This window comes from Falco peregrinus, chromosome 1 (genome assembly GCF_023634155.1).
Source record: "Falco peregrinus isolate bFalPer1 chromosome 1, bFalPer1.pri, whole genome shotgun sequence".
Lineage (NCBI taxonomy): Eukaryota > Metazoa > Chordata > Aves > Falconiformes > Falconidae > Falco > Falco peregrinus.
In genome coordinates, this window is record NC_073721.1 from 108233998 (window position 1) to 108343406 (window position 109409).

The 109409-nt window shown below is 44.2% G+C and overlaps 4 protein-coding genes across 37 annotated transcripts; 1 reads left to right on the plus strand and 3 right to left on the minus strand.

The window, feature by feature from the left end:
• Positions 1–464: 464 nt before the first annotated feature.
• Positions 465–31777, minus strand: RAB8B (RAB8B, member RAS oncogene family). 5 transcript variants are annotated; one of them, XM_055806574.1, is made up of 10 exons: positions 31604–31777; positions 14719–14779; positions 13486–13546; positions 12023–12100; positions 10839–10928; positions 10009–10074; positions 7794–7844; positions 7263–7287; positions 4758–4830; positions 465–650 (listed from the first exon to the last, which is right to left on the minus strand). In XM_055806574.1, the coding sequence occupies exons 1-9, from the start codon at positions 31725–31727 to the stop codon at positions 4781–4783; spliced, it is 606 nt and encodes a 201-aa protein (XP_055662549.1). In that variant the 5' UTR covers positions 31728–31777; the 3' UTR covers positions 465–650; positions 4758–4780. The 5 variants fall into 5 exon arrangements, 4 of the variants coding, with proteins under 4 accessions (XP_055662549.1, XP_055662555.1, XP_055662546.1 ...); XM_055806580.1 differs by lacking the exon at positions 465–650 and adding an exon at positions 3056–4283; XR_008747538.1 differs by lacking the exon at positions 465–650 and adding an exon at positions 3056–4283 and having other exon boundaries at positions 4758–7287; positions 31604–31774.
• An 8179-nt stretch (positions 31778–39956) lies between these two features.
• Positions 39957–44300, plus strand: RPS27L (ribosomal protein S27 like). The gene is made up of 4 exons (XM_055806618.1): positions 39957–40035; positions 40222–40330; positions 42602–42712; positions 43781–44300. Exons 1-4 carry the CDS (start codon positions 40030–40032, stop codon positions 43807–43809), a joined length of 255 nt encoding a protein of 84 aa, XP_055662593.1. The 5' UTR covers positions 39957–40029; the 3' UTR covers positions 43810–44300.
• Positions 44301–45368: 1068 nt separating this feature from the next.
• On the minus strand, positions 45369–56611 carry LACTB (lactamase beta). Of its 3 annotated transcripts, none has more exons than XM_055806589.1 (6): positions 56237–56611; positions 55568–55634; positions 53162–53352; positions 52470–52806; positions 50589–50754; positions 45369–48276 (listed from the first exon to the last, which is right to left on the minus strand). In XM_055806589.1, exons 1-6 carry the CDS (start codon positions 56468–56470, stop codon positions 47733–47735), a joined length of 1539 nt encoding a protein of 512 aa, XP_055662564.1. In that variant the 5' UTR covers positions 56471–56611; the 3' UTR covers positions 45369–47732. The 3 variants fall into 3 exon arrangements, with proteins under 3 accessions (XP_055662564.1, XP_055662573.1, XP_055662581.1); XM_055806598.1 differs by lacking the exon at positions 56237–56611 and adding an exon at positions 56055–56074; XM_055806606.1 differs by lacking the exon at positions 56237–56611 and adding an exon at positions 55996–56019.
• Positions 56612–70351: 13740 nt separating this feature from the next.
• TPM1 (tropomyosin 1) lies at positions 70352–90545 on the minus strand. Of its 28 annotated transcripts, none has more exons than XM_055806904.1 (10): positions 90238–90545; positions 89519–89644; positions 89219–89344; positions 82975–83108; positions 81595–81712; positions 81061–81131; positions 80168–80243; positions 79565–79627; positions 79238–79307; positions 70352–71297 (listed from the first exon to the last, which is right to left on the minus strand). In XM_055806904.1, exons 1-10 carry the CDS (start codon positions 90349–90351, stop codon positions 71215–71217), a joined length of 981 nt encoding a protein of 326 aa, XP_055662879.1. In that variant the 5' UTR covers positions 90352–90545; the 3' UTR covers positions 70352–71214. The 28 variants fall into 28 exon arrangements, with proteins under 28 accessions (XP_055662879.1, XP_055662744.1, XP_055662754.1 ...); XM_055806797.1 differs by lacking the exons at positions 70352–71297; positions 89519–89644 and adding exons at positions 76113–76404; positions 77861–77939; XM_055806917.1 differs by lacking the exon at positions 70352–71297 and adding an exon at positions 77257–77939.
• Positions 90546–109409: the final 18864 nt, after the last annotated feature.

Consider the following 109409-nt stretch of genomic DNA (forward strand, 5'->3'; position numbering starts at 1 on the left):
CTTGCTGCCGCGGGGCTGCGAGGCGGAGGATGCGGGCGGCGCGGGGCTGCGGTGGCGCTGCGGGCGCGGGCGGTGTGGAACTGCGAGTCGAGAGCGGGAGGCGGGAGCGGGGCCGTAAGGAGGCGGGAGCGGGGGCCGTGAGGAGGCGGACGCCGCTGGCCTCAGGCGGGAGCGGGGCCCCGGCGCGGGGAAGAGAAGCGGCTCCAACTCCGCTTTGTGCCTCACGGGGCCTTTTCCTCCCCTCCCTTGAAACGGGTAAGATACCGTCACAGTAATGTAGCGGCGTGTGCTAAATAGGACATCGCACCCGAAGAACAGTTAATTAATTAATTAACACTGGTTTTAAAGGGTCGCCCCGCCCCGCACTTGGCTGAAGGAGTTGCTTCACCGTTTCCTAATTTCAAGTACACTTACCAGTGCTATTCTGGAAAATTACTTATAAACAGTATTTAAGACACACGTGGTTGCCTTTTCCCTGTATTTTATTGTTCAAAGCATAAATGTGAGTTTTACAGTCATGGCGTTTTGGGTGAGGAAGCTCAGAAGCAGCATTAGACATTAACCTCATGGACAGAACTTGCTCAGGCTTCTTGAAAAAATTGCATCCTTCATCTAGAATACATACCAGAGCCAGTTAGTTGCTATGTTGCCTGGAAAAAAAAAAAAGAAAAAGTAAAGTAACACTAAAAATTTGCCAACAGCCTTGAAAATAAATGAAACATTCAACTTTTCTTTAAAAAAAAACCCCAAACATTGACATAACAATTTGCACTTCACTTGTAATTAATTGGGTAACTAAAAAGACTGCACTTTTCTTTAGAGACAAGCACCCTGACAGTGGCCCAACAAAAGTAGACGCATGCGGATGCAGTAGCGCTGCAAGTGCCACAAGCTGTGACGGACACAGCTGGGCAAGGTGCCAGCTCGGCAGCTCTGGAGCCTGCCCCTCTCTGTCCCGAGGTAAGCGTGGTCACAGCCGTGTCATCACTTCAGGCTGTGCCGCAAAGGCAGCAGACCAAGTCAGGAAGGTTAGTGAGCACAACGGTAACGTTTCCCTGAGAAATCAAAACCCATTTTGAAACAAGTCCATCAGCCTGAGAGCCCACTGCCTAACACAGCGCCTCGGGACACCAGCTGTAGCCGAGTATCTGGACATAAACCGGTGGCATAAGCAGAAAAAGTCCTACCTCACAGCAGCAAGGTAAAGTACTTCAAATCATCTACTCAAGAAAGGTATTTAGGACTAAATAGGGTGAAATTCTCAGTACTTGGTGAATGTTTACAGAAGTCCTGAAGTCAGTACAACATAATCAGTAGTAGAGCCCAAGTTACACACACTTTCCACAACATTAAAGACATTAATTCCTCAGATGAGGAAAATGCTCGTATCCTGCTCAAAACTTACAACTTTGTTTTGGGAACTGAATGAACAGTATGTACCAAATATGTGCTCAGAAGGATTTATGTAACATTTGCTCACACCAGAAGCTTAGTGCTGATGTGCTCTGCCAAAGACAGTAAAAAATTTTTGAAGCAACTACAAAATACCCTACAGCACTAAAAATTCTCTTGACTGTATGCTTTGCATTCCATTCTATGCCCTTACTTTAAACCTCCAGATGGCAAGAGTAACTGCAACATAAAAGCTTCATCTACGTATCTCTTGTAGATTAGAATATTTCTAAAGAAAAAATATTTTGAAATATTACATTATATTGATGACTTTGGTATACTTCAAGAATTCTACAAAGCCACTAGTCAACCAAGTTGGAAAAAGAGTCATTTAGAAAAAAGGCAATTGACCAGATTGTAAGAGCTGGATACATTCAACACTTGTACCAACAACTTGCCTCTGGTCTACAACTGCGCACTGTTTGTACAGTAATTGCTAGTCTGCAGCCAAAACCAGATGCAGGAACTGTAATAAATCACCCGGTTTTAAGCAGTTTAAATATGCCTGCTATTTCCTTTTAACAAATGGAGAATGCAAATTTATTTAAAATGTTGTTGGGATGCAGATGCATGCCACTAACTTCTGTGAGATCTGAAGGACTTGCAGAAGTGATTTTAGGACTGCTGAGCATCTAGAACCAGTTCAGATCAAGGGGATCTGCAAGGTAACGTTTAAACAGCTGGTCCTAAAGCAGCAAACTTACTGCCAGCAGCAGTCTGAAAAAAACCCGCAACCAAACAAAGCCAACAAATAATAAGGTGTAGCAAGAATGGTAATTAGCTGGCTGTTGCTTAAGGTAAAGAGACAATACATCCTTTCAGCTACACACAGTTTATTAGATGAATGTGTAAAAAGCATGAACTTCAGAAGCTACTTGTCATCCATGCGTTTCCCATTTACTCCTTAGGATGCCCGTTTGGGTGTCTCAACTATTGATTAGCTTTTGTCTTGGGTAGACAAAACTATTCTTTCCTTAGAATCACTAATTTTCATACCAGTTGCAAGTTACTGCCAAACCACAATAATTTGAAAGTCAAGAACTATCGCTAATATAATACCCAACAAATATTTGCCAAATCCCTCAATATTCAGTGTTGAGGGAAGCTAGAAAAACAATATTTGCTATATTTCATAATACTCATGCCTCTGGTTACTTGAGTCATACCTTTCATGTAACACTGATTTAAAACAACAACAGTGAAAATGATAACAGCTGCAGTGAGCAGGTAATTCTTAACCAAACTAGAGACTCTCTCCCACGTTATCTTTACTGGCATCACTCAGAAGTTACTTTGGAAGGGCATTTCATGAGACTTGAATGTCTGGAAAAGTGGTTCCTTATGAAGCTGAAGGTCACCGAGGTAACAGATTTAAGTAATCACTACAGGAATAGAGCCTATTTCAGAAGAAATCTACAGAACAGTCAAGTTTAGGAACAAGCAAAGCCATACAAAAACCCTTGTGGTTTGCCACTGAAGTTAAGCAAAGCTTTGCAGATGCAACTCGGCTTGACACCCTTCTACAACAGGTGTACCGAAAACAGAGTGGAAATGCCAACTGTATAAAAAAATATGTGGAATATTTCATAAAAAATGCTCCAAATACTTTTAATTATGTAACTTTTATTTGAGAGAAACATTGTTGTAAAAAAGTTCACATGGAATAGTAAAACCATGGGAGTGTGAAGTTTTTGTTGGGGTTGGGGTGGGGTTTTTTGGATGGTTTGTTTTTTTTTAGGGGCTGGGTCTGGGTTTTTTGTCTATACACATCAATACACAGTTAATGATTAGGTTTACAAGTTAGCCACATGACAAGTTCACTTTTACCTGCAGGAGCTTTTGACATTACACCTTTATACCAGAGTGCTTAAACACACACAGCAGAACACTTCTATTTCAAAATTAAGCATTTTCCCAAGGACTATACTTTTTATTCTGAATTTAGTAGCTATATAGCATTAAAATAACTGTAATTGAAGTTTTATTTGCAAAAATGTTCATAAGGCCATAGGAATGCACTCAAATTCACCAGAAACAAGAAAAATCAATGGAAGTCCTGCTTTTGTGGAAGAAAGAAATACAAGTTTTATTTATAAGAATGAGAATGGCATAAGCAGTTCAGTGAATGGAGGAGAAAACAGACCTATTACCACCTACAGACCAAACCTTAAGAAGTTTAACATTGCAAAATTTCAATTACATTAATAGATAACCAAATAACAGATGCATTTTCACAACTAACACATTTATGCATTTTACATAATATTCATGTACTTTCAAATCATTACCCATTCACAATATTTTAATGTGATATGTATATTCAAGACTCCTTTATTCACTTGTGAAAATGATCCACTTAATTCACTTGACTTCAGCAGACTAGTGTGGGAAGGGTACTTACAATGGGAAATACTTTCTGTAAAAAGAACTACAGGTCTGAAAAGTCAATTAGCATTTCTGAGACTATCCCCCAAATAGCAAAGTGAGCTGCATTACCTTTTCATGAGTGGTTTAAGCTTTAGCAGTAATAGAACTTCCAGACAGTAAGTAAATCAAATATTCTGTATACACCCAACAAAAACTTCTTGTGCATGTTTTGCTGAGCACAGACTGAAAGCTAAAATTGCAAAGCACTGAGACCAGTCCGGGTATTGTTTGGCTATTTTTTTTCTTTTTTTAAAAAAACATTAGAAAACTATTGGTCAAGATACAGTGCACAGACATGGGTCCGAGGAAAAGATTTTCTAGAACCTTAGCATAAGCAGCATTTTTGTTTTATCCACCAAATCCACAAAAAATGTCTGCCTCTCCTGAAAGGTTAGTGGCAATTTCTGGAACAAAACAGAAATACATTTGCTGCTTAATGAATAATAATTACAGGACTTTTGTTCTAATGGACGTTAGAATACTAACTAGATGACTGAGGTATAGTTAAGAGTCCTTCAAAATTTAGATCATATAGTCTGGAGCAAAGTAGCAACACAGACTGCATAGAACAATCATAGTGATATTAGAAAAGCCTGTAGGACCCAGCATCCAACGCGTAGGCAGAACATACCATTTATCATCACCCGCTTGTCTAAAGGAAAATAGCTAAAAAAATTCCTGGTAGAACATACAGCTGATTCGCACGCTAAGATACAGCACATTTTTCAATGTCTGACAAGGCAAACTGTACACAGAAAGAGGTCTGTACTGACCACGTTAGCACACCAATAAAGTGCAGCCACTCAGCCATTTAATACTGCTGGAGAAGAGGGGTGGGGGCAAAACAACAAAGAAAGAGAGAGAAATCTGCATTTTACCTTATCCATAAGACCACATGAAATTAGAATTCTTCAGTTTCAGCAGGGGACAACAAAATTGCATTAATTTCTTCTACAAATAGAAAAAGATGAGCTTTACATGAACATTAAGCAAAGTGAAGTATTTACTGCATTATTTTATCATGCATAAAGTGAATTTCCTATGGTCTTACATCACATTTATGTACAGTTTAGCACAGCTAAATGTAAGAAAATAGCAAGTTTTATTTTTCCTCCCCCCCATACAGAGCAGATACCCCAATTCGCTGCTGCTTCAAGAAGCACTTCATAGACTCTACTACTTAAAGGCTCTTTCAAAGGGAAGTTCATGGAGACTAATGTTGGATGAACGTTTAACCACACAGCAAAGACAGGAAAAAACAATACAAAGCATTCCGTAAACGGTGCCAAACACAGAACATGTCAGTTTTGGTTTGCAGACAACCCCTGAGATAAAAACCAAAGTATTACGACACCAAATAAGTCAGAGGTAAATTACTGAAAATAAACAACATTCATAATTGGTGTCACAACACTTTCTGTATAGAAGCACTTTTTTGAACCATACAGAAAACGTAACTGCTTTAGCCTGTCCGAGAAAAACATCAAGGGTAGACAACAGAGCAGTTAGGGTTGCTTTGTTTTTTCACTAAACCTTGTTGCCATGAAGATGTTTCTGTTTTAGTGCAGCAACAGCAGTTTATGAGATTCAGCATCTAGTTACAGTAACTACTTCTATTAAACTACATGTGGGGACAGGCTGATAACCACCTAAAACTTCATGGAACCAGCTACTTAATGTTAAACCTTTTAAAATCAAGTCTTTAAATCTAACGCTATTGGCCCATCCACTTTCAAAATATTTACAACAGACCTGGAGATGACAAATCCAGTACCTGACACCACAAAATGAAGCGGTTATCTGTGGCAACAACCAACACACGGTTCACAACTCCAGACGATGTCGGGAAGCAAAAGCAAGCACGTCAGACAGTAATGATGACAATGACAGAACACACCTATCCCCTAATAACAAACATGCTGGACACAAACTTGTAGTTAAAGCTTACAATGGTCCAAGTTTGGCACATCAACAGAACTAAAGCACCTGTTTTAATTGCTTGTTGAGGATTTTTTTTTTCTGAAGACAATAAAAAAGTAGTAGAACAAAGACTAGGTTATACAACGCTCAATTGAGTAAAAAAGGCAACTACGTTTCAACTCTGCTTCTAACAGTCTAGGTCACTGTACCAGTTTCTGATGAAAAAAATAACTGCTTGAGCAGACCAAAGAGGGCTTCACACATTCAGTATTAACTGCACAACTAATAATATGTTACATCCCTAACGTGACCGTTTCCTTAGTGCTGGAACTTGATAAACTTTAGCAACAGCACAGGAAGCTAGTTTTTGGACACCTCAGTTGTCAAGGGTCGATGCTTACAGATGTTAACAAACTATCCTTACAATTACAGTAGAAATAGATGTCACCTTTAGAAGCAGTCATTTCTGAACAAGTGAATCCACAGAGAGGTTACTCAAAACTCATGCATTCAGCTTCCACAAGCCACTTAAGTGATAGCGATGAGGCCAATTTGTGACAATGAATTCAACTCCAGAGTGTACTTCCTCATCAGAAACAAAAAAAGGTGCAGACAGTTTGAGCTAACAAAGGGAAGTTAAGTGAGGAGAGACACTGTGTTTATTAAACAACTGGAAGGTGCATCTGTGAATCAGACAGTGACTGGCAATTCAGAACACAACTTTGCTAAGTCTGGTAAAGAAAGAAAAGCAACATACTACATTCAGAACAGAAGCCATAGCTTCTGCATGAACAGATTTGTGCATCCAAGAGACAAACGCCATACAAATTGTTAAATGCCAATTGTTACAGTAATTCTCATTACTAGAGTATCAACATCCATACTGCAGTCGTGGCCACAAGTATACAGCATAGAAAATAATGGACGTGAGACTTAATTTTTCCCCTGGCTCTTCTGCTTGAAAATAAATTTGTTTAAAAACAGAAAGGAAAACCTGCACAAATCTGTTAAGAATCTTTCTTACAAGTCAAACTGTGCAAATACAAGTGTAAGATTGTGCTGTAACAGGCAGTAAGAGGCCAATATGGATGTGCAAAGTTAAAAGAAACATAGCAGCTTTTGCAACAGGCAATAAAACAGAAAGTAAAAAAGGAAAACAAGTTAACTCTTGCATTTGTGTCTCCACTTCATAGCTTCCATATCTGAGAAAGAAGAGCCTGACAGGTCAATAGGCTTAGTGAGCAAAATCCACTTGGTATTTTGTGTATCGCAGTCTACGTTCAATGGAGCTCTCAGCAGCAGCTTGGTGGTATTATTTCTGAGGCTTTGTGACCCTGTGCTTTCAAAGAAGCAGAAAAGGTTCTAAGTGTGCTGCAGTCTATCATTAGAAGTTCATCAAAGTAGCGTGCATCGAAAGAAGCTGCTCTTCTTAGATCGGTTTTCTGTTATTTTTACTGGCCCACCTGCCCCTGATGAACTGTTGTCATTCTGAAAGAGACAAAGAGTATCAACATCATAAAAATGCAGGAAAAAAAGTAAGTCGAGCTTTCCCAGGTTCCCTCCCCACCTCCTCTGCCTTGCAAAGCTATAAGCAGAGCAGCAGTTTGTTGCAACTTGAGCTCCTCAATTATCCAGACTCTGTTAATCATTCAATAAAAATGCCTATTTTAAAAATGAAGATTTATCCAGCAATCCAGATCTCAAGTATTAGCTGAAGTAGTTTGAGACATAATTCGACATTTAATAAAGCAAAGAGCACACTGTTACATTTCAAAAGAACACATCAATTTCAGGCTGCTCAATGTTACTGTTCATGCAAAATAAAGAACAATTACATGCTGACGTGTAATAAAGCCTGATAAAGCACCCTTTGCTCAAATTTATCTAGCACACCCTGTAATCCCCAGCAGTTTTTTGGTAGGGCTACTTCTCAGACAATTATTATAGCAGTCATTTCAATGTATCTAGTTTGTATGCCAACTGGAAATACAAACCATTTTTCTGTTGAGCTTTGTCATAATGTCCCGTGCAAGTGTGAAAAATGCCTGGTAAGGAGTGGAAATAAAAAAAAAGAGAAAGTTAGTCACGAGATACATTAAAGATAAGATCGATACGGAGTAGCCAGACACATTAACAGTACAGTATTCTGTAGGGCACTGCCAGCACTTCGCATTGCAAGGCGCTCTACGTATAATAGCTGTTTACCTAAAACTGCACTAAGTATGCTTTACAATAAAAAACTCTGGTTTTAGTCTCCATCCCCAGTCTTTGAAGCAAGTAAACTGACTTTCCCATCATGTACCTCTTCGCCAAAAAGAAAAAAGTCTGCTGAAGAGAGCGCTGCATGCACTAATACTTACCCACCCACCCCCAACTGCACTGCGCACTGTAACTAGAAAACCACAGAAAGGTTTGGGGATGGCATGCCTGGGAATTCACATTCAGGCTAGCTTGCTTTCTGTTCTCCAAAAGTTTTGCTCCTGGGCTATCTATAATGTTTATTTATGCTTCCAACATCCCTATTAAAAAAGAAAAAAAAAATCATCAGCAAATCTCAGCATCTCAGACTTCAATGTATAAAGGAGCAAAAAAACCTCTGCAGCAGAAGAAAATCTGCAACTCTCCAGAAGAAGGGAAAGCAAGATTTTAGGCTACCTGGAGACATCAACAACCCGAGGACAGCTCCAGAATGTAAAAAACTGTAAACGTTTCCCCTCTCATTGTGTTTGGAATATATCCAGAGAGACACTCATTTAATGCAAATAAATCACAACAAATAAATGAAATCACTTCTGATCACAGGAATACAGAATAACATGATTGTGTCATTTCCCACAAGTTCAACATTTGGTAGAAAGACGACTAAATCATTACTTGTTGAATGCCCGTACCAGCTGCAATTTTTAATACTTTCTTCACTAATCATGTGACAATTTTTTTAAAAAAAATCACATAGCAAAGTCGTTTGGAGTGAGCACACACTACTGTACATGTCATGACCCACAGGAGTTAAATCGCAGGACATGCCATGAAAGAGCAAGTCAACTATCTGGAGAAATTACTGAAGATAGGTGCTTTCTATACAGAGAATACTGCTGTCCACCACTGGTATTAGCTGCTCATGTTCACACTTCCACTATCTGCTGCAAGAATCATAACGACACTGTGCAAATCAGGTCCAGCACTACCCCAGATGCACCACAATGCAACTAAGTCCGCTCTAGCTATACTGTACAACCATCATCCTGCAATCAGAAGAAAAACGCTTGTCTGGCATGGCATCAGTCATGTTATTTTAAAGTAACGATCTCTTCAGTTTCTAGTTAATTTGTTGGCTGCATGATCTGAATTAAGTATGCGTTTGGAGGACTTTTAAAAGGTATCCCACCAATACATGCGGAAGGGCTTTTAGATGATTAGGTACAGGAACAACATATAAGAACAAGTCTGCCTTATCTGAATAAATGAATCTTAATGTAACTGCCTTTTGCTATCATCTTATCGTCTTGTCCACACTCCTTGTCATAGCGTTAAGATCCTCCCCCCACCTCTCTGAGATGACAAGAGTGATTCATGGTAAGACAGACTGGAGCTGAGCCACGCTTCCTTCCGATTCTCCTTCCTTATGCTCTCATAAATAGGGATCTCATGTTTTTAGCATAAAATTCATTTACAGGAAAACAGATTGCAAGTCTATAGATAGCATTACAAGCCTTCTTCCTCCTCTAACATCAGCTTATGGCAGTCAGTCTGTGCTGGTGTTCCAGGTTAACAAACAAATCTTCAGTCTCATCCGCACAGCACCCTTTAAGTAGTAACCTGAAGGCTCCTTGACACAGTAGCTTGTTATTCTGAAAGTAAAGAATCTGGAATCCAATTTCCTGCACAAAGCATTGCTCTAAAATTACTTCTATTCCTGTCCAAAAGCACTGCAATTTAAGTAGCGAGGCACAGAAGTCTAAAGCAACTGTTTGCTACAGTAACAGCAAACTGCTCTTAACACCGGTTTAGAACACAATTCCAGACACTACCAGAATACAAGAAATGCTGGATTTTACAGCAGCTCTCTGAATACAACAAGAGTGGTGACTCAGGAGCACAGTTAGGACTTCAGGTCCCAGATCAGGTCAGAAAGCCCAGCAGATCATGAAACACGCCTCCATAGTAGCAGCTCAAGAAACACACCTAAGCATAATGCCCATCACTTACCTCTTCCACATTTATGCTGGATTTTGCACTTGTCTCCAAAAATTTGATTCCATAATCAATTGCTAACTAGAAGAGAGGTTAAAGTTTTTCAGTGTTTTTGAAGTTCCTTTGTAAAAGAAACATTTTACATCGGTTCATAACAGAATTAATGCTGTATACTGTAGCAATTTTCAAAAACAAACCCATCGAGTTACTGGACAATTGGGCAAACCATTAGAACAGGTCGTACCCTCATGTGAACCTCAAAAACAACAGAGATTAATTTCTTACAAAAAGACTTAATTAGGACCTAAAAGAACAGTAAGTTAGAATCTTCATTGATACAGATTTACAGACACAGATAACTACCATCATCTCGTAAATGGTGTTACAAGCAACTACACTACTTAGCTGTGTACATAACAGATTATATAGTATTCTTACTTGCTTGTTTCTTCTGCAGAACAACTAGTTACTTCAGCTTTAATAACAGTACTTATGAAAAGAGCAAGTAACCACCATGGTGAAACAAGTACAATAAGGTCAAACTATATACAAAGCTTTATACTGAGATGTAGAATATCTCACGCTCGCTATAGCAAAGGTCAGTGTTCTTTACAGGATCTTCCCTTCAAGACAATAGTGCCATTAGGTTTACTGAAACCTGAAGACAGTCAAGTGTTATTTAAAAATCAAAAAACCCAAGCCTGGCATCCTATAATATATAGAAGTATCTAAAACAAGAGGTTTGAGGCCCATTACCTCTCATGTGCTTAAAACACACCAAACCCCCAGCAGCGAAAATCCTAAGAAAAGCAGGCTCTTAATTAAGTTGATTCACCAAAGCTTACCTTCTCCCCTTTTTCTTTTGAAACTTGTCTTTTTTCATTCATATCACATTTGTTACCCAGGATCATTCTTTCCACATCTGAAGAGGCATGCTGAAAGAAGAAAAAGTAATCTCTCGCAAACAAAGTGTATCATTATTTAAAAGAGGTTACGTGTCAAACTCATCTACAAATGAGTATTTTCTTTTTTAAAACTTGTCTACTGTTAATGCATTGCTGGCAAGGAGACTGACTTTCGAAACAAGCAATTTAATATTTAAACCAGGTTGGAATAAATACTCCTAGATTAAATTTGCCGGAGTATTATTACAGATCAAAACAGTACTATGAGCTCTGTACCAGGCTGCTCACACACACAGGCATTCAGTTGTTCTGGAAATGTAACAGTACACACTTCCAAGTGGTGCATGGACACCTAGGGTATTGGGCTGGAGTATCATTATGTGATACATTTGCATTTTTAAAACAGGTTATTAACAAAATACTTTTAAATAATCAATACTTTAATAATCAATTCAGCAAGAGAACTTTCTAGCCCAGTCACTATTGAATCAAATTGGTCACTAATACGGAATTTTGTTTAAGAGCCAAAGAACAATACTAAAGAAATACTAAAGAAAAGCCCACGGATTCTATGTTTAAGGGAAAACAACGAGTAAGATTCTGTTATCTAACTACAGCTTCACTAAAATTAAGGTTTCTTCTCTAACTTCACAATGACCTATCCCTACTTGACAGCACATCCCACTAAATAGCTTACAGTAAGTCAGCAGGGAGGAAGCTTACCCAAGACCAAATGAAAAGGTCAGAAACCTCTAGTCGGACACACACACAACACAGTTAACAACTGAAATGAGACAGATTTGTCATCATCTCAGTGAAAGGTAGACCCTGAGATCTTGCTCCTTCCCATTCCTTAGACACACCCAAAAGCAAAAAAGAATACAAGCCATATAGTAAGAGCAGTTTTGACATACTTTATGCTTACTTTCTACCTTCTACCCCTAGATGAACAAGAATGAATATTCTCATCATCAATAATCACTGTTGCATTCACTGCACGGTCTAACTTGGCTACTATGGCTACTATATGTTGGCTACTAAAATGAAAGCAAACAATTACTTATTATTTGTCCCAGGGAAATCATAAGATGGAACAAGTAAGAAGTACTTTCCAAAGTGCCTACCTCCTCTATGTTTCTTATCCAGTTTTTTATGTTGTCAAAAGACTTCTCATTTGTGATGTCATACACCAGCATAATTCCCTAAATAAAAGTAAGAAAATCTCATTAGATGAGCTAGCACTACTGGTTGAGTTTCAACATACGTTGTTGGTTTGAGTATACTTGCAAGAAATTCAACATACAACTTACACACCTAGAATCCCTTCTCAAAGCATTATGCCATTGCTGAGAATTTACCCAAAATTTTACTATTTAACAACTTTTGGCACTGTTAAGAGGTCAAACACACCTCCTATATGAAGTTTTAAATTATTAGGCTACAGTCAGGAAAAGTTTAGAAATTCTACTACAACAGCAACCAAGACACTACTGTTAAAGCAAAATTTAGAAGCAGCAGCTTTAAGCAGTCAAAGATGACAAACCTGTGAGATCCAGTCTGCTGGGGCCAGTAGATACTTACAAAAAAGCTGGCACTAGGTGCTCTCCCAGAAGCTTTAGCTCTTTCAGACAGTTAGGTACGTATACTAGTGTGAGCTCTCAACAATTAGCAAAGCATGGGAAACCACACAACAGCTGCATTAAGGACAGATTGCCAGGTTCACCTCCATTCCTTATTGCCTTTCCAGTCATTCCTCGGAGGACAAAGAAAAGTCCTTGGCCGTGGACTGGGAGGTGGGGAGAAGACCATGTCACTGCCATAACCTGTTTAAATACTAGAAAGCTCTAACACAGAGCCACAACCATTACTATTTCTCCCCATCTGTATTCCGTCATAGTAAAATTACTTGGACCCACAGCCAGCCTATGAATGTTACCAATCTGTTCATACAAAGCAGTTAGAACACGCAGCAGCAGCAATAGCTAGTCATCAGCAAGAAATTAAGTGTCCCAACATAAAGTACCTCCAATCACAGCATTAAGAATGCATTACAAACAGTTGTAACACAAAGAGTACAGGCTCCAAGTCAGTTAATTGACCCCAAGTCATTCTTAATGGAGGAAAAGGTAACAGTAGCTTTAATAAGTGACTGTGCTTCTAGCCCAGATTCTGCATTCTCTACTGTCTGGAAAAGCAATTCAGTCAAATCACTTTTAATATTAAAATAATTCATTACCTATTTTCAGACATTTCAAATGTTTAAAGAGGTTGATTGCATTAAAAAAAACCCTGCCTGATTACAGCTGGGCAGCTTAACTTACTATAATCTGCCAAAATTTTAATTAAAGAAGACAATAGGACTTGAAGTTTCATCACAAAGACAGGACTAGACAAAGTACCAGCAGGTTTAAAAAAAGAAAAACAGAGAAAACACCACAAAACAAAAAAAACCCAAAACCAACAGTTGTGGCATCTCACGCCACAATTACCTACTCCTCCAGCTGAAGACTTAACATGATATAACCTCAGGAGCAGCAAACCAGTTACACTAGTTGTGCCTAGCTTTTTGTGAAGTGAGAGCACTCACCATGGCTCCTCTGTAGTAAGCCGTTGTGATCGTGCGGAATCTCTCCTGGCCTGCTGTATCCCTAAAATTCAGTGAAAACAAGTATTTGTTGGAGGTGATCTTTACAACCTTCTGTACTTAGACGTGTCTTGTTAAACAGAATAACAACATATTGATACTCCCTCATTAAGAAAAAATACTTTTTCTGTATTTGCACAAGTTTCTCCAGCCCTCAACACCTTCCTCACCCCCAAGCGATCCTACTTACATCAGTGGTTATAGCAGCACCATAAATACGGCACAAAAGCATTTAAATTTTCATGCAAGCAATAACACTCATTACTACACAGCCTTCCCTAGAATAACTAAGAGAGGCAGCTCTGATGCATCCCAGTCCTGCTCGAAACAAAACCCAAAACATGCCGCAGTAGAGTATTTCAGGATAGTGCATTTTCACGTACAGTTAGCATTAAAATCCACCACTACACGTTCGGGTGCTGGTATTTTATCCTAGATGACTTCAAAGCAGTATCTGTGAGTGAACAGGAGGACCAAAGTGTTTGGCTACTAGTCACACCTAGGGTTGCTGAACCTCAAAGGCCTGACAAAACCTAGCTTTCTGCCTTAAATTCCACAGAAAATTTGTACCCACCACTCCTGGCACTTTGCTTCCTCAGTCACAAGAACTGTGTCTCACATGCAAGTATCACAACTATCTTTGCTAGAACTTGAGAAATCAGCAGGAATCCTACATTCACCAGGAGCATTTTAAGAGTTTGGCATGTGTAATAAATAACGCTACTCCAAAACTACTCATCTGCTGCTATCAGGAGGCTCGGTCTCTGCTAACCCACCAGGCAAGCAGTGGGAGTACTATCACTAACCTGTGCCTCTGAGTAAAATTAGACATCAAAGTACCAGAGAACATCACATTTTATTAGATTGCACATTTTAGTTTACAGCTATGGAGTTAATGCTTCTCTTCCCCATGGAATAGCTAAACGCACATTTAAGAGGACAGCTTTTGATAAAATGGGAAGTTGCTCTCATGTTGCATTTGAACGGGCCGTTTCCTGTGCTACTAAAGCAGAACCACCCCAAGAGCAAGCCAGAAGCACGCATAAACTTCATGGGCAGCCAATGAATAAAAGGTATGAAACTTCTGGCACACCCAGGCTCAAAAGCTATAAAGTATTCCTGCTCAAAGATAATTCAATACTCACTGAAAACTTCAAATTACTTTGGAATACTTACCATATTTGTAGCTTGATTTTCTTTCCATCTAATTCTATTGTTCTGATCTTAAAGTCGATTCCTGCCAGAGAAAGAGATACTCTTAAGTTTTGCAATAAATGAAAAGGAAGTGTTCAGTTTCCTTTTGACAATTCGGTAAGAGCAAACTTAGGTAAAAGAATTACTCCAAAGCTGTCATTTCTTCCAAACACTAGGGAGCACTGAGGATGCACAAAGGTTTTCAGCTGCATCCAACATGTGACGGATAAATTATTCTGCACAATGAAAACTGACCCAATCTGGACTCACTGCCAGAGTTAGTCAAAATTACGAGGAAGATTTCATCTCAAAATTCTTCCATTTTACACCAATAAAGTCATTGGTTTGAATGTATATTTTTCTCAGCTTTTGAGTAGCCCCTGCAGTTCAAGTCAACTCCCTAGAAACTGCTGGCTCCAAGGAAAAATATACATACTATGACCCCTTTAGTTCCTTCCCAAAGCTGGCATCTGATTTTGATAATCGGACATCACAGTAAATGGTAAAGCATCACAGGAGATAAAAGCTATACAGATAATTACTGAAAGTGGCTGAAGTAGATAATGCATGGGACTTTTTCAACAGTGTTTAGGAGTAGTAAGATTTGCTAGAAAGCTCCAAAATGTATCAAGAAAACACTTCTTTCCTCCCCTTACACTCCCACAGGGTACCCCACCAGTTTCTGAGATTGATTCTGAACACAGATGTTAAACCGGGGCAGGGGGGCGGGGGGGGGGGGGCAGGAGAAAAAAAATTAATTCAGAAGGGCTTAATAATGTCTTTTAAGGTTTAAAGGGATCAAATGGACCTATGAATCAAAGCCAAGATTTCCAGACTAGCCTTTTCCCTGGACTACATGAACTTCCACGTCTCTGAAGCTATACTATAATATAACTCAAATTGAGAGTGCTCGAGTCCCACATTTTTTAATCCCAGGACAGCCACCCCCGTGTACTCCCGCAACTAATCTGCTTTGAAACCAATGGCCTATTTTTTCTTCACTGAATCTTAAACAGTTACTTAATATTTAGTCAGTTTGTAAAAGATTGGGGGTGGATGGGTAGGTTCTTTTATTTTTTTAATCTCTTCTGATTAATTTAAGTGACAATTATCAAGAGCATCTGAACTGGATGGACGAACGCTGATTCTAGCTTTAAGAATTCATCTATCACTTAAACAGGAAGCTACGGGATGTTTTTAATATACTACAGTAGCATTTGAATATGAAATATGGACATTCATTAACTATTTGATTTCATTCTTCTCACATGCAAAATTAATATTTTAATATACCAAAAATACCAAGTTTCAGCTACTTAATCTCGATGTGCTATGGATACATAGTTTAGCCCATTAGAATACAAATTAAGAGCAGAAATATCACACCAGCACTTCTAACAGCATATGAAATTAATTGCATGAATTTAAAATACTATGACTACTGCTACAATTAAAATTTCCCAAGATTCACTACTGGATTTACAGGCAAAAAGACACTTCCATTAATTCGTATTCTTCTAAAAATGACACAAGAATGATGTGTACTTTTAAAAAATCCTTATTATCTGTAACAGAAGTTTGGCAAGTGTTTCCATTTTACATTCGATATGATTTTGTGTCTCCCTTGTTGGAAAGATTTTTCTCCTAACTACGTGCAACCTGCTGCAATCACAGGTAATTGTATTCAGGTCTGAAAACAAATAACCTTTGATCTGCATAGATTTTCTCTTGGCCTCAAAGGTCATGAAGCATGAACACAATCCCCTTTCCGGAAAAATTCGTATCATGGACAACCAGTTTTAAAAGCTCCTTTGTGTCTAGGCCTGAAGTCTTAGAATTAAGTTCAACAACTACGGGGAAAACTAGGTTGGGAGCCTACTGTGGCTCCAAGAGAATTCTGTATGTGTTGTCACCGGCTGAAGCCGAGACCCACCAGCAGGAACAGGGACAGACACCCACGGGACGGTTTTCTGAGGCAGCAAGCTCACGCTGCGGCCAGCTATGTGTGCACACCAACTCACGCCTTGCACCGACGGGTTTCTCGTGGTTAGTCATTCCTCTCACAGCGCCAAAATGACTGATGCAACCATTCCTTTGATCACTTGTAAAACTCGGGATCTACACAAAAAATAGCTTTGCAGAACTTCAGGTTTCTAGTAGGAACCTCACCAAAATTTTTGAATAAAGATGAACTTCAAAGCTGAAAGAGGAATATGAAAGGGAAGGCCCCAAGCGCCTCTGTTATGATACTAAGAAGTTTAACACATGCAGCTGCGACTTTTCTGAGACTAAAATGGACTAGAAACTGGCGCTGCTTTTGTTCTTTCGCTTCGGCGCCAGGAAGCGGTGAGCTGCAAACGTTGGTAGCACAAGCAGGGTGACACGGCTACCGCTTCCTGCCAGGCACGGGCACCGCCACGTACCGACTGTCTAGGGTGCAGTTAAATTGAAATTACGCCATGTAAAACATTAATGACTATAGCATTTCAAAAGTAATTATTGACAGAAAGCTCCCCTTGTCAATGAATTCTTATTTTGACAGTCACACACTGAGATACAGGAGTTTGAAAAGGTACTTGGCTCCAACAAAAAAGGGTCATTTGCAAATCAGAAAGCTTGAGTGCAAAGTATCACATGGCTTTCACGGTTTTAAAACGCCACATGTGACACTGTTCTTTCCAGTAGGGAAAAAAAAGCCCAGAAACATTTGATGTCCATCCAAAGATAAGTTTTGGAAGCTTTTAGGAAATACAGACCCAGATTAATTCTTAGAATAGAACGGCTAACAGGAAAATTGCTTTTAACTGCTACAGCAGAGCTGCCACACAAACGTCTGAGACACAGCTGTCCACCTAGCAACTCGGTACGTATTAGATAGTGATATAAAAACATCTGTTGCAGGAATCACACACTTGCAGCCTGCAAGGATGAGGCTGAGACCCAGACTGTGCATTGGTTAGGACTGTAATTGCTTTCATCTCCCTTGCAGCACCGGGGAAAAAGCAGCTGAGAGTTTCTTGTCCTTCAAACCCCTTTTCAGATCCTTGCTAACTACAGGCCAGGGATGCACCTTCCCTCCTCACTTTACCGAGTGTTTTCTCCCATAGGTCCCAACCAAACTCTGCCAAAGAATACACTGAGCGGAGAAATCTGCACACCAAGAAAAAAGGCAGTGCCACTAGCGCACACAGACTTGCACAAGACCCCATGAGAGCTGCATGCTGCCCTATTTACCTGGGAGCGCTACGCAAAGCCAAGAAAGCCCACCAGCTCGGGCACACCCCTGCCCAACAGCACAAAGCCAAGCAGCAGAGGCCAGGGAGGCTGGCCCCACCTGGGCCTCTTCCGATTTAAGCCAAGAAGTCATGTTCATCTCATACACCAAAAGCTCTTCTGCTACTACTACTTCTTCTGCTACTGCTCCGCTCCCTAGCTACACATTCCTGCTTGTTCCTGCCAGCTGAGGCAGATTTTACCCATAATTATGCTGTAATGCAATCATTTTCAAGAGACATTTAGGAAATGTTCCAGAGAGCTGCATTACAATACTAAATATACAGGCCTGCCCAGCTGTGCATGCTAAGTAGTTCCTTTTCCAGCTTTAGTACCAATGGTTTTCCACTACAAACCGTAACAAAACCAGCCTGACAATTCTTACAGGAACGGAAGAACAAACTGAACAGAGGTGCTGAAACACTTTATTTTGCTACTTCAGTTTTTTGAACAGCAGCTTACTCTCAAGGCATCGCTGTTACTCTTTTGTTCTCCCCTCACCCATGATTTTACTCCCGTAGCCACCGGCACCAGCGTCTCAGGTTCTTCAGTGCGACAGAATCAGTTTCAGTGAGGCCTCCGCTACAACTCTTCCCTACACAGTACCCGGGTTTGGACTTACAGATTGCCTTGTTTCTTCTTTGAAACCAGCTTTCTGCTACAGAAAATGCTGCGGCACAAAGACACCAAACCGAAGTGTTCCAGCTGGAGCACAACTGTACCAGCAACCGCTTCCTGAAGGCAAAGGTTTCGCTGGCCTTCAGTCTGCTCAGCAAGAGGGTACTGCGAGGGCCACGTTCTCAAATAATACAAGTAGTGAAAGACAGAAAAGACAGACCTGCATGTTAATGTTAAAAAAATGACAACCGTTGAGTACCCACTGTCAAGCAAATATTACAGTTCCTAATATTTAGCTGTAGTGCACAGTTAACCAGTATTGTAAGTTAATTTTTCATGTGGTTCAATGTTAGCTTGCAGCAGCTGGACCTTACATATAAGAATGCTGTATGAACAGATGACAATTCCTGTTGATTTTAACTCGTTGATTTAACAGGTTTCTCATTTCACTAAGTTCATGGAGTCGGTACATTTGATAACATTCTTCTGGTGCAGCTGTGGCAAAAAATCAGCCAGGAAATTACCCCTTTCAGGATGCAAATAAGTGCCAATCTCTGACACCATACACTAGCCTGTATAACTTCCACAGTAGAGTATTTTTCCATCTCTGTCAAAGTAATACTTTATTTAAAAAAAGAAAAAAAAAAGTACTAAATGTACTACCATTTTAAATGGTCTAGTTGTTTTTTTGGTTGCTTTCTTTTTTTTTTTCAATATATAAGCCAAGGTAATTTTAAAAGGTGATTAAACACCAAAAACTGGCAAAGAAGCTGCGAGAAAGTAATACCTGATTTGCTTGCTAGAAAGGGTCTCATTTCAGACCCATTTAACAAAGAATGTAAAAGATGCACCACAGTATCAGATCTTGCTTATCAAACTAAAAATTAAGAGATTGTTTGGTATGACCTCCAGGTAATAAAACCTCCACCCTCAAAGAAGTTATCTTCCTACTTATCTAAATCTTACCTTAGCCTTTTGAAGTAAGAATGGAAGAAGTAAAATCAAATGGAAACAAAAGATTTTTCCAATGGTATTTCCTGATAAACAGAAACTTTGCAACACTTATCACCATTGCACACAGATCACAATAAAAAGGAATTAATTACAAGATGGGGAAAGGAGTCAAGGTACAGAGTCTCAGTACCCTTTGGAGCAACACAGCACCAGAACAACTGGAATTTACACATCAGTTCAATCCTGACGTGTTTATATGTGGGGTTGTAGGGGGGTTGATTTTTTTCAGTGGACAGAGCTGGAGAGGGAGAAAAATTTCTACCTTCTTTACTGCAAGACATAACATGCAAGAGACTTCAAGATACACAGAAGGAAAGGAAAACATTTTCCTGCAGTCACTCGAGAGTTTGAGCTGACTTAAAAGCAACCTAGAAATGAGCAAGCAGATTTGTAACCTACCTTCAAAAAAAGGAAGTGAGGAGAGACACACGACTGAAAAAAATCAATGTGCTTCACCTTCAGTTTGCAGAATTCTGGGAGAGAATTACTTGGAAAATACTTCTCCCTGCAGGCCTCGCTTCTTGTGCACAGCAAGTGACTAAGCTGCACAGAGGAACATCACTAGCAAGCAGTGACTTACAGTAACTTGCATAGTATAGCTGCAACTGCCGGCATCACCCTGCTGAGGCTCCAAAGGCTGGGTTTGAATTTGAGAGAGCCGCCCCAAGCCTGTAATCTCCAAGATATTGCAGCAGTACATGTTTCAGACCCAGCTTCTGCTAGTGCATTTGCTTTTCACTGTATTTTGAAGAGCTGTAAGCAACAGGTACTGAAGGACACACCTCGCTCACCAAAAGATGGACACACAGATATCCGCACCGATGACACACATGAGCTTTGTGTGGACACACATGAACAGAGCTGATAAGTTTCAGCACCTTCCACGCAGATTCCAAGCACAGAAAGACCAACAGGACAACACTCTCCCAGAAACCTGTTCTTGTCCATATGCATCCAACAGCTGAGGGATGTCAATTTGTTCCCACTGATTTTCTCCACAAGCTTAGTCAGCGGTTACTAGTTTTTTATTCTCAGCAGCAGATATTGCAGGATTTGGATTAAATATACAATTATTTTTTGAATGTGTTTTTAAGGGAATATTGTCTTGCACTACATCAGTACACTGTCTCCATCCATAAAGGCAGATAAATGAAGCCTCAGAAATTTGCTTTTGTATTAGATCTTCCTTGAAGGTTTTCAGTAAACATTAAGAAATGACCAAGTAGGAAAAAAGATCAGTGTAAAAGGCAGGGTGGGGAACACTTGCAACACACCAGTGTGTCATACAGCCTCATGCAAAAGAACAAAGTCTAATCATTTTGAACTTGAACGTTTGGCTTTAGTCCCTAGTAACATCTGCAAGGCATTTTCAGATGATCTCAGCAATGTCTTGTATCACTATGTAAATTAAAGACACAGTAGTCTTTTATTGCGACCATTCAAAAATACAGCAGATTAACATGAAGCCACACAGCAGGGTGAAGTCAACACTTTTAAATAAGTTGTAAGATTTTACAATTACACACAAGCACAACCTGTTTTATTCATCCTTTCACAACTTAATGAGACAAAGCTGTATTCTATTCCTTTTGGACAGCCCATAACTACTAAATTCAGAGTGGGCTGAAGAGGCTCCTTCAGGTTAACTGGCCTTTCTTCATCTTACTATTCATCCATACAAGTAATCTAATACCCGCATCTACACAGCGATACACAAGCAGCATCTTGCACCTTGAAAAGATACAGTAAAGGTTCTTAAAGTTTAAACACACTACACTGGTGAAATAAATACCTGCAAATGGCTGAAGTTGGTAAGCCAACGAAGAACACAAGTGCCATGTGTGTATGTAACATCAGGCAGTTTCCTGTGCACAAGACCTTGAAACCTGCTACCAAGATCAGACCAATACTGACAATGCTAAGCAAGCTGCCACCTCCTGCAGCACACGGCTCCTCGGCTACAGTACAGCTACCACGCTGAGCTTCCCTTCTTAAAATAAACTACTTACTATTTAAAAGACAACAAGCAGTTCAGAATACAACTTATAATCATCGGAATTATAGTGAACTCTGCTCTGCCCTGGTGAGGCCACAGCTGGAGCACCATGTCCAGTGCTGGGCTTCCCAGTTCGAGAGACTGGGAATTGCTGGAGAGGGGCCAGTGGAGGGCCATGAAGATGAGGGAATGGAGCATCTCCCTGATGAGGAAGGGCTGAGGCAGCCGGGCCTGCCCAGCCTGGAGAAGGCCGAGAGGGATCTTGCCGACGTCTACAAGTATCTTCAGGGCAAGAGTCAGGCGGCTGGGGCCAGGCTCTGTTCAGTGGTGCCCAGCGGCAGGGCAGGGGGCAGCGGGCACAAACTGGGACACAGGCAGCTCCATCTGAACGTGAGGAAGAACTTCTCTACTCCGAGGGTGACAGAGCCCTGGCACAGGCTGCCTGGAGAGGTCGTGGTGTCTCCTTCTCTGGAGACATTCAAACCCACCTGGACGTGACCCTGTGCAGCCGGCTCTGGGTGACCCTGCTGTAGCAGGGCGTTGGGCTAGATGGTCTCCAGAGCCCCCTTCCAACCCCAACCAGCCTGTGAATTAGACCAACCTACACCTTGAAACATTCAGGTTTTTGACAGCTTGATAACCTATAGTGTAATCTGACTGTCCTACTAAGAGTTGAACCCAGTGCTCTTCAGCCACTTGTTCGTAACTGTGCTCCTACGAGTTCTGCCGTCACCACCGTGCATTACAGTGCTTCAGTCACAACAGCAGAACCTGCAAAGTGAAATTTTCTTTTCAGCATTCTGAAATCAGAATTTACAGATTGCTTTGAGCAGCCTTTGAATCGCACGATTTTAAACACAAAAAATACTCAATCCAGATGTAAAGACGATAAAATAACACTTAATACTGCTTGACATGAGTGAAGTTACCAACTGTCACAACAGCCCAACTTCAAAAGTGCTGGGTCCCTGCTGAATGTCTTTTTAGCATTTACAACCCAGGTACTACAGCTCTACAAAAGTGCACAGAAATTAAGCTATGTTTACCTCTCACTCTATTTTGAATGTAAAATAAGCTACATTTGGTGGTCACTCAGTTTAATCTAAAAAAATTTTGAAATAGATTAAACTTGCACTACTGATACAGACAGCAAAGTTTGTTTATTTTAAGGATTATTTATAGACTGACTGTCTCTAAGAGGAATGCACTAACTTAGCTGTTTCAAGAACATATTCCTTCTAGGCCAACGTGCAACCGGAGAGCAGCAAATGTTAAAATCAGCCAACAGACTGGAGCTGAGGCTACAGTTTCACAGCTAGCTGAACTAACCAGGGTAGGTGCTGCCGCTAAAGAGTCATGACAAAATCCTTTTCTCTCTTGACTAGGTTAGCTTTCCTCTGTGTGAGTTCCACAATTCCGCTTACCACCAGCTGTAACGACAACTGACGGCGTAACTTCAAGAACAGGTACACGTGGTCACAGCTCTCCTCCTCTGAGGAGCAGAGCACAGGCTCTGTTGAACTGACCATTAAATGACAGCCCCAGATAACACAGACCAGAAGGTGGCCCACAGGCAGCGTGCAGGCAGCTCCAGTGTGGATCCCCCACACCAGGACGTCATTGGAGCAGCCGCAGCTCAACGCCAGTACCCAGCTGCTCTGTACTTCCCACCAGCTACGGCTAGATACAGAACAGCAATGGCTGCAGCGCTCTGCCAATGACCCAGCCCCATACTCACTCAACCTGTCATGAATGGGAGACTTGTGCACGTCATCTACTTTGAAGCTCTTCTTTCCCTCAGGTCTAGGATATGCAGCGTATGGCTTTCTACTGCACATGGAAAACACAAAAATAAGCTTTGCCACATGTTTTAATGGGTAAGAACACCAGATTTTCTCATTTAGAAAGTGGCTTAGGAATACAAATAATTACTCTTTCAGAAGCCCAGTGCTTAATATGAGATGACACGTGATTAGTCCTTATCAAACACATCATTTAGTGGGTAAGACCAAAAAAAGATAAATATTGAAAATGGAATCCCCCAGAACAGGAAAAGATGATCCTGAATCTCCTGCCTGTAAGTCAGATGTGTTTGTAGATGTAGAAAACATAGAAGATGCTGTCTTTAACCATGATAACTCTAACTGAATACTGATTGCTGTCAGAAAGAAACCCCAAAACCAAAAAAACCCAAAACACATCATCCAACAGTTAGCATCTTAAGCATCCAAAAGGTCGATAAAATGCCTTATTAAAAATTCCTATGTAACCAATGCTACCTTGCCACCACGATTTAAAGTTCATTGTTCACTTTTCACATACTACACTTCAGCTGCGATGATGAGAACAGGCCAAAAGGTTAGGTTTGGTTCTGCTCAGTATTTTTTGGTCCAGGTGAACCTAAATGACTGTCTGGTGAGAAATGAAGATGTCACTTCTTTTTTAAAAGTCTATTGAAACTTTCAGGGCTACCACTTGATCTGGATGTCTATACTGAACTGGTTACTCAGAGTGAAGAAACAAAGGCCTTGGGGGCCATACCACTGGCTGTTCACAACGGGAGAGCTGCCACGTGAAAAGCAAACATACAGAGGGTCCCGAGATTCACAAAGCAAAGAAAGAGTTGGTAAGTTGTTGATTGCTCAGAGGTAAAAACCCCTTGCACAGTAGCAACAACACACTCTGTGTATTTTGTTCCAGCAGTACCCACGGTAGGTACTGCACACGTACTCCACCAGCTGCAGATTTAAGACAGGTATGGAAGACTCGATGGGAGCAGTTAGTATGTACAGTTAAACACTGTGCTATAGCCCAACAAGTGGGACTGCCAAGCACCTCCTTGAGAAATTCAGGGATACCACGATAGAGGCAGAGAAAAAAAAAAGTTGAATTGGATAATGTTAGACAGAGCAGGCATCAATTACACATGACCACTATAAAGACAGAAGTGATTAAGAGATGAGCAATGATGAAATTTTTTAATCTTTTACAGGAATGCAGGAATACCCCACTCATTAAACAGATGAGACTTCAGAGGGCATGGGCCTGCTAAAATTGGAAAGAAACGTACATCGAATATGTATACCAGCAACATAAAACAAGCATAAAAATGAAAAAAAAAAAAAAAAAAAAAAAAGCACATATCAGCAATGGCAGTAAGAGACAGCTTTGTAACTGGTGACTCTGGCCAAAAGGATCTTGATTATCTACGAAGTTCAGAGTATCTCATCCAGGAAGAATTATGTTTGTTAGGGTAAATCATCTAATCTAGGAATTTCAGTTAAGAATCTGAAATACAGTCACGTTTTAGAAACAGGAGTGTAAGGTACCTAGTGAGACAGCAAAATCATGCCAGAAGTCAAAGCAGAAGGTTTATACTTATTGAAGTTATTTTTAAAGATAGCGCTCTCAACAGACTTTGGGAACATCATTTTTATCGGAGGCTTTTTTAAGCCCATGTTTTTACATGGATGTAAATATGTGAGTTTGGGTTTTTGGTTTTTTTGTTTTGTTTGGGAAGCAAAGGACGTTAAGGGAAGAAGGGCTGCTTTATTTGACTTCTTATGTGAATGATGAAATAGGCCTTTTTTGAAAGGCTTTTTACTACCTAAATTAACAGGCAAAACTTATTCATGAAGGCCATACTCAGCATGTAACAGTTTTCCTACATTATGCAAGGTTCTTTTCATGGCCACTCCACCTCTTTTTTGTGCACTGTATATTCTAAGTACTCCTCCCTAGCCACTTCTGCTAAGCCAGGGACATTCTCCCAGCCAGCAGTTACTCTCACTTACTGTATCTTCCTCCTGCCTTCCACGCCTGGGTTGACACAGATACCTTATTTCAGCTTTAATCCCATCAGAAGTCACAACATACAGACAAGGTATTTTGTCTCAGCAAAGGAAATCTATTTATCTCTGGGAAATGAAAGAAAGGGGGGTGGGGTGGGCGTGAGCAGGGTATGTGTTCCCTGGCTAGCAGCCACTTCAGCTTTGCCCAATTTCTTAAACTCACCCTGTTCCTCCTGAGCTCCAGATTCAGTGCCAGACTCCTGTTAGTGACCAGTCTGCTTTATGCATTCTTAGATGCTGCCACACACCTACAAAAACGCCACTAACTTCAGCATCAGGGTGGTTGTTTTTTTCCTCTCTGGTGCCCAAAGCAGTAGTCTGCACAGCAGCAGCAAACCAAATACAAATCATCTTAAACTTGGTCAACTGTTCACTCTCCCCAGCAGAAGAGAAGTCTTATGAAACATGCAGCACTTTAGCTGCCTTTAAAACTATGTATGATCTGATCAAAAGTGTCATAGCTTGCATTTAAGAGGAAAGCTGACTGCAAACCACAAGACTAAACTGATAATACACGCAATTACTGGTCAAAACCCCTTTAAGACACACTGAATTACATGGCACTGCAACTCATGTGGGGACAGGAAGCTGCTGACTTTAGTTTTGAGTTGCAAGTCCAGCAACTAAAAGCCTCTGGATCAACTCTGCTTGTACAACAGTCTTAAACAGTGCAACTCCATTGCAGTTACTATTATTCATAGTTTATTCACATTAGAAAAGGATCAGATCTATTTACTGTATCCATGGTCAGCTTGATGGACTGGGCACTTAAGCTACCATAACATCCAATTAAAAATAAAAAGCAATATAATATCATTCGAATTACAAACACACACCTACTTTCTACCACAAAACCTGAAATAAAGCATCCCTACAAATACTGCATGTATTCTTTGTATTCTTCATCACCTGTTATGCATTTCAATTAAATTCTGAATTAAGTCAGTTCAAAACGTTGCAGAATGGCTAGGAAATGCTCCCAAAAAAGTAAATTAAAAATTCTCAAACAAAAGCTATGTGTCTTTAATACCTCTCCCAAAGCCTGTATTAATCAATCAATACATTTGTTCCCACATTCATTCAACGTTTGCCTGTGTTAGCTCCGCACTCGAACCAAGGCAAAAAGCAGCTCTAAGCTGCCCTCCTGTCACTCAAACCACCAGATAACACATAACCAAGATAGACCTCCATCTGCCAGTTGGGAACAGGCACAGACCAGTTAGACATCTGCCACACTCCTGAAGAATAACACGCAGCAAGAAAGCTGCAACAGCATTTTTAATAAAAGCCAAGCAATTTCACTTTACATTGCTGGCCTGTTGCAGAATACAGTAGGGTAATGCAGTCTCACTGGCAGACAAAAATCAAAGCCTACGACGTCTTCAGTTACCAGCGAGGCGTTAATATCGAATTTAAGGTCACAAGAGACAAAAACTCTAATGCTCTTAATCTATGATGTTTCCAACTACGACAATTTCTGACCACCACCAGGAGAACATCTTGCTGACCACCCACCAGATACTTGAAAACGTAATCACTCTTCCAGTTTGACGTTTACCCCCATTACCCCCATCTTCACTATTCCCATATGGACCCTCTGACCTCCTTCTCGCACTGTCCTGAAGAGTCCCACGTCCCAGACCCCACAAACCTTGAACGTGCACTTCCATTCTGCAGATATGAGTAACGGCACCACCTGAGACACACTAGTCTCAGTCACTTCAAAGTCTTACTTACAATTCATTTATTATAACAGCCATTAATAAAGTACTACTGACAACGCCTTCCTGACTCTTCCCTCCCTTTGCTCATCCATCACTGATGTGTGTTTTCTTCTACAGCTCCTACCATCTGGTGAAGCCCAAAAGCAATTGACTGAATGAGGATCGGGAATGCTGAAGCATAATGGGAGGGTGGGAAAAAACCCAACAAACACACAACCGATCTCTTGTCTACGTACAAGGAACCATGGGGACAAAGAGTAGAAATACTCTGTGAGGAAATAATTTTGACTTGAGTAGGCTAAAACAATTTCCATTACACATTACAGACATGGAAATTTCACTGCAAAAGGGAAGTTGATAATTTTGCTTGTCAAAGGTTTTTCATCAAAGTGTTCAAAGGTCAGTGTACACGTGCTTGATTGCCGGAGGAGTGTCCCATTTTGCAAGATGCAGGCTAAGGAAAAGTTACTTCTGTAAAATCAACAAATTGTTTCAACCCTCAGATACAGTACTATCTGGTGTGGGCAACTTCCTGCCAAACGCTGAGAGCGTCTTGAATTAAAAAAAAAAGAAATGCAACAGATTCTATGTCAGTCAGCAAGTCTTTGTATTAAGTCAAAAATGCTATCAGCTAAAAGATATAACTTTATTCCCACAGAAACCAGTTTAAACAAAAAGTTGAAAGGAATGCAAAGAATAAGCCTTATTATTTGGAATGATACATGCAATCCAGTTTTACCGGGCAGCACAACTTGAACAGCAAGTTAAGACACTTAGAGACTGCTAAATTAATGCTTCCTATTCTCGTACACCGCTCTGAAACTACAAGCAAAATACACACGAGATACTCCAAGATAAGTTTTGCTTTAGGAGCTGTTGAAGTGTGAAGAAGAGCTGACTCAACTGCATTCTGCTTTCCATATAGAACTGTGCAAAAGCAGAAGTTCCAACTCAGGAAGCAAACTAAACAACATAACTTTACATAATCCACTCCCATTGTAAAAAAAAGTTTTATCCCGTGCTAACAGTGAAAAGCTGATCCTCATCGGGGCCCACAGCAGCATTACGACTTGTGAGCCCTTCCAGTGATTTTCCAAACGGAGCTAAAGAGCCCCCCATGAAACACCAGACGGTGCAGAAGGCCAAGGCCTGCCTTGCCTAAAGCTGGGAAGGCAGTCTGTGACGGCACGGACCGGGAACGCATCGCTTGGAGCGGCCAAGAGGACCACCCGGCAGAAAGGCTGCTGGCTCACCTCTCGCAATGGACAGCAGGCTCTGCTGGAGGTATGACTACGTCAGGCAGCCAAGACACAGACACAGAGACTCTAGCACGAAGAACCGCCCAAAAAAGAACTTTAAAAGTCTGGTAAGTTATACATATACGTGCACTGCACTTTTATCCTGCTTTCTATGCAACCCCTGGCCACAGGACACCTGACTGGAAGAACTTACTGTTTGAATCGGTACAGCCGTCACCGCAGCGTGACCAAAGCCTCCAGGAGAAACAGGAAGGGACCGTTCACAGACCTTGGAGCAATCCACAAGGCAGTAGCATCACAGGAGCATTTTGCATAACAGCAAAAGAGAAGGGTATCTGCAAAGCATGGCAGAAGCATGCCGTGCAAGATGACCAAGTAACTACAATTCGTTATTGACTCGTTTCTATGATACGAACATTGAGGCCAAGTAAAACAAATATTTTATAGTAAAGCAGTATTTCCACATCCTCCCCCTACTTCCTTTTTTTTTCCTTTTGGAAAGTGTGTCCATCACTCTAGTAACTGAAGTGTCATGGTTTAACCCCGGTTAAACTACTAAACAACAGAAATAGGGAATTATAAGAAAGGTATCTGGTGCTTAGACAGCATGTGGGCCCTTTCATCACAGCAATGAAGTTTGCTTTAATTTCTGGATGTAGACTCTAAGAAAAAAAAGTTAAAACAGTTTAAAGTTTAACCTCATATAGTTAAGAAAAACCTCTAAATGACTCCCCTCATTCACAAATAACATTTACATATGTAAGATTAAACAATAACATTTGACATTCACACACCTCAAGCACATGCCTTCTCAGACTTCAAGCTAAACCAACTCCAATCTCGTTAGGAGAGAGACGGACCAGAGGAGAACTAGGGCATCACTATGGGCACATAATATCGCGTGCACTAATTAAAATCTTTGTGAACTGACAGACACTGTAACAGTAAGTACCATCACATTGCAGATCCCACTTTTTGGAGAACATACAAACAAACCAGCCTGGCAGCTTATACTTCAGGAAGGTTCAGTGTGTTTGGTTAGGGATGCTAATCTGGAGACCTTAAAACTTCAACAAGCAGGAGGGCCTGTTTGGGAAAAGCACTGCATCCCTGCGGCTCCCTCCACACCGTGGCTGGCTATGCTTTATCAGTCAAGCAAAAAAAAAAAAAAAAAAGTCAGAACTGTTAAGAGTGGAATGCTCCTAAGCTCATTAGATGTATTAGTTATGATTGTAAAACTGACCACCACGCACTCATAAAGCGAGTGCATCAAGAACAAACAGATTCAATCTACGTGATTGACCTAGAAGTAATACAAGCAATCCATGAGGAAGCCTGAAAAAAAAAAAAAGAAAAACAACACCAAAGCCCAAGCCTTTTTATTTAAGCATACATCAGCACTTTTTGAACAGTTTCACTTTTCCCTGCATTGTCAACTTTCCTGCTTGTAGGTCCTTTGCAAAAAAAAAAAAATAAAAAGGACTGGACGGAAAAAATTACAAGGAGGGAAACATAACTGTGCAATCATGAATACAACCTATAAAACCAGAATTATGCCTCAGTTATTAGTAGTAAGGTTCTTCAAGCTGAAGAGCGTTGAAAACAAGACCCTTGTGAAAGCAAGTATAAAGGAAAGGAGTGAGAGCAAATGCAACATTTGCTGAATAAGGTAAGAAAAAACAGCACCACATCCATAATCCCCCAGCCTTCAAAGTGACTGAGTAAAAGAAGTACCAAGGGGCTAAGCAGTTCAAGAAACATCAAGAAAATGGCTGGAAGACGGGCGCACCCATTGACGTTAGCTATCTTTCTAGGAGCATAAAGAAGTATTTTATATTTGGCATGGTCCCAACGTAGGGTGGGTTTCTGTGGTTGGGTTTTTTTAAAAAAACTATACAGAAATTATTAATGTTTATGAAGCCTTTACCAGAGATGCAGCAAAATCGACCTTTTTAGGTAAAATGCTGCTCAGGCCTCGATGAGCCAGTGTTACTGATACAGCATCTCTGAAGGGGGTTGCAGGGGGAAAGGAACGCGCCGGTTCAGACTTCGGGAAGGCAGTTCTGAGCTGCAGTGATCCCACTCCCACAGCGCGAGTCCCCCGGGCCGCAGCCACCTGGACAAACCCGCAATTCCCGCCCGCGCCCAGCACAGCAGGGCGGCCGGGTCACACCTCGCCCACCACACCCTCACACCCGGCCCCTTCCAGAGAAGGCTCCGCTCACTCCCTTGGCACTGCCCTTCCAAGCCAGCCTTACTGCTGTCCCCTCTCCAAGCAGCACCGCTGAGGGCCACCCCACCCCACCCCAGCCCCGGCTGGCTGGCCTCCCAGTCCGGCACGTCCCAGTGCAGAACTGGGAATGCAGATCTGGGAAATGAGGCCCCCGCGGAGCCCAGCACAGCGCCCAGCACCGAGCCCAGCACCAAACCCTGTGCCCAGCACCGCGCCCCGCACCGCCGCTCCAAGGCGGCGTTTCTGACAGCGCCGCAGGCGAAGGCGCGCTGGGGTGCGCGACACCCCCGGCCCCCCGGAGCGGCTGGCGGAGCCGCGGGACGCCCCGGCCGCCTCCCCGGTGTCGCCGGGCCCGAGTGCTGCCGGGCGGCCCCTCCGCCCCGGGGCGAAGAAGCCGCTGCCCGGGAGGGCCGGGCCAGCCCCCCGGCCACGAGCACAGGCGCCGGGGCGAGCGGCCACCCGCAGAGCTACAGCCCGGGGCCGCCGGGCACCGCCGCCGCGCAGCCCCGCGGGAGCCGCCGTTCTCCATCCAGCGGCCCGGCCCGCTCCCGGCCCCGCACACGGAGGGGCCGGCGAGACAGCGGGAGGGCCGCGCACCGCCGCGGCCCCGGCCCCGGCCCCGACCGCCGCGGGCCGCTCCCGGCCGCGCCCCGCCGGCCCCGCTGCCGCCGCCCGGCCCCGCCGCCGCGGGGCGAACCCTTCCCCGCGCGGCCTGCCCGCACCGGGCCCCGCCGCCGACACCAGGAGCGGGGCGGCCGCTCCCCGCGGGGCCCGCGCAACGGCGGCTGGGCGCCGGCAGGGCTCCCGCCCGCTGCCGCCAGGCGCGGCCCCGGCCCGGCCGGAGGGCCCCGGCCAGGAACCCCCCGGGCCGCAGGGCGGCGGCCGCCGCGGCGCCTCACCGATCGTGGAGATGAAGGTGGTGTTGAAGGCGTCCTCGCTGAAGCGGAAGAGCAGGCAGGTCTTGCCCACACCCGAGTCCCCGATCAGCAGCAGCTTGAACAGATAGTCGTAGGTCTTCGCCATCTTCCCTCGGCCTGGGGCTCGCCGCCGCAGCAGGGGGGGCGGCCGGGGGGGCGGGCAGGCCCCGCCCAGCGCCCACGCACGGCAGCCGGCGCGCTCCGCCCCGCGGCCCGACGGGAGCTGTAGGCGGCCGGGAGCCCGCACTGCCAGCCCCGCACTGGGAGAGCGGCCCCGGGAGCCCCCACTGCCAGCCCGCCCCGGGAGCCCCGCACGGGCAGCCCACCCCGGGAGAGCGGTGCTGGGAGCTCCGCACTGCCAGCCGGCCCCGGGAGCCCCGCACAGGTCGGGCAGCCCCGCCAGCCCCGCACGGGCAGCCCCGCCGCCCCGCGCCTGCCCGCCCCCTCCCCTCCGTGCGGCCGCAGATGCGACCGTTGCGGCGCGGCCCTGAAACCCGCAGGGGCCGCGGGGCCTGACCCCGCACGTCCCCGGCGCTCCAGGGGCCGCGGGGCCGGGACACGGCGGGGGGGACACTGACCCCCTCGGGCGGCAGCCACTGTCCCCCAGCAGCCGCATGGCCTCGTCCTGCGCGGCGCTGGGTCCAGGGTGCTGCGGGATGCAGCTCCATGTGTAAACGGCCGCGGGCGTCTTTACCAGCGCGAGCAACGCCGGGAGGCTGCGGGTCACCAGCAGGCACAGGTGGAACGTGACCGCGTGTGGCCTCACGTGTGGGCCTGGTGAGCGAGGGACAGACCTGTGCCCACCAGAGGAATGACTTCCACGCCGTCGAGAGCGGCGCTAAAGCCATGGGTGCTGCAGAGCGACACGTGGCCGCCGCACAGCGCTGCCGCCAGCGCCCCTGTCCCCTCCCGCTGATGATGACAATGGCCTCCTGGCGCGGCCGCCTCCGTACGGCTCCGTTACTCCGTGTTCCCCATGGGGTGTCATGAGGCGCTATAAAAATAAACAGCATTACTGAAACGCTCCGCGGTGACAGTGAAGAGTTATTGCTTTAATTTACTTTCAAAACTGTAGCCTTTAGACAAGCTAAAAACAGAAATCTCTGTAAATCACTCCAGCAGTTCTCGCCCACCTCTTCGGAAAACAAAGGAAAACAGCCGTTTCCCGCCAGCCATTCCCGAAGGGACCAAGGGACTGCCATCCTGCAGGGCTGAACCGCCACCTCCCTTCCCCAGCCCTCCGGGGCCGGTGCGGGGACAGAGACAGGGACAGCCCTGCGGCACCCACGGCCAGGCCCCCTCCTGCCCATCACCTGCGCCCTGCAGCCTCGGGGGCCCCGCCATAGCCCCAGGGGTCCAAGCACCCTCTGAGCAGGATCAGGGGTGCAAACATGATTTGACCCCCCAGCAGCAGCCCAGGGAGACCGGCTGGTGTCTCCCACCTGCAGCCAAATCCCTTGGTTATAGCGCAGCCCAAAACTGTAACAGGTCCTTTCTTGGGGTTTATTTGCTGTTAATTTGGCAAATAGACACACCGAGTTCTATACGGAATCAAACAAAATTAACTTTGAATACTAAAGCTCTGCCACATGTGGTTAGCCTCCGTACTCTAAGCACACCAAAAATCCACTCCATGACATTAACCTACACTTTGACGGGGTGAAATGGGGCTAAACTAGCCTGGCTACTGCTGTATTTGTGCAAAGTATCCTGAGGGATCACGGCAAACAAACACCTTCGGCCGTTATAAACCAGGAAAAACCAAAAGCTGTGTTGCTCCTAGTTAATTTCCAAAGATTCCAAATCTTCCTCATTAAGGGTCTCAGTTTGGTGGTGCTCCTGGCCAATATGTAACAAACCATCAATAAGCCGATGCCAGGTCTGATGTAAATCTCTGTACAAGGTGAATTTGTAAGAGCTCACCATGAGTGCTTATCTAACTGCTAGCTAATTGTACCAAAATCTAGTTTTATATCATAGGTGCTGTGTTGTGATTAAAGTAAAAATTTAATTGTTTGTTTGACTGAGACCTCTGGGAGACCAGGGTATCCATCATCTGGCAAAGCACAGTAAAGGCAGCAAAACAAGAAGGGGGGAATTGCCAATGTATTTTTTTTTTACACACCTGGAGACCTCTGCCCAGTTCAGGTTGGAATCTGGAAATGTGGCTGCTTGGTTCACTTTTGTACTACAGAATTAGCAGTTGGGCTGTTTAGATGTTAAGATGGGTTGTTACAGTCACTAATTAGGAGATTTAAGTTTGTAAAAGATAATGGCAACCTGGCACTGAAGCAGTCAAACCAAATTGTTTAATGATTTCAGACTAGCATGAATAATCAGATTATAGAAAATTGCAAATGAAAAACTAATCTCTGAAACATTTCCCTGTATCTGTATTTTCAGAGGTGGGAGTTGCCATGTACTGTAATCATGGCCATACTGAAGATTACTACACAATCGTATTTCAGCACTGACGAGAGTAATTCGGGGGTTAATATTCACTCTTGAGTTTTATGGAACAAATAGACTTCCATATGTCCCTGGAGCAATATGTTTGCGATTGCCATCTGTTACTCAAGAGTAGTTTTACAGAAAAATAATGCAAATTACTTCCCTCTTCAATTACACTGGTGCTTTGCAATACTGCGTTCTGTTCTGATTTGGAAAAGCACCAGTTTGCCAGATCCAAGGGACAGATGTTTACTTCACTATGAACTTTAAAAACAAGATATAAAAATTAAAAGTTACATATTTTTGATTTTCTAGAATGTGGAAAACCTGCACTTGTACAATTGTATACCTTGCAATCTGTTAGTAAAACCTTGAGGAGTACTGCCGAGGCTGCTGAGGCTCAATAACGAAGCCACTGTGACACCTATTCCATGAAGATACTTTGAAGCCCAGTCTTTGTTATTGCACTGTATTGGAAAAGGCAGCATTTGTTTTGTATTGCATTGCAGTCAAATAGATCAACTGCAATTAAACGTTTCATTTTTTTCTGACACGGGAGAACCACTGAGGGGAAACACTGAATGTGTAGGAAATAGAAGATGTTTGACATTACGGTTTACCTTGCGTCACTATAGAAAGGCAGGTAGCACCATAACAGAGTGATGCCCATTTGTACATTTCAAAAAACCATAAAACTGTTTACAACCCCTGAGTGACTGCCCTAACAGTTCTGCCTGAATACTACAGCTGAAGGTCATCCAGTACACGGATGCTGTCCCAACCAAGACATGTCAGGATTCCGTTAGTCACCGAGGTGTATGTAATGTACATCCAACAAAGCACTTCATTTAAGAAAGGCACTAAATAGGAATAGCAAAATGCAATCACTCCCTCTATTCACACGCAATAAGTTCAACAATCTTTACAGACACATTAAAAACCCTTGTGATTAGTTTACCAACACCTACATTTTTACAAAAAAAAAACAGATTACATTGCTACTTCATTCCCACTCTCATTTTCACTTTCTCAAATGATAGACACCATTACTTCAGCTTTCAAAAATCCCTTTCCCCACTCAGTTCAAAGGTGAGACTGGTTAAGTGAAAAGAGAACTGTGTGAAATTCTATCTTCAATCAAACTCTTCTGTTCAATGCATGTGAACTTGTAGGAAATTCTACATATCAAATTAAGTACAAGGTTTCAGAAAAAAGATTGCATTTAAAACATATCGATAGAACCAGGATCCTGTTATTTTGGCACTAATTGGAATCCACAGGTCCAAGCCCTACAAAAGATAATCTAATGAGGCAGTCTTGCCCTGAATGCCACCTAACCACAAATTATTAACGTGAGCTTTGCTCCTTAGCTTTTGGACTCTGCTAGCTAATATGATAATATTTTTGACGCATATCTTTAGCAACTCTGGTTTTGGCAAATGCCCCTGCAATTTATTGCTGTTTGATGACCATCATGTGACGCTCCTCTAAAAAAAAATGTCACTTACTCCCTAGTTCCAGTCAATATGTCTTTCACTGCAGGTAGATACTTCTATGCTCGTTCTGCTGCATTCAATACGCCGATATGTTCTGGTTTTAGGGCCTGGTTTTAAGAAGATGAATGCATAGGTTTGATTTTTTTTTTTTTTTGGTCTTTACAAAGAACAGTCCTTCAGTGATCTCAATGTATGCATTTGTATATATTGCAGAACTTTATGTAGAAGTGGTTAAATCAAGACAGTATTGGGCGGGGGGTGGGGTGGGGTGGGTGGGGTGGCGGGGAAGAGACTTAAGTATGTAACAGTTCAATTCCAGAAAGGAAAAGCACTGTAAAAGCCTTATCTGTAAGTGCCGTTAATTTCCAAGTTTGCTATTACACTAGCGGTAAAAGTGGACCTTCTTCAAGTTCCTGGGCTAACCTAAAATATCTGCGTAAGCATATTTAAACCAAATGACTGCATGCCATGGTTTACGCCATTAATTTATAATCAATTACAACTGTAATACTTAATTCTCCAGTACAGGTAAAACCCCAGGCAGACTGCACTCCAGGTCAAACATACCGCTGGAAGTGAACCTACTAATTCTGAGTGCAGCTTGGAGCCGGTGGTGTGCGGAAAGCCAGACAGCTTTACTGCAGTGCTGCAGACACCCAGCCATGTCCTGGCACGCCGGACAAACCATTATTAGGGTGAAATTGTTTTCTGAAAACCAGCCAACACTCACTTCTGCAGTGACCACCGTCAGTTAGAACAAGGTTTTATAGCAACCCCCCCTGCAAAAGCCTGTATTCTCGGCAACATCAGATAGCAAATCATAAGGACGCACCCAGACTCGGCTGCAGAGAGGCACTGATGGAGCAGGACGGGGGGCACCGGGTGTCAGGGTGCCCTGCCGCCACCTCCCTGGTCACAGGGGAGGCTCGCTGGCTGTCCCAGCCCAGCAGGAGACCACCCACCGCAGGGCCTGCCACCGGGGACAGAAACGGCAAGAGGCTGCCACTTGCCACGCAGAAAAAACCCAACAGTCACTACGTTGGTTTTAAACACCTTGGGCTGAGCTTTTGGAAAGGTTCTGTCATCCTTCTGGCAGATAGATAATGTTTCCTGTTCCTTTCTCTGAAATGAGACCGAAGCCCGTTTGCTGGGAGAAGGCTGGGAAGGGGAAGTCCTTCCCTCGGACCCGAATCTCTCGGTCTCTGTAGGCCACGGTGGTACCGACTGCGTTTCTCTCCCTGTTAACTCGCCACGTAGACTCAGTGCTGCGTTTCTGTTTTCTAAGGAGTATGCTTCCAAAAACGCTTCGGTTGTGAGACTGAAGGTAATGCGTGAGAACTGAGTCGCTCAGCAGGTCGCTGGACTAAAGGAGTTATGAAAAGGAAATGAACCTCCAAGTAAAACCAAAATAGAGAACCAGAGGGATGTGTCCAAAACACACCCTGTTTTCAGATCACCCTGTCTGCCCCTCCTTCCACAGGAACCGATTTTTCACATGAATTGTGACTGTAAAGTCTTCCTCAAGCACCCCAGGCTCCTCGCAGGGGAGACATTGAGGCAGGGAAGGCCAGGGGGAAGCGGTGAAGGAGGGCAGCACTTCGGGAGTCCTGGGGGTTTGCCGGTGGTGATTTGTACATTGTGAAGGTATTTTCTTAAAGACAGGCACGATTCTCCTTCAGACTGTTAACCAACAGGCTTCACAGTTTCTCCCCTTTCCCATCTGCTCGCAGGTAAGCAACATGCCGTTGAAGAAGGCTGAAAGGCCATAGGAGCAGCTGAGGCTCGGGCTGCCTGTGCTGCTGATGGCCTGTGTCCCCAGCGCCACGGGCCGCAGGCAGGGGAAATGTGGGTCAGGGTCGTCCACGTTAAACTCCCTGTGACACAAGGAGAAACGCTTCCAGTGACACAGAAGAAATGCTTCCAGAATGCCTCTGCGGGTCAGCACCACCCAGCGCATCAGGAACGAACGCTAACAGAGCGTTACGGTGTTACGGGATGACGTTGTTAAGGCAAGAAGAGGGAACCCGGTGTAACGGCACGGAGCCTTGCAGAGCGCGGGCCCATTCCCGCAGGATAACGCAGGGATCGGGTGGGAGCTGTGTGGAGTCCCTGCCCCGGGGCCACCCCGGTGCCGAGGGTGCCGCTGTCGGCAGATGCGCCGCTGCGGGGCTCACAGCCCCAGTGTGCTCACGGCAAACCCGACAGAGAGTTTGCTCGGGGCATTGGTGTGCGTCAGGCAGGACACACAGCGACACGCCACATGTGGGCACATGCCACAGGCTGGGACACCACACACTGGGGACATGCCACACACAGGGACACTCCACATGCCAGGACACGCTGGATGCTGGGACACGCTGAACACAGGGGGACATGCTGCACATGGGGACACGCCACACACTGGGACACACCGCATGCAGGGACACGCCACATGCAGGAACATGCTGCATACCAGGACACACCACATGAGGGGACACACGGCACACTGGGACACACTGCACGTGGGGACACACTGCAGGCCAGGTCACCACACACCAGGGACACACCACACACTGGGACATGCCACATGTGGGGACATGCTGCACGTGGGGACATGCCACACGTGGGGACACACTGCATGTGGGGACACGCCTCAGGCCAGAACACCACACTCTGGGGGCACACCACATCTGGGGACTTGCCATACACGGGGGGACACACCGCACGCCAGGACACACTGCATGCAGGGACATGCTGCACGGGGGGGACACGCCGCACACAGGGGGACACCCCACACACCAGGACACTCTGGATGCTGGGACACGCTGCACACACGGGGACATGCCACACGTGGGGACATGCCGCACCCTGGGACACACCGCATGTGGGGACACGCCACATGTGGGGACACGCCACATGTGAGGACACCCTGCACACTGGGACACACTGTACATGGGGACACACTGCATGCTGGGTCACCACGCACCGGGGACACGCCCCATGTGGAGACATGCCACACGTGAGGGGACACGCCACACGCTGGGACACGCTGGATGCTGGGACACGCTGCACGCAGGGGGACATGCCGCATGTAGGGACACACCACACACTAGGTCACACCGTACGCAGGGACACACCACACGTGGGGACATAATGCACACTGGGACACGCTGCACGTGGGGACACGCTGCACACAGGGACATGTTGCAGGCCAGTTCACCACACACCTGGGACACGCCGCACACCGGGGCATGCTGCACGTGGGGACATGCTGCACACGGGGGGGGGGACACGCTGCAGGCTGGGACACTGCACACCGGGAACATGCTGCATGCAGGGACACGCTGCACGCCGGGACACACACCGCACGTGGGGACACGCTGCACTTGGGGACACGCCACATGCGGGGACATGCCTCAGGCCAGGACACCACACGCTGGGGACATGCCACATGCAGGGGGACACACTGCATGGGGGGACACGCCACATGCCGGGACACGCTGCATGCTGGGACACGCTGCACACAGGGGGACATGCCGCACGTGGGGACACACCGCATGCAGGGACATGACACGCGGGGACATGCTACACGCAGGGACACGCTGCACAGGGGGACATGTCGCAGGCCGGGTCAGCACACACCCGGGACACGCCGCACACCGGGACACGCTGCACACGGGGGACACGCCGCAGGCCGGGACACCGCACACCGGGGACACCACACACCGCGGTTCCCACGGGCTGCCGTGCCCCCTGGTGGCCTCCCGGCGCATCACACCGCCCCGCGCCCCGGGCCCGGCTACGTGACAACAGGGACCCGCAGGGGCTGCGCTTGTGACAGTTTTAATTACGGAGCGACCCGCGCACCCCGTCGCTCAAGCAGAGCGGGAGGTGTTTGATGAGAGGTGTTTGTCCCACTCCCGCCACTGCTCGCGCTGCCCCGCCCGGCTCGCGGGGCGGTGACTAACCCCTCCCGCCGCGGTGGGCGCGGGACGCGCACGAGCCCAGCCCCCAGCCCGGCGACATTGGCACGGGCGGGACCCGCAGCCCCCACCGGTTCCCCGGGGCGGCCCGCCCGGCGCCGCGGCGCGGGCAAGCGGCAGCGCTTGGGGAAGGGCTGCGGCCCTGCCGGCACCGGCGCCGCCCGCAGCGGCCGCGGGGCGGATCCCGGCCCCTTCACCCCACCGGCGCCGGTCCGTGCCCGAGCCGGGCGCGACGCCCCTGCGGCCGCCCAGCTCCCAGCGCCCACGGGCGGCCCGTGGCCCGGCAGGCGGTGCAGCCCCGGTGGGGCGGGGCGGGGCAGCGCGGGGCGGAGCGGGGCGGGGCGGGCAGTGCAGTGCAGTGCAGGGCGGGGCGGGGCGGGGCGGGGCAGTGCAGCGCGGGCGGGGCGGGGCGGGCAGTGTAGTGCAGTGCGGGGCGGGGCGGGGCGGGCAGTGCAGCGCGCGGCGGGGCGGGGCGGCGCGGCGCAGCGCGGAGGCGGCCATGCCGGTGAGTTGTTTACCAGCGGCGGCCGGGCCGCTCGGCGCGGTATCGGGGCTCGCTGCCGGCAGGCACCTGCCATCGGCCCCCGCGGGGCGGGGGAGGGGAGCGGGGGAGGGGAGCAGCGGCGGCGGCAGCAGCAGCGGCGGCAGCAGCCGCCTCACACGCGTTGCGTTGCGCCTCTTGCCCCCGCAGCTGGCCACGGACCTGGCGCACCCCTCCTTGGAGGACGAGAGGAAGAAGCACAAGAAGAAGCGCCTGGTGCAGAGCCCGAACTCCTACTTCATGGATGTGAAATGTCCGGGTAGGTACCGGCGCGTGTCCATCCCGCCGGCGGGTCACCCCATCGGTATGCGTTACCCTCATCAAAGCTCTGATTTTTTAATTTATTTTTTGTTAACAAAGTGTTTTCAACCTTTTCCAAAAGTTAATCTAAACAATTGGCTTTTTATTTTCTGTTCTGGAGGTCTGGCATGAGATTTTTTCCCACCCCCCTCCCCCGCCTTTACGAAATCCTGGGAAATAGGGACCCCCCCCTCCCCCAGCCTGGCCTGTGCGAGGAGGGAGATGCCGCTGATGCTGTAGAGCATCCATGGCACGTCTCACATGGAAGACAACACTGTTTCCCTCCTTTTGGAAACCGATTCAGGAAAAGCGCCCAGAAAAAACCTTTCACAAGGACATACACAGGTTCAATCGGAAGCAACATACACACACACACCCCGGCTGCTACCTGCACACACTGCTGACAAGAAGTCAAGCTGACACCTGCATCGAATGCACCGGGGTTGCATTAAGGTGGTGCCCGTGTCCGCGTTTCACAGAGTTTCATTACTTTGGCTCAGAAACCTCTGTATAACCAACTTCTCTCGTAAACTGCAACACGGGATTTTTCTAGCACGAATGCAGGAACATGCTCTAGCACTGACCGGCTGCTTTGACCAGCACAGCCACGCTGTGTCAAGGCACAGGAGCTGTCATCTGTGGTACCTGATTTCCCAGAAACTGCTGCAGGACAGCATCACAGCAGGGGAACACGCATGGGCACACAAGAGCAATCACCCTGACTAGAAGCAAGGAATTGTTGCAGTGTTCAGGTTTTCTTATTATTTCTTAGCAGCTTCGATTTTTAAGAAACTCTAGGACTTTGTTTTCCATCTAAAAGGGAGGTAAATTCACTAAAACTGTTCGAAAGCAAAGCGTGGTTACTTTTAAAAAATACGTGGTCAACAGCCAAGGCACTGATTTTTACTTTCTTTTTTTTAACTGTCTTCAAACCAGCGTACATGCATGCCTATACTATGATACAATTAATGTCAACAGGGGCCCACAGGTCATTGGTTATCTTCATTATTGTTGCATTGATTGGTTATGGAGTTTAAGGGATATATAGAGCAAAGCAGGAGAGCTTCGATAATGAGTCCTAAGCACGAAGCACCGAAACAGAGGGCCTCATGCATCCCTCAGTGTTGCTGGAAGTTGCTGCCCGGTTACGGAAATGGATTGGGTTCCTTTCCCTGCCAGATCCACAAAGGTAAAACTTCATCAGTCTGGAAGCTCATATTCACCGGAGGGAACACGTTTCCTATGGTTAGATTTTAGCTGCTGGTAGTTTTTTGCAAACAAATATTTGTGTAGTTACTATCTGTGATTTAGGCAAAGCAGAAATCTGTTGTTCTAACAGGAGTTCTCTCTACCAAACAGCCTTCTTATCGGAGACCTTTCTGAGGACCTTCCTCATGGCGTGTATTCCGTCTTACCTTTCTGGTCCACACATCCTGAAAAAGGAGTCTATGCTCACCTTTATCTATTTGTCTGTTTTCTATATCCACACCTAGATTAAATCCTTTGCAAGTTTTCTCTCTCCCCCAAATTCCTCTTGGCTATTTGAAAATACTTCTCAGGGAAAAGAATGAAGGCAGTGAAAACCCCTTTGTCTAAGCCATGTACGAGAGTGATTTCATTCTTTTAAGTCATAGAATTTAGAAGCTGTAGAAAAAATGTTGCTGATGCCTCTTCTGGCATCTGGAATTAGCAAAGTTATTCTGTGCAAGTCTCCTTGTTTAAATAAGACGTTAGCTTTGTACAATGCCACCAGGCACGCTCCTTACGTCTACCAATTATTAAACGACAAGCAAACAGATTTGAACAGCAGTGTTTACATTCACAGCTGCCAGACTTTGTCAACAGCAACGTTCCAGTGTTACAAGTTAAAATATTTCTCTGGCTAGATGCGTTCTTCCGTTCAGCAGAGAAAGGCTAGTCTGGAACTCCTTGACTTTTTCTGCAGGAGACATACTGCAGGCAAATCAGGGCTTCTCAGCCCTCAAGGCATGTTGGTTTTCATCTGGGAAGTCCTAACAGTTTCAGCTAACTTGCCTTCGTATGCATGTTAGTAAAAGCAAGTACTTCATGCCACAATAACAATGTTTCGCTTTGTTTTACTTGGTACGCTTGTGTAATGCAACAGATCCATTTTTGGACAAGTGTATTTAGAGTATCTGATTCAATTACACATACAATTAAAAAAATGCTAAAAATACTCAATGGAAAGTTAAATAATGCTGTTTTGCAGGTTGCTACAAGATCACCACTGTATTCAGCCACGCTCAGACAGTAGTTCTGTGTGTAGGGTGCTCAACTGTCCTGTGTCAGCCTACGGGGGGCAAAGCCAGGCTCACAGAAGGTAAGGGGCAGCGTTCAGCAGCCTGAATAATGCATTTATGTCTGTATAGACTGCAGACACTTTAGCCTTGATTTTGAAAACTGATAATTGGAATGATTATTTTGTAAATTGCTTAGAGTTGGCTAGTAAAAACATTGTTAGTGGGCCCCGAACTGCAAGTTTTATTTCAGATTCTCATTTTTAAATGGCTAAATGGATACACCAGGCAGCTAAGCAGCTCCATGGCATCGAAATGGCATTCAAACACACGTGATTTTAGGTGCTTCACTTTGTGGTTTCCTTTGCCTCTCTCTAATGTTCTGAGCTAAGTTTAGAGCATTAGAAAGCACCATGAAAGGAGTTACGAGTACTTTTGCCAGGCTAGAGTGATTCTGTGCCACTACTACTCAGTGGTGGCTTGCCTGTTTGTTATTAAACACTAGTACCATAAGGCAGTTCCCCGGCCCATGTTACTAAATCAAAATTCGGTTTGTGTAAGAGGACCAATAAGCACTGATAATTACATATAGGTAACTGGTATAGCACCAGTATCTTGAAATGCAAACTAAAGTCTGGGGTATGTGAAAAACACTGGAAACACTTTAGGGTTTAAAAAAATATTAAAAAACAAATCCAGATTTTATTCATGTCTTGTTTAAAGGATAAAAGGTAAATAGATATGTAAATTACATATAGGAGCGTTTAGACCATGTTCTACTGTATGGATGTAGTATATATGAGGATGGAATACCTGAAGTAAAGCTGTTCAGGAGTTGAAAAAAGTATCAACACTCCTAGGATCTGTTTCAGTTTGGGGTTTGTATCACTAAGGGGTGTTACAGTAGACGGACATTTTCAAAGGCATCTGGAAGAAAAGAAATAGTACAACTTACCAGAACAGCACGGCTGTCCTGATTTATCTTCAAATAAGGCTAAGTTGGAGAAGACTCGGAAGTGCTACATCTTTACCTCTTGTGGTACATGAAATTTGTATTTATTGCATCAGTTCTCCTACTTACGTTCAGCAGGCAATTTTCCAAGGCAGCCTTAAAATGTTAAGGACTATATCTATATGTGATTTCTTTGCAGGCTGTTCATTTAGGAGGAAGCAACACTGAACACTTCAGCAGGTGGTTTTGGATCCATTTTCCTGAAAGCCTTACCAGTTCAGAAATGCCTGTTAATACAACAATGTAATTAAAATTGATTTTTGTACAAGTTACATGCTATTGGTGATTAATGAGCTGGAATCTTTTTCAATAAATGATTTGAAGTGCAATTTTTTCCTTCAAGTTTGCAGACAGTTGAGCTCTATTTTTGTAATTTTACTTTTAAACAGTGTATTGTTAATTGGGTGATGTCACAATATAAAAACCTTGGACTTGCTGTATCCTTTTCCTCATTAATCATCAACTACAGCTGTGTGGCGCATATGGTGACAGAAACTACTGTAAGAATGTATTTTGCATACTTTATTACTGCAGCTACCCTAACTGCAAGGGATGCAAAGGCCAGACAGATTTAAAACTGCTCATTTGCTTTCAACATAGCTTTAGTTCCTTTACTGTTTTGAGTAATGCGTTGATAAATAAAAATATCAAGCTGCTTACTTATGTTTGGCTGTTTTTCTGGAATGCATGGGTTTTTCCTCCCTCTAATCTGGTCTTGAAACTGCATTTGGTATTCTATAGTGAGATTTCTATGCAAAACAAGTCTTTTACAAAACACTGAAAGCATTCAGTACAGAGAAGGCACATGGTATATAAGCAACTGCAAGCCATCCTACACTAACAGATGTGAATGGTATCAAGCCTTTAAAAAAGCTAGTAGAGCAAAACCATGCACATTTTCAATATTAAGTAATTACCTTTTTGCAATGAGGAGACAGGTTTTTAGTTAGTTTTTAAAAGCCATCCTTTTCTAAATGGCTGTTAAAAAGTGGTTTTTTTTTAAAACCATGAGAAAAACATTCGAAGTCTTACATGTATCTTATTTTACTAAATAGTATCTCGAGCTATGCATCAACATCTCTTTCAGAGTATCAGGTGTCCTGATGAGCTAATTGTTGCTGCAAATTTCTATTCAACCTGTATTCTTCCCATGACTTCTAAGACTTTTATGTTTCTAGTCAATAAAAACAGCTCCAAAACCTAATACTACAAGTTGTTGCATTTGCAGATGTTTTCAGTTAATTCAAAGTGAACACGTGCAATTACCAGATGCAAAAAGTAGGTTTTTGATACAGAAATAGATGCACCAATTTAGTATACATGCCTTTTAAAAGTACAGTGTTATGTCAGTGCCATACAGTCTTTTCACAATAAAGGTTAATTTAAGAGCAGGTTTAACATGAATGCTGCTCTTAATTGACCAGTTTCCTGCACTTAATGCCAGTCTGGCAAATAAGTGGTTTCAGCACAAAGATCCAAGTGGCAATATTCATTCACTTGCGACCTGAATACATGTGCTAAGGCCAGATTGATTCTTAGTCTCCCTTATCTCTGCCTTCTCTTCCTCCACCCTAAAAGATAGGAACTCATGATTAATTAATACCAAATCAGAGAAAGTCAGTGACTCGTGTTGTTCCAGGTACTAGAAGGTGAAAGTTAAGACATCATACCATCTCCTATATTGTACACGTGACAACAGACTTTTTTTAAAGAAAAAGCCTTAAGATAAAGGAAATACAGTTTAAAGAACATGGTATGTATATAAAATGTTAGTGGCTAAACATATTCTATGAGGGGAGTGAGATACTGTTGTTGGTATCTTGGGGTTAGAAAAGCCTTAAACACTTCTTACTGTTACTCACTTTAGTACATTCTTCAAATATTTTACATTTATTAGCACCTGGTCATACAAACACAAGCGTAATGGTAAACCTATGCCTTCTACATTCTGAATCTTTGTCTAAACCCAAACACAGTCATCAGTGAGTGAAATATGTCTTCTCTCAAGTATGCAAAATGGTTTTAAAGAACAATAAATACCATTTGCAAAACAGGTAAAACATACTTTTCTTGTACGGTGCAAATCCTAAAGTAAGCGATACTTTTCAAATTTTCTATACTTAAAACATTGTATTTGGTCTGTTTCTACTCATGCCTTCCTCAACACGAAGACAACTCATAACTACTTAACTCATGTTCCCTGCATAAAACAGGTAATGACTTCTACTGCTGCATGTTTCCCCAGCTAGTAGATGCTCTCGAGACCTGGGAAAAAAAATGTTGCTATTGTAGAAGATGCTCATCTCCAGTACTTCTGCATTGGAACTGTCAACAGTATCAAAGACTTCAGTGGAAGAGTAGGTAATTTATTGCCTGGCCAAAAGAAAGTTTGTTCAGAAAGGTTCTCTCTGTCGTCTCTACTGATTTGGTATTATTGAGAAAAGACAACCCGTTATTACTGAATAAATAAAGTGAAGTTTTGGTGAGTGGGCTGAAAAAGCAAATAAATAGTTTAGGTGTAAGCTTTTAGTGTTTTAAGGCACCAGAATGATTATAATTATGAAGAGTACTAAACCAGTCCTACTAGCTTCAATTAAAAATGTAGGGAAAACACTGACACCTCAAAACACTAAATTTCCCGATTTGTCAGTCTTAGGTTATAGATGTTACCGTAGGCATACTGGGAACAGAGATGACAGCACACTGTTTCATCACAGGGCAGGTAACGATGACAAAGTTAATGCCAAAAGCACTAACATGGGAACGAGGCAGGTAAGGCTGTCCTCTGCTAGCTGTTACCCAACACGTCTTGTTCCTTAAATTCAAAGAAGCAGAGCTGCTGAACAGTGCAGGGACAGAAGCGTTCAAACCTTTCCTGAAAGGTATTTCGGTTTATCTCAGCCTGGAAATACTGTCTGATGTAACTGCAGGGGAAGAGGGATAGGGGTAAATCCTGGAGACCTTCCATGCCATTATGAAATACATAAAATTAACATATTCAGATGTTACTATATTCCTATAGTAAAACTGACAATCAGAAAATGCTTCTTTGGAGCTCCATCACAATTTCTTGTTTGACCTCAGGTCTCCCAATGGAAAAAAGGATGGTTTTCAAAAAAACCCAACAAAACTCTCAAAGTCTGTGAAGACTTCTACTGCAGGCTTCAAGCATGGGCTTTGAATTTTTTTTTTTTTTTTTTTTTTTGAGTCATTTGAGTTCCTAACTCCTATATCTAAAGGAATATCTACATTACAGAATACAGTGCCATTTCTGGCTACCGAAATTAGCACGTGCATCATTCGAGAGCTCAACATGTTGTGCTATTTGGGCATACCTGGCTATGGAAAGAATACCCACACCTCACAGTAAACGAGTCTCACACATTCTCTGTGTCCAATAAAAACAGAAGAGAGGACATCTAAATGACAAAAAGGTTTTTACTTATATTGCTCTAGCTTCATTCTTTTCTAATTCTTAACAATCCAAGCTCTGACAAAAGTGTACTTCTGGTATCAATCCACACTCTGGAGGTAGCTTCAAGATTTGGGTTTTGTTGGGGTTTTTTTGCTTTTTAAGCAAGTAAGAAAAGCGCTACATGAAAATATAAAAATCAACAGTAAACCCATTTTCCTTTATCATGTGATACTGAACAGTTTTGGCAGACTGGAACTGTGAGAATAACAAATTGTCTGTGTGTGCTCAAATCAAGATGTGAAATTTTTCAAAAGTTTAACATTTAAGGTAACTGGTTCTTGTACTTCTTGGTGCAAGAAACCAATGCTAGGTTTTTTTCAATCTTGCTCACGTGCTTGACTGGATGACAAAAAACCTGTTAATACGATGGTCATTTACACAGGTACTACAGCAAGTCAGATTTAACTGTTACATTCTACTGTTCTGTAAATTACGAACTTCCCTGAGAGATGAATTCTAGTTACACATAAGTTTAGCACCACTAGCAGAAGTTAATTAAGTGAATTTTGAGGCTTTTTCTTCACATATTCTTGGTGAACTTGGAGTCCAATTACACCCGTCTCTATTTGTTTTTTGTGTTTTAGTACAGTGAGTTCAGTTACACGTGCCTCTTTTTCTAATCTATATATTGGGCCCATTTTTCTTTATCAAACTCCCTTGCAATCTTTAAGGCAGTGCTGTTGAGGGAAACCGATTGCATATTACAGATAATACTAACGATGACTCCTCTAGGTGGTGTCACTAGCCCAGTACCTAGAGCTTCAGAGTCCAGCTCCTCAGGAAGAATGAGGAGGACACTGCTTGCCCCCACGGCACCACCCGTATGAGATGCATAGTGTCTCTGCTGTCTGCAACAGCCACATTGTTGTTTTTTCTCTACTACAGCCCAAGCCATTGCATATTTACCATCCCTGTCCCACGACACTTCTGTTTTTGGCACTGGGGTCCACATCATTGCGACTGTGTCTGGTTTGAGGTACCCAGGAAGAAGTTTGCAGTTATTTTTTTTAAACTGTCCAGCTTGATAACTGTACAACAAGGCATTTCCAAATTTCAGAAGGTCACCTACTGACGAAAGAAAGCCACCGCCAGCCCACTTGTAAGAGTTGTCCACATACGGTGCGTTTACCAGCCGTCCCTTTTTGTTGTAAACGTAACACCTAGAATTCAAGAAAATTCAACTTGTCATTCTCAGATACTATGCACAAGTGTTTTAAGCTGCCCTGCCTTTAAAGAGCAAACTGAGCACATATTAGCTTGTTCTCATGAAGCTTTAGAAATTTTTAAAATATATTCTTCTTAAATACGTTTGTTGCAGAAAAATCAACAGGAAATTCAGATGGGAAAACAAAAATTAAGGTGACTTCCTAGGTTAGAAGCTTAGGTTCAGTAAAAGTAATATTCCTGCTTACTCACAAGTTGGAGATGGACAAAAACCTGTATGTCAGCCAGCACAGGATTTTTCCTAAATCCCTGTACTAGATTTAAAATGTTTTAAGAAAGAGGAATCCTGCAACTGCCCCATGATTATCAGACACTGAGCTGAAATTTCACTGAAGCTTTACATAAGCACTCCGAGACCATCGTTTCCATTTACGACCGATTTCCCCCCACTGCCCTACTACAGCTCCCACATACTACAACAACTGAACATTCCGGAACTACTAAGAAAAGGGAGAAGCATGAAAGAGTCTTGCAAAGCCTGTCATTAAAACACAAATTAGAAACTACTAACCAGAATTGCTGAACAAACCACACAACAGGAGCGCAGACTGAACTGTGCTTTTGAAGAAACCAGTCCAGTAATGGCTTGACCGATTTCATGCAACACATGAAAAGAAATGCTGAATAACTACAGTAACTACATACTCCGGTGAATTTCAGCCTTTGGCCTTTGGACCGCAAGAGGTCCCTGGAGTACTTTGAGAGTTGTGAAAAGGAACCACACCAAAAAAATAAAGGGGGGGGGGGGGGGGGCACGGGGAGCAGGGCAAGCCCACTATCAGATGGTACAGAGATACATTCCCTATCTAGTCTGCACTTCGATTGGAAAGCTTTTAGGGAACTTCTGAAGGCCATAATACTGAAAATCGGATGTTGAAGCCAAGGAAGACAGACAAATGGTCCAAGGCTACCATCGACTGCCAGTGACTCTATCTCTGCGTCCCTGGAGTACTTTTTTTTTTTTGATCACAATAAAACCTGTTACAAAAATGCTGAAATGCTTGAGTTACACCTCTAAAAGATCTGGAACATGAATTTTTAAACATTTTCATGTCAAATACGGTGTAACCAAACCATTAAAGAAGGCACAACATGGCAGTATATTCTAGTTTGAGGCACCAAGCTTTTTGTAGAAGCGAAACCATCACATTAGCATTGTTTTGCTTAACAAGACATAGCCCATAAAAAGACCCCCACAACCAGCATCTGTCCCAATTCTTTCATCCCTACTATATTTCAGTTTACAGAAGGGTTAATATACACACATACATTTAAAAGAACTTGACTGTATAAGCTTGAGAACTTGTAAGAGCATCCCTAACATCCACATCAACAGCACAACCTCTGAAAATTTGCAAGCAAAATAAATACCAGCACAAAGCATCTCAGAATATAGCACTAAAGCTATCCCTAAAGCAGTGCAAACTGTTCAGTGTGTCTGCACACACACACTTTAAATATACACTTCTAAGTACTATAAACTTGGGATTCACATGTTCATCACCATTTTCATTCTTTGAGAGGATTTTAGAAGCCAAACTTTTAAAAAGCTTGAGTCTCATTTTCATGAGACTTTTTCCATAGCCTGCTTTTGTGATTCAGTTAGAATTCTCGTGCACCGAAGTTTAGCAAGTGAGTCAATAAATCAATTTCAGAGCCCAGACAGGCAGGTCAACAGAATAAGACTGGAGAGAAAGACAAGAAACTCTACCCCTTATTTGATTATCCAATCACACAGATTTATTTGGAGGTTTTTGTGGTTCTTTTTTTTTTCTGTCTTGGTTTGTTTTAAGTTAATAAAAAGAAATCAATTGGTAAAGCATGTTCTGTGTTAAACAGAATTTTAATCCTGGTTAAAATTGATACTACAATTTAATTTATGAAAACTATACGTTACTGTGAAACTATTACAATTACATGGTTTGCATAATATACTGATTTTTTTTAAGAGTTCCAAGGTAATGATATATTCTAACATAATCACTTTGCTACTCCTTTATTTTACTCTATTTACACTTACCTGCTTATTTGTACCCCAAATAAAAGCAAACTTGAAAATCACCCCTGCTACTCCCCCCACATATACTCTTATAACAAGCAATACTTATTTCCTATTCTGTAATTTTGCATGCTAATTACAGACCAATACCACAAGGCTGACATAAAATCAGTTATATGATTTGGCTTAACATAGACAGAAAGAGCAACAATTGCTGTGGGGAAAAAAAAACATTTCATCCTGGTTTACCTTGCTCTGTTATATATCATTGCTTCATTGTCATCTAGTACAGTCGATAGCATATCCAAATCACGGAACATTTTTAGCATATAATCTGTAAATTTTTGTCCTGAAACTCTCTCCACAACAGCACTTAAGAGAGTAAAGCCATACGTTGAATACAAGAACTGACTACCTTAAAGAAACACAATGAGAAAGGGCAAAAGACAGAAGTTAGCTGCACAATGCTTCTATTTTATCTTTCAGATTCCATTTAAGTAACCACATGTGCAAATAAAACTATATCTAGCAATGAATAATCAATTAAAAGACTCCTGCTCCACCCCCCTTTTAATATGGTGTGAATCATAAGCTGATGATACTGGACCCTGGAATTTCTGTACGGCAGGCAGACACAGATGCTTCCCAACTGCAGGTAGCTCAGAGAACAGGGTGAAAGAATTTTCAGGGATCTGCACGTACAGCCAGGTTTCATGACGAGACGTGAAGACTGACATTTAACACCCTTTCCGAAAGATTTACCACCCCAGTTCTAACAAGGCTGTCTGGATTTGGAAAGCTGAAGTAAACCTTGAAATTACTCTTAAAAGACACTCATCTACCAAGACTTGTTCGGGTGTCTATACCTTAGAGACCAAAAGACACAGGTAGTACTCGCTTAAGGTTTTCAAAGGTCTTGATCACTTTTGTCATAATGTTTCTAGTTCTTGTTTTCTAGCTCTAGAAGATCCAGAAAGATTATATGAACGCTAATATACATATTATTTAAGACAACGTAATTTACAAAACAATGTCTCATTTTTTAAAAATCTCATTCTTGCGCTAATGCTTTTTATGAAACATCTACATCAAGCAACTGCTGAACTGCCTACAGTCTAGACAGACCTCTTACTTGAAATGGTTCCTAGAACTCTCCAAGATGGTAAGTGGTTAACTTCACCCCCTGCCCACCCCTCCCTCTTTAAATGCACATTATATACCGTGTGCATTTATACATCACTTATATTTATCAGCAAGATGTATCATTTGCCTGTTAACCCAACTCATTTAAAACTTAGACCTGAAGTTCCTCAGTCCTCTCCACAATTAACTTCTGGAATTCCAACAAAAAATAACCTCAACAATTCTGTGATTTTGTGGTCTTTCTGTAAAAAGTTTTAGCTGAGGTTTAGTGCTTCACTAAAATATTTTGCTTTTTGTTCACACCTAGAAGGCTCAGAGCATGAACAGAGGAAGTATCTACAAAATATTTTATAAGTGGATACTAACAATTTCGTTACCAAAATTACTGTCTGCTTTAGCATTTATAAATTCAGTAACTTGTACGTTTTATAGCACTTGCTGCATTATTTGCAGCTCCTGCAAAAAAGTCTTATTTCTGCCTGAGATCCCACTTTCTCTCTCCCCTGCATGATCTAGGACTTTTTTTAATTACCAGTGAAGTCTTGGTTACATCCCATTTTAAACCTGCTGGATTATGGTGCAGACACACTATTAGAAAGTATCTACATAAGCATAATCTTTAAGTTAGAAAATTAGTAAAGATATCTATAATAGAGTGTTATCTAAAGCTGAACTGATAAAATCCTGATCAGTTCAGTCTTGAAAGTTATGTCAGTTTTAAGACAATTACATGACCAGATAGTTGGTGCAGAACAGCCCAGATATTTCTCTGTTGAGCTTTTAATGGGGCACAGTAAGAAAAAAAAAAAAAAAAAAAAAAGAAAGGAAAAAAAAAAAGGGAGGGGGGTGGCGGGTAGAGGCAGAACAAACCAAATCCCCCAAACAAACACTCTTTACTGGACTCTCTACCTTCACTGCATGTAAAACAGTTTGAAACAAACATTTCACCAGAAGAGCACATTTTGGCCTACACGACTAGAAACTCACCTGGTTTAAAGAATAAAGGATCATTTTTAAATATCTTCAGCGATTCAATCACACTTTCAAATTTTTCCTTCAAATAATACTCTTCTTGCTCAAATTCCTTGTCTCTCCTGCCAGGTTTTGAATTTCGGCTTTTTACTTCACCTTCGTGTTCTTTCCTCGGCTTGACAGGATCAGCCTTCTCAATCCCTTTGCCTTCTTGTTCTTTATCCCGATTGGGTTTTGTTAGTTTAAATGCTCTGTTTGCTTTTTCCTTTTCTTCCTTTACTTTTGTAATATCTTTTTCATAGTGACGAATCCCACTCAAGTGTGACACTAACAGTCTTGTAGTAATAGCAACCTAGAAACGACAATATTGAAATGTGAGCTCTCTTCTTTAAAGATACCATGCGCACTAAATCACCAGAAAAGTAAAATTCAAGATGACCAGGAACAAAGATACAAGACCTTTTAAGTATCATGTATTAAACCCAGTTAAAATATATACATGTATGCGTGCACACTACAGACTTGATGTCAACCTGAAGATCCACATTTCCAGCGTTGCTTTTTCGAGCAGCAAACATCAGTACTTGTCTAAATGCCTTTTGGTGTCTTACAGGAATAGGTCCAGATACAGGCACCTGTACACTTAACAGCTGTGCAAAGACAGGAACAAAAATCCAAAAAAGTATTACCAATAAGCAATTACATACCTTTTCACCCTCGTAGACTTTCTCTGGAAATTCAGGGACATACTTCTGCACTGGGGCATCTAAATCCAGTTTCCCCTCTTCCCACAATTTAGCAACAGCCATCATTGTAAGACACTTGCTAATACTAGCAATTCGCATGATCGTCTCTGGTTTACATACTACACGATTCTCTACATCAGCATAACCCAAACCTTTAAGAAAATCAAAACACTGTAGTAAATATTTTGCATAGAGACATGACGAATGAATTATGTTCAATGAATTAGATTTACTGGCTCCTTAAAGTATTTTTCCTCTAACTAAAATGGGACCTGAAACATTGGATTATCCCTGCTCCTGCCTCAATTCAGTTAAAACCATTTTAATGTAGTAGGAACAGCTAATCAAAGCCCATTGTACTGGCCAATTGCATCCCAAGTTATTACAACTACAAAACAAGCCTAATGATAAATGAGATGGAAAATTAAGACCGAAATGACACTCCTGAGATCAAACATCCAATGTAGAAAAACTACAGGGACCAAAATCTGGACTGTAAAATAACTGACCAATAGTCAGAAATACTCCTTTTATTGTTCTGAATTAATAGTTGAAACGGTAAAGGGTCTTATTTTATCAATACAGAAACTGAGAAAGGAAGCCACTCACAAACTCACAGCAACTACCTAAGCTGTAAAGTTTCACAGAACAGTGTTGTTATACACTGTGTTTCAACATCAGTTGGCACGACTTCAATTAAAAGACAGCTTATTAGCCTCTATACCAGTCTTTTCTCATGTAACTAAGTCACAAGTCTGGTAGCAAGAACTGGAATTAATAAGGCATTATCAAGCTCCCATACTGGTCTTCAGTTTGAGCTAGTGCCAAAGAAACTGCAAGCGACGCTGCAGCAGTAAAAGCAATGAAATGCAGCGATGACGTATCTGCAGTTCTCAGCGCAAGCAGGGCCTGCAAGCAATGCGTGTGTCTCTGTATAAAACCGTAGTCTAATAACGAACCACTCAGGAAAAAAACCTTGCCAAAATACAAGGAACAAACCAGATGATGTGTCAGTTGCCCACGATCCTTTCTTTTACGTAAAGCTGGCACTCGAGTGCTCACACGGTGCTTGTGAACCCAGACGCTACACTCCTGTGTGAAAATAATTTCCAAATCTCAAACCACCCTCCTGACCCTAGCAAGAAAGCAGGTTTAGTCCCATGGTCACAGAACACACACAACTTCCACCTGTTCCTATTTTCTTCTCCTGGGAAGAAGGGAGGAGGACAAGACGAGCCAGAAGCCTGCTAGAGCACTGCCACCCACCTCCCCGCTGCCCCGCTCGGGGCAGTGCTGTCCGAGCCCGCAGCAGGGGACAGAATGCTCAGCCTGGCTGCTGGATCCGGCAGTCCCAGTGACAAACTACAACCCTGGCACTAGTGCCATCAGGCACTTCCCTGCCCGTCAAGGACGGGATTCTGCACAAGTCTTACAAAATCATCTGCTTTTATTGCTAGGTGATTTGAGACAAAAAAAAGCTATCTGACTCAAGAAAGTCTGTGATCAATTTGTAGCACAATTTTCTTATTAGGCCACATTACAAAAGGTACCAGAGGCTCTCCAATTCACTGCCGTCATGATGAAAGAGAAATGAAAACCTGTAATCAGCTTTACACATATATAAAAGTTAAGGCAACAACAGACTCTCAGATGAAAGTTAGTAATGATCTCGCTTACAAAGATTTTTTTTAAATTAACTTGTTAATGAAATACACTGGCATTTACTACTACAATTTGTCTAAAACCCACAAAACACATTATAAAAATCTTTCTGAAAACAAACACGCAGTTTGGTGGGTATGTTTTTTTTTAAATACACATCAAATGTCTACATGATATGAGCCGTACTAACAGACTCTCTTTAAAACTAAACTGTGTAACCAGAAAAATCACTTGCAATTCTGTTAGGCTGACACCTGTGAGCTGCTCCTCAGCCCACAAATGGGAGCCAGCGCACCTGATGCCAGCCAGGATAATGGTGACTAGTAATTTATTAACTAGTTGCCATGGGCAGAGCAGCGCTTCACCTCCTATGTACAGCCCTGCCAGACCACGAACGGCTGTATGCCTAGAGTACAAGTACATCCAAGGGCCAACCTAAAAAAATCAATGAAAAAAAGATTCTTAAAAATGAAGTTGAGATATACTAGCACATTTGGGAAGTTAATAAATAATTGATTCCCAGAAATTATTGAAGTTTGGTGAGGAAAGCATCACTTCATACTCCCGAGGCACCTGCTTCTGGCCACTCTCCAGAGATGGGACATCAAATGGATGAAATCCCAGCCCAGTGCGTCCAAATTGTTAATTTTTAAACCATCCATCGCTTCCCAACCGCCACACACAACTATTACCCCGTATACTAACCTTCTGACCAGACCTCTTTTCCATCTACAGAAACTCCGACTAGTATACCCGGGATTCCTGCTTCATCCTGTCACAAAACCACACAGGCGACATTAAAAAGGGTCAAACCCCTCCCCCAGACCCCAGCGCTGCTGCAGCAGGCACGCGGCTGCCACGGCGTCCCTGACCACAACAATCACGGACACACCGTCATTTATCTCATTAAATTAGCGATCAGGACGCGCCAGAAATACTGAACAGAAACAAACCACCACGGGCTGCACGCGACACGCCAACCGCCCCGCCCAGCAGCAAGCGGGGTTTAAAAGAGGCCTCGGTTAGATTTGCACAGCATCACTTTTTAAACACCCCCACCCCCCCTCAGCCCTTCTCCCCCCTTTCCACAGCCCCCCCGGCCCCCCCTGCCCCCCGACACCCCCTTCCCGCACCGAGTTGGGCCCGGCCGGAGGCGCCCGCGGGAACCGCGCTCCCAAGGCGGAGAACGAACCATTCCGCGAGGCGGGGGGGGGGGGGGGGGCAGGGGAGCCCCGGCACCTCAGCGGGCTCCGCCCCGCCCCGCGCCCCCGCGTCCCAGGGAGGCGGCTGGCGGGCAGGGCGAGGCGCAGGGGAGGGAGGTGCCGGCTCCCGGGAGCTCGCACGGCCGGGACCCCCTGCTCCCCGCCCGCGCACCTTAATCCTCCGCAGCAGGTCCCTGCTCCTCTCGATGGCCGCGCCGAAGCCCCGAGGGGGCGGCAGCGCGCTCGCCTCCGCCGCCTGCCCGCCGTCAGCCTTCACTCCCAGCGCCAGCCCCAGCGCCAGCCCCCAGCCCCAGGGCCGCGCTCCGGCACCGCCGCCCCCCCGCCGGGGCGCTGGGGGCCGCCCCGGGGCCGCCGCCCGCCGCAGGGCCCGCGCCAGCCCGTACATGGCTGCGCCGTGCCGGGTGCCCGCCAGGCAGCCGCAGCCGCTCCCGAGCGCTCGCTCGGCCGAGCTCCGAGCGCATCGAGCGCGGGCAGCCGCTCGCCTCCGGGCGCCGCGCCGGCTCGGGGCGAGCGGGGCCGGCAGCGGGACCCTCCCGGCGCAAGCGGCTTCTCCGCGGGCTGCATCAGCTGCGGGCTGCATCAGCTGCATCAGCTGCGGGCTGCATCAGCTGCGGGCTAAAAGCGGGCTCAGCCTGCCGAGCCGCCCGCCCCGCGCCCTCGCCGGGGCCGGCCGCCGCCTCACGGCACGGCCCTGCGGCCGCGGCGGGGCCCGCGCAGGGCGGCCGGGCCTGGGCCCCGCCTCAGCGGCCTGCACTCCCCCCGCTGCCCCACGCTCCCTCCCGCCAGGCCAGGGAAGGCCGTTCTCAGCCGCTTTGCTTATTTAAGCACCAAAAGCCACCTGTGCGTGCAAATGCAGTGACAGGCAGTACCTGGTAACAGGCAAATCCCTGTGAATCCCGCCCAAACCCTTGAGAATCCTTAACAAGAATGGCTGGAAAGCGCTGTCCCTCCGGTGGGCACTGGGAGCCCCCCGGCCGGCTCAGCAGAGCCTGCCCTGTCTCCCGACGGAAGCCAGGCTGTAAGCTGGGTTTCACCAACACTTCCATCGCACTGACATGTGAGAAGGACAGCGAGGAGCCAAAGGGTGCCTCGAGCCACGGCGTTACTTCTGATCTTAAATCTGCAGCAAATGATGGTGGGATCAAATGGGGGAAGCCTGCTGCTGAATGGATGCCAGGCAGAAGTGAAGCAGGGCAAGCTAGGCTAACACCAAGATAAAAGCCTTTAACTGCAAGATGAGCATATTTGACCTAGGTTAGTGAGGAATGACTTACAAATGTTGACTTTTCCAATGCTGGTTCTAGAGCCTGGTTTCAGCCTACAGCAGTGCCGAGAGCACAGCATTCGCTCACAGAAATATTTTTTCCACATAGCTGCTCTCTTTAGAGACTGCAGAGAGAGAACAGTGCCCTCCAACTGGCGCCTTTAATCTCAAAACCTTTCTCATATCTGGTCTCCAATAAACTTCTAATAGTTCTCTTGAATGATTTGAATGTTGACTGAGCAGCAAGCTAAAAAGATGGAAGAGTGACCAAATAGGGATGATATTACTCGAGAAAGCAGAAGCATCAGTGCATCAGCAGATCCAGATTGACAGGTAGGCAGCATGTCAGTTAGATCCGAGTTCCATCCAAGGATACACCCAATAACGAGGACTCTTGCGAGCTTTGTTAGGTGGATGAGTCTGCAGATTTGGGATCTTCACGTCAGCCTTCTGTGACAAAGAGACCGTATGTGCCTAATGCAAAGCCAGATCCAGAGCCACTCAATGCTGTCAGTGGAAATGTTAGTCCACATGTCTAACTGGAGCATCAAAATATCTTCATTACTATGAAGGTACTCAGGCATTCCCCTTCCTCTATGTCATTGCTGTGAAATTAGTAATTGCAGTGATGCTAGAGCAGATGGTGTTAGGTCCAAAGAAGGTTAAAAGAAGCCCTCAGTTAACAGCTAATTTCAGTCTTTTTTTAGCACTCTTAATGCGCTTCTTTTGGATTTCAGGCCACTCAGTCCAATAGTTTTAAGTGCAAGAGGGGAGGACAGGGAGGGACTAGATTATATAAACTAAGTGCGCTGTGGTCCAAGATGAGTAGAAGATTCTAGAGGCAGTACCAAAAGCAGCAGAGCCCTTGGCGTACTATGGAGAGTGCCGTGGTGTCTGACCAGTGGAGAAATAATAGCCTTTCTTGTTTACTGTTCAGAGTCAGTCCTCTCACGGGAATGCCTTAGGCTGGGCTGTTCTAAGGACCTTAAACCTGCAAATCCCAGAGAGACTGACCGGAACGTATCATTACTTAGCAATGCAGAAAGCTTTTTGTGCAGAAAGCCCCTGGTGCCCAGTGTGATAGACTGTGCAGGGGGGTGCCATTTCTTTCTTGGAGGTTTTCTGGGGTGTTTAGACAGTGACTTAAAATCCGATGTACTCATGTTGAAGGATTCTTGAACAATAGCTAACAAACTTTAATGATGGCCACTCCATAAATGTTACAGATGTCGACAGAGAATACAACAGCTTAAAAAATGCAAAATAATGAGCCATACTGGTAAGTGAAAATGGGGAGTCTGTCCTTTTAGAACTCCACGTATGCTCTGCTAGGAGAAAATTTTGAGATGCTAATTTAGGGAGTTCAATCTCCTTCATGTCCAATGATCTCAAAACCTGCAGGATTTGGAAGGAAGTCAGGCCAAATAGCTTTCATGTGTGAAGTCAAATGCAGACCAGATGCTACACTTTTCACTGCAGGCATTTATTTCTCATTAGTATTTTCTCAATAAAACTCCGTTGCTTATCACAGTACAACTTCATACCCAAGTGGTACAAGATGCTGTATTTACTTTCCCATAACTCATTTTCACTGTGTTAAACTGTCTCTGGGAGTGTTTTGCAGCAGGATTCTCTGCATTCTTACATTAACCTGCTCAGTAGGAACACTCTTTGGCATCACACTTTTGAATGGGCCTAAGCCAGAAACGGATCTTGCCATTTTTCTGATTGCCTTGGTGAAGAGCTTTGTGTTAAATCCAGTAGCACAACGTGGGCTGCTGTTGTATGCCTCCTCTAAGCTGCTGGTTTTGTTTAACTTTGAGTTGAGGTATCAGGCTTATAAGATTTTGAGAATTTTCTGCTCCCACTGATTGCAAGGGAAAATGAGGATAGCAAGCACAAGGCTAATCCAATTCTAAATTTAACCAAAAAAAAAAAACCCCAATGTTTTTCTTCTGTCACGGTCTATCAGTCACTTAGAAGTATAGGCACAGACTCTCAGCTGTAATCCATCTTTCTTATGTAACACAGCCAGAAAAGTCCATCTGGAGCCCCCTCTGGCATAGTGGAAAAACCCTACTTGGTTTAGCACTAAACCAGCTGACTTTTCCTCTACTCTGCCTCCTTACCAAGTTGCACTTTGCAGATTTGAAAAGCCTGTGTGAAGAAATATGCCTTATTCAGATAATAAACAATGATGCCACATGATGGGTCTCTTGGCAAAGCGAGGTTGTGCTCACTCACCTCAAGGCGGGCCAGCTTTGGAGTCTCACCATCAAGAATCCTTTAAGTCTTCATAGCCTTTGAGTCAAACACCAAAGGCTCAATAGCACCAGGCCTTAAACCAAAGTGTTTATGTATCTTCCTAGTGATCTAGCCCTTGCAGTCATACGCTCCTGTGTTCACTGTATTTTTCATCGTGCTGTTACCATGTGAGCTGGGTGGTCGGTAGCTTTTATACTGTTCTGCAGTGATGTAGCCCACCACCAAAAGGTCTAATATGCTCATTCTGCTGCTGGTGGTCAGCAATATGTGGAAACACCAAGTATTTGCAAATCATGATGCTTCATGAGTATTTCCTAAAACGTGACTCTTTAAAAAAAAATAAATCTACAGGCATTTCAAAAACAACTTGGTCAGTTCTGTCAGTCTTCCTCCGTTTCTGCAAGTGCTTTTGTGGATCCTGGTGTCTCAGCGATGTTTAACAGATGCTATGGCTGTTCCAGCCTGTAGATCTGGACTTTGATCTCAGTGGTTTTGCTGTGGTGATCTCATTTGCTTTTCTAGCTCACCAGCATGGCAAAATTCTACAGTGACATGCCCCTAAATTTAACATTTCCATTGAGATTGAAAAGATGGGTAATATTTTTAACAAACAACAGCTAAGGTCTGAATGATAGGAGACAAGTGATGCCCATTAGTATTCCCCTGATAAAGGGCTGGTCAGTTCTGAAATAATGAGCCAGCTCTGCTCTTTCATCCTGTTAAATACCATTTATAATGGCCAGAGACCCGAACCTGAAAGCTTGCAGGTTGAGTTTGTAGGAAGGGGCTTTTAAAAATTTAGGAAGTAGCAGTGTAAAGAAACTTGTTTGTTTTCTTTGTTCAAATTTATTGTGAAGCAATGAAATGTTCCATTAATCCAACGGATTCCAATTATTCCAACTGGATTCCAATAATTATAATTAAGACTGTAACATTTGTAAAGACTTCTGGATCTAAAAATGTTGAATCTAATGGAAAACAATTAACAGACTAAAGCTAAAATTGTCAAAAAGGACTGTCATTTATATTTGTGCTAATAAAATGAAGAAAAATAGGAAAGCAGCAATTAAAAAACATTACCTGTTTGTATGCATAGATATAGGGGAAACTGATATTGATGGAAAATGCGAAGAGTAAAGGGATATTGATTCCCTTGATCACACCTGACATTTCTACTCTCAGTATAGGAAAGATTTAAAAAACCGCAAGTTCTTTCTGAATTTGAAAAGACGGTAAATAAAGGAATGTTAGTTGTAGAGAGAAACCAGGCTTTGCTTTCCCTCCCTCTTTTCAGAAGCTATTTCATTTATTGGAGGACCAAGAGACACTCTTCATTCCCCCCTGGCGCAGAGTGTTCGCACAGTAGATGGCAGCCAGAAACCTCAGCACCTGGAGCAGCTGTTAGCAGGGTGGTTCCTGCAGTGCCATCTCTCTCGGGGCCATCAGCGTGGCTGACCTGGGTTGTTATTACCGATTCCTCACCTGTGTACGGTTTTTGTTTGGTCTTGGTCGGCACAGCAGTTTCAGAGTATTGTTATTTGCTGATCAAATACGGTAACACCTGCGTGTTTACAGCGTACGTTCCATGTCAGTACCAGCACTAACCCTACCAAAGGGCACCAAGAACGTGACGGTTGGACCCAGCCATACAACTAGGCACACCTTCCCCAAAAGGTACATAAATAGGTGCGTACTCACAGCTTTAAGATTCAAATATTCCCTGGGTTGGTTTTTTATTATTATTTTATTTTTTTTTCTAAACTAAGGTCACAGGTGGGTGAATTCTCCAACAACTGAGCTGAGAAACACTAATCAGGAACAAATCTTTAAACATGTAAGATGTCTCGACCAGGAGAAAAAGCAGCATTAAAAATAATGCTGCGGGTCTTTAGACACTGAGATCAACACGTTCATGATCAGCTCTGCTTGATCTATGATTCAGATATTTGTTAATCTTCACTTCTTGAGTAGGCTTAGTTAAACATGATGTAATTTTCTACACTACACAGGAACACTGGTGCTGTTGTGGTCACACCAGCAGCACAGTAGTGCCATGTCCATGTCCCCATTGCAAGTTGCCAGACAGGGCAGCTGTGGTTGTCCCCAACTGGGAGCCTGGCAGGGCTGGCCCTGCCCTCCAAGCAGCAGCTCACCTACCTGCAGACTTACACAGCACCATAGGTTGGCAACTTTATGTATTTTTTAACTCCAACACCCCCCCCCCCCCCCCCCCCCAAAACAAAAGCAACTCTTTATTTTACTCCATTTTCCTTCTATACTCAAGATGTGTCACCTGGGGATTGTTTACTTTCAATAAAATACAGTATGGAAGAGTTGATAGTCCCACATTGTTACTGCCTTAGTTTTATAAGTTGCATGCAGTCTGACACAGTTCCTAGAAACAACAGGATGGGAGTTTGCGAAATATTTTGCATGTCAGGGAAAGGAATGCTGAAAAGATCATGCTGTGGTTACAGACCAGCCAAAGGGCACGCACGTTTCTTTTTCTTCTTTGCAAAAACATTAATTTTGAAACTCCAGTTTCTCAGTGGTGATTTCCTCATACTTTTAATTCAGGCCTGCTTTAAACCTCTTGGGGCTCAGAGGAAAAATAATTGTCACCAGCTGAAAGTAAGTAGGGAAGGAACATTTGAGAAACACATCAGTGTAAATAAAAAATGAAAACCATCACACACACACACACACGGGAAAAAAAAAAAAAAAAACAAACAAAAAAACCCCATACAGAATTATTTCCTGTTTTTCCTGAAGTTATTCTCCAGGCAACAATCTCTTCTGGTAGAAAACGGAGCACAGAAAGAACTGAACAGTGTTGTTCCTGAGGCTGGCTTCACATTTATCAATAGAATTCAGTTGCTGCGTGTAACCTTTTCCCCCTCTCCACTTTCTCCCACTCAGGGGGTAAAGGTACAACACGCTCTGGGAGCCGGCGGCTTGCACAACCACCGCCACGCAGCGTGGCAGGAACCAGGCAGCATCAGTGCCTTTCACTTTGCTGAGTGTCTCTTTTCAGACTGACATATGCTGCTGGAAAAAAAAGTATCAAATCATGGAAGGTGTAAAACACCTAAAAGATTAAACATATTAACCATATGGCTTCATTCTGAAGCTCGTACGCCCGAAGATACAGCTATGAAGCGCAGGTGCTTAGGAAAGCTTTCCATCTTGCTCTGGGAAGAGCTCCTCACAACTGGGTAACAACTACCTCTCTTTCCACCTTTCTCCCCCAAATATAAAACTCAGCGAAATGAACACGTCCCAGACAACTGTGCACCAAGAACTGTGGCAGTGAGAACGACTGCCCGACACTGAGCAACCTACTCGGGAGAGAAGTGGACCAGGCAACGGCATTCAGACATCCTGATGGGCCAGGGTCGAGTGCCACCTCCACCGCACGTGTCTGCAAGTCAGGAAAAAAAAGCAACAGGTACGTTTGCTTTGACCGACAGAGCAGCAGGAGGAAAAATGTGTTTCCAGGTTTTGTACGTGAATCTTCAGGCATACCCCTGTGTGAGGAGTACAGTCCTGATTGCATTTACTGTCTTTATCTGCTTTTCTAGACAGAAGACTCTAGAGCCTTCTCAGTAGCTATTCTAGCAATTTTCCCAAACCATTCAAATTATTTGATGCTCCAGCATGTGTTTTTCCTGGTAACTACTGCACAAGCAAATGCTTCTCTGCAGTTCACATCAAATACTCATCCAGCTATATGTGCATGCTGGTTGCCAGCCCATTTTCCACACATTCACTGCTATGACTATCCGTTCTAGTGTGGTTTCACCTACCTGTGCTGCAATTGCCCCTTCGTTTCACTCTGCAGACATGTTCTGTGCCACTAAAAATGCTCTTCGTGAGAACTGAGCACAGATAGCTTGAGAAACTGCACAGGCTAGTAAAAAACAGGAAAAGGCCTCTTATCAAATTAGTAACATCTCGGATATTTGGGTGGAGGCATTTGGCACTGGGCTCACATATTCTTATGGGGGCGAGTCCACACATACTATAAACTCCATTCCTTTGCTTAGTATTATTGTTCCCAAGTTGAGGCATGTTTCCTCTAAAGATGTGCAAGTGCACAATTACTACATGCTACACAGATCAGTAAGGAAGGATTTTACTCCATCCCCTTTCCATACATGTAAAATAAGAGTAAATCAGGTGAATGGCATTTACACGGATTTGTGCCACAGTAGCATCACTTCAAAAACTAAAGTAGGTATTTCTTTTGTACCTTTGCATGCAGAGCTATGGGAAACAACTAAGAAAATCTGAAAAACTTCACTACTGAGGGAAGATGACCACCTGAGATGACCGACCTCTGCAGTAAGCACTAAGTGTGGGACAGTTTGTCCCTCCTGCCACTTGGAATAACCATCAGCCACTTGAATTGGAAATACTATCATTTATTTCTTTGAGCTTGAACAAAACCAAAACCATTTCCACATTTTAGATGCTATACATACTTCCTGGTATATAGCAGTGTATGCCAGACACACTTACATACACTTCACTTAGTTATGCTTTAGTGTGATTAACATTACTCAGTAGAACAGTTTTACTACCCGCATACTCAATCTCGATGCCTGCCACTCAGCCTGGATTCTTTTTATCCCTCCACCTCCAATAAAACCAATCTTGCAGTGCGAAGGTAAGCAAGGTATTGATGCATCAGAAGAGGCTCAAGCTCAAGGTGTACTGATGCTGGAGGGGAAGCTGTACTCTACTTAATGGATGACGACACTTTTTTCAGGTGGTGTAATGAAAGCTAACAAGTTCGTACTCGAACTGATGCCTGTCAAATTTAAACAACAGGTGTGAGAAAAAGAATTTCTTACATGGACACCTGGTGCTCTTGTAAATTCTCAAGCAGGAAAAAAAATAGAAATGAAGAGCAATCCCCAATGTTGTCTGAGAAATATATCTGCAATTGAAACAAAGTAACACGCTTAGTTTTGCTGTTGGGGTTGCAGCAGAGAAAATATTTTCTTCATTATTGCTTCAAAGGCAAAACAGACATGGGGAAAAGAGGAACAGAGAAAACACATTTCAGAGCTTTCTGGTTTTACTGTAGTTTAAGTAGGAATTATGCAATCTCCTGCTTTCAATGCAGTATGCAGGCGTCCTACTCAGATCCAAAAGCACTGCTCAGCACCCTCACTGGGGACAGCCGTTCGGTTTTTGAACATACATACCAAATGTCACAGCAGCTGAAGACCCAGCAGCTTTGACGCGAGGAGAACTTCTCATTGTGCAATGACTGTGTAAAACTCAATTCTACAACACTGAGGCTCTGCTCTAATGGAACTGCTCTAATGGAAAGGCTCAGTCAAACAGGCAGGCGTTAGCTTATCCATGTACTCTATGTATGTGTATGGCTACGGTTGTACATGCCATTGTGTGGTTTAGTAAAATGCACTTCCTGAAACCAGCTTAGCTAAAAGGACACGAACCACGACACAATCTGCCCTCACTTTAAACCTGGATTCTATTGATTTTCCGTAATTGAATCCAAACTGTTAATAGCAAGTGATTCACAAAAATAATGGATCCAGAGTAAACCTGTCCTCCGAGTTCTTTTGCTAGCTGTAGCATTCCTAACGCTAGCAGCACGCACACTGACGGGGAAGCGGAGGGAGGAGTCAGTAACTCAATTGCTCAAAATGGCAATAATCTCTGCTTCTCCTCCACAGACAGACATATAAACTCATGTGCTTCTTATTTCGATTTACAACAGTTAAGTCTCGGCACAGAGTGCCTCCCATGGATTACCAGCCAGTGTGGGTCCCTTCAGCTGCCTCTTGGATCCACAGTCCTTCCCACCCAGTCGTTAATCTCCAGGAAATGCCTTGCACTCAGACGTGGCTACATGTGAATGTAATAAAAGCACACACGCGTTTGCTACGTGTTTGCTAACTGCTGAAAAGCAGCAAAAATGGTGGGTTTGTCTTGTTGGGTTTTTTTGGGTTTTTTTAATGTGTCATGATTTCCTGGTTAAGGTAATTGATAATAAAGTCATAGCATAAAGAAATTTAACCCAGGTTCTCCTGGTGTGGCAAGAACCACCGAGAGAAGGGACTTTTATTGATTTTTGCTGGAAAAGCTCCTGCACATTGTACTTTAAACCCTGATGAGGGTGGACAGAGCATTTGCTACCACCTGGACTTTGCCAGCCACCTTCCTCTGTGGCAGAGGAATGCAGTGGCTGCAGGAACACAAGCAGTGGTTGCAGGAGCAGGACAAGGCGTACCTGCACAGCACCCGTTCAGAAAGGGAGGAGTCATTCTTCTGTACATCACCTTCTCTGTCTGTACCCTTCCGACTGGCTTTTAGCCCCTGTGCACAATTTGATCTTACTGTTTCCCTTTTAGCTGCATTCTTGCCTAGTTCATTTTTTCTGGACCGCCTGCCCAAATTACATCACCCTTTTAGCCTATTTCATAGTCTATGTCTGTACAATAAACCAGTAAGGAAGAAGTACCGCAATCCAGATTCAATGGAAAGAAGTCTGGCAGGCTCCTCCTTGCTGGCTACAGAAAACCATATTCCAGGAAAGATTCTGAAGCATTTTCCCAGGCTATTTCTCCAACTAGTATTCTTGTCAAGAGAAACATGCAAACTATCGGTGGACCTGCAAAGAAATGCTCTATTTTTACACTGGAATCTCACACAGATCTCCATGTTAACATCAATACCAAGGTGTCCTAAGCCAGTTAAAACAACTTACCAGAGCTTTGCAGTTTCACCTTCCCGATTATTCTTCCACAAATTCTACTGCGGAGACACCAGACCTGCACCACCTTCCTCGGTGGCAAGGCCATCCCCCACCAGGTGTTACACCTCTGCAGGTTTTACCCAAAGAGACACCGTTTGCTGTGAGCTTCAGCTGAGACTGAGCACGCAGAAATGCCCGGGAAGTGTTGGTGTGAATCTCAGGGCAAAAAATGAAATCATCAATGAAAGGAATAATCCTGAGAAGCAGAACGTGGTCAGGCTCCAGAACAGAAGGCATTCGAAATACTTTGCAGGATCATGGCCCCAGGCATATTTCATCCCTTTATACCAATGATTCATATAAGCTTGCTGTACACAAACAAGAGAAACGTTCCCACAAGCATGCGTGCCAGTGTGTTAGAACATGACACGTGGTACCGTCGCAGCTAGGTCTGCAGCACTTGTTTGGCTTTTTTTGTGTTGGCTCTATTTCTTTAATGAAAAAAATGCTGCTTAATCTGTACCCAGCCATTCCTCAAACCAGCAAAGAGACAGGAAAAAACCAGTGCTGAGGTGCCCTTAAAGTCCACGATACTCAAATAAAAAGTACTATATCATGATCCTTTCATTTCAGCACATTACGAGTCAAGCAGCAACCAACGGGAAGGAGCAGTTTTTTATGTCTGTAAGACTTCTGTCTGCTTCTGTTTCCTATTGTTTCTGCTCTCATGTAAATTAAGTAACCGGGATATCTGGATTGCTCACTAAACTGCTGTCATTGTGAGGGGTGGCCTGCATTTATGCAATTCTCAGCAAGAGCTTATGAATTGGCAAGGCTATGACTTACAGAAAACTAGACAGGTTTGCAACTGAAGCCAAGAAGATTATGCAAACTTGTCCAGATTTTCCATACCTTGGAAAGAATACAACACACGCTGAAGAAAGTAAGTTATGCAGCTTCCCTCTATTAAAAGGAAGTATTTCTGTGTGCATTTTCAAAAAAACTCCATGAAGATAAAAAGCATTATCCTTATTTTCTCTACTGCTTTAACCTTTTTGTTGCAATTCCCACTTAATCTTTCACTGATACTCCTGTTTTATTATTTAAAAACTCAGAAATTAAAAAAACCCCAACAACAACAAAATGAACAGCCGAGGGGAAAAAAAAAAGACTTTTTTCCCCAAGCGCTGAGCCATGTAAAAATTATCCCCCTTACGCTGTCCCTGTCCCCACCTTGTTTTTCAGTGTTTTAGTTGGCTAATCACTTTCTTCTTTTGCTGCCACTAACAGACATTACAGCAGCCGTAGACAGCCCAGCGTAACAGATACTCCTGCAGCACGAACAGTTCAGCGACCTGTTACCAACTTAACCCAGACTGTGAGCGGCATCAATGACAGTAGAATTTGGTCACTGTGTGTAATACTTTACAGATTCAGATGTCTCACTCAGGTGCTAGAGCTCTGAGAGGCAGCGCTCTGTAGATGTAGGGTACTGCTTTAGCCTTGCTTCTTGAAGAAAAGGGACTTGCATGTCATTCTTACCTCTGTCTCTCATTCCATTCAACAACTCTTGGACTGACTGACTGGTTTGGACCACATTGAACTCTAAAAGGAAAATTACATTTCTGCAAGTTTTGTGAGTGTAAGGAACCACAAGGATGGTGCACGCCTACGAGCATCCCAATGGCAGGCAAGGCACACCCCACAGCATGCCTTGCATATCATTAGACATCAGAGAAATCCCATGAGGGAGCAAGAGACAACACAAATGCCTCAGTATCTGGAAAAAAATTCATTGCAAGTTGACAACCAACCAGGAGACGTGAATCCGCAAGAAGGCAGGTTTTGCCAGTTCTGGTGCTCTCAGAACTACTCATTTCACTGGGAGAGGACAACTCGCAATATGACCAAGACAATTACATAGCATGGCTACACAGTAATGGTGTATCTCAAACTGCCAAATGCACTTTTGCTTTGGAGAAAAGGGTGAGTAGCTCTTCAAAACAAGACACATCTTGAGAAATGATGCAGCGTTCTGTAATGTAACAAATTTTTAGAGTTAACATGTCGGACAAAGTAGCTGCAGGAAGAAATTCCCATTTGTTTGGAACAGGGTTGCATCAGAGCCCTATTTTTTTTATGAGCCAATGCTTTCCAGCTTCGGAATTTTGTCCGATTAGGCACTGCATGCAAAGGCTCTGTGATGGGTAGGGTTGTGGCTTAGGAGACACAGTAGAAACAGATTTTCCTGCTACAGCAAATACCTCCATATGCCTATTTAAGTGTCTCTTGCTAGTCAGCAAAAAATGCCACTTGGTGTGATTTACCAGTATGTGTGCTGCTGCGTTCAGCTCTCCTTGGAACTGGAAAGCTTTTATTTACCTATTATGAAGCTTTATGGATTCATCTGCAACAGCGCACTTTGGGCAAGTCTGTTCTACAAACAGCTTTTTTTCAGATTAATTCTTATCTCCTCACTTGCACATGCTTGCTCTATTAATGATGACATGATCTCACTAAGAGACATTAAAACCACAGCTGCCTCCTTACCCTTACACACAGTACGAGGTGAATTCACATTCCTCAGACCACAAAGCAGCTTGTGGCCTCCCAGAAATCAAGCTATTTTAAGCAGCAGACAAAAGGTCTGACCTCACTCAGACACACCGTTCAGGACCCAAGCGCAGACCACAGGACCATGCAGGCAATCCAGCGGGGCAGGCAGCACGCGCGGCTGTGCGAGGCTCGTGGCCCCGCGCCAGGGTCTCCTCCGCCTGGCTCCCAGCACAGCCTCGGGCTCTCTGGGTGGCCTTGGGCCCTACCCCGCGCGGCAGCTCGGGTGGGAAGCAGCCCTCCGGCCTCCAGCCGCACCCATCACCACCACCAGCACACGGAGGCTTGAGCTGCGAGAGCCCCGCTTCCTGATTTTCATCCTTGTGCTGAGGAAGGAGAAAGGCACAAGAGTAACTTACCTGTGAACAGCGGTTACCTGGAGCGTTACGCGGCTGGCCTCCAATACGAGCTCAGGGCGCTGCGGGAACCTTGTAATGGGTTATTTTGCTCCCCAGAAACACTTAAGGGAAACGTGAAGCCAGGGATCTCATCCTTTCCATCCAGGACAACCTGGCAGCAGCCAGTGAATCACGGAAAAGCTTGTAAAGTTACAGAGTTCTCCTTCACAGCACAATCAAAGCAAGCCAGAGACTCACACCAGCACCTCTCCCCTGACTCCTATTTAACCTGAAATTATTCCTTCACCCTCTCCCCACCACACTCGCTGCTGAGAAAGTCACTCTGTTTCATCGGCTTGCTAAGGGTCCACTAATGGAGATTCTTTAAGGATCTGGAAGGTCACCTGTACCTGCCTCCTACCACGCTCCTTGCTGCTACAAAAGCAGGCAGCAACAACTTTCAGCAATATGCTACAGAAAAAGAAGGAAAAAGAATTATTTTTCAAGTTCTGAAGTTGCTCATTTACAGACCTCGTAATTCAAATGGATACCTACACGTGTAGAAATTAGCAACCAGTAGTGAAAAGCTGGGTGAAAGGATCTCTCTTGAACCGGACGCTATTTGGGAAGGTTTATCGCTGTACTGAAGCAAATGAACACGTAGTACCGGCCAGACACGAAAGCACACGGTAGCGTTTCCAAGAGCGTGGCCGTCAGGGCTCACTCCCTATAGAACTCTACGGCAGCTCTGCAATGATCTTACTGAAAACAGTTTTGGTCAACAGTGAGTGATCACCCCCCGGGGGCAGCTGCGCTCTGCACCCGTGCAGGGGTACAATCACGCGATGGGGACAGGTTACAGCAACACGGCCCTGGGAGGGCCCCTCACAGCTGCAGGCCCCGGCAGCCCGGACCCCCGCGCTGTCATACGTCAGCCCAGAGGAGACCAAGCGCCAGCGTGTTGACGGCGTGTCCCAGCGAGAGGGGCGCGTATTTCACACAGCGATACACAGAAAGCTGATGAGATGAAAAACAAACCACAGGAGAGCAAAATTTAAAAAATGTCCTAAAATGTGCATTTTATTCCATATCATTATACAATGTTTACATACAGGTATACTTTTAAAACTGCTCAAAGAAAGTGTGAAAAAAAGTGAGGCGAATATCGGTTTATAAATTCCTCCCCCTCCCCCAGATCCACACAAATAAAATACATTTTAAAACAATCTCTTCCAAATTTATGTTTTCTCCTGAATTTATTGAATCTTTCATTTCAACATGAAAAATACAACCGAATGAACACTCAAGGTGAAATGCTGACCTACACTTCTGTATTGAGTTGCAAGAACATGATTTCAAACCTCCAAAAGCCTTCACTTTTCTCTGTTGTCTACATACCTTCGTTTTATTGAATTAGAAGGCACAGAAAGTCCGAATTCTCACAGATCAGTAAAATTCTGATAAAAATAAGTTACTGTGCTGGACAACTCCTGACTTGTCTGATATCAAACAAAAGACTTCAGTAGAACCTTTTGTTTGAAATAGCACCATTTCCACCTGATCTCTCCTGAACATGCATCAAGCTCCTTGCTAAAAACTGAAGATGGCACTTGAGGTGGGACACTCTTCTGCCACAGCCAGGATTCTTCAAAAGACTAAGCATACTGAATTGCTGAACTCTCTACAAAGTGTAGGTAACATTTTTGTTGGGAAATGGCACATTTAAACCATAATATAATATCGCTTAACCCGCATATGGCTTGCCCATTTTGGTGTTCCCCTGACCCCTGCCTGATAATTTAGCAGATGTTCTTGTGACTGCGGTGAAACTAAAATAAAGACACGTTTATGGGGTTTCACGGCAAGCAGGTGTAAAAATAATAAGACAAATAATGTGGTTGCTGCTAAGAAGGTTTTCACATGTTGTTTAACTCCAGTAAAGTTTGATCCAGCATCTGATGCATACTAAGGTTTTCTTCTTTGGCATGCGCCACTTTCTCTGTTGTGGGATTAGAAAATTAAAACATGAATAGCAGTTCATTGGAGGCACTGATTCTCAGAACACGAAGGCATGCAATCATCATTTCTACGGGAGGGTTTAGATAGTTAAGAAATGTGCATGCTCATAAATACCGGTGTCCCCAGACAACATAACTAGAGATAATTCTGAATTAATAAAACAAATGATAAGTAATGCAAGTTTAGAACTGTTGGCAACTGCATTTGTTAAGAAAATGCACAGCCAACAGAGACACAATGCTTATGTGTTCTTTGCTTATAGGAATGGGGGATGGTGAATGGTTTGTTTGTTGTTCGGTGTTTTGTTTGTTTTTGTGTTTTTTTTTTTTTTTTGAAGTAGAGCAATAATGAAAATAGTTATTTTCTTTGCAGATCCATGCTTTAAGTTTCATGTAATTCAGAACTTGCAAAGAACAAAAAAAATCAAAACTAATCACTTCTTCAGTGAAGTGACCTTTAAGAAATTTATTTCTTCTAGAAAATAAATAAAATCAAAGTTAATAGCTTTATGTTGCATGCACACTTTTATAGGACAGTCATGTAACACGCTTATTTGTAAAATATATGAGCACAATGTTCTAGAGCTGCGCCCTACCGGAGTCCCGCAATTGTAACTCCACACTAATGCAAGCATACCTTTAAACTGACCGTGTATTTTCAGATGGAGCTCCCATTCCTAGGGGTTTTTGGTGGTTTTTTGTTATTTGTTTGGGTTTTGTTCTTTTTTTTGTTAAGTCAGATACAAGCCCAATTCATAGTAATGCAAAATTATTGCATTAAAGTCTCCCGATAACAGAACAGCTGTAAGTATCCTTTATGTTGGTTTTGAAATACAGAAAACACGAACCCGTATGAACATTTTTCTCTCATCCACATTCCAGTAAAAATCTCAGGGCCAATTCATGAAGTCAGGTAAACTGAGCGCCTCTCCACAAGGCAAGCTATTACTTTTTGGATACTCTTAGCTAAATGCTGTAGCTGTTTACTGAAGTGGAAAGGAGCTATTGCACAGCCAACAAGGTTACTGCTCCTCCAAAGCAGGTGTGCATACAGAGAACGAGAAGCCTCATTCAGAAGAAGCATTTTCATATTTTTCCAACAAAAACTGAGAATTTAATCCAATTTACCACAGAGTCAACAGCCTGAAAAAAATCAATTTCTAGGTTTCTTACTGATTTCTACATTTACTGATTCACTTAATTCACTGATTTAAGGAAATTTGGAAGAAGCAGTTTTTAAACAAGTTAAGAATAGTCACACTAAAGTTTAATCCTCATTCAATGCCAGCTTTAGTTCATTAGTTAGGCGACTGTTTTGCTCAAGTTGCTGGTAGAGTTGGTCTGTACAGGCAGCAAGCAGGTTAGAAGGGGAAAAAAAGAGGCAGAATGAAGACAGATTAGACAGAGAAAACAGTTACGTAAGAGTTAATAAAGAAACCGGTCACACCACAGACAGTTCAGTAACATACAGAGAAACATTTTACCTTTGTTTCTAAGACCTCTAGCAATTCAATAGCTACTCCACGGAACAGCTACTACAACCTATGAAGAACTGGCTAAGACTCCTCTTGTGGCAAAACTGCTGTGAGACAGGCAAGTGGGAACAGAAATGGAAGAACTGCAGCTAGATTCCCGGAAGAACCAAGTCCCGCTTTAATCTTTAGGTACAGTGTGTGGAAGACTTGTTTTACAAGTGCCATTTTTCCTTGTAAACTGTTTAAGATGTGGTGGAACCTCATCTGTCAGTGGAGGGAAAGCAACTGCATCTCAGCCAGGGTAAGGAGCAGCAGGAGTGATCGGTGCAAACACCGCTACGTCTGACTTGGCCCGTACTCCCTTCCTGGGGCATCTGACAGCTGAAATGGTGTTGCTGGTAGGGAAACGTCCTTCTGTTACTGGTGTCGACACTCTGACACCTCTAGATTGTCCAGCTGTACTTTGAAAGAAAGCATTCAGTGAAAGTGAAACAGAAGCATGAAAACCTGTGTTGCTCTAATACAGCAAACGGAAAAGACTGTTCACGTTCAAAGGGAACAGCCACAGCTCTGTGTGGCAGGGCATTTAATAAGGATTGTTCTGCAGAACGTTCCATGATGGGCTTTGACCATCTTGTTTTCTCAAATTGTCCATTTTCCTCTCAGCAGCCTAGACTCAAACGGCGCTCCCGACCTCTTGATCCCAGACTATTCCCCTACAGGAAATGACTGCTTCTGGCTCCTTTCCACCAGCTTCCTATCAGCTTCCAGAAAAATCCTCTTCCCCTGCAGGCTCTGGGTGCAGCAACGGCAAAGCCATGCAGCGAGCCGGTCCGCAGGACACGCTTGCATGGTGGGCGGCAGCTCCTGACGGCCCCGGCTCCTGCGGCTTGGCACAGCCAGCGCGCACTACAGGGCCCTCAGCCCGCGCCGCTCCCCAAGCAGCCAGGTCCTGTCTCTCTCATCACAGTAGTGTCGTATGTATGCGGAAAAAACATCAAGACCTCAGAGTAACTAAAATTTCACTGTTTGGCAAAGCCGTTGTTCAAACATGACAACATAACTTGAAGTAAGAGGCTGATGCCTGCCTTCACCACACAAACCTCGCTCTCTGCCCGAGGCAGACTGACAGCCTTTCCCAACATCCGAGCTGGGGCTGCAGGCCCAGGTAAAGCCTGGGAAGCCCTTCCCGAGCGTACAGCAGCCCCCGTTGCCCCCGGGCAGCTGCCTGGCCGCCATCCACCCCAGAGGTGAAGCAGAGGGCCGGGCCCCGCCTGCAGCCACCGCAGGGAGCTCAGGCTCCGGCACGGAGCCCCCGAGGCTCAGCCTCAGCACAGCGCCCAGGCAGGGGCCACCCCAGCCAGCCCCGCGCCCGCTAACAACCTCAGGTACCCGACCAGCTACATGTGGCTAGACCTTGTGGAATGTACCACGTAAAGGCCAGCTCCAACCAGGGCAAGGGTGCTAGAACATGCTGCAATGAGGGAACACCGCGGCGGGGCCAGCTCGAAACCCTCTACACAGTCACCGAGGACCTGCCCAGCCCAGTCCTCTGCCCAGCAACTCATCACCCTACAGCACAGAGCGCCTGTCGTGTGTTTGAAGGAAAAGCAAGGACTGACACTGAAGTTCAATATTACTGTGTTAAAAATCACCAGGTTTACACTGGATTTTGCTTTTTTGACTTCTTTTAAGAAACAACAGTATCGCAAGGAATTGAGGGGAAAACCAGCAGTGCCGACACAATAAACCAGAACACACAATAGATGAAGGAGCTGGAGCTGCTACAGCCGAGTGTCCGCAGACTGCATTCCCTGAACTGAACTTGGGAAGTTAACCACAGCAGCTCCAGTCACTTTACAAACGCTTATCCCATTGTGTCTGGTTAACCTTCACACTAAACATTTTACTTTTCACCTGCAACACACACAGTGTATAAACCCACTTACTGTATCTCAACAGAGAAGTAGTAAGCTGAACTTTATTATCTGGACTACCTGTAACTGCTGACATACTCTGGCTATGGGGAGAAGCCCGAGTACAGGATAACACCAGGACACGTGTCATGGGATAAAAAACTGGGATGAGATGAAGTTACCCAAGCATGGCAGGGGAGTAAGAGAACACATCTGTTTGCGGGCCTTACTTGGAACACAAGTTTTGGGGAGGGCAGAAAATCTAGCCTGCACTTCACTGCTGAATAACTTTGAAGTTGAACAAGAAAGCCGTGTTTACATTCTTCTACTAGCTAAAAACTAAAACTCAGGTATGCTATGATGAGTTTATTTAGCTGTGGTGACTTAGGAACTTCAGCAATATATACAGCAACAGGCATGATCAGGAATCAACCCAGTTTAAACTGATTCACTTTAACGTGAACTGGAAAACAATTTGTTTTCATTGTGAAGAAAATGAAGTTAAAACAATGCAATAAACTCTCCAGATGCAAATAACAGTACAAAAAAAAAGGCAAGGTGTCAGTATTTAATGCTTCATCCTTAATTAGGCACTACCTAATCAGCTGAAAGCCAATGTTTAGGCCTTCAAACCTGCAATCTGTACATTCCACTTCACAGCAGAAACATTTCATTAGTAGTGTAATGATGAGTTTTCTCCTACTCCAGTTCTGAAACGTTTCTCAAGAGTGTGCAATTCAAACTCTGAAGCCTGAGCTAAGCAGAGAGTGGAGAACTACTGAAATGGCCCTGCTGAACTTCCAATCCTACCGTGCTGCTCCAGAGAAGCATGTCGTGTAAAAACCCAAAAGCTAGCAGGCAATATCTTTGCAGAGTAACTGAAGTATGAAAAGGGGGAAAAATTTTTTGCAGGACATTTAAAAGACTATTTTTGGGTGAAAAAAATAATTTGAAGTTTTTGATACTGTCCCTTTAAATTTATCTCAGATATTTAAGTTAATGAACAAACACATTTATATAAAGACAAGAAGCCTTCAGCATCAAGCTAGAAGACAATTTCTGACTTTAAATGAAAAATCTGGTGTCAAGGACTTACTGCTCCCCCAGCCATGCTCCCATGACCAAACGACCCTGAGGAAGTAGCGTCTGTAAAAATTTTGGCCCAAGAATAACAGCTGAAAAAAATCTCCGTTACATCTACTCGCCATTTTATCTGCCTCAGATTTTGAGAAAGACCAAGATCAGAACTGGTCAGTTTTGACCTCAAAATACCAACAGTATTGTGGAATTGTGTACTCTCACCCCATAGACTGCTGTCACTGGCTTTGCATTGTCAACATTCAGGCAAAAGTGTTTGTAGCAAAAAAAAAAAAAAGAAACACAAAAAAAAGATCTAAATCCCTAATGGCAAAAAAAGCAAATTTTATTAGTAACTGAAATAATTATTTAAATAACTTAAATAAAAGGCAAGGGAATAGCAAAAGGGATACAGCTGGGATGTTTATTTTACATTGAGAGATGTAGAGTTTCTGTACAGCAGAGCACAAGCAGAGCATGTTCTGAGCCAGGTGCTAGAGGAACAGAGTCAACTAAGCTAGAAGACAGGACAATGAACCCATGAAACATCCAAAGCTTGGAAAGATGTTTTGTCCAGCCTGATGAAGATGTCTTTGGAGAAGTGAAGCAAAGAAAATTATCTGCGTGAAAAGAAAAAGTGAGATAAGGTAGGAAATAAAAAAGGTGCAGTAAAGACTTCCAAAAAAGCAGGAACAGCACAGGCCAGCATGCCAAGATGACTACTAGATAAACACCACACCATGCCAGGACTGGAATGCTACAGTAGTGTCCTCATGTACCAGTAGAACACATTTTAAAGTCTGTTTTCCACTTAGAAATATCCCAATTTGAAGAAATACTGTAATCTCTGTACACAGAGGAGGAAAAAAAGAAATCCATTTGCTTGATTAGCCACTAAGCAAAAGCAGATGTTGGGAGGGTGGGGGGAATTAAAAAATACAGTAAAATCAAAGCAGACAAAATTAGATCCCCACTAAAAAGTTGGGAGAGAAAGGGAGGGAAGTAATGAACAGATATAGGAACGAAAAAATGCAAAGAAAAAACATTTTAAAATATGGGTGCATGCAAACTACATTTCCATGTCTGAGCAAAGCTTATGCCTTGCTGAAAGCATGCTGGCTTCCCAAAACAAACCTTGAGACTAAACCATCGCATCTCGCAAGCACCCGAGAGCCACAACTCTTCCTCTTTCCCATGTCAACCGTACCAGATTCATGCAAGTAAGGTCTGAGCATGGGAAGGTGGGTTTAGCACAGCTGACCTCTGTTCAGAGTTTTAGGCTGATGTAAGAGCAGCCAGTTTGTATCAAACGCTGCGGAGACTAGTTACACCTTACAAGTGATCACTCTCCTGCTTTCCTGCTGCCTGATACCAACTTTAGTCCTAAGGAGAACAATAAAGAGTGTATAACCACCTTTTTGGTGTATGCAAAGTAAATTACTACTACCTCCCACCAAATATGCAGAAACAACTGACTTTTATGGGTTTAAATGGCAAAGTACTTTAAACCAATTCCCACACTTGTAATGCAGTGATAACAGCAGAGATTTTCAGAGCCTTAAGGAAATAGAGATAAGCACTTTCCACTGTCACTAACAGAGAATACAGCTAAACCTAATTTTCTTTAAAACTTTTGTAGGAACTTTGCCAGAGAAAAACTGTGACAGCAGATGAATACGCTCTGAATGCAACACATACCAAAGCAATTTTCTTTGGTGAAGTGAACATGACGGGCCCTGGTAGGCAATGCTTGAACAGAGGTGAACTGGAAGGGTGAACGCAGAGCTACCGACAAAGGGCAACCACAAGACACACGGATTGCAGATACAGAATGAAAGAGTAAACACATGCTTATCAGGCAGCTTACAAAATCACCATGAGTATTTACCAGGCTAGGCACAACACTCACCCACACTCTGCCTCGGTAAAGAAACTGTTCATGGTATTTTGTACACCTAGTCTTGCAAAAATGAACGCATCTCCCGCTACAGAGGGAGTGTAATTTCACAAGGGCGGAACTGCGCAATCAAAGAGGGCAGGGAAGCAGGTGCAGGCACAAGCTGGGAAGACATTTACATGGAAGTCATATCGTTGAGGGCATGGTCCAGCTCCTCGCTGATGGCTTTGTACTTCAGTTTCTGAGCATAGAGCTCATCTAACATCCCCCAAGGGAAGGCAGAGGTGTGCAAAGAAATGGAGCGTGATCACGGGATGGAAGGTGCAGGTGGTGGCACAGGATACCATCCAGAAGCCGTAGGAAAGGGGAAGAGCAACAGAAAGAGGTGTTGCGACAGACAAAACAAAAGTTACAAAATTAGAGAAGAATTGAAAAAAAAAATAAAAATCAACAGTGAATAGTTCTACATGACAAGTTCATTAACTGCACTGCCAGTGGAGCAACCTGTGACACAGACAAAACTAAGAAAAAAGGCGTGCAAGAGAAGCAAAATCCATGTTTCGCTGTCCTGGATTTTTGTTTTAACATACATGAGGAGGGCACACAGGAGGCTTGGAAGAAAAGATCCAAAAACAGGACTCAAGGAGAATGCTACCATTTTACCACTTATTTTCTAGCAGTTTGTGTTTTGGTTTTTTTTTCTTAGAAAACACTCTGGTTTGTGTGATGTCATAAACTCAGCTTCCTACAGCAATTTTTGTTCCTTCTGAACACATCTTCTCTGCTTCCTTCCTGAGTCAGCGATAAGTTCTCAGCAGCTACCTAGATATTTCATACCCTTTTTGCAGAAGTCAGCCTGCCATACCAAGCAATCAAGCTTCTTAAAATCCTAGACTTAGTTTAACGTGTCTAAATAGCAAACTCCATATAACATTTAATTACAAACCACTACTGAATTATTTTCTCTGGAGGTAGAAAGCACATGCAACTATTCTGCTGGAGTTCTGAAAGATTTATCAAAACCTTTAAACAAACCCTCTGAGGTTAAACAAGCTGTCCTCCTGATTCTCTATACAATCTATTTGCTTCACTGAAAAACAGCAACTGGTCTATGACACAAAATGCCTGCCCCTGACCAACACTTATCGCAGGAAAAAATTAGGTTAGCTTGCCACATTCCTAATTATTTCAAATGTAACACAGCTCTTCATCAGCTTTTTAGTAAGATAATAAAAATACTTATCATCTAATCATTTACCCTATACATTTCTGTATCTCCAAGTAGAAAAGTATAAAGCAAAAAAATAGAAGTAGTCTTGAGAACACGAGAGAAAAAGGAACAGGCAAGAGCAAAACACTGTTCACCTGAAGCATTTAAGTCATCAGCACATTTCAACCTGAAAACGTTTTGCCTATTTCCCTATTGAGGCAGGCCCATTTACATAAGCAGGACAAGTCAGGTGTGTAGAACTGGGTACTGAAAACAAAACAAACCCACAACAGGAGAATAAAAAAATCTGTATTTCCACCCTAAGTGAGAAAACAAAACCCCATACCTTCTAGGTCATCAATGCTCTTCTCCAGCTTGGTTACTGACCTCTCGGCAAATTCAGCACGGGTCTCAGCCTGAAGTCAAGACAAATACAGACTACTGTAGCAAATACACATAGTATTTACAAATAGAGGAACGAAAATTGAAATGAGAAAAAAAGGACAATGAAATGCAGCAAATAATAAGGCAATACTAATTTTCAGGAGATACATTTAACACCAAATCATCTCCAAAATGATTTGTTCATGCTTAAAGCGTCAAAGAAATGTTTATATTAGAAGAATCAAAGCTGCGCTGGAAGATGTGTTGTAAAGAACAGCTCGAATTTTACCTCCTTCAGTTTGTCAGTCAGGACTTTAATCTCCTCTTCATATTTATCTTCTTTCTGCGAGTACTGTAATTAGAAAGAGGATCGCTGATATTAGACCAGGTATTCTAAATATACCAGAAAACCCCACATTTGAGATTCTCTTCTAATAGGTCAACCGTATACAAGAAATTAACATGGGTATAACTAAATTAATTCCACTTACCAGACTGCAGTAATACACAGTTTATTACAAGAGCCAAACTTCCCTCGAGTTAATAGTCCAGTGCTATACGGTGGGAACTTTGAGTGGGAATTGGTAGCACAGTTTTAAAAACGAGTGGCATTTGGAGAAGTTTCATGTTGGCACACAAGTGCCATTTTGAGAGACACTCTATAAATAATATTTAATCCCGTCAAATTACTTAACAGAACATGTGGTCAAATAATACTGACCTATTTGGAACTGAAAGAAATACTAGGTTCTGGCACGAGCCAAATATAAACTCAGCGGTAAGTCCAGATGGCCTTGCTGCAATGCTGCAGTGACCAGCATATACAGAAAACCCCACAGGCGGTGCAGGTGACAACGTAAGGGACACATTCTCACGTAAGTCTCTAGCCTACCTTCTCAGCCTGAGCCTCCAGCGACTTCAGGTTGTTGGTCACAGTTTTCAACTCCTCTTCAAGCTCAGCACATTTGCTGTTATTTCGGAAGGAAGGCAGGAAAGGGGCGGATGGAAGATTCAGTCAAGCAAAAGAAACAGGAGAAAATAGGGGGAAAAGATAGAGAAAAATGAAAACAATTACAGAGCAAAAGAACGGCCTCAAAAGCAGCTGAATCCATCACAGACTGAAAGCAACTCTTTTTGATGCCAAATGCCATTTCAAGTGTACGTTAAGACAACGACCAGACAGAAATTAGCTACAGTTCTTGGCTCACACAGAAATATTTACATAGCCTTTACACGTGAGACAGTTCAGCTTCTTTTTGGCTGCACAAAAGATCAGCTTTAAAGGTAAAAATGAATAAACAAACAAAAAATAGACGAAAGAAAACCACCAAAGCAAGATGCAAAGAGAGTAAAGAGCGTAGCGAGGATGTAGTTGTTACTACTGAGTGAGCTAACCGGCTATGGAAGCTGAGAGACTCGGGTTGCAGTTAAACCTAAAGACTGTTTATTAGTATCAGTACCTTATCCTCTGCAGCCATTAATGCTTTCAAGGTTTGATCCATTATTCTTAACTGTTCTTCCAGCTGTCGGACTTGGCTGTTAGTGAACACATGAAATGCACAAAAGCCATTCACAAAATCAGTGTGCAGGTACAGCATGCAGTGACAACACACACGCGCACACACATATGAACACATTTACTTTGGCACTGACTATTTATTTCGACCATTAGAGTAAATGAGCAAAACAGAGCTTGGAGCTGAACACGCAGTGTACTGCCAACGTTTCATGCTGTTACAGTTGTCTTGTAGCACCTCACACATCTCGGGGCAGCTCAACTCTTACCTTTCTGAGAGCTCAGCCCGCTCCTCAGCCCGCTCCAGGTCACTCTCGATGATCACAAGCTTACGAGCCACCTACCAGAAAAGGCAAATCACAAGTGGGGATATTACCTTGCTGCAGCACACGCCACCTGGTTCTAGAACCTACAAAGCAGGGAGCCGGGTCTCTTTCCCTTTTTTGGTCAACACATGAGTTTTGACTATGTGACAACTTCATTGTTCATTTCAGTCTTTACTATCTGGCAGTTTTCAAGACCTCTCTTTCATTCACCAAAAAGCAACTTAGAAGTATTTTTCTCCCTAAGAGACCAGGGAATACTCTCAGCCGTTTCAGTGCAAAGATCTGGACACAGATCTCCTGCCACCTTGTCCCCCGAAGCATCCAGGTGCCCATTCTTCCTTCCATAGCTGGGAAGAGTGGTGTTTGTGATCTTTTGAACTTAAATGGCAAAGCAGGGGGCGAGGGAGGATAACAAAAGAATTTACAGGCACAGCCTAAAGCGCTTTAGAAACAGATGACCTGCACTCAGGGACCGACCTCTTCATACTTGCGGTCAGCCTCTTCAGCAATGTGCTTAGCTTCTTTAAGCTGGATCTCTTGGATTTCCATCTTCTCTTCATCCTTCTGGGCTCTATTTTCAATGACCTTCATTCCTCTGAAAGACGTGAAAAACAGGAAATGCGAGGTTCAGGGCTTGCCAGTTTATCTCCAGCTCCACCACTACCAGAGCTGGACTTTCAGACAAGTGCATTAAGGTGGACGAAGCACATCAGATACTTGATTCTTCACACCATCAATCTAGCCCTGCGCATTCACACCTCAGAGTTCAAAGGAAAGAAACCTGTCTTCGGAAGAAAGAAAATTTAATCTGTTTAGCTCTTACCGCAGTTCAGCTGTGCTACTCCTTTTCATTTGAAACTGATGGAAAACAAGGTAAATAAAGGGTCTTTAGTCATCTTATTAGGACTTTAGAAGCAAGACATCTGTGCTTTTACACTCATCATGAAACAGCATGTTACAGCCCCTGCAGGACTGGCAGGCATTATGTTTATGGGCCAAACAGATTCCCCTGAGCTTTGCCATGTCAGAGCCCTAGCGCACTGAAGCACTCTGCACTAGCAAAATTTAACTCCTTCGTAACAGGGAACATTGCATATTGCCCCTTCCATGCATGTTTGACCCAAATTCTCTTAACGATTTTATAACACATCGTGAGTCTCAGAGGCTTTTCTTTTCAACAAGCTGCACTGTTCGTAAGGCAGAAAGAAACAAGCAGAATAGGTAGGTTTTTTTCCCCAATAAAAGGTACTATCACAGATATGAAATACAGTTGGTAGAAATAAAAGAGATCTTCTAAAGCTGCGACTCTTGAGTTCCTAACTTAAGTACTTCTGGAAATCCCAGCCTAAATCTGAAGGAATTATCATGCTTGCTCTCCTCTGCTCAGCTTCACGTACCAATCTTGCCAACAGGAGAACCAAAGCCTCCTCCAGCACTCTGCTGTTCTCCAGGTGAGATTTTCATCCCACAATGAACCCAAGAATCACCCAACAGCACAAGAGCACACGTCACCCTCAGAAAGTTGTTATCCAAATGGAGAAGCCTGGGCTGGGCCAAGCGGTTTTCACAGGACACAGCATGATCCATCAGAAGCCCTACCCCGCTTAAATCATATCTTTACAACTGAGACACGAAACAGAATTCAAGCCTACACATTTTGGACAACAGAATTCAAGCCTACACATTTTGGACATCCCTACACAGACAAGATGTAACTGAAGTCCAGCTAGGCAAAGGAAGCGCAGACTACACCTGTTGAGACGTAGGAGCGATTAAATTTATTTCCTTAATCCACACCCTGGCAATTATCATCCTTGTCATAAGGGCAATGATCCATTTAAGAGCGGCCCCACCCACCTTTCACTCTCATCTGCAGCCTTCTCTGCCTCCTCCAGCTTCTGCAGGGCAGTAGCCAAGCGCTCCTGTGCCCGGTCCAACTCTTCCTCAACCAGCTGGATGCGTCTGTTCAGAGAAGCTACTTCACTCTCAGCCTGAGCACAGGAAGAACAGAAATTAATTAATTAATAAGGTGGCGCATATCACTTCCTGTAAAAGATTATCCCACGTACCTGCTAGTGCCACTTAATGGCACTTCAGTCATTTTTTACTTCTTCCCCTAAAAAGCCCATACACAGAAATGTATACATCCTCATTGAATTGTGAGGTTATTGCTTAACGGAGGAAAAAGTGATTAATGCTTCCTTTAAATGAAGTGCATTAAGGAATGTACAATTTATACGAAAAAGAACAGCACCGGAAGATCTATGCGTCATTCCCCAAATATCTTCTGTTATTGCATTTGCAGACATGAACTTGTTATAGTCTCCCCTCCCGCCTTTTTTTTTTTAATCGAATCAACACAAACTAATTACCCCATTCTTCAACATTACCCAAAATGCTTTATTTATGAGTTCTGCAATATTTTGAATAAGAATTGTCCCAATATTCCCTTGAGTTCTGTAAGAAGGGTTCAGGATAAACATGCAAAACCACACCTAGATCAGCATTTGGAATGAGACAGCTAACACAGTGAGAGTGCACGGGAATGCCTAGGAAATGCCCCAGTTCACACTGGTTTTGGCTACAGGCAAGCTACGCAAGAGCTGACAAGGAGGGCATCAGCAGAGGCTGTATCTCAAAGGGGCCCCGATACAGGCAACAATCGCTTACACCACCTATCCGCCCCTCCCCCCAAGGCTGCCATCCTCAAACTTCCCCCGGATTTGCTCCTCTTGCATTACCTATTCACATCATTTTCTGTGGAGCGCTTGCAACTCATCTGCTTCTTATCATTACAAGCCTTTACTTCTGACACCCCCAAACCTACGCTTGCTTAATAAATTGCAGAGCAAGTTCCATAACAGCCTTGTAGTAATCTCATTGTTAAACTTACTTTCTTTCAAAAGGATATTAAGCCCAAAATATATATAAACAGGTCATTATTCTACAAAGTTAATTACTTCCAAGAGTAACAGTTACTCCTAATTAGTACTGAAAATTATCTTGCTATATATGAGGAAGTACACATCTGAATTTTCTATGATATCTAGTTGGGTGGCGAGGTGGGTAGGGGTAGAAATAAACCCTCAATCCAAAGTAGATACCAGAAGGATCAGTTTGATCAGTTTGGTACTTTAATTAAAAACTTAGGGAACTGTTACTTGTTGCTTTTACTAACCGGAGGCAGCTGGATACAGCTGGCCACAGCTAGAATTTTGTTGTACGTAACACAAGTAAGAATAACTTACACATCGGACAAGTAGAACAACCTTTGACATCACAGTAACATTGCCCCGCCGGAATGATCAGAAGGGAAACTAATAATGTATTCGAACATTAATGAGTCTGCACAGTAAATGTGTAGAACTAGGAGTAGAAGTGACTTCACTTTTAGAGATCCCCATTAACCCAAATATAAAATCTTTAGAAATGTCATCAAGCAGTAGTACTCTATTTTCAGACTTCTGGCTTCAAACATGAGAATCTGAACATTCTCATTTGAGAAAGAAAACCACCTTTTGTAAACGTTACCCTTAAGAAATGTTTAATGTTACACGTTAATTATTACCATGTCAAGACTCCTCATCGCGATAAGGGCATATAATACGCTTCGAAAACAGAGGGCGACTAAAGTCCAGGTGCCTTTCCCGGGGCAGCGAGGCAGTACGGGCTCAGCAGCCGGCGGCAGCGCAGTCGCCCCGTGCAGAGCAGGGCTCCCTCCTTACACGGCGAGGCAGGAAAAACACTGGGGCACTCCCACAGCCAACAGACAAACATAACCTCCTGCGGTTTTGCCGTAGCACTTATACGCCACATACTTTTACAATGAGCGATGAGATGGATAAGTTACCATCGGGTGTTAATTATTACCATTGTAAGAGCGATTCTGTTTTCCAGAAGGAAGAAAAATGCATTCTGAAAACACGATTACCAACAGCCCCTTGAGATGCCTGTGCTCACCACAGATTCTTTTCTAAGGCAGCAGCTGCTAATCATAGCCTTGAAACTTTTAACAATCTGGTGTAACAATCAAAAGCTGTAAGGCGTGATACGTTTTGGCTACAGCTTTAGCTTTTTCATTGTTTGCATATCTGTACCTTGCACAGGAAGAAAAGAACCGAACAAAACAACCCTAGCTGGTCACATGCTATACATGTAAGGTGTGACACTAAGGGAAGGGTCAGACTCACACCTCAGTTTGCTTGCTGTAATATCCTCAAAGCCTCCTTCCTTAAGCATGCAGAAACACAGCTGCAACAGTAAAAAAAACCCTACATAGCTAGCATTATGGAAGACGCACAGATCTACATGTGTCTGTGAGTTCAGTTTTCTGCCTTTATTCACCCCAGCACTGACCCCTCCAAACAAAAACTTCAATCCCATGTAAATGTACTCTGCAGAATGCCACATCATCTGCACAAGCCAACTCCAGGGAAGAGACAAACATTAACCTGCAGGGTCCTAAGCCTTATAGCAAGGTGGCTGAGCCCTGAAGACAAAGCTTCACCAGCGCGCTGCAGTCACTTCTCCAGCACCATTCTTTCCGCCACAGAAGGTGACATGAAAGCTTCCCGTTTGAACGGGAATCCCTTAATACGTTGTTTAGAACAATATATGTTACTGAAAATAGGACAATTGATGTCTTTTACTTCACCAAAGCTTAGAAAACAAATACAAGTATTTTTTTAAACATAGAAACCCTTATGAAACAAGTTAATGACTGTGACGTGATTCCCCACTGAAAAAAATGGATGTGTGAAGTGACCTGCAAGAATGCAGTAGTTACAGAAGTGTAAGGAGGCACATTTTGCCCCTTGGGAATATCACCTGCAAGCAATCAGAAGGCGCTTCCTTCGCACTTGCTGCCCAGAATGCGCACAAAACCCCATATTGTAAGGGAACCCAATAATCACCATTTTTTACTATTGTAATAAGCTACATACATAAGAAAATTGTTCTTTTGCATCACCTTTATGCAACCACCGAAAACACTAAGCCTGCTGCAAAGGACACTACATTTTACAGTGGGAAACACCAAGTTACAGCTGCCACAACGCCCCGACACCCACGGCAGGGCACCCAGCCCCACCAGCTGTCCCGCCGTAAGTGCCCCCCACACCTACACGCGCCCGCTGCCCGCGGGAGCTGCTCACACCTCACCGTGTCTCTGCCCACGACGTGCCCGTGGCTCCTGCCCCGCCTGGGCCAGGCACGGCCACACGCCGAGCACAGTGTGGATGGCCAGTGCCAGGGCCCAGGCCAGGGCCCTGCGGTGTTTCCGGACGCTGTGGGCAGCCCCCAGCCGCGGCCACCTCGGGCTCGGCCCCAAGCCCCCAGCCCCCTGGCCATCGGCACGCTGCCCCCCACAGCTGCACTCGTCGGGACGGGGTACGAAGGCAAGTGGCGCTCGCCAAGCCCCCCAAAATGTCACAAAAGCTCGCCCAGGCCCTCACACAAAGCGCCCGGTCTGACACCGGCCAAGCTCAGCCCCCCCGCCGGGCCGCGCCCGGCGCTGCGGGGCCGCTGCTCACCTGCGGGCCCGGGCCCGACCCCCGGATCTGCCCGCCCGGGCCCGACCCCCGGATCTGCCCGCCCGGGCCTGGCCGCCGCCCGCCGCCGCGCCCGCGGGTGACCATTCCGCCGGCGGAGGCAGGGGCCGAGCCGCCGGGAGCACCTCGGCCGCTCCCACCGGGCCGCGGCCCCCCAGCCGAGCCGAGCCGAGCCCGGCCGAGCGGGCGGCCCTACCTCCTCCCGCAGGGCCCGCTCCTGGTCCACCTCCCGCTGCAGGCGGCCCGCCCGCTCCTCGGCGGCATCCGCCTGCTCCTGCAGGCTGCGGATCTTCCTCCGCACGGCCTCCAGCGAGCTCATCGCCGCCATGCCCGCGCCTCGCCCGGCCTGCGCCGCCCGCCCCAGCCCCGGAAGTCCCCCCGCGCGCCGCGCACCGGGGCGGGGCTGCCGGCACCCGCTGGGAGCGGCGCGGCGCACCCCGGGGCGGGCACCGGGGCAGGCGGCGGGCGGAGGCGGCGGGCGGAGGCGGAGGCGGCGGGCGGAGGCGGAGGCGGGCCGCGGCCGGGAGGGGGCTCCGCGGCGGGGCAGGGCCGGGCGGGGCCGGGGGGGCGGTGGCCAGCGCCAGGTGGGCGCGCTGGGGCGGCAGCGCCCCCTGGCGGCGCGGGCGGGCGGGCGGGTCCCCGCGGGCCGGGGCCGGGGCCGGGACCCGCCGCCTCCCCCCCGCAAACCGCCGCCGCAGCACGAGCGGAATAACGTGGCACGGAGCGGCCCGTCCGCCCCGCCCGCCGCTGCCCCCGCACGGGGAGGCCGAGGCAGTGTGGGGTGAGTCAGGCCGGGGCGGCCAGGCTGCCTCGCCCCCCCGCGCAAGACGACTTCCCCCGAGCCGTCCCTCCCTGCCTGCCCCTGGTGCTCCCTGCCTGCCCCTGCCCCTGGCCCGGGCCCTCCCTGAGCCCTGCCCCTACCCAGCCGGGCAGGGCAGACGCCGGGGCAGCTGCAGCGCCAGGCAGACCCCGCGCGGTGCCAGGAAAGAGGTGCCCGGGCAGTGCCAGGCGGTCCCAGGCCCACCATGGAGCACAGCACCCACCTGGGGAACACCCGCCAGCCCCCACCGGGGGGGCGGCTGCAAACACCGTGCTCAACTGCCCCCGAGCACTGTCTTCCAGCGAAGGAAAATGGCAGCGGGGTTGGTTAGAGAGGTCTCTCGCTTCACACAGGGACTCTAGCAGCCTTTCTCCTGCCTCCATCCCAGGCCAGCCATTCCCAAATAGTCTGCATACTTTTCCTTATAAGGAATATCTCCCCTGGATCTTTGTGCGGTTCCTTTGAACCAGTTAACTAAACGTCCTGCTAGGAAGCTGCCTCTCATCCCGCAGCCTCGCAGAGGACCGAGGACATCTGATCCACATTACACACAACCTTTCCCGCTCCCATGCACCCTTATGTTAAGTTCTTGAGTTCTCTTTCAAAGTTATACAACCTAACTCCCATACTGAATTTAAACCTTTTTAACCCTTTGTTCATTTTAGAAGTAAAATGAGACAAAAGCATGCTGTCCTTCACGCTAAGCTGTTTTTGGTAACATTTCCCCTTCTAAAAGTACCCTTCCTCCCCCTGACATGCTTTGCTTGCTTCATCCGTGGCGGCTCCTCTTTCTATTACGGCTTTGAGGTTAATTTTTAAATGTATAGGAAAAGGACAGTCACTACTTTGGAAACACCATGGTTTCACCTAAGCCTGTAATTCAGGCCAGAGATCTACCCAGTGAGAACCGACGGAACAGCAGCAGCCGCCATAGAGATCTGGACCTTGACTGCAGAGACAATAAACTCGCGCGGTTCCGTGCATGCAATCCATTAAATGCATGTCAGGGGCAGACAGGTGGGTGGGATGAAGGCCTGGGAGAGGCACAAGCTCTTGCATTATTACCATATAAAGTGCTGAGCTATATATAACTCCCAGCCTGCTCCCAGGATCCCTGTCCTCTGAACTGCAAGCTTAGCAAGTATCATCTTCCGGACGATTTTCTCTCACACGAGACTGAACTTTTCTTTGACAAGCCCAACAGTTCCAGTGATTTTCAGGAAAAAACAACCTAGGAGAGGATCTTTTATCTCAGGGACCAGCCATACACCAAACTAGTATCTAGTAACAGCTCTAACGCACGCCTGCCTAGGAGCACCGTTCTTGACAGAACTGGCAGCCCCTGCTCTTCTGGACCTCCCTCTCCTGCATCTAGTTGCTAGTAACTCTCCGATTCCGCTTAATTTTCAAGGCAGTGTTGTTCCAGCCTCAGCCGTTTTCCCCATCACCTGAACAGATAATCCACTCTTTCTTTACTTTCACATCTAGAGCGGCAAGTACCCATGAAAAGCACGTGTCGACTGCACAGAAACCCAATCAAACACCTCTGACCGTGTGCAAACCTCATGCAAGGAGGCAGTGCTGTGTTTCCCGCTTCCCTGCCCAGGAGGTGCCTGGACCCTGCCCTCTGCAAAGCTTTGGAGTGCTGCTTGGTAGGAGTCCTGGCTGTCCTGTGCAGAGATCGTGTGGTTCCTGTGCTGGGGTGGTGGTGAAAGGGATGGGGGTAACTTACATCTGTGGCCTTTTTGTCAGCCAGTTCCAACTTTTCCTGTGCATCTTTAAGGGACTCGGAGTATTTGTCCAGCTCATCCTCAGTGGCCTTCAGCTTCTTTTGTAGAGCCACCAGCTCGTCCTCCAGCTGTGATACGGGTGGAAAGCGGTGGAGAGGGGAGGGCGGGCAGGAAAAGGTGCAGCAGGCAACGTGATCGTGCAAAGGGAGATGTGCGAGTGCAGAAGAGACAGAAGAGGACAGAGAGAGAGAGAGAGAGGAGAGACAGTTAGATTCAATTTGCTTGCGGCAAGGGCACGATACCTTGGCAGCATTCTCCTCTGCAGAGAGGAGGCTATCCTCAGACTTGTGTAGCTCTTCCAGCACTTGGTCCCTTGCATCCTCCGTCACATGCAATTGCTTTTCCAATTGCACAATGTCATCCTCTAACTAGGTGCACAAGAGGAAATACAATGCACAAACATGTTTCTCCCTGGGCTCAGAAAAGTGGGAAATTAATTTTTAAATCCCTCTCCCTTCTTCCCTCCTCCTTCAGGATTCTCCCAGAAACGTGCAACCAGTGTGCCCCCCTCCCGCAAACGAATAAAGCCCCAGGTGTAGAAGAGGCGGGCTGGAGAAGGCCCGGAAAATGGGACACGGGAATGGCAAGGGGGCAGGCAGGCGGCCGGGATCGGACAAGCCTGCTGGAGGGGACGAACAGCTTTAGGGGCCCTTCGCCAACCGGCAGCACGCCTGGCCGTTGCTGCCCGGGTGCCCGGGGCAGTCTGTCCCCCCCGTGCCCTGGGACAAAGGCCCGGCGGCCACGCGGCTGTCCCCCGGCCCGGCTGCCGGCTGGGGCGCGGGGGGGGGCGGGGGGGCGCCTGCAGCCGGGCTCCGGCCCCCCCCCGCCGGGGGAAGCGCTGCCCGAGGGAAAGTTCAACCAGTTCCGCAAGGAGCGGGGTGGGGATACGGGGTGCGGGGGGGAGGGGGGGAATCAGCCGGGAAGCGCAGAGCCCGGCGCTGGCCCGGGCCCCGGTGCAGACCTGCTTGCTCCTCTCCTCCGCCGCCTTCTTATCCGCCTCGGCCTGCTCGGCTCTGTCCAGGGCGTTCTCCTTGTCCAGCTTCAGCATCTGCATCTTCTTCTTGATGGCATCCATGGCGGCGGTGGGCTAGGCGCGTCCCCGCGCGAGTGGCTCCGAGGGGGACGGGTGCGGGACGGGCGCGGGGCTGCTCCGTGCGGGACGCGGCGCCGGCCGAGTGCGAGCGGCGGGCGGGCAGCGCCTCACAGATATGCCCTTTCCCAGGGGGCTGACTGCATTCCTCAAGACATCCAATACTTTTTTGGAAAGGGCTTTCCCCCCCCCCCCCCTTTTCCCCTCCTCCCTCCCGCCCGGCCCGGCCCCGCTCCCCTCCCACGCCCCCCGCCGCTCCCACTCGCCGCCCGCCCCCCGCCCGGCCCGATGCCTGTATATGGGGTGCGGCGGCCGGGCCCCGCCGCGGGTCCCGAATAGGCAGGACGGGACGGCCAGGAGGAGAAAGGGGAAAAGAAAAGAAAAGAAAAAAAAAGAAAAGAGGAGGAAAAAAAAAAAAAGAGGAGAGAAAATAAAGAAAAGAGAAAAAAAAGTATCAAGCCGGAACCCGGGGAGGGATGAGGCACGGGCTCCCGGGTGCCACCGGCCCCGTGCTGCAGCCGCCCCCCGGCCGGAGCCCGGTGTGTGTTACAGCAGGAGGGTGGCGGCGGTGGGGGGGCTGCGGGGGGCAGCTGGAGGGGCAGGAAGGGGTTAACTACATCTACGTACGGAATGAATGCGATTTGAGACCTTTCCGCCGGCAGGCTGAGGCGGGTGTGTGTGGGGGGGGTGGTGGTGGGGTATCTCTCCTGAGCAGCCGGGGTGCCGCAAGTGCGGGCGGCGGGGTGCTGGGCCGGGGGCAGGCGGGCACGAAGGCCAGACTTGGCCGCGAGGGCAGGGCCTCCGCCGGGACCCACAGCGAGGGGGAAGGGGGACCCCCCGGGCACGGCAGGGCTCTCCGCTAACACCACGGTGGTGCTGGGACAGAGCGGGGCTGCGAGGGGCTGCCAGTCCCCCTCTGCCCGTCCCCCTCTGCCGAACCCGGCGGGGGCTTCGCGCTCTGCAGGGAGGTGTGCACATGCTGCAGGCACCGAGCTGAAAAGACGAGGCAGAGGGGAGTGACAGCACCCCTCACCGGGTCATTGGTGGGAGTTACAGCACCCCTCACCCCTCACTGGGTCGTGGTGGTGGTGATTTACAGCACCCCTCACCGGGTCGGGGGGGGGGGGGGAGTTACAGCACCCCTCACCCCTCCCTGGGACAGTGGCAGGCCAGCAGCCCTCCTAGGGGCAGCCAGGGCCACGAGGGATGGAGCCCAGGAGAAGTTGGGATGGAACTGGCTGGAGTGGCGGCCTGCACCCTCCCCCTGCGATGCCAGAGAGAGACAGGCAGCAGAGAGAGAATTAACAAAATAACATGTAATTAAGTGGAGAACTATTTTTGCTTCTGGCGGGTCTCACACAGTCTCATCGGCACAGAGCGAGCAAGACGCTACATGCTTCCTCCCCGCGACGCACGCTCCCTGGTACAGCAGGGAACGCGCACAGCCCTGCACCAGCCCCGCAGGATTTGGGCTGCACAAAGAGAAAATTAAGCAGCCTCTTTGTCTGCGCTCAGTACTTGCAGCAGAAAATTCCTCCCTGGTGCTGTCACTGCATCAGCTGAACCGACGACGTTACTCTGCAGCAGGAGGGAACGTCCCAGGGCTTCCCGCCCAAGCAGGGGCAGCGAGGGCTGGGTTGCAGGGCAGTGGAGCCCAGCTCCTAGAGGGCTTCCACACGCTGCATCATGGAGCTTCAGCTCTGCAAGGCAGCAAAGCCCCCGGATCTGGGGTCAGCCCAACAGCCCCTTCCCCTCCTCCTGAGAAAGGCCATTGGAACGGGGCGATGAACTGCACCCAGTTCAGAGAGGCCAGCAACGAGGCACAGGGACTCGAGTGCATTGTCACCAGAGAGCGGGGAAGGCCATTGCCAAAGCACAAACTTTTTTCCTGACTCCTACTTAAAGAAGATGATTTCTCACCGCTTTGGTTTAATAACCACGCTCTTGTGCGAGGGTTGTAAAAAACAGTAATAATAGGGGAGATTATCAAAATGTTTCTAGAGGGCAGAATTCTCTCTTGTCTATAGAGACAATATTGCTCATTCATCCCTGCCAGTTCCCAAAAACTACTGCTTAGATCCATCAAAAAACAAACAGCACCACACTGTCATGAAACGTTTAAGAACACCAGGCAACAGAGTGTTGAAAAAATCCGCAGATTTAGTCCAGCTGACTCCAAAGTGTAGCTTTTTTTCTTTCCGCTTATCTTGCTTTTACAATATAGCCAGTTAGAACAGATTAGGGCTTTTCTGGGGTAAGTATAGTGAATATTTAAAAGACATCTAGTTATATATTGTTCAACAACCTGACTGCATTATGAAATATATCAGTATGTTTTGTTCCTACTTTAGGAGAACTTACTCTGCCACAAAAAAATCCCTTAAAAAGTGTAAAGTATCATGGCTTGGAACTCACTCTTCTGGGTCTGGGGAAAGCATATGTCCTGCGAAATTAAACAAACAGTATCCTGTCTGGCTAATTTGGGAGTGGTGCTGATAGGCTCTTAAAGAATTTCTGTGCAGCTCCATTTTTCTAGAAGAATGTTAGCCATGACATGGGAGCGTCTGGGATACGTGAGAAAGTATGAAATATGGAGACAAGGAAAGGAGCTGAAAGTTTTTTAAGAAAATACCTGAAGGATGCTATCACCTCCACAGAAAAACAAAATTTTGAGGTTCCACTTATGTGAAAATGTCCAGTTAATAAGCTTTTTTTGTATCAAGATGACCCTGTATCCTTGGGGGCTGAATTGGCTGGTGGCGATTTAAATTTTTTTTTTCTCCTCGTAAGAGAGAATGTGGAAAGTACAGACACGTGCAAACATGCTTGCTGTACCTTTCATTAACAATTTCAATTGCTTTGAAATTTCTGTTCCAACTGGCTAAGAAAGAAATCAAAGTAGGTTGTATACTCTCTCCCTCTAATTGATATGTGAAGAAAGACTATATACAAATTATTTATGCATACTCATAAAAGAAGGCAGCACAAACTCTGTTTTTCTGACATAATACTAATTCTGTCATGTTACTTACTCCCTTTTTTGGTTTTCACCACAGCAGCTGTCTCATCCCCCTCATTGACAAATGGTGCGGGAACTCCCCAGCAGCAGTTTTACTTGCTCCTGGGGAGTACCTACCTTTCTGGATTCTGTTGATTTAATCAGGCTCTTCAGAAAATCTGGACAGCCAACACAAAGAGAAGGATATACTGTTTTTGACGTTCACTACTCCTCCTGTGAGGAGGTGATGTTGCACTTCAGGCTTACTGACAATATGGTATAATTTCCTAGAGCAAGGCTGGAACCTGTGTTTCTGTCATATTGTATATCCTTTGACACGGGCAGAAATTTGCCTTGAGAAGGATCTACTTTTTTGTGCATGGATTGGGCTGGTCAAAGGCAGTTCACCCTGTTGATTCCAGTAACAAACAAAAGGGTCGGTGGATATATTCATTTGGAAAAATTTCAAACAAGGCCTTGGAGGTGCTTTTCCTTTTCTTTATCTTTTTCTCTTTTTTTTTTTTTCCCTCCTTTTTTCCCCCCTCCCCCCCTAAGGAATACACAGGAAATGACACCTAACTTTACACTACAACTGGTTCTGCCAGTTCTATGAAAACATGCCTCTTAAAAGATGATTAAGGATTCAAATTAGGTCAGTTGGAGTGAACTCATGCATGTTTCATTTGAAAAGAGAGTGTTCCTTCATAGGGAGGCAAATATAAATAAAATACAAATTAATTTCTCAAAGGTTTCTTGAGACATCTGCAAGCCCTTGTAAAACTGGAAGGTTCATTCTGGACAAAGGGAGCAGCAACATGAGTGTGGTATATGGTGAGAAAATAGGAAACTGAAAACATCTGTATTCACCTGGAAAACAAATAAAACAATAGATACTGATGAAATTAGGCAGCTTTTACCATTATAGTTAGTGCACTTTATCCTGTCAGGATCTCTGAGTGTTTCGTACTAGGGGAGCTGAGGGACAATATTTCTAAGAGACGTGTATAAATGGCAAAACTTGCCCTGACGGAATTGGTCATATATGCTCCAGCCATAGGGCAAGAGAAGGCCCTAAAATAGAAGGCCAGAATTGTGATGGTCAGGTCTCTGCACAGCTCAGTAGGGAGCAAACGAGTACAGAAATACCCCGAACATGCCAGTCATGCTTAATAAATACATGCTGTAACTCCGTAAAAGGTTTTCTGTAGCATTTCTAAGGTAACAGTGAAGAGCAGTTTGGCTTTTATAATCAAGAATGATGGGATGACTTGTTGGAAAATAAACTTTAAATACTTCTAAACTTACTTTAATAATTTGCTTCTTCAGAACTGATTCGTTTCTGTCTGGTTTGTCATTCAAGACATTTGTGAACTCCTTAAGGGTAAAAGTATTTATAGTACAGTCTTCTGCACCTGCCCTGATCTATAATCCAAGGGTCTACTCAGATACCACACCAAATGCTAAGAAGCTCATGACCTAACTCATGACCTAAGATCTTAAAATAGCTCTGAGAAGGTCTTTTTCTTCTTTTTGCAAGACTCCTTTCACCCTCATTACGCTACTGTTACTCACTACTTTTCAGCTGACCAAACATGTCTCCCAGGGTTTTGTATTGTGTTTCCTTTTAAAATCAGATTTGCTTTAGCTGGTAGTTATGAATTACTAATGTAATTCTCTGAAAAAATAAACAAAAAACAAGTAATGGAAAGACCAAAAAAAAAGATCACGCTCTGTTAGATGCTTTCCCACATCCTTCTTTTTATAGCTGCAGAGAGTTTTAGGCCAAAAAAGATAAAGAGATCATTTAAAACTGTGTTTGCTTGTATTTATACATTGTTGGATTTATGTTCCTCTCAGTGAAGTCTCTGGTGAAGTCATTTATTTGAATTTGACTACAATAATCTGGTGTTTAAAAAAACGGTCTTGCAAAAAAGCACCCAGTCCACTTTGACTTAAAGCATGTTATTGGGAAAGAGAAAACAAGAATGCTGAAGAGGAGAAGTAACAGGAAAGGGCAAGCAATGTGTATTGTGGGGAAAAGAAAAAAGAAAGACTAAAATCAACTGTACCCAAACACCAAACTGAAAGGAACTGTGAATCGACCGATCCAAAAGGAAGTGACTCTCTCCGCGAAAGAGCGCAGCCGTAACCTTACACTGCCGCAGAAAATACATCGGATTTCGTGGAACTCCTCCGGTTTACACCATGCCAAATGACATCAGACCCAGTTCTACTGAATGCAAGGTGAGGAAAAAGTTGTAGTAAGACCCACTGTCCTGGAAGGCCTGTACCTTCAAAAGACATAGTTCCGTCCTTCTTAAGCGGTTTATTTGCAGATGCTTTGAGCTATATATAGATAAATACACTATCGTCATAACATCTACTGCCACATCTACATGACTACAAGCTGTACTGAAGTACAGCTCTGCAGTTTCATCAGGGATTCTTTTTTTTCCCTGACAGAACAAAGAACAGTTACCATTACATATCCTTAACAGATGTATGTTACTGATCTTACTGGTACAGCAGCCTATGCTGACCGTAAATAGTGGAACAGAGCAGCCATGGAAAAAAGGAGACAGGAAACCTAATGGTATTTCTGATGTCCACCCCTCTGCACAACAGTACAGAGGGAGATGCTGTAGAGACATATCAGGGCAGACAGCTATTTCCCTTCTCTTGGCTGCAACTGAGAAACCTGAAAGTGTTTTAGGAATGTCCTGAAATCATATAGCAGAGTTCCTGGAAGGGAACATATAGCAGTAGCAACTCCTGCAGCACAGAAGGCTAGAAAAGAAAAAGCTGCTCCAGTAAGTGAATCAACACAAGTTTCTGGGCTGTACATGTGAGCACTCCTGCCAGAAATTAGGTTTTGGTTTGTGGAGGTTCTCAGTGGTGACACAACAAGACATCAGTCTGAATTTGGACAGGATTTGGGAAAATACATTCACATTCATGCAGCCCAAATTCAACCTACCTGCTTGTGACTGATGGCCCAGGAAACTAGACAGAAGCCTTCAGAGATTCCTAGCCAAGAGGGAATACCGGCATGGGGAATTTCTGCCGTGTGGATCTGGCCCTGAGAAAAGCAAATTTTCTGATAGCAGACAGAGCTATCGTTACAGTTGATCTTCAGCAATTATTCCATTTCAATCAAACTGTGTGTATAGCTCAAAAAAATAAGCAGGTAATTAAACTGACAAAATGCATTATATAAGCCTACAAGGTAAAGAGATTACTTCTGGAAGACTTTCTTATGTGAACTGAATATTCACCTTTCTGGTGGGAAGATCCTGAGAACCTAAATGACTGTATCTGTAAATAACATACATTTTTGTCAACAGCTAACCCTACCAGTTCTAGCCAAAGTTTTCTTATTGCCATCATAACTACACCCACCAGGGAACAAAAAAAAAAAATATTTTTTTTTAAAGAAAAGAAAAATTCTCTACTGAAAACTAGAGAAGTTTTTTTCTCTGATCTGTTCCGAGTCTTTCTTCTGGGAGGAGAGAAAGGGAAGAAAGATGCATTCAGCCTTATTTTATAAACAATCGTTCATCATGTAGCAGAACAATTAATACCTTATCCCCTTTGCTTCAGGCCTTGTATTTGTACAGCCGGGAACTTGCTGCTACAGCAGGAGAACTGTGAAAGTGTTTAGTCTCAGTTCAGGAAATCGGAGTGTAAGCCCAGGTGCTAACTCCATCCTTCTGACATCTATCTCCCCGTATCCCACAACTTCAGCTTGTTCTTTCCTATCCTCCCTGGGTGCAAACATGCATTTCATATCACTGAGGTCTTTGAGCTGACAACTTGACACATTATTAACATGACAGATGAGATTCAGCAATAGTAAACACTATAAATCAAATCCACTGGAATAACAAATATGTATTAATCTGTCCTCTCATTAGTTTCTTATCATTTTTCTTTGTAACGCTGAAACCCTTCACTAATTACTTGGCAGTTAATGCTTTTCTAGTTAAAGAATTTACTTGACGTCCCCATTTGTCCTCATGCTATTTTGCTATGGAAAGCTGTTTGGACAGAATTCATGGGTCTGTATAATTTACAATTACACACTCCTCCCTGACCCAGTAAAACAGAAAAAATAAATTCCTAGATAATTTTCCTGGAATTAATCCTGATTTGAATGTACTTCCTCAAACTTCAGAAGACAAACTCTTACATCCCAGTGCAAGAACCAAATTACTAAAAGGGAATATCTGAAATAACAAATTGTCAAATTCCACAAAGAATACCATTTTTCTTCAGAGAAAATGATTTTTGAGTTCGTCAAAATTATCTCGCATATCACAACGCCAGAGTGAATGGCTTTGGATTTGCTTGGGAAAGCTACAAAAGAATGCTGAATGTAAGACTGCTATGGGATTGCCAGACAACAACCCTTGGTTAACAGCAGGAAGGACCACCTCTGCATGCCCATCACAAAGGTGCTGCAATAGTGAATGCGGTGTATCCACATGCATATTCCAGCATGCAGATGGCAGTTTCAAGCACTGATATGACGACGGCAGGTCATTATTGCTCACAGCTCGTTTTCATTTTGAAGGTAAAACGGCCTCTGGATTCCAAATTTCCAGATCAATTTTACTGAGCAACACAATTTTGAAGTCTGCCTAGAACTTGGTATCACACCTCTCCCAGCTAATCACTGGCACTGTAACAACGGTTAGCAAAGCAGTGGCTTGCAGGTGTCAACAATAAAACTGTTTGAAGTGGTAATCCTCTGCATGTCAATCTGTTTAACATTCATCTCAACCATCCCATGGTCTGCACAAATTGCTAATCAAGTAGAATTGAAAACTGGCACTCAAATGGCATAGCTGCTACAGCTGGATAACAGGCTAGGAGCCAGCCAGAAGCTAAAGTTTCATTAGAAGCTATTTTAACATTCATTTGCCTACAGGGACAGCAAGCTTAGCAAACAATTGGACTTTTACTAGAGCCCCCTGTCAGAGTGACTCTTGAAAGTTCGTGGCTGAAGTTAACATTTTACGAAGAATCAACTGCACACTCTTCCAGAGCAGCCACCAGTGAGCTTAACCAGAGGCAGAATTCCCCAGTGGCCTTTTTGCAAGAGTTTTACTTTGTTGATTACAATTTTACTTCAGCTGTTTATGAGAAAGGATGAATTCTAACAGAGGCTGCATGACTTAACGTTTACTTCTGACACCAGTGTATCAAACACAAATCCTGATGAAGCTGAAAGCTGCTCACAGCTTTTCTTCTTTAACATGCAGCTCTAGAGCAAAGGCTTCAACAGTACAGCTGCTGAGATTTAGTGAGATTTAGATCTTCTGGACCCGTTCATCTGGGCTGAGAAGGACTGTACATTCTGACTCATTTCATCACCAACAGGATGAGGTTCTGCATGCCAGCAGCTATTCCTTCTGAAGACCTTGTTGAAAACTGACGACTGCTACAAGCCTAAGCTGCGTAAAGCAGAGGCAGTTTTTGGGTCCCTAACAAGTTGCCGGTTTGACTTCTGTATCGGCAGCTTTCAGTTTCTGCTGTGGCCCCTGATAGCCTGAATGGTTTTCAAGGCAAGATCTGGCCAGCACTCGCTCCTCTGCTCCCACTTTTATTAATAAAACTGGTTAACATTCAGCTGATATGTAACATGTGCACGCTGATACCAAGTACACACTAAGGAAAACAGGGTTATTTAAAAAAATATTTTACTAATTCATTTGAATTTGAGTGTGTAACAGGTAAGCAGTATTTTAAGATCTGTTGGTTTGCTGAAATAAATCCTGTGACAGAAGCTGAGGTTTACGCTGAGCAGCTAAACCTTAACTTGCATTAGAAAAGCCATCTGCTGTGCTTTTGTCAGGGCTGTTGCACAAAACAGAATTGTTTCATGTTATTTTCACTGCAAAGGCAGAGCATTAATTTCATTCTGTTGCTCTCCACAACCGCTCAAATGAGAAAAGTACATCATACACATCACACATGAGCTCTTCTTGTTCGCACTAAGCACTTTCCAAATTACTTTGATGTAAAGCAAAATGTAGGTGCCTGTTTCTATAATACTCCAGGGTGTAAATGCATTTCCTGTACTCAAGGCAAAGATATATTTTAAACTTACTGGTATTGTTATTATTTATTTTTTCCCTTCCCACAGCATCATTTACTTATTACCAGGTTCACTTTGCAGATCCTTTAGGCATGTATGTATCATATAATGAGCACCTGGTAAAAATCCCCAAGCAAGTGTTAAACAAGTTAGTGTCAGAACTGAAAGAAATTTAGCTGCATTAGTACACAAAGGTATATAGGCTAATGAGCACATACGGCACTGCCAGGACCAAACTCGGCTTATTATCTCTGCATGATTATTGTGCTGCCCAATGTAGAATCAGCAGCTTGCTTGGCACTAGAGCCAGGATTGCTAAAATGGGGCTCTTCTCTGCAGAGTAGACCTGACCATTGTTTTCTCTAATTAAATAGGGTATCTGCAAGTCCTCCTCTATTCTGCAAAATACCACCTCAGGAGGATGGATGCATAGGAAAAATACCTAGTTCTGGCTGTTGAGTGCTCTATAGACAGGGAAAATAATATGCTCCCGCAGCATACATTAAAAATAGAAATAATAAATAACTTGGTCTGAAATGTTATGTATGGGGTATTTCAATGTAGTGAAAAATAAGTAACAAAATAAAGAACAAATAATAAAAATAAATAATAAAACAAAAACAATGGGATCCTTCTGCCTCTAATCTGAGGTGAATTAATTCTCAGTATTGGTGTAGGAGCTTGGTGCTGAGAATAAGCTCTCTGTATTTCTTTTTACCCTTTTTGAACTTTGTATGACTTTGAATTTCACTCCTTCCTGCACGCAGTTTATTTTGTTTAACAACTGATTTTCAAAGCATGAAGACCCTAAGCTTTCAAGCATTCTGACAAAATGGTTGGGGGAGAGTGTTTTTGGCTTTTTTCCCTCTAAATAAATAATTTATTCAATAAGTGACAATGCCAAGCTTCATAAGAGCTGTGAATCTTGTTCTTTAAATTTAAATACAGTAAACTAAGGACAAATGTAACTGTTTTGATGGTGTGGATTCTGAAAATATTACCTGCTTTTCTTAATTGAAAGAGAAGTTTTATACAAGCTCATGTAACATTGCAGGGATCAGAAGGAAGGAAGGAACCCTATTCTAAATCAGAGCTTGTCACTGATTGCCAGTTGGTGCCTTTGCCATGTCACTTACCTGCTCTGTGCCTGTGGTTTTGAGTCAGTATACTGTGAAAAAATTCAAAACTGGTTTAAGAACTGCTATTTGTGAAGCACTGTGAGAACTGTACATAAACTAAGCATATTGACATCTTCCACTACACTGCTTGTTATCAACGATCACAATTATTTCTAGTAATCTATACAACACATTTTAGCATCAGTATAAAGGGAAGAGGGAGAAAATTTTACCAAAAAAAATAATAAAACCATCAACATGAAGTGCCATTAAAATCACTGGAGCTAGAAGCCATATGGAATCGCACCAGTTCCTTTAACAGACTGTTGCCTTCAAGATAACACGGCTGGTGACAAGAGGCGCAGATTAACAAGGCATTAGACTACCAGGCCAGACTCTGGTCAGCCTTGCCCCAGACTATCTGAGCGATCTCTGACAAAGCCAACATACTCACTCTGGGTCTCAGTAAAACGGGGAATACAGTACTGCTCTTCCTCTTCTATGATTCAAATATAAGCACTCAGTGCTTTTGTTTTCTCAGATATTAGGGCAACAGAACTCCATTTTGCACCACAGACAGCATAACAGTAATAAGTAATACTGTAAGTTCACAGGCAATGTACAAAGTAAAACCCAGACCAAGAATAGCGGATTCTTTGTTACCTCATGGCATAGTTTTTGTTTGAACTTACAAAAAAATTTCAGGGTTTATGTTACTCAGTACTGGAATTCAGCATAGAACCTACACTGCTTATTTTTAAAGAAAAACTAGACACTCAATGTAAAAAGAAAAATGAACAAGTCACTGAGTGATTTTCCCTGCCAGCTGAGCATTTTGCAGCTCACAAAATCCTGAGTGAACCCTCCATTCAGGGGTTCTTCATTTCTAAGTAAGAAAATTTCTGGATTTTCTTAATCTCTCTCAATTAAGAAGATCTTTTCTTAACATTTTAAACATTCTTTCTCTTCCTTTTCTGAGTTCCCTTATTATTTTAAGTCATGAGGTATTTGCTATGTAAAAGCTAGATTTTTCTTCCCCAGAGTAGAGGAAATTTGGCAGTAGAAACACAGCTGCAAGACACTGGGACTAGTTCAATTTCTGCTGCTACTGTCTTCACAATAGACACTCACACAGAAATAGCTGAAAACCTACCTGTTGGAAGAGAGTTACGATGACTGGGGAAAGGCGACGACTTTCAGGACATCTTGGGGTGCTTAATTTGTATTACACGTGGACATGGAAAGTGCCCGCTGAGGACAGAATACATAACAAAGATGTAGTTTTCCAGAACTTCCCAAAGAAACTCTCAACTGCTACTAAAAGTCAAATACCTAATTGAATGAAAAAGAAAATTGAGGAAGAATAAACCTACAGCCACACTTCTATCTGTCCCTATCATAGGCTGTGATAAAGTGTAAACCCACAACAAAGCAGAATACGTTTGCTGAAGAGAGGCAGAATGGGGGCAAGGTATGAGGCAGAGTCCTGCAGCCCCTGTTATTTCCCTAAATATTCCTCCTGAAACCAGAACTATGTTAGGAATCTCTACCTTCAAAAACACAAAGTCTTTTTCCTACTTAAAAATGGCCAACTGGATTAAATTCAAATTTAAGGGAAAAAAAAATAATCCTGGACTGCATCTTTTAATGCCAATTTTCTGCCTGGAACGAATTTTTGTGGTTGCATATTAATCCCCTAAAAACAGCATAGAAATGTTGACAGCTGTAATAGTTATTCATACTAGTCCTTTACTTTCACAAAGTTGCTATAATCTTGTATTGAATTATCCGTGCCTAATTATCATGCCAAAATGAAGACAAAAGCATGATAATCCCCCCTTTATTAATTTTCAAGAAAAAGGTCTGGTATCTGTCTGTCACGCTAACGTGAGTGATGCCCGGCCACAGATCCCAAGCTCTTCATCAGTACAATGCAAAAACGCAGGTTTGGGTGAAAACTTTTTGGGTTGAAGGACACTGGTGGCACAGAGACATCTTGTTCCACTGGGAGCCAGCTGCTCCCAGTGGAAAAGGGGCCTCACCTCTCTATTTCTGCTTTTGAAAGTCTGCACGTGACTTAATTCAGCATCCTGCACTTACAGGTGTTCACTACATTTCCCAGAGAAGCTTGTGGTGTATGAATTAGCCAAAAATACTGCTGAAAACAACAGTTCCGCAGAATAAAGGACTCAAAGACACTGCAAGTTTTCAATTTGAAAAACCCAGCGTAAGTCAATTTTAGCCTGTAGCTGGTGGGGCCACATGACATTTGATTATTAGCAGGGAGTTCTCCAAGGCTGATGACAGCTCCCTTGAGAAAGCTGATTCAGAGTTCTTTTTGGATGAGGCCTTGGTGCACACCACCAGAACTGCTTTAACGTGTGCGATTTATCTACCATGTTGCCATTTAACTACACTGACTTGTAAAACAAAGTTTGCTTATCATGTGTGGTTTAACGTTGGAAACAGGATGGAAAATGAGTGTATGGTGTTAAAGCTATAATGCAGGAAAGCTTAATAAAACAATGTGGAGGGCCAGGAGCCTTTCTTTCCTTATTATTAACTAGTTTCGAAGCACACCCAAAGGAGCAGGGGATGTGGAGCTTGCAGGGAAGAACTGCGTCAATGTCCATCAGTGATGGAGATAACAACTTCCAGATTTCAGGCTGATCTGATATAAGAGGAGCAGGACAGGGTAGGAATACACCAAAGGCAGATTTTAACTGGAAACTGGGGTGCTAATGGATAGTTTGATCAAACCAAATGAAACAGCTTCCAACAGAAAGTCAGTAACGATAAGTCAATCTTTTCCTGAACACAAGCTATAGATGATGCAGTGAGGGTTAAAGGCTCAATACCTCAGAAGTTATAATTCCTAATTTTAGAGTACAATAAAATATGCACTCTTTTAACTTGTTTTTGTTAACACAGAGCAGTTCAGGTAAACAAAATAAGCTTATTACAGAGGAGTTTACCACAGGATAGTGCACTTGAAATCTGAAAGATCTGCAGGAACATACACATTACTACGAAATAAAATTGTTTTCCATTGTTACTTTAATACCACCAGTATTTTACAATATCATGAAAGATCCTTACTATTTTTTTTCCCCCCACTGCTGGAAATGTCAAAATCTGTATTTTTTTGGTCCAATTTGATTAATTTTTTTACTTTGAAACTTTTCTACAGAACAAAAATTCTGGAATGGGGTTTCTGTTGACAAACAGGCTGTCATCATTGTGTTCCAGTTGTGAAGTGAGAAATCATATTAAAACAGAACTTTAGAAAACAGATTAAAAAATGAGGAAGCTCTTCATCAAAGACTGTTGATTCTAAAAAATATGAAATGACTCTGATTCATAATTCTAAATCTAGAATGATTAAATCCCTTAGATTCAGCTACTTCAACAATAACAACTTATTCGCAGAAATCATCAGGAATTGTTAAAGATTTCCCAGTTAAAGGTTCTCTCCTGTAATTTTAACTGGGTAGAAATGGGAAAAGTCGACAGACTAGCATCAGGCAAATTCTTTATTTTTCAGAGAGAAATAATGCACTTTGGAAAAAGTGTTCTGATTTTCACCTATTAATAACTGACTATAACTGCTCATGGGGGCTAAATGTTGGCAGTTCTGTTAAAGTCTCCATTCATTGGGCTGTTGAGGTTAGAAAGGTTAACACTCAAGTGGAAAAGAAAATCATTACGATATTTAAAGGCTATGTGAAAGTGAGAGGGCACCTTCACCTGTATTAGTGGCTTCAGTTCTGGTGAGTAAGTGGCCAAAAGCAAAGCTGAGGAGAAAGACTGGTGAGGGAACTAGATCAAGGAAAGGAAAGACTTCTCTTTGAAAAAAAGCATGGATGAAAAGAACATAAATGTTTCTTTTAGAAAGAAGAGTAACAGCAGTCAGGCTATATAAAAATAATAAATGGTGCAGGAAAAAAAGATGGGAATTTCTTTTTGGCTACTCTCAAGTTAAAAAAAAAAAAGAGACATTGAGTAAGGAGCTGGAAGACAGACATTTTAAAATGGATGAAAAGAAAACTTGGATAAAACGTAGTTAATCCATGAAACTTACTGCTGCTGATAAAATTGAGGCTAATACTTCAGCAGACAGAAATTAAGACCAGTTATGAGATCATCAGAAATCCAAACACCATGGGAATTCTCCACAGCACAGTTTTTTAGCCCTCCATGTTGCTCCTTTCCCCCGTCTAAGAAACAAAATCAAACCGAAGACTCAAACTGAATATAAAGTCCCATGCTTCACGGAGGAAAATCAATAATTAAAAAGAAATCTAAAACATAGGCAGGTGATGTCAGAATTGTACTTCAGAGATTTTGGATATTGTCTTTGAAACATCTGGCTCTGGCTATAGGGAAAAACTTCTGGACTACATTCCTGTGAGCTAGCATGGCAAGTTTAGATTTTGCCTTTATATTGTGTGTATTTTGCTTTTCTGTCTCCCTATCTGTTAGAGACACAGTCAAAGCTTCCTGTGTTTATGGAATGTCTGCAAAACCCACTAGTTTTTTGGGTGGGGAAAACTGACCACAAGTGCTGAATGTTCAGAGGTTGTCTCAAAATTCATCTGATGATTAAAACCAGGCTTCACGAACAGAAATCTCCCTCTCTTAAATCAGTGTGCTGATTTAAATGGGTGCATTTTTTAAAAGGAAGATGAGGGTCGTTTTTTGTTTTGTGTTTGTTTGTTTTGTTTTTTTTTTTTTAAATAAAGGAAAAATAGAGGAACTTCCCCCTGCCCCCCCAGTAGCAAGAACTTGGATTGTGTCAGCTTTGAACTTTGCAAGTTCTGTTTCATTTCTGTTTGGATCCCAGTCGGGCATCTTCTCCCACTGTGCACACATGCAAATGATCTTCAGCATTTTCTGTGGAGATGGAGAAATAGCAAGCAAAAACCCAAACACCCTCCCACTCTGCCCAAAATACTCACTCTTTCACCAGTCTTTTGGAAAAGAACCACCAAACTGGCTTGGGTCTTTTCCTTTCATATACTCTCTACCAGAGAAATGAGAATTGAGTGAAATCTGGAACAGCATTTGCTAGAACCACAATCCAACATCCTCAGGAAAAGCACAGGCATAGCAGTGCAGCAATGATTCCCACCCAGTGTGTATCTCCCTGAAACCAGAGTGAACTAGTATTCACCACAGCAAGCTCTAGCAAGGCAATGCTGTTAGCTCTACTGCAGAACAGAGGAGGCTGAGCCGCAGAAAATCAAAATGACTTACCTACTGTAGTAGAAATTCTCCTGAGAGAAGGAACTTATACTCAAGTCTCCTAAATATGAAATTAGTGATCCAGTTGCTGGAACATCTCTTCCTGGAAGTTCCATTCACTCCCTACCTTGCTTTCGTGACTTCCTTATTTAGCTGGAAGACTCCAGCCAGATATGCAAAACAAACAGGCAATATTGAAAAAATAACCATTCCTCTTTCCATTGTACTTTTTTTTGATGTAGTGGGAAAAGGAAAAAAAAAAGAAAAAAGAAAAAAAGAGAAGCCATTTTTCTTTGTAAGGACTTGACAATACAAAGCTCAGCACAGAACTGCTGCAGGACAAATTCTGATGAGATCACAAGTTCAGTAGCTTGCTTTCCCCGTAACAGTTGATCACGTAACAACCAACGGTATTTCTTTCTTATTGCAATGAAGATGTGTACTGGACTCTATAAAGAGCTGTAGGGAACAGCACTACAAACTGAAATTATAGGGACAAACATTCTCTCTCTCCTCTTTCTCAGAGAGATTTGCTCATCCAAAACAGAGCTAGGAGTTGGCACTTGCCATTTGGCCATTCATGGGCTGCACAATCTAATTCAGGAAGTGAAGAACATGTTCAACTGAAACTGCAGAGGAATATTACGTAGAAAGTTATACAGTTACTCACACTGGACTTCAGCTAGAAGATGGGAGTTATCAGCACTTGCGAAAAGTAATAGGTAGTTTACACTACAAGAGACTGAACGTGATACTAAACAGAAGCCTCTCAGAACCTTCAGTAATGACATGCCAAGGAAGGAAGACATGGGAATATCAGCTTCACATTTGTTGTCGGCTCCATTTTCCAACCATTGCTATTACTGTCTTTGTTTCTATAAAACCAGAAAAAACATTCAAAGTGGTGGAGCATAATCAACAAAGCACACAAAATCAGCAGTGATAGAAAAAGCTCTGGAGCCAAACCAGTCTAGTTCAATTGCTCAAAACCAGAAGAGGGCTTTAGCACATTTATCTCACCCTGAGGGTAAAGCAATTCATGTAGGACCCTCCTGCTAGGATGGTCCCATATTCCCTTTAACATATTCCCTTTGAAAAAAAAGCTGTAGAAGCCAAAAGTATCATTTGTTAGAAGCTAGGGTGAAAGCAACTTTGATTAGAAAGGGTAGAGATGGGGAGGAAAAAAATACAATAAATCCTTGTGTTTTTCAAGTACTGCTTTTTAAAAAGTCAGTTTTACTAAACTCCAGACATTGCTCCCTTAGCAGGCTGCTTGTGGAGCCCGTCACTAACCAAGGGTATTTTGGAGCAGCTGGTTTCCTTTAATACATGCATATACGAGAAATCAGTATTACTCTCTCTCTTTCCCACTGCGACTCATCTTTGAGCTATTCTCAAGTGCCTTGGCCAACTTAATTAGTGCAGTCAGACCAGACTCATTTCTCCGGCACCAGCATTTAACAGCTCTGGTCAGCAGACAGATATTTGGGGGTAGGTTTCATGTTGCTTCATTTTGAAATAATGAGAAAAAGGGAAAATAAAATGGGGGGGGGCGGGGGGTGCAGCGGCGGAGGGGGAGAAGAAAGCTAGCCTGTGGAGGTGGTGCCATCCATCCATTTGAGATTTAAGTAGAGTGCAGAGTGACTTGATCCCACACTTTACACTTTCACTCCTGCAATGCTAGAGCTAATGTGACAACTGACTGCGATAACAAACTGCAGAGTAGCAGTTTAGTTGGAGATGTGGAAAGAGGCAACTATTACAGAACAGTATTCTTGGACTATGACATACTGGTAGATGCAATGCTGGTTTTTTAAAAGGCATGAGCCCAATACAGTAATTCTTCAACTGCATAAGCTACCAATTTATTATGTGAATTTTATTTCCCATTTATAATTATGTGAAAGGATGAGACAGCACACACCCTGAAGATCAACAGATACTCTGCAACGGCCATGGTATTTTGCAGAATATGTTCACATTCTGCGGTGATGGGCAGCACCATAGGCCTCTCATAACTTAATCTTCTTCAACATCTTCCAGCCTTCATTCTTACAAACACACTTTTTAGAATACAGGTATTCTTTCAAATACTTGCACTTCTGGAAAGCTTAAAGAATAAATAACAGAACTATATCTTTAAACTGATAGGCCTTCACAATGGGAATACAGATTAAAATAATGAGAGATTATTCTTCTGGAACAATCATCAAGAGTAAGAGAGAGAAAGCCATGAAAGAAGCACTAATGAAGAAGGGCTAGGAAACCAACAATAGGAGGTGGTAAGTTTTTGAGAGACTTCATTAGACTATTCCCAAAGAAAAACTGTCTGGTAAACAAAATTATTCATAATTAGATTATCTCATGATAAGTTCCTGTTGAAAGAAACCGGTTCTGCAACACAATTAGCAGTGTAAAGACAAAAATGATCCTCCTACCTGTGAAGTAGACTGTTTCCACTGAATTTGTCTTCCAAACACAAAAGTGTTTCTTTTTGGCTGCTCTGAGGGAGATACTATGTTTTTAAACAATACAATTAATTTATTGAAATATCAATGGGGTTTTGTGCTGAACGGCTTTTAGTAACTGATGGCTTGAGCAATGCAAGTTGCAAAATTATGAAGCCACAATATACTAAAGACCTAATAAGAACATTTCTCTTCATCAAATACTCAAGTGCAAAATTCTCTTTTGGGATTCAGAGATTTTTATGCCATACTGTTGTTGTCCTTAATCACAGAATTTAGTAGTCTGAATAAATTCCAAAGATTCCTCATTATTCACAGGGTGTGCAAGTATAGTGCAGAGCAAATACAATCAAAGGTTCTTTGCTTTGTTGCTGATGGCACTACTATCGGCCACTGGGATACACAATAGGTAAGTCAAGCAGAAAGACAACAAAGGAGACAACAGTGGAGAAATTGCTAGCAAACTGAAAGCACTTGGAGACCTTCAGGCACAGAGGTCTCTACAAAATAACAGGGTATTATTACACGCAAAGTAGAAGCTACAAAAATGTGTAGCATTAAAATCCCACTAGAACTGTTAGAAGGTTCTACTCCAGCGTCTTTTGGATATGGACTGTGTGATACAGTGTTTTACCAAAACATAAGCCAGCTCAGATTATGGAAGTGGAAAAACTTGCATTGTCCTGAACCACACTGGCTAATAAACTGTTTCTCACCACAGCCAACATACCTGGAGGAAGGCAGCCTTCTCCTGGCTATATTGTATCATACTGTGTGGGTGCATCCTTTGGTCTGGACAGGCTGAACTTACGAAAGAGGGAACAGGAGGTTTTGCACCTAGCTGAGCTACAAAGCAAACAATGCCAGAGCTGGGACTGGAGCTGTGCCCCAAGGGAATCTTCTGTTTACATTGCATTAATTTCCCTCAAGCCAAACCTACACTTTGATACTGCTTTTTAACACTAGTAGGTTGAGTAAAGCGACTTTTAAGTACAGGAATGCAGTAGCTAGTTGATTAATGCAGGCTTTGGGCCAGACAGCATATTAGAAGGCAAGCTACTGTTCCTCTAAATATTGTGATGCAGATGGCCATAAACAGTTTCACGTAAGCAAGA

What these genes read in the sequence shown, in the direction of transcription:
- RAB8B (XM_055806562.1), bottom strand. Translation starts at nt 31,727, where the DNA reads ATGGCGAAGACCTACGACTATCTGTTCAAGCTGCTGCTGATCGGGGAC. An exon ending in CTTACTACAGAGGAGCCATG is followed by an intron (nt 12,101 to 13,485) that starts GTGAGTGCTCTC and finishes ACTTTTATTTAG; the next exon opens with GGAATTATGCTGGTGTATGA. An exon ending in CCAGCATAAATGTGGAAGAG is followed by an intron (nt 7,845 to 10,008) that starts GTAAGTGATGGG and finishes ACTCCTTACCAG; the next exon opens with GCATTTTTCACACTTGCACG.
- RPS27L (XM_055806618.1), top strand. An exon ending in CATGGATGTGAAATGTCCGG is followed by an intron (nt 40,331 to 42,601) that starts GTAGGTACCGGC and finishes GCTGTTTTGCAG; the next exon opens with GTTGCTACAAGATCACCACT. An exon ending in CAAAGCCAGGCTCACAGAAG is followed by an intron (nt 42,713 to 43,780) that starts GTAAGGGGCAGC and finishes ATTTCTTTGCAG; the next exon opens with GCTGTTCATTTAGGAGGAAG.
- LACTB (XM_055806589.1), bottom strand. Translation starts at nt 56,470, where the DNA reads ATGTACGGGCTGGCGCGGGCCCTGCGGCGGGCGGCGGCCCCGGGGCGG. An exon ending in ACCTGCTGCGGAGGATTAAG is followed by an intron (nt 55,635 to 56,236) that starts GTGCGCGGGCGG and finishes GTTTTGTGACAG; the next exon opens with GATGAAGCAGGAATCCCGGG. An exon ending in ATGATATATAACAGAGCAAG is followed by an intron (nt 48,277 to 50,588) that starts GTAAACCAGGAT and finishes CTTGAATTCTAG; the next exon opens with GTGTTACGTTTACAACAAAA.
- TPM1 (XM_055806752.1), bottom strand. Translation starts at nt 90,351, where the DNA reads ATGGATGCCATCAAGAAGAAGATGCAGATGCTGAAGCTGGACAAGGAG. An exon ending in CTGACCGCAAGTATGAAGAG is followed by an intron (nt 81,132 to 81,594) that starts GTCGGTCCCTGA and finishes CTTTTCTGGTAG; the next exon opens with GTGGCTCGTAAGCTTGTGAT. An exon ending in CGGGCTGAGCTCTCAGAAAG is followed by an intron (nt 80,812 to 81,060) that starts GTAAGAGTTGAG and finishes GTTCACTAACAG; the next exon opens with CCAAGTCCGACAGCTGGAAG.